We start from the raw sequence: 144,179 nt of genomic DNA on the forward strand, positions 1-144,179 counted from the left end.
CCGCCTCCTCGCCTGCGATCCGAGCACCTCCTGCCCCTGCCCTGCGCACCGCTGGGGACGCGCACCCCGCGGCCGCCCCGCAGCTCTGCGCAGGGAACGTTAAGAGCCACAGCCCCGCCGCGTCCATAGATGCGGCCTTAAAACAAAAGAGGCGCCGGGGGAGGGTTGGACCTGGCCCTCACCCCCTCCCCGCCAAGTCGGGGCCGCCCGCCCCCTCCGCCCCGGCTCCCCGTGTGCGCATGAGCAGAGGCGCCACCCTCGGTTCCTCCCAGGGCGAAACTTTCTAATTCCCTTCTTTGGGCTCCGGGGCTGCCAGGAGCCGGGAGAGCGCTCGCCCCGCCGGGTGAGGAGAACAAAGTGGCGGCGCGATTTTTCCCTCCCCATCCCCCCGCTTCCGTGGGAGCGGCAGGAAATGCGAGGGCCCCTCTCTTCTCCCTGAATATTTGCCTTATTTTTTTCTCCCCCTCTCCAGAAAGGAAGACGGCGGAAAAGAGCCGGCGGCTCGGCGGCCGTGTCCTCCCCTCCTCTGCTGTGTCCCCTCGGCTGCAGGGACTGGCCATGGGGCGGCTCCAGATGTTCGCGTTCAGTTTCTTAGGTAATTACGAGGAAACGGTGGGGGGAAGGGCGTGGGCTTGGACGCGGGGAAAGAATAAACCAAGCTGTTGGTCCCAGCTTCGGGGGAGCCTGGGGGATCGGGAGGGGGCATCGGGAGAGGGGCCCGGTGGAAATTCTGCGCTGGGATTAAACGCCAGCGCCCTGGGTGGTAGCCGGGGACGGTGTGCGAGGACCGCAGGCGACTGCATCGCGGGGGGCTGTGCCAGAGCTCCGGGTGCTCCCGCGGCTGCCTTTCTGGGCTTGGCATCTCCGGCCCTTTCTTGGTGGGTCTCTCCGTCGCTGGGGTCAGGCTTCATGGGGTGGAGGGCTCGCTAGGAGCCCATTTTCCGGGAAAGTGCCCCGAGCTGAGCGCAGGCTTCGTCCTGGGAACAGATTGGGGCCATGTGGCTTTAATTAAGCATCGCTGTTTGCCCCCGGATGGCGCCAGAAACAGCTGGACCGGGAGCGTCCCGGGAATGACGAATTGTTGAAGCCAATCCAAAGCCGCAGGGACTGTCCACCGGCCCCTCGCTCGGGAGAGTGGCGTCCCCCGCGAGCCCCACCATCCCCCGTCGCCGGGCGAAGCGCCCGCGTCCTCCGAGCGTGCATGCACACACACTCACGCGCCCGCACGCTCACAGATTTCCGCGCACACACACGCGCTGTCACGCTGAGGATATACAGGCTGCCGCGTGCGCGCGGGTTCACAGACACACACGTGCGCGAGTACGGGTGTGCGGCGTTTGGCCACCTGCCTCCCTGCGCCCAGGTCCAGGCGTGTCGAAGTGCCCGGAGCTGCTTCCCGGGCAGATTAGGGTGGGCGCGAGTGTAGGTGGGTTTCCTGGGAGTGATGCTCTTGGCTGCTGGACCAACTTGACGTCTCTGTTTCTGTCTGAATCCTCCTCTCCGCGTCCTTCCTTCCCGGCCTCGATCATCTCCCCATTGTGTCTCTTTTCTGTGTATCCTGCTTTTTTTCTGAATCTACTCTCTCCCCGCCCCTGCTTATTCCCTTTGCTGGGGCCCGCTCCCTGCTTGTGCCCTACCCTGTTGCCTGACCCTTCCACAGCCCTGTGCGGAGCCCAAGTGAGTGCTCAAGAACCCGAGTTCAGCTACGGCTGCGCGGAGGGCAGCTGCTACCCGGCCACCGGCGACCTTCTCATCGGCCGAGCCCAGAAGCTCTCGGTGACCTCGACCTGTGGGCTGTACAAACCCGAGCCTTACTGTATCGTCAGCCACCTCCAGGTGAGGGGAGAGATGGCTCCAGGCTCTGCGCGCGCGAGCCTCCTCCAGTCCAGACCGAAGGGGAAGGCCCAGGGGACTCCGCATCCTGCCAGCGATCCAGATAGGAAGCGCCGCAGCCAGGGAGTCCCGGGATTAGGCTGGTAGCTCTCACCCTTTTGCACTGTGGTGGCTCACAGTTTGCACAGTTGCATCCGCCAAACATTTCCTGCCGCGGCCACAGTCAATGTGGAAAGGCAGGGCTGCAGACAGATCTGGTGGCCCTGCCCCCAAGCCCTGACCTCTAAAAGACCCGGGCGTCTAAAAGACCCGTGTCTTTTTTTTTGTTGGTTGGTTTGGTTTGTTTTTTTAATCCTTTTCTTTCTGGAAATGTATATAAAAGGTGGTTTAACCTCTTCTTTTTTATATACTGAGTGGTGATCTTGGCCTTTTCCCAAATCTTTCACTTGGATAAAGAGTATTCCAGCACTGACAGACACCTTGCAAGGTCACTCCCGTCATGGAGAAAAACACTCCAATGTTTTTGTCTCCTCATTTGGTGTTGTTCCCATCTACTTCCATTAGATAGCAGAATCAGATGCTTGCTTTTTCAGAATGCCCTGGTTGCCATGGTACCCGATAGAGGAGGACCCAAATGAAATTTCCGAGTGTTATCTGTTTCTAAAAGTAGACCCAGATCCTAGCTTTCAAAGGTCACGTTTTTTGTTGTTGTTTTGTTTTTTTGGTGGTACACCGGCCTCTCACTGTTGTGGCCTCTCCCGTTGTGGAGCACAGGCTCTGGACGCGCAGGCTCAGCGGCCATGGCTCACGGCCCCAGCCGCTCCGCGGCATGTGGGATCTTCCCGGACCGGGGCGCGAACCCGTGTACCCTGCATCGGCAGGCGGACTCTCAACCACTGCGCCACCAGGGAAGCCCCAAAAGTCACGTTTTTAATAAAACGTAATTTTAAAAGAAGGCTCAAAGTATAAACCACCGAGAATCAAAATCCCTTTCCTTGATTTTGAAAAGGGAGGCAGGTATCTCTGGCCTCTAAAGCCAGCATAAGGGCTTAATCTCCTGCGCAGGGCAAGTGCCAAGCCACTTGCTCGAAACTTGGTCACTGCACCCGCCTGCAGATCTGCCCTTCAGGAGTGGGACAGAATACCGTGTGGTTTGCAGGCAGATGCCTTCAAATGGAGTCACGTTTACAAAGCAGGAGGAGAGCCTATTCTGGAGACCTGATAAATTAAACCAAAGGAATGTGGTAAAGTGGATTCCACTTACTTGCTTCCAGGTTTATACGGAGATGTCTAGACTGCTTCCTCCTGATTAGAAGGGAGGCTGTAATTAAACTTTTTTTAAGTTCTGGTAATTGTTCTCCAGTATTAGTTTCCTTGGCTGCAAGTTACTGAAGGCAGTTGATGTTACCTTTTCTAATATTAGCATGTAAATTTTACCCAAAATATTATGCTAACATTTACCTCCGAGGCCAGGGCATCCTGTAAATGAGTCACCAGATCCTGAAACCAGCTTTGACCAGAATGAGAATTGGATTATTTGCCTTAAAAGCAAGTAGAGCCAGACTCTCTGGTTTATGTGATTAGCCATGAAATTGTGGAGGACTCTTCACAGATATTAGAGACTAGAGAAAGGCCCTGGGTGTGTACTTCTCTCAGATGTTGAACAGGTGAAAAATTGAGGCAGGAAGCCGTAAGTATTTTGTCTAGGGTCCCATTGTATTCCTGACTTCTAGTTGGTACATCTTGCCAGTCTCTAAATCCTTTTGGGAGGAGGGTGATAAGTAATAGCTAGCTAAATAAATACAAACATAAAAAGTACAGTCAGTTGATACTGTCCTTATAAGATTACCACCCTTGCTTAAATGTTGTTTGTAAGATGTGTGTGGGTCTCTATAGATTTCCATCTCAGTGTCACTTTCAGACCTAAGAGTAATATGCATTTCAGAAAATCTTAGAGAGCAAAGCCTTATGTGGAAAAGGAAACTTTAAGTGATGCTGTTTATAATTCACAGTGATGCAGTGCAATGAGGGCTCTTTTGGCTGTGACCCTCATTTTAAGGAAAAGGAAAGTGAGAAGAGAGAAGTTCAAAGCTACTCTAAAACCTAAAGTATATTTTTAGTTCGGGTCCAATTTGGCGTTCTTTGAATTGGTCCCAGTTTTCAGTGCTCCCAACATGAGAGTCTGGTGTCCTCTTCCTGGATATTCTGAGCAGTTTGTAGGCTAGCCTGCTCGCTGCCACTGCGAATTCACTGCTGGGGCAGAGGAGAAGCTAAGAAATCTTTATCTGTAGTTCCCAAAGCTGCTTAAATACGTCTGCCTAATAACTGGTTTCTGCTTTATATAGGTTTTTGAAAATCAGACCAATTGAACTGTTCTCTTTTTATTTTCAGTTTCCTTTATGTCAGCAAAAATTCTCTAAAAGCTCCTCAGCAGTTTGCTTCAAGAGTAAGCTTCTCCAGTTATTCACTGAGATTAAGACTTAAGCCTAGAACTTTCATTTTGATTAAATTAATAGCTTGTGGAAACAATGCCGCCTTCTGCTTTTGACCTTGAAGTTGCAAGAGAAGAGGAAAATTTCAGGAGTATTTCATACTCAGTTAAGTTAAAAAGTGAAAGACGTATGACAGGTCATTTAAGTAATTTTGGCACATGCATTTTTCTTGAAGCAAGTAGGTTGGGTTTTTGTATCGTGGGCTTGATTTTGGTGGGTGTGCACGCGCGATTGCTTCCTAGACTCATAGAACTGACTTTGCTTTCAGGAGGACAAAAAATGCTTCATATGCAATTCACAAGATCCTTATCATGAAACCCTGAACCCTGACAGTCATCTCATTGAAAATGTGGTCACGACATTTGCTCCAAACCGTCTTAAGATCTGGTGGCAATCCGAAAATGGTATGTGGTTGGTATGGGGATAAGTTCCAAAGAGTGTGATGGGTCACCTGGAAGGGGTTTACGGGCTACTGGGTGTTTGTAATTACGATTGGTTTCTCTATCCTGGAATTATGGCGTTTGACAGATTTACTGCCTGAAGCACTAACTTCTCTTGATAAAATCCGATCTTTCTTCCTGAAGTATGCACTTCCTATAAGAAAGAGGTCTTTCATGCGAGACCAAAGGAGTATTTCATAGTCTTCATACTGAGGGGGCCTTGGGGAGCGTGGGCATGGGCCGGGGGCAGTCTGGGGAGGGCGTGGGAAGGCCCTGTATCATCTCAGGCCCTTATTCCTCCACAAAACAGCATCTTTCATTTTCATCAACCCCAAAGGAAAGGGCAGAATCAACGCCCACCATCTTCTTTCCATCTAGAGAACATTTAATCATAGTACTCTGAGTATACATTAGATGTAGTTTTTCAGACTCAACGTGGATAATGACCCCAAGTCAGCTTTTCCAGTGAGTGTGTGAATCCCACCGTTTTTCCTTTCTTTGCCTCTTGGGTTTTGGTTTAATAAATTCATCAAATATGATACTGTTGCGGTACAACTAAGCCCAAATTAGTTTTGCATTTGTTTCAAACTTGAATTCTGAAATTTGAGGATTAAAGGTAGAGTTAATGTGTTTGTCATTAACAGTGTTACCATTAGAGCTTTTGTTTTTGATTAATTTATTTTTGGCTGCGTTGGGTCTATGTCGGTGCGCGTGACCTTTCTCTAGTTGCAACGAGCAGGGGTTACTCTTCATTGCGGTGTGCAGGCTTCTCATTGCGGTGGCTTCTCTTTTTGTGGAGCACGGGCTCTAGGCGTGCGGGCCTCAGTACTTGCGGCATGTGGGCTCAGTAGTTGTGGCTCGAGGGCTCAGTAGTTGTGGCTCGAGGGCTCTAGAGCGCAGGCTCAGTAGTTGTGGCATACGGGCTTAGTTGCTTCACGGCATGTGGGATCTTCCCAGGTCAGGGATCGAACCCATGTCCCGTGCATTTGCAGGCGGATTCTTAACCACTGCGCCACCAGGGAAGTCCCGACCACTAGATCTTTTTTACAAAACATTTATGAGAAAGGACTCTCAAAGAAGTGATTCTAAGCCTGGGCAGAGAAAGCCTGGGACTTCTGAACCACATAGAGCTTATGACAAATGTGGGATGTCTCTGACTGTCCACCTTTTTCCAGTGAGACCGAAAGACAATTAGAAGAAGGATGCCTCAACATCAGTATCAAGTTGATAGACAGTAAAATAGTTCATCACGTGCTATTGTTCTAGAGGAGGGTTTTTCTTGGTTACATCAGGACTTAATCAGTCTCTACAACTTTGAGTTTGTGGGACAAAAGAGGCCAAATGCCAGAAAGAAGGGATTTTCAAATAGAGGGGTTTGAGGGCGCTGTCACTCTGTCACAAGAGATCAGATGAGATTAGATGGATGGAACTTAGTTTTAGAAAGTCAGACTGAATGTTACTGTCCCCTCTCATCTCTCTGCTGTCTGATAGGTCACAAGTGAAGACTTTGTTTAGGAATGTGATTTTATCTATTTATGTTTTGTCCAAGATGAGCTTTACGTGATGTGACGTGTTAAATTATCAGTGCTCAGGCCCAGAAACAGTCTTGGAATGTGCACCTACTTTTAACTTACCCCTCCTGATGCTTTACTACTAGGTCCGACAGAAATCAAGTACACCATAGAAGAGTGATCTCATTTCTTTTCTCCGTAGATTTTTCTTCCCATATTTAAAAAAAAACAAAAACAAAAAAAAAACCTGCAGTGCTTTATCAGGTTAGGAATCTAAAATGGAATGCGCTTTTCAAGCCCACATTGCCGGATATGTTCTTATGTTACAGAACTGGTCCTAGTCTTTCTTGTACTTTACGCTATTTCGTTATCTCTTCATTTTAAACAAATAGTGCAGGTTTTTAAAAGCCTGGGAAAGGAGAGACAGATAGTTGCTTAGCTAACCTTGTTGTGGAGAGTAGGTTTGTAGTACAGTTTCTTTCTAATAAGTTAGATAAGGTTAGTTAGCACGGCTATGTTTTTCTTTAACATTCCAACTAACTCATATCCGTTCCAGTGACCACTTCCCCCCCACCCCCATCCCCAATTGACTTGGCAGTTGTCCAGTGGGAGAGTTTATTTCAAAAGTCCTACTGATTTCCCGAAAATACACCAGCCTGTGACATCATTCATCCCGACACATTCCTGTCTTCCTGCATTTAAGACTTCTTTTGCTTCAGAAGATGGACCCCCAAAAGCTCTCTCGAGCACAGGAAATGTGGAAAGGTCTCCTTCGCTAAACAGGCAGGCTTGAGGGCCCAAGGGATTGGGGAGGAGGTGCTTTCCCTCCCTGGAATTCCAGTGGATTGACCTCCAGGGCATAGTGCAGAGGCTCATTTGTTTGTTCAGGCTTTCCCCTGAAAGGGAAGATGTTAGTATTTGTTCTGGGCCAGTTTATTTATTTGACCCATTCTTTGTCTCTTTGGCATTGTTTCTGGGTTGTGGAAATGCACCCAAAGCCTTCTCCATCAGGGATAGGTTTTTCTAAATTGGAGTGTAACTCACAAAATGTGGTGGACTCTTATTTGTTTTCTTTGCTGCTGCACAGAACAAAAGGAATATGTTTGTGTCGACTGGAAGAGGATTGTGTTCCTGGGCTTCAGACAGCAAAGCTGAACCCCTACTGTGCACAGGAAGTGCCCCCTCTTGTTTCGCCTTTGAGAAAGTCCCTTGGCTAAGTGGGTTGGGAAGACTTTTCATTTTTTTCCTAAGCAAAAGATGTCTTTCTTGACAGCAACTAAAGGCTGTCATTCTGACATTCTGCCAGATGTCTTGTTCCAGGGAATACATTCAATACGTTGAACTCCAGAATGATTGATGAACAACTGAAGAATCATTCTGAGATGTGCTCCATCGCCTGAATCAAGCCAGGGTTTTATCATTATTTATCTTACCTTCAGCTTAAGATGGACCGCAGAGAGAACTCCTATGCAGAGCCTAAGGATACTTGAAGAGAATTGTCTCAGTTGTTCACAGATTTCCCGTTTACCTTGCTGTTTCCTTTTGTCTTTTCAAAAAAATCTCCTATAGGCGTGGAAAATGTAACCATCCAACTGGATTTGGAAGCAGAATTCCATTTCACTCATCTCATCATGACCTTCAAGGTAAGGTCTAACTTTCTCACAAATTCCCCTTTCAAAATGGATGGCTGTTGCGGCTTGGCCTCAGTGGGAACCTAAACATTATTATTGCTATAAATTGGGATAATTGAACAGCTTTTCAACATGGGCATGAAGAACTATGCCTAACAGATACTCTCTCTTCATGGCCGTAAGTAGAGAGAGTCACTGTTCTAAGATGATTCGACTGTAAACTTTTAATTATATATCTGTTTATTTCCCCATGGAGACAGGCAGCTTTGACCTGCTCCCAAATCATAGTAAGACATCTGGAGAATCAGTCCCTGCTCCCTTGGGTTGATGTTTTAATGCTGACTTTGGTAACTGAAAAGGAAGTGTATTATCTTTAGTTTTCAAGGTTTTGCAAAATATGTGGGAACGGTTTTTGAGTTCCTTAAGAAATGTGCTTGCCTTCTTCAACGTGGATTTTTCCCATCCTTTTTCTTTGAGAGATGTAAAATGACTCCAGGACTAGGGAATGTCTGTGTACAAAGTCCCTTTGTTTCTTCTTAAGCAGCTGCCTGGAAATGACAGGCTTCACATGGCTTAAAATACATGTTGGTGCACACAAAACCTATAATTTACTTATTGCTTCTCAGATTAAAATCACTTTTGAATCGTTTTCAGTTGGGGGCCTTATCTACACCTTCTCAGGTTTGGAAAAGGTGCCAGGGGTAGGTTTACAGTGTGGGCGGGTAGCCATGAAAGTCTTGCTTGTGTCCTCTGCCTAAGCCTGGGCGGCCAAGGACCAGGGGTGGGCGTGGAAGTCACAGCGTGACTAGGAAGGTTGCTGGGCTGCTGGTCCCCAGGCCTGAGCTCTTCATCCCCTTGCTCCTCCACGGGAACCTGCTGTTGCTGGTTGGGGTGGGCGGGGGGAAGGTTTACACGGTGGCACCTGGTCCCGCGAGGGATTAGGGAAGACTTTTCCTAAACCACGCCTTGTCCCTTCATTGGCCACGTGCTCAACCTGGCAGTTAGAAGTGAGACTCAGCTTCGGATGTTGCCTCCACGTTATGGGACACCTAAAAATACTCAAAATCGTCTTTATGAATGTTTATGGTCCTGTCTTTTACTTTGTTCGTTTTCTCCTTTTAAAAGGTAAAACTACCTTTTATGGGTAGTTCGTTTATATCCAAAAGTCGGGTGGGCACATATCCTGTAGTTGAATACTCATTCAAGTGAGTACAATGGGCCAAAGATGAAATTCTGTGCAGAAGTGCTGAAAGTCAGACAGAGGAGGTGGTGATTAAACTGAGACCTAAAGAATGGGTACAAGTTGGCACAACTCATCCTTTGGGCCCCTAGTTCACGTGTGAAAAGCAACATCTACAGGATTGCACAGATTTGGGTGTGACTCCCCATTCTGTCCCTTACTGGCGTGTGTGGCCAGAGCTTCTCCTTCCTCTTTGGTAAAATGGGAAGAAAAATAACGCCTGCATTATAGGGATGATCTTACCACCCTGGCATATAGTGGGAGCCTGAATGGTTTTATATATGCTGATGCTTGGCATGTAGTAATTGCTTTACAAAGACGGCCTAAATAAGTGGATAAATGAATTCAGTCATCTTCTGTTTGTAAGAAACTGCCTTAGATTTTAAAGATAGCATGTTCCTGCTCTGCGCTGTCCGGAAGCTCCAGTCTTCTAGGGGAGAAATACGTACTTGCAAATAACTTACAATACAAGGTAGGATGTGCTCACTGCTATAGCAGAAGTTCTGATAAAGTACGTGGGCAGGGAGGAGGGTGAGATTCATTTTTGCCTGGGATAAAGGAGAAAGCTTTACGAAGAGGGGACTGAGATTGCACTTGACCTGGGCCAGGAAGAGTGAGCATGACTTTAGGGAGAGCAGGTAGAAGAAAAACCCTTCTTGGCAGTGTGAGAGCAAAGCTCTAGTGGTGGGACAGTTCGGGCAGAGTTTGTTCAACACGTACTATGTAGATGTACCTTGAACTTGGGCTAGTGAAGGGAGGAGCGGGAAGTAAGGTTACAGCCAGAAGGACTTTGCTTCCTTGCTGAGGGGTGTGAACTTTATAGAAAATGGGGAGCCATCGACAGGAAATGAGACCTGCGTTTCAGGAAGGGAGCCAAGAGGAAATACAGAGGAGGGCCTGGGGCATGGAGATGAGAGGGCACAGAGGCAGGGGGCTCTCAAGGTCAGCGGTAAGGGGGAGCTGGAACTGACTTAGGCAGGGGTGGTGTTAACGCAAAGGCTGCCTGTGGCTGTCAAGTAGGAGGAAGCCTCCTGCTGCAACCCGGAGTCCTGACAGTGTGACTTGGAGAGCTTTTCCCAGTCCCACGTCGCCCCTTGCTACCCTCTCTGCTACCCTCTGCTACTGTTGCCTTGGAGAGTCATTGCCGAGAGGAGAGCCCTTGTTTTCTAAGGGAGTCAGTCGGACCCTTTAGAATCAAAGACTCAGCCATGAATTGGAGAAGGAGTAGAAGCAGACAGCAGAAGGCAGGGATGAATCAAAAATTACTGAGATGTCCAAGCTGGGGAACTAGGAGGGTGGTGATACCATTGAGTGGTGAGGACAGGTAGGGGTCGAGGATGAAGAGTGTGATTATTCCTTTTTTTTTAAATTTATTTTATTGAAGTATAGTTGGTTTACAATGTTCTGTTAAGTTCTGCTGTATAGCAAAGTGATTCCATTATGAAAACGAAATGTATATATGTATTCTTTTCCATTATGGTTTATCACAGGATATTGAATATACTTCCCTGTGCTATACAGTAGGACCTTGTTGTTTATCCGTTCTGTATATAATAGTTTGCATCTACTAATCCCAAACTCGCAGTCCATCCCAACCCCCTCCCCCTTGGCAGTCACAAGTCTGTTCTCTACGTCTGTGAGTCTGTTTCATAGATATAAGTTCATTTGAGTCATATTTTAGATTCCACATAATAGGTGATAGTATACGGTATTTGTCTTTCTGTTTCTGACTTAGTGTGATAATCTCTAGGTCCATCTGTGCTGTTGCAAATGGCATTATTTCATTCATTTTTATGGCTGAGTAGTATTCCATTGTGTATATATACCACATCTTCTTTATCCATTCATTTGTTGATGGACGTTGAGGTTGCTTCCACGTCTTGGCTTTTGTGAACAGTGCTGTTATGAACACAGGGGTGCGTGTATCTTTGAATTATAGTTTTGTCTGGGTGTATGCCCAGGAGTGGGATTGCTGGATCATTGAGAGTGTGTTTGTTCTAACTCGTGTTTGCGTGGACATGGCTGTTTACTAAGTGGATTAGATTTTCTTAGGGTAGCAAAACCAGTTAGCATATCCACAGTCTGTTTTTGTTCATAGCCAAAGGTTTCCAAACTCACAGCCCTTTTGTTTAGTATAAATTCAGAGGCAGCTGTGCAGCAGTGTGAGGCCTGAGAAGGTCAGTGACTCAGCAATGAACATGGAAAGGCTTCCCTTCTGTAGGTAAAATGTGTTGTCCCAGTTTCCAGCAGTTTCCTAACTTCACAGAAAATTGGATAACTCGTCAATGGCCTTTTGGGACTCAGAAGGTTCCAGAAGGGAGAGAGAAGGAAGCATAACCAGGACTGGCTATAAGGCTTTTCCTCTCTGCTGTCTTGTGCCACAGAGACATCAGGCTAGTCTCTCTCCAAACTGTTGCCACCCACGAGGCAGGTCCCCTGGGGAGTTTGCCTTGGTTCAGTTATTGGGTTTTTCCCCCCTTTGTTTAAAATTTTTAGTCTAATACTCTCTTGGGTTTAATAAAGTATAATTTTCTCATATTTCTGAATAGGTTAAAAAAAAAAAAAACCTGAGCAACTAGTAAATGTATAAGTCAAGGAATCTGTCGAAATGTGGCTTTCCATTTCCATACCCTTGTCTCCTTTTATCCGTGAGAAATACCATCAGGATTATGAAGGATGGTGCAAGGAGAGCTGGGCAGTTACTAGTTTTCACCCTTAGTTGTCACCCAGATTTCTGTCAAGCATTTGTTTTATTTTTTTTTTTTATGGTCCTGTTCAAGTTCTTGTATTGGTCGTCTTGGCCCCCAACATTTACTCTCTTTAAAAAATCTTTAAATTTTTATTTATTTATTTATTTATTTTTGCGGTACGCGGGCCACTCACTGCTGCGGCCTCTCCCGCCGTGGAGCACAGGCTCCGGACGCGCAGGCTCAGCGGCCATGGCTCACAGCCCCAGCCGCTCCACGGGATGTGGGATCTTCCCGGACCGGGGCACGAACCCGTGTCCCCTGCATCGACAGGCAGACTCTCAACCACTGCGCCACTAGGGAAGCCCTATTTTTATGTATTTTTAAAGGTTACTTTCCATTTACAGTTATTAGAAAATATTGGCCGTACTCCCTGTGTTGTACAACACAAAACATCCTGGAGCCTGTCTTCTACCAAGTAGCTTGTGCCTCCCACTTCCCCACCCCTCCATCGCCCCTCCCCCGACCCCCACTGGTAACCACTAGTTTGTTCTCTGTATCTGTGAGTCAAGCACTGGTTTGAATTCAGAAGTGAGTGTCTCTGTTGAGCTTCCGTTTGCTGAGTTGCCTTAACTTTCTTGATCTTCCTCCATCGTCATCTGACTGCCACTTCCCGAAAGGCACTTATCCTGTTCATCACTGTTGAAGCTTTTGCCTATTTTTAGTGCTCATTCTGCTTCATCTCTTTTTCCCCATTGCCCCTGTTCACCACACCCTCCTAAAGCTCCATCCTGCCTCAGTTTCCAGAATTCTTGTCTTTTTCCTCCTTCCTCTCTGACATCCATTTTTCAGGCTTCTATTACACCATTAGCCAGTGAGGCAGAAAAGATCTTCATTCAGCCTGGATTTGAAAGGTCTTCGTTCAATCTGGACTGAAATCTCTCTGCCAATACCTGGCGAGTTAACTAATGTCCCTGAGCCTCGATTTCCTCATCTGTTGGACAGATGTGTTGTTAAGGTATATTAGTTTGCCAGGGCTGCCATAACACAGTAGCACAGACTGGGTGGCTTGAACAACAGAAATGTATTTTCTAGGGTTCTCAAGGGACAAAGTTTGAGATCAAGGTGTCGGCAGAGTTGGTTTCTTCTGTGGCCTCTTTCTCTCCTTGACTTTTAGATGACTCTCTTCACCTGGTCTTCTGTCTGGACCTGTCTATCCTGATGTCGTCTTCTCAGAAGGACACCAGTCTTATGTGATTAGGGTCCACTCCAGTGGCCTCACTTTACTTTAATTACCCTTTTAAAGACCCTATCTCCAAATACAGTTATAGTCTGAGGTACTAGGGATTAGGTCTTGAACATCAGAATTTGGGAAGGACACAGTTCAGCCCGTAATGAAAGGTTAAATGAAATAATGTGATTAAAGTTCCCAGCACCCCTCTCTTGTCTTCTGTTAGCGCTTTGTTGATGTTGGAGCACTGACTTGGCTCTCTTTTATCTTGTCCTTTTCTTTTTGAGGGGAAATTAAATATTTGGAGGTTTCAAATTATGTATACAGTGCCTCCCAAATCCATGTTTCAAGTTCCATTTTCATAGCTGAGTCCAAGACCACTGTTTCCAGTTGTCCAGTGGGCGTCTCGATTTTGAGACCTTGCATGTAACTAGACCCAAACTACATGCCTTTGCTTCTCTTCTGTATCTTTGTTAGTAGTAGCACACACGCCCACCTACCTAAGCTCAGGGGTTCCTGTTTCTTTCTTCTCCCTCCCTTTCCACTGGAATCAAACTGATCACCAAGTGCAATTCAGCATATTTTACTTCCAGTAAATTTTCAGAGCAGTCAATCCCATCCCTTTATCGCAGTCCACACTGTAATGCTTGAGTTAAGACCTTCATCTTTTTTCTGTTCACTTGGTTCCCTTGTCTCTTGTTTCGTCCATGTCCAGTAACTGCCGGAGTTGTTTTTCTGAAGTGCAATCTAAGCATTTCATTCTGTTCACTTAAATGTTTCAGTATTCCCCTTCATTGCATAAAGATAAAGTAAACCCCTTAGCATGGTAACAGATTCCTTCCCAACCATCCCCTCCTGCCACCTGTAACCATCTCTACCCACTGTCTGGAAAACACCCAGTTACCGTTTTAAGATAAGTTTGATGTCATCTTCTCTCTGAAGCATTCCCTAGTTGTGTGTGTGTGTGTGTGTGTATGCGTGCGTGTGCGCGCATGCTAAAATATATGTAGCACAGAATTTGCTTTTTTAACGATTTTTAAATGTGCATTTCTGATGGCCGTAGGTATATTCACAATGTTGTGCGACCAACACCACTGTCTGCAGCACTTTTTCATCACCCAGGTAGACACCCTGTACCCATTAAGCAATAGCTCCTCATCACTCCCTCTTCCCAGCCCCTCTTTTTTTTTTTTTTTTTTTGCGGTACGCTGGCCTCTCACTGCTGTGGCCTCTCCCGTTGTGGAGTACAGGCTCCGGATGCGCAGGCTCAGCAGCCATGGCTCACGGGCCCAGCCGCTCCGTGGCATGTGGGATCTTCCCGGACCGGGGCACGAACCTGTGTCCCCTGCATCGGCAGGCGGACTCTCAACCACTGTGCCAGGGAAGCCCCTTCCCAGCCTCTCTTAACATCTAACCTACTTTCTGTCTCTATGTACTTGCCTATTCCATATGTTTCATATAAGTGGAATCACACGTTATTCTTCTGTGTCTGGCTTATTTCACTTAGAGTAATGTTTCTGAGGTTCATCCATGTTGTAGGAAGTATCAGAATTTCATTCTTTTTTATTGCCGAATAATAGTCCATTGCATGTGTATATCAGCTTTTGTGTGTCTGTTTATCCACTGATGGACACTTGAGTGGTTTCCGCTTGTTGGCGATTGTGAGTGATGCTGCTCTGACTGTTCATGTGCAAGTCTCCATCTGAGTGCCTGTTTTCAGTTCTTTGGGGTGTGTAGCTGGAATTGCAGGATTCTCTAGCTTCTTGAGTTAGTAATTCCTTCCTCTTGTTTTCCCAAAGCACACCACATGTGACTCTATTATAGTGTTTGACGAATTGTTTTGTAAATAATTTCTGCCCCTTCCTGTACCTCACTGGACAGCATTAGTTACAGCATGTAGACCCCTTGTCTGGTACCGAGTAGCTGTCATTACACATCTACTGAATGATTAAACGAATGAATGAAAGAAGGAACACTCAAGCTATAGCAGTCATGTCATGGGAATGGTGGCTAAATGCACCAAAACTTGTATGCTATTAAGGCCTGTTTATAATCAGCTTATAAAGAGGAGCAGCTTATAAATAAATAAGTAAATAAAGAGGAGCAGCTTGCTAGTCTCCGGTAGGGTGGGAGGAAGCGCAAAATTTAGAGGCGAGACACTTCGCTGTGAAAAGAGGCTCCATGGAACAGCTGGAAATATTTGAAATCCAGCCACAGTCTGAAATACCAACCACATGCAGTCAGGGTTTGTGGCACACAATTGAATGACATTTTCCTCTGAGATTTTAAAATACAGATTACCGATAAAAGCGTCCAGTGAGCCTCTTCCACCCTGCCTTTAGACATTCCGACCAGCCGCTATGCTGATAGAACGATCGTCCGACTTTGGAAAAACCTGGGGTGTATACAGATACTTTGCCTATGATTGTGAGAGCTCGTTTCCCGGCATTTCCACCGGCCCCATGAAAAAAGTCGATGATATAATTTGTGATTCCCGATATTCTGACATTGAACCCTCAACGGAAGGAGAGGTTTGTTTGTTCTTTTTGTTTTCCATTCTACTTACAAATCTGGTTTTTGATCATTGCAAAAATACCAATTACTCTTATATCTATTTTTAGGTGATTTTTCGTGCTTTAGATCCTGCTTTCAGAATAGAAGATCCTTACAGTCCAAGGATACAGAGTAAGCTTGTTTTCAAATAAAAGCTTTAATGAGGAACAGCAATCATGGGAGAATGCTTACCCAGAGCACTGCTACCCAGAATCTAAATATGAAGTGCTAATTCCACCCTCTCCATTTCCTTCTTTCTTTGCAATGCTCTTGAAATTGGCAGTTATCAGTCCTCACTGAAGGGGAACACGTTTTGATAAGAGTAACAGGTTTGTGTCATAAGACCCCAAACCATTATGCTGGTCATAATACCTTATTTATTGCTCAGTATCATGTATATATGACGTGTGTGTATATATATATATATCACGTATATGATATATATCATATAATGCATACACATATATAATTATGTATATACAGGTACAGATTAGGCCATTGTAACAAGGTGTCCCCAAAAATGCAGTGTCTCAAAAAAGTTGACTTCTCTCTCACGAAATCACCGAGGGAGATTTACAGATAAAGTACCATTCGCTTGCCGCAAGCAGGCTTACCAGTTAAAATACAGGATGATACCGGTTCAGTATGAACTTTCAGATAAATAACAAGTCATTTTTTTAGGATAACTATATCCCATGTGATATTTGTGACTGGTACGAGCCTATTTCATGCAATATTTGTGGTTAGTATAACCATGTGATATTTGGGACATATTGCTACTGCAATGATTAATTGTTTATCTGAAATTCAAATTTACTGAGCACCTTGTATTATTATTGCCAAATCTGGCAACTGTAGCCATTAGGTCACCCAGGTTCCCAGGTTCCCTCTGTCTTGTAGTCTGTATCCACATGGTTAGACCTGCATCAACCCCACCCTGTCCTTGTCCCAACCTGTGGGAGGGGACAAGTAAAGGGCAAGCGACCTGAAGCCGAACATCACATCCGTTCACACCCCATTGGCCAAAATTAGTCCCCTGGCTACACCGCAGGAGATGTGAGATGCTCTAGCTAGTGGCTGTGTGCGCTCTCTAACTCTTGGCTAGAGCTCTTACTGTCAAAAGAAGAAGAGAAGAAAGAATCCTGGGGGAAATTTTGAGGTCTCAGCCATATTCAATGTGCTCATTAAGGTGAGGGTTGCAGTTGCATTTCACAGATGAGTCAACTGAGGCTCAGAGTTGGACTTACACGTATAAAGTGACGTGGCTATTTAATGAGAGATCCTGAACGCATGTGTTATGATTCTTAGAGCAGAGTGCTTTCCAGCAACCAGGCTCATGTCTTTACAGAAATACATTGTGATCTTGGTAGGCAGAATGGGCTTTGGAGTCTGGCACAGCTGGGTTTAAGTCCCAGCTCCAGCATATTAGAGCTCTGTGACCTTGGGCAAGTCATTTACTTAACAACTTTTTTTTAGCTTCTACTTTTTCATCTGTGAATGGAGAGTCATATTGACCTCTGGTTGTTGTGGACGGAAAATGAGTAATGTATATAAATGACTCACCAAGGTGCCCAACGCATAGAAAACGTTGGGCCCGTGAAGCTGCTGCCGCTGTTGGTGTCGTCACTGCCATCAGCTGTCACTCAGGCCTTCTGTAGACCCGGTTCTGCACCTCAGAGTGAGGATAAGGCCCCCTCTCCAGCTACTGAGGTGCAGTCAGTTGAGCAGAGGTGGGGTGAGGTCTTGCTGGTTTTTCTCAGTGGGGCATGGCCCTCCTTTGTACCAAAGCCCCGTGACGCTTCCTGGCTCACAGCAGGGGAGAGTAGAATGGAAGGAGTCCAGGGAATATTGCCAGAAAAGTGCTGTTTCCCCACTTAATTTTACATATGGCCCAGACCGTGTCTGGTCTGTAATTTATTAAAGTCATAGAATGTACATAGAATGTACATTCTATTGTCAAATATTTATTTTAAAGTTTTTATTTTTTTAATTTTATTGGAGTATAGTTGATTTATAATGTTGTGTTACTTTTAGGTGTACAGCAAAGTGATTCAGTTACACATGTACATATATTATTTTTCAGACTGTTTTCTCATATGGGTTATCCCAGAATGTTGAGTAGAGTTCCCTGTGCTATCCAGTAGGTCCTTGCTGGTTATCTGTCTTGCCTATAGTAATGTGTGTGTGTTCATCCCAAGCTCCTGATTTATCCCTCCCCCACCCGCCACCATGTTTCCCCTTTGGTGAGCATAAGTTTGTTTTGGTTATCTGTAAGTCTTTCTGTTTCGTAAATAAGTTCATCTGTATCATTTTTTAAAATCAGATCCCACATATAAGCGATATTATGTGACATTTGCCTTTCTCTGTCTGACTTCCTTCACTTAGTGTGATATCAAACAAATATTTAATGGTACATGCAGCCCTGTGCCATTTCTGAGTGAGCTCTGGGAGGCCTGCCCTCCCCACTCTCAAAATCCAGTTGCGAGAAATGTCCACACAGGCTCCATGACCAGCACCTCCTGGGTCCGTAAAAGGACTCACGGTCTGTTCCTTTAGGGTGAAATTTGTGGGACTTGGAGAATGTGCTGCCATTATAATTCTGTTGTCTTCGGCTGTTAAATGGCATCAGAAAACCTATTCCTATATTAAAGAAGCATCCACTGTAACAGATCGTGCTTTGGATTTACTTTGTAATCAAGGGAACAATATCTCTTTAGTTGTCCCTATTGTTGAGGCCTCCGAAACTCACTTCAAAAGTGATTGTGCCTCTTATAACAGCAGTAAATACGAGGCTTAGCTGTTGTTAAATATGGCAGGAGAGAGCGAGGGAGCTTATTTGCTCTGCTGAGGGCTTCCACAGAGATCACTCAAGGGCTTCTAAATACTCCAGCTGCTCTTCACGTTTGTTGTTTGGCCTCTTGTCAATAGGCGCTTGTGCTCGTATTGTGCAGGAGGAAATGTTGGCATTCAGAAGTTCCGTTCGGTGAAGTAGTACCACAGTTTCTCTGTTTGGTTTTTGATTTTACAAAGAGCCTAAGTTGAATGCATGGACTCATGGGCTTTCTCTTTCAACCCACAGCTATTTCTGTAGTCTTCATTGTAAGCTATGCATATATTATAAGTATTTAAAATTGTATCTGGGCTTTGAAAGTATCTGATGCATTGGGCCAATGCCCCGTTGTCCCGTGTTGTAAATTTTAAGAATCTATGAGCAGAAATGAAAGTAAAGCTTAGGAGCAATTTTAGGCTACAGAGCTAAAAGGGGAGGACAGGTGGACTAATGAATCTTTTGGGGTCCACTTCAGCAAGAGCCCACTTAGTGATTAATGAAAACACTGATAGAGAAGATTAAATGACTCTTGGTTTATCAAGTTATTAGAGAATGTAATTGACAGCCCCGCTTCTGTAATAAGCATAGGCCTATAGACCCAGAAAAAGGAAGAAAAGATCAAATAAGAGACATTGGTCTAGAAGTAACTTCTATTTAGGAAAGAATAATTTGCCTCAGCATCCCAATACTAAGCTCCTTTATCTTCACACCACTGTATAATATTAGTAATTATATTGGTAAACTGTAAAACTAAGACCCAGAAAGTTGTAGATTGTAACTGTGCTTCCAAACTTGGGTGAAAAGTCAGGCCCTGGATTGTGGTTATTCTATCATGTTAAATCGATTTTAGTAACTTGGATTTCACCTAAATGGTGGGAAATTTCAGATAGCATTTTCCTCTCCAAAGATAAACACATGTCTCTAATTGTCTTATAATGATAATGAGAATTGGAGTGCTTGGATAAGCTCTTTCCCACCTGAATGGAATTTTCTGATTTTGAGACTAATTGCTGTGGGAACCAGATGGTATTGCAGTAGTTTAGATTACTGTGTGTTCAGTGGCTTCCGGCAATCATGCAACCGCATTTTTAAATTTCTCCGCCTCCACACTTCTTCCTGAGGCATCAGTCTGCCAACAAATCCATCACAAAACAGATGTTCTTGTTAAACTGATGAGAAGGGAATAACCTTTCTTCGAGAGACTGTCACATTATGTTAACCTTTATTATTACGTGCATCTAGATCATGCAGCGGGGGTAAGCTTAAGCCATTTTTATTTGTCATGCGTTTCTATAAAGAGGAAAAAAACAAGTTGTCTAATTGCAAAGGAAGCCTTGCTTCTTTGATCACACTTTTCATATTCTTGGTGACCTTCGTAGATCTCTTAAAAATCACCAACTTGAGGATCAAGTTTGTGAAACTACATACTTTGGGAGATAACCTTTTGGATTCCAGAATGGAAATCAGAGAAAAGTACTATTACGCGGTTTACGATATGGTGATTCGAGGAAACTGCTTCTGCTATGGCCACGCCAGCGAGTGTGCCCCGGTGGATGGATTCCACACAGAAGGAGAAGGAATGGTAAGTACACGTTCCAGGCAGCTTCCTCCTTCGTACGGGTGATTCTAAAAAGCAGATGAAAGCTAGTATTACCTTTTTATTTGGTGTCTTATTTTTCCAGACCGCTATTTAGTCCTTTGTACCATTCCAGTGGTTGATTTTTTTTTTTCTTTTCCTTTTCTGTTTGCTGATTTTCTTGGACTACGAGAATGTAAAGAATACTCATTTCACAGACACCGAATTTTTGGAAATTGTCCCTGTGGGCTGCTGCCACAGTAGATATTTTAGTCAGTAAGGATTAAAAAGTTTTCTACGTGACAGTCACATCTTCCTTTACTTGAGGGAATATTAAAAACCACAAGCATTCCAGCCTGCATGCCAGAAGGCATAAATTGACCTCAGCCCAGAGAACCTGGAAATTTGAACCTAGAACCATGGACACCCTTTAGGAGTAAACTGGACTTTGTTTCTTGATCTTCTAGTTTCATTCTTTTCCTACTTTTATGCTGTGTTTTCAAATTATGTAATTTTAAAAATAGGGGACTTGGGTAACTTGCCAAATGGGTAACGTTAGGATATTTTACCAGTTTCTAAGTGAATTGTCGATTCTTGTTAGAAGAGACCAGAGTGTAAGTAATTTGCCAAAGGGCCCTATGTAAGTACATGGCAGATGCGAGTTGAAATCTTGCTCTCCTGACTGCACCAGGGCCTCCGCTGGACTGTGGGCCTCGCTTCCTTTTTTTTTAATTAAATAAATATTTTTATTTATTTTTTTTGAATTTTATTGTATTTATTTTTTTATACAGCAGGTTCTTACTAGTTATCCATTTTATACATATTAGTGTATACATGTCAATCCCAATCTCCCAATTCATCACACCACCAGCTCACCCCCCTGCCAGTTTCCCCCCTTGGTGTCCATACATTTGTTCTCTGCATCTGTGTCTCTTTCTGCCCTGCAAACCGGTTCATCTGTACCATTTTTCTAGGTTCCACATATATGCGTTCATATACGATATTTGTTTTTCTCTTTCTGATTTACTTCGCTCTGTATGACAGTCTCTAGATCCATCCATGTCTCTACAAATGACTCAGTTTCGTTCCTTTTTATGGCTGAGTAATATTCCATCGTATGTATGTACCACATCTTCTTTATCCATTCGTCTGTCGATGGGCATTTAGGTTGCTTCCATGACTGGCTATTGTAAATAGTGCTGCAATGAACATTGGGGTGCATGTGTCTTTTTGAATTATGGTTTTCTCTGGGTATATGCCCAGTCATGGGATTGCTGGGTCATATGGTAATTCTATTTTTAGTTTTTTAAGGAACCTCCATACTCTTCTCCCTAGTGGCTGTATCCATTTACATTCCCACAAACAGTGCAAGAGGGTTCCCTTTCCTCCACACCCTCTCCATCATTTGTTGTTTGTAGATTTTCTGATGATGCCCATTCTAACTGGTGTGAGGTGATACCTCATTGTAGTTTTGATTTGCATTTCTCTAATAATTAGTGATGTTGAGCAGCTTTTCATGTGCTTCTTGGCCATCTGTATGCTTTGGAGAACTGTCTATTTAGGTCTTCTGCCCATTGTTTGATTGGCTTGTTTTTTAATATTGAGCTGCATGAGCTGTTTATATATTTTGGAGATTAATCCTTTGTCCGTTGATTCACTTGCAAATGTTTTCTCCCATTCTGAGGGTTGTCTTTTCGTCTTGTTGGTAGTTTCCTTTGCTTTGCAAACGCTTTTAAGTTTCATTAGGTCCCATTTGTTTATTTGTTTTTATTTCCATTACTCTAAGAGGTGGATCAAAAAAGATCTTGGTGTGATTTATGTCAAAGAGTGTTATTCCTGTTTTCCTCTAAGAGTTTTAGAGTGTCCAGTGTTACATTTAGGTCTGTAATCCATTTTGAGATTTATTTTTGTGTATGATGTTAGGGAGTATTCTAATTTCATTCTTTTACATGTAGCTGTCCAGTTTTCCCAGCACCATTATTGAAGAGGCTGTCTTTTCTCCATCGTATATCCTTGCCTCCTTTGTCATAGATTAATTGACCATAGGTACGTGGGTTTATTTCTGGGCTCTCTATCCTGTTCCGTTGATCTGTATTTCTGTTTTTGTGCCAGTACCATATTGTCTTGATTACTGTAGCTTTGTAGTATAGTCTGAAGTCAGAGAGCCTGATTCCTACAGCTCCCTTTTTTTCCCTCAAGACTGCTTTGGCTATTCAGTGTCTTTTGTGTCTCCATACAAATTTTAAGATTTTTTGTTCTAGTTCCTTAAAAAATGCCATTGGTAATTTGATAGGGATTGCATTGAATCTGTAGATTGCTTTGGGTAGTAGAGTTATTTTCACAATATTGATTCTTCCAATCCAAGAACATGGTGTATCTCTCTATCTGTTGGTATTGTCTTTAATTTCTTTCATCAGTGTCTTACAGTTTTCTTCATATAGGTCTTTTGTCTCCCTAGGTAGGTTTATTCCTAGGTATTTTATTCTTTTTGTTGCAGTGGTAAATGGCAGTGTTTCCTTAATTTCTGTTTCAGATTTTTCATCATTAGTATATAGGAATGCAAGAGATTTCTGTGCATTAATTTTTTTAACCTGCAACTTTACCAAATTCATTGATTAGCTCTAGTAGTTTTCTGGTGGCATCTTTAGGATTCTCTATGTATAGTATCATGTCATGTGCAAACAGTGACAAATTTACTTCTTCTTTTCCAATTTGTATTCCTTTTATTTTTCTTCTCTGATTGCCGTGGCTAGGACTTCCAAAACTATGTTGAATAATAGTGGTGAGAGTGGGCAACCTTGTCTTGTTCCTGATCTTAGAAGAAACGCTTTCAGTTTTTCACCATTGAGAATGATGTTTGCTATGGGTTTGTCGTATATGGCCTTTATTATGTTGAGGTAGGTTCCCTCTATGCCCACTTTCTGGAGAGTTTTTATCATAAATGGGTGTTGAATTTTGTCAAAAGCTTTTTCTGCATCTATTGAGATGATCGTATGGTTTTTATTCTTCAGTTTGTTAATATGGTGTATCACATTGATTGATTTGCATATATTGATGAATCCTTGCATCCCTGGGATAAATCCCACTTGACTCTGCACTGGCGCCTCCACTGGGCTGTGGGCCTTGCTTCTTGACGAAAGGTGTGCCTTGCTTAGTTGATGTTGGCCTTTTCAAAAATTGTTAGTCCTCATCTAAGAAGGTGAAGGGGCAGGACTGACTTGTATTCAACAGTCTAAAACTTCTGCCTTCCCTTTACTCTATTTAGAACCTTTATTGCACAGATAAAGTTGAATTTTTAACAGAGCCTGAAGGGAGAATATGTCCTTCTAGTCTTTTTGCTCCGTCTTTCAGAGAGTGCCAGGTAGATGGTATTTACTTCTCAGAGTAACAGATCCTGCGTGTAGCTAACCTCATGTAGTCACGTCACTACCATGCGTCTCACAGTGTGTTGTACTGTTGATTCGGATGCCATAGGATCCTGTGGTATGGGCTTTGGGACTGGTTTAAGTCTATGAAAACCACCTTATAATGGGAGGAATTTGGTCTTCTGCTAACTGCACTCTTGTCAAGGTGGGTTCAGGGTGGACCTGTCTGTCCTGTTTCTGAATTCCATCCTGTAGAAACTAGTGTTACGGTGAGGGATCCGTGAACGTGCATATTTGCTCGACGGAAAGAAGTGATTTATCATTTATGTGCCTCAGGGGCTCCAGTGTGACTGGTGGTATGGTGTAAGAGAGCACATCGTGGTCCCTTCCTGAAGCGAAATAATCTGTATCTTTTTCTGGCATTTTATATTTCTTTCCTTAAAAATGTAAATGTGGTAACTGATTAATTCTTAAAATTTCATTTTGGGTTGAAAAAACATTTTTAAGTGCTGAGCCGGAAGTCAAAAGCCAGACAAAGCAAGCAGAGAAAACCTGTCTTTTGTATGGCATGGGGTAAAGCTTGCAGTAAATTGAGTTGGTTCCCGGTGGTGTGTACACATTTAGCTCTCCATTATAACTTTTGTTGGTTTCTATTATAATAGATTTTTTTAAACTGTTAAGTAACTAGTTTGTTTTTTTAAAAAATTTTTAAGTGACTAATTTTGTTCTTCTGTGTTTTTTCTCATCAATACTTCAATAAGAATATTTATCGAGTACCCATTATATAGCAGGAACTGTTCCTAGAGTTGGGAATTACGGCCATCAATAAGACAGGACTCACCGGGGGGAAGGGGCAAAATAAAAACAAAGAAGCCCTCATTGTGGTGCGCTACAGATGAGGATTAGTATCCGAAGGGGTTGATATTTTCCATTGATTGTGGGAAAGGTCTGGCCGTTAGTATATCTCTTCCTTCGCTTTTCTCTGTTTTTGTAACTTTCAAGGTTCACGGACACTGCATGTGCAGGCATAACACCAAGGGCTTAAACTGTGAACAGTGCATGGATTTCTACCATGATTTACCTTGGAGACCCGCCGAAGGTCGAAACAGCAATGCCTGTAAAAGTAAGTCTCAGGCTTACGTTCTGAATCAGTTCAGAGCCCGGTGTCCATTTTTGGAGTAGAGATGCTGTAACAGTACACTGGTCTGCAAAAGGAAGAAAAGTTACTACCCTTTTCTCAGCGTCACCCTGATAATCCCAGGAAGCCACTATCCAGTCTGTTAAATTAATCAATTAGTATTTGAGCAGCACCTATGTGTTTGGCAGATTTAGTAGAAGACAGATGCCATCCCTGACACTGTACCTGTTTTTAAGGCAAATGACCATGAGCGAACAGTGAATGAAAACAGTCGTGTGGTGGATCAATAAGGTCTAAAAGAGATGGAGTATTTGTCAGCCTTGTTTCTGTGCCAGCCCAGCTGCAGCCTGTGGCATCTTTCCATCCACCCATCCCTCCCGGTGCTATTCTCTGGGCAGAGGGGTAGTTTGAAACACCACCACCCTGCCCCCCACACACAGTGATTCTGATAGACTATCATCCCTGCCAGGCGTGCTGTCTCTGCCCCCACTGAGGACTGTTCTAGGAGCTCAGAAAACAGCGAGGGCTGGAGTGGTCAAGGTTTTGTTAGTAAGGACGACCAGCTGGCCCTTAACAGATAGTTAGGATTGTTTAGGTAAAGAGAAGAAAGTGCAGGGGGCGGGGAGGGGGGGAGGTGGAAGGGAGTTCAGATAAGGAGAACACAAAACACAAGGCTCTAAGGGCATTCTCACGACACCAGGGTTTAATTCATGATTCTGGGCTTTAATTGAACCAACGTATCCAGGGCACACGACACAGTCCCTCCCTACAGGACGGATAAGGCCAGTGTGTAGAGCCCCGTGAGGGCCCCAGTGAGAGAAGCTTCACTGTGAGAAGACAAGAGTTGTCGATGGGGGTTGTTGAGCGTGAGAGAGCGATGGTTAAAGCTGGGTTGGACCAAGAGAACTCCGCCGAATGGGCTAGAGGAGGGACAGAATGACCCAAGAAGGCCGGCTGGATGGCTGTTAAGGGTCTGATTAACAGAACCTGGCCCGGTGTGGTGGTGGGAATGACGAGCAAGAGAATCCGGCCTTCTTACCATGTTCCTCAAAGCCGGCAGCCCAGACAGTCTTCCCCAGGAACATATGCCGCCTAGAAAACCCTCTGGAGGGACGTATTCCCGTCCCACCCTGAGCATGGCCCAAGCGCTTCTCCATGCAGCGCGGCCTTCCTGTGAGTGAGCCTCCAAGGGGACTTCCCCCAGCACTTTTCAGCTTTTTATAGCCCATTCTCTTCCAAAGAGGGCAAGTGAGGTTATTTCATAAAGGTCACACTCGGAAGGTTTCCAGCATGGCTTAGGATTTAAACTGATGTCGTAAGCAGATGTGTCCTTTTCACCGCCAGCACCTTCTTGTTAATTGCCATTTCACCTGAACTTCGTCCCCAGTTTCCAAAATGAGCTTCCTTCCCACCAACCCCATCCTCCCCCGGTAAGTAGATTGAAAAGGCTTTTCCTGCCGTCGGTCTTGTCTTGCAGAATGTAACTGCAACGAACATTCCAGCTCTTGCCACTTCGACATGGCGGTCTACTTGGCCACTGGCAACGTCAGCGGAGGGGTGTGTGACGAGTGTCAGCACAACACGATGGGGCGCAACTGCGAGCAGTGCAAACCGTTTTACTACCAGCACCCGGAGAGAGACATCCGGGATCCTAATCTCTGTGAACGTATGTGGGGAGAGGTCACGAGGGGGACCTGTTTAGGTCAGCTTTCAGCTTGAGTAGTCTGGTGGTCACAGTCCTTCTCTTGGGACTCAGACCCAGCCTTATTTTAGCTGCTGTATAGGATGCCGGGGGTAGAATTTACTTAGTAGTCCAGCCTTTTTGAGTCTATTTTTGTGACATTTGGAGGGATGAAGGGAATACGTGTATTTCTACATAAACACACACATTGTGTTACCTCATGCTTCTGATTCTCCTTAGAATGTACCTGTGACCCAGCTGGTTCTCAGAACAAGGGAGTCTGTGACAGTTACACGGATTTTTCTGCCGGTCTTATTGCTGGTCAGTGTCGGTGTAAATTACACGTGGAAGGAGAACATTGTGATATCTGCAAAGAAGGCTTCTATGGTTTAAGCACTGAAGATCCATTTGGTTGTAAATGTAAGTATATGTGTTCAAAAAGTTTGGGAGTTCTCATGTGCACGTAATTCCCATTTTACTTTGCAATTCTTAATCCATTCCACTACTACAGACTCACTTGGTTTGTGTTTCTTTACTTCATTTTACCTTTAATGAAGCTTGTACTTGCAGTCCTCTGGGAACGATTCCTGGCAGGAATCCTTGTGATTCTGAGACTGGTTACTGCTACTGTAAGCGTCTGGTGACAGGACAGCATTGTGACCAGTGTCTGGTAGGTAAATCGTAATTACATGGGATGGGGGGTTTGTGAATATGACGTTTCAATAGAGAACGATTTTCACAGTTGTAGGTTCTACCATCACGCTTTTATGTAAATATTAATATTAAAAGACACGAGTAGACCATTCACAAAAGAGGAATTACTAATTTTGACAAGATATTCACCATTGCTGTTAGAGTTGCAGAATAAAACCACAGTGAAGTACCATCTTTACAGACAAAATTAACAAAAGTTTTTTAAAAAAAAGGAATGCTGACTGTTAAGTGAGGACATAGTGAGGGCCGGGTACTCGTGTGCTACTGATGGAAATACAGACTAATTCATACTTTGTGAAAAGTGTTTTGCAGATGTGTATCCATAGGCTGTAGAAATGTGCATCCCCTTTGACCCAGTAATCCCACTTCTGGGAATCTATCCTAATGAAATAATCAGAAGGTTGGACAAAGATGTATTCACCAGAAGACTCATTGCATCTTTTATTAATCATAACAAAAATAACTTGGAAGCAACAGTAGGGAAAATAGTTAAATAAATTTGGATGTTTCTGTGCAGTGTGATATTTGGTTGCCATTGAAAATGATGATAACATGAGGAAATGCTTATGCTGGTGTAAAAAAAGTATATAAAAGAACACAGGATGTGAGTAGTTTCTTGCCTAGGGAAAAAGTTCATCAAGAAAAACAAAATCTGGAAGGAAATAGACCAAAAAGTTGACTGTAGTGATTATGGGTAGAGTAATTATGAGTGTAATTTTTAAACATTATATTTTATATCTTTTAAAACATTTTTGTGATTGCTTTCATATTACTGTCTCACTGCCAGAGTAATTCCAGTGAAGAAAATTGGCATGTTTGCTGCTAGCTCATGTTAATTCTTGGATGAAGGCTATTTGCAGGGCAAAGAAACTGCTGTGATCTGGGGTTACCATGTGGGTATGTGCAACCCTCTCTGACCCCAGTGACCCACAGCTTGGGTTCTTTATGCTAGAATACTCCTACTCACACCTATTGTAGGCTTTCTCCTTCCACGGTGCAGATAAACGTTTGGTGGAACGTCCAAAACACGCCATAACTTGTCTCTTGCTGAGTCTATTGTGTAATTACAGGAACCCCCCTTTAGATGTTTAACCTTTTGTTCTGCAGCCAGAGCACTGGGGCTTAAGCAATGACTTGGATGGATGTCGACCTTGTGACTGTGACCTTGGGGGAGCCTTAAACAATAGGTGAGTGGAGCTGCTCTGACTCTCTTGCGCTCAGTCACCCCTAGGGTCCTTGCGACCTCTAGGACGAGGGTGACTTTTGGTGTCTCCTAAGAAGATAGGCAGAGTGCATTCACCTTTGCTTTGAATGCCCGATAATCACTTTTACCTGCGCTCTCAAAGTTTTCAAAGGTTTGTTCATTCCAAGAGTTAGCTTTGAAGCCTTCTCTAGGCTTTATGTTTCTTGGGTTTTTTATTTTGTTTTTTCATGTTTCTTTAGTTTTTGTCTTTTTTTTTAATTGAAGTGTAGTTGAGTTACAATACTGTGTTATTTTCAGGTGTTCAGCACAATGTTTCAGTTATATATGTATATATTCAGTTATATATGTGTATATTCAGTTGTATATATATGTTCTTCAGATTCTCTTCCCTTATAGTTTATTATAAAATATTGAGTATAGTTCCATGTGTTATATAGTTGGTCCTTGTTGGTTATTGTTTCTTGGTTTTTAATAGTGTTATTTGTTTTGTATTTTACTTTTCAGTATTTTTTAAATTATGGAAACAGTGTATGCCCGTGGTTTTAAAAAAAAAATTCAAACAGTTCAGACAGGTATCCTGCCTTTTTTCCCCACCAAGTTCCATTGCCTTGAAGTACCACTGTTAAGTTTCTTGTGTCTCTCTAGAAATTAATAATAGTGCTCAAAATACCTGTAAAAATGACAGTTTTTTTTCTTCCTCTCATTTCTTTTGAAATCGTCTTAGGTGTTACTTTTTAAACAAGACAAGTACAAAGGAATGTAGTCCATGATTTCCTACTTAGCTTAACAGACATTTTTTATAAATCAAAGTAATGTATGTATGTACATTACTCTGCAACTGGTTTTTTTAATCTAGAGTTTTATTTTATATCAGCATCTATTCATCTACCTCTTTTTGTGTGTTCCATCATGTGATAGTGCCATGATTGATTGATTTCCGTTTTTTGGGTTTTTTTCTTTTCAAAAATGTTGCAGTGAATATCCTTATTGGTAATCTCGATGAATGTTTGTAGACATATCTGTAGATTGGGTTCCCAGCGATGGAAGTGCCAAGTCAAAGTACATGTGCATTTTCTATTTTACTAGAGAATGTCAGAGTGTTCTCCAGACATATGGTGCTAGTCTATTTTCCTCCCAACCAGTTACAAATACCTTCTTCCCCAACCCCCCACCAGCAGCTGGTATCATCAAAACTGTTATTTTCACCAGTTTAAAAGATGGAAAATGCAGTCCCATTTTCATTTGTGTAAAGGCTCTTCACTTTATTCTTCACTATTTCATTTTTTCCAGCTTGCGGGTACATTAATGAAAATTACATACAATAATTTTAGTGACTTAATTAAATATGTTGGTATTCCTTGAATTGGTGAGACACGACCCTCTCCTCAAAATGATCAAAGTACACATTTCGGCAAGATGTTCAGTTTGTGGGAGTTGGATTAATTACCTTTGAGTCGTCTCTGTGTGTTACTGGATGAGATTCAGAACATCTGGTAAAAATAGCATAAGTGACTGTTGGGAGGGTAGACAGATGTTTCCTCGTGGCCCAGGATCTTCCCCGGGAGAACGTGCTGAATTCATTGAGTAAGCCTCATGGGTTCAAAAACTGACTCTCTCACAGGAAGATTTCCCAACACTGTAGTAGTCTGCTTGGGCAGGAATGAGATTTAGGCAGCAAGAACATGTTCTTTTTGGCCTCCGTATTTGGGTTTGTTCTGTTCCAGATCGTGCAGTAAACTTGGGACAGCATGTCGCCTCCGGAACTCCAGGGTGAATGCCTGTTCTTAGAAAACCTCCAGAGGGGAGGATGCAAGGATAGTTCCATAAAGGAGGAAAGCAAGACCAACTGCTCTCTCTGCTGATGAAATCACTTCCCTGACTTCCCTTGCTGACCCCCAGAACACACGCTGATGATTCCTTTAGTAACTGATTCCTCAATTCAAAGCTCTGGGCACTCCGAAAATGCTTCTCGATTAGAGGAAAGTGGCATACGTAACTCTCCAAATTATGTCCTAAACTCAAGAATGTCCTGTGTTCCTTTACACTAAACGGTTTTTTGTTGCTTACACTCCCTTACTCTCTCTCGCTCGTCCACACGTGCTTCCTGTCTCTCAGTGCACCCACGCACAGCCCCTGGCCTGCCCCTAATCTCTCCTGCAAAAAATGTGCAAAAACCAGAATGTGCTAGTCAAGAGAGTTTGTGAAACAAAACATTTTAGTGAAGCTTTTTTTTTTCAATTTTGATTGGAGTAGAGCTGCTTTACAATGTTTTGTTAGCTTCTGCTGTACAGCAAAGTGAATCAGTTATACGTGTATATGTATATCCTTTAGTGAAGATTTTAAAGTGGGTAATTTGTTCTTTCTAGCATGATGGATGAAATAGATGCCTTATCTGTTGGCATCATTGGTGGAGGAAGAAAAGAAACTTTCAAGATGCCTCTAGTGTTGGGACTCTTCAGTGTTTTATAGTCATCCTTTTGAAGGTTGTTTTTCCCCACAGGACTTTAAGAGTCCCAAAGAGGTGACAGAGGCTGTGTCTTCTAAAGCACCAGTTCTTCTGGAATGCTCGGTGCATAGCAGATGCTCAGGATCGTCCTTGCTGAATGATTGATCTGTTGCAGACAGTCATAAATATCTTCCACCTGACAGTATTATTGTACTTTGCTTTGCCTCAGACACATGTTGAATAAATGTTGACCGAGTAAAAGAATTTGACAAAAAAAAGATTTTTATGATACAAAAATTAAACATGCCCCCTCGGGAGAGGCAATCTCTAAATCAATCCCAAAACATTCCTTATTTACCTTGGCTAGGGCTAGATTAAGTGTAAAGTCATTAAGTGGAAAAAGTTTTTAAATGTTTTGTTTAATGAGCTGAGTGGCTTTTGGTAGAACAATTAAAGTGTGTAATCCATGCCTGTTATATTGACAGCTAGTCTGAACTTCGGAATATTTTAAAGTAAGAACTAATTGATTTAAATAATGTGACTCAAACCAGGTTAATAACGTTTGGCCTAGTAGATAACCTGCTTTTTTTTTTTTTAATTATTTATTTTGGCTCATCGGGTCTTAGTTGCGGCATGCGAGATCTTCGTTGAGGCAGGCGGGATCTTTTGTTGAGGCGCACGGGCTTCTCTCTAGTTGTGGCGTGCGGGTTTTCTCTTCTCTGGTTGTGGCACGAGGGTTCCAGAATGCTTAGGCTCTGTAGTGTGCGGCACGCAGGCTCTCTAGTTCAGGTGTGCGAGCTCAGTAGTTGTGGTCATGGCATGTGGGATCTTAGTTCTCCGACCAGGGATCAAACCCGCATCCCCTGCATTGCAAGGCGTTTACCGCTGGACCAGTGGGGAAGTCCCCTAACCTGCTTTAATGAATAAGAGTGGTTGCTAAGTAAATGCTGCTTGCAACTGTTTAAAACGTTGAAAAATAGAAGCAGTCTTACAGCATCCTTCAAAATTATTTCATCAGTTAAATTTAGGACTTTGCTATCTGGCTTGAAGCCCACCACTTTCTTCTGAGACTTCGCTATCTGGCTTGAAGCTCATCACTTTCTTCTGAAGATCTCTCCTTTCTCCTTCTTAGACTGAAGGCCCCAATCCTCCCTTAAATGTGAAAACACATTACTTCTGCATCTTTGTTAGCACTCATTCTGCTTTGTGTTATAGCTGTTTGTCTTTGAAAGGTCTCTTTGGACAGGGATTTTGTCTTAGCTGTTTTTGCATATTCTTTTGTCCCCAGCCCATTGATAGGTGCTCAGTAAATGAGCTGAAATTTATTGTACTTCGAAACCAGAGCAGAACTTAATAGATATTTTCATCAATGTATGGGATAACTGTGGTGTATCGAACTCTTTGTTAATTGCTGTGGCAGCTGGACATAAAGAGATTATCGAACATAGCTCCTACCCTTTAAGAACCTATTCTAGTTGTAGGGGAATTGGCGGTGGGGGTTGGGTAGAGGGGTGGTGGGAAAGCTGCTCTGGATAGAAGGGATGGTGCTGCCTGCTCATCACTGGGGAACCAGCTCTTATTTGTAATCAGTATTTTGGAGGAGATTTCAGCGTTGAACAGAGTAGTGGTCCTTATGAATGATGATTTTTATCCTTTAATGTTTTTCTTTTGCTTTATTTCTTAGTAGTAAAGTTGAGATTGTACAGTATTCTCCCTGCTCATCACTGTTTAAATGAAAGGGTTTTCCTTCCAAGAGTTGCCAGTTGCTACCTTTATGAGAAAACTGTGCTTTTGAGAAACAATCTTTTTATAAAATTTATTTTATTGACATGTAGTTGAATTACAATGTTGTATTTCTGACGTACAGCAAAGTGATTGAGTTATACATTTCTATACATTCATGTTCTTTTCCATTATGGTTTATCACAGTAGATTGAATATAATTCCCTGTGCTATACAGTAAAACATTGTTGTTTATCCATCCTATACATAATAGTTTGCATCTGCTCAACCTAAACTTCTAATCCATCACTCCCCCTCCCCGCCCCTGGCAACCACAAGTCTGTTCTCTGTCTGTGTGTCTCTTTCTGTTTTGTAGATAAGTTTATTTGTGTAATATTTTAGATTCCACATATAAGTGACATCATATGATTTTTGTCTTTCTCTGTCTGACTTACTTCACTTAGTATGATAATCTCTAGGTCCATCCATGTTGCTGTATATGGCATTATTTCATTCTTTTTTAATGGCTGAGTAGTATTCCATTGTGTATACATGTACCACATCTTCTTTATTCATTCATCTGCCAGTGGACATTTAGGTTGTTTCCATGTTTTGGCTATTGTAAATAGTGCTGCTGTGAACGTGGGGGTGCATGTATCTTTTCTCTTTTTTCTTTTTAAGAATCAATTTTATTTTTTGGCTGCGTTGGGTCTGTGTTGCTGCACGCGGGCTTTCTCTAGTTGTGACGAGCAGGGGCTACTCTTTGTTGTGGTGCACGGGCTTCTCACTGCGGTGGCTTCTCTTGTTGCGGAGCACGGGCTCTAGGCGTGCGGGCTTCAGTAGTTGTGGCTCGCGGGCTCTAGAGCGCAGGCTCAGTAGTTGTGGCGCACAGGCTTAGCTGCTCCACAGCATGTGGAATCTTCCCGGACCAGCGTTCGAACTCGTGTTTCCTGCATTGGCAGGCGGATTCTTTACCACTGCATCACCAGGGAAGTCCGCATGGATCTTTTTGAATTATGGTTTTCTCTGGATATATGCCCAGGAGTGGGATTGCTTGATCATATAGCAACTCTATTTTTAGTTTTTTAAGGAACCTCCATACTTTTCTCCACAGTGGCTGCACCAACTTACATTCCCACCAACAGTGTAGGAGGGGTCTCCTTCGAGAAATAATCTTGGCCTTTACCCTTTGAGGAAAAAAATAGGGCCTGTGTTAGGTTTCTGTTGCTGCCATAACAAATTACCACCACTTAGTGGCCTAAAACAACATAAATTTATTATCTTAACAGTCCTGTATGTCAGACACCATCTCGGGGACTAAAATCAAGGTGTCGGTAGGGCCACGTTTCCACCTGAAGATTCTGGGGACTTTTTCAGTTTGGTTGTAGGATGCAGTTCCTGTCTTCCTGCTGGCTGTCAGCTGAGGGCTGTTCCCAGCTTCTAGAAACTGCCCACGTTCCTTGCCTCTTTCTTTCACCTTCACAACCAACAACGGTGGGTCAGATCATCCTCGTGCCACAGCTCTGACCCACTCCTCTGCTTTCCTCTGCTGCTTCTGAAGATTCGTGTGATTCGCTTGGGCCCACCTGGGTAACCCAGGATAATTCCCCATCTCAAGGTCCTTAACCTTGATCTCATTAGGAAAGTCCTTCGTGCCACATGAGGTAACATCCACAGATTCCACGGCTGAGGATGTGGACATCTTTGGGAGTCATTATGCTGCCTGCCACGGGCCCTGATATATTGTGTTTTATGTCTTTATTCTACCTAACTGATCCAATGAATTGCATCTGTATCTAGTTACAGGGAAATTGGTGGGGGGGAACATACAGCATCGTCAGATGTACCATTTCTATCTGGTGTCCCCTCATCTCCTCAGGTGAGCAGTGTCTTCATCTCACCTGCCGTTCTTTGCTCTTAGCTCTGTGTGGGCACTACCTGCATTTTGATTGGTTGTACTGGTCAGTTGCTTTACTGTTTATCCCCCTTGGTTAGATTGGAAGTGCTTTAGGGCAGGAACTATATTTTTCTCCCATTTTTCTTTCTCCATATCATTTCACTGGAAATATTAGATTTAACAAGGAAGGTAGGATTGGTTCAGAAGAGAGTTGACAGGGACTTCCCTGGCAGTCCAGGGGTTAAAACTCTGCACTTCCACTGCCGGGGTCACAGGTTTGATCCCTGGTTGGGGAACTAAGATCCCGCATGCCGCGAGGTGCAGCCAGAAAAAGAAATAAAGAGCTGACGTGGACTGAAATGGGAGAGTCTGGACGCCAGGAAGCACAGCTGCCAGGGCTAATATCTGCTCAGTAAATATTTGTGGAAGAGTATGAGTGTGGCTCAGCTAAAGCCAAGGGTGGACACCCGAAAGAGAAGCAGTTGTTTTCAGAGGAGGGGCTCTAGAGGCTGCGGGAAACCAGGCAGAGGCTTCGTGACTTGATAGAAGAAGAAACAGTTGTGGGTTTGGGGGAAGGCGGGGCTTTGGGAAGGTTGGTTTGGCCGTGTAGCTGGATGATCTGGGCAGCGGGGAGAGAGAGGAACTGGAGAGATCAGCTCGGGAGGTGTAGAACGATGACACGTGGTTCTAGGGTAGCCGCAGTGACAATGAGAGGAAAAAGCCGAGTCGAGAACCGTCTTGAAATAACACGTGTTATATTGAGGATAAAGGGAAGATAACGTCTCACCTACATCAGAGGAATTTTTTTTAAATTGAAGTATAGTTGATTTACAATGTGTTTTATATACACACACACACACACACACACACACACACACACACATTCTTTTTTATATTCTTTTCTGTCATGGTTTATCACAGGAGATTGCATAGAGTTCCCTGTGCTCTACAGCAGGACCTGTTGTTTATCCATTCTCTATATAATAGTTTGCATCTGCTAATGCCAACCTCCCAATCCATCCCTTCCCCCTCTCCCCCTTGGCAAGCACAAGTCTGTTCTACATCAGAGTAATTTTACATCTGCTGACGGAAATAGCAGAGCTGAAGATAAGTCTGTGTGAGGTGGCGAACAGTTTGGGACAGGATGAATTAGAGGTGATGGCTGGGCAAACCATGGAAACGTCCCATTCACGGCTGGAGGGGTACAACCAGAGCACAGTTGTGAGTCAGAAGTAAGAGCTGTAGGTGAGGGCCACCTGCATGGAGGCAGGTAAAGCCCCAAGAACGAGTTCACCAAAGGGGAGCAGGTGTTGAGTGGGGGCCACGCCTACGGGTGACAAGCGTTCAAGTGTGTGGACACAGGCGTGTGGCTGTGGAGCTGACATGAGGGGAATTCCCCGCACAGGGTCAGGTCCTCGTGAGTTGTTTCTTCTTTCCAACTGTGTTGCGGGTAAAAGCCTCTTGGGAGTCTGCCCGCTGCCTCTATCCTTGCCTTCCTTGGCTTGTTCTCTGGTATTGGATGGCATCGGGAAGAATCTGGGTGTTTTCTTCTTCGGTGGCTTACGTTTGAGACATCTGTTCCCTCAGTAAACATCTGCTGGGGAGGAAAGGGATTTTCTTTTGTCCCTGTGATGTCATGTGTGACGCCTGAATTTTGGGAAATGGCTTTTGGTGGATTAGCTCGAAAGAGGTCTAGGTCCTAATTGGAACAAGCTTGCCTCCTCTGGGAATTGTCTACAGGATGTCGAGTGTGTTCTTACCCCTGTAGGATGAAAACTATTTACATGACATAAAGGAAGACTTCAGCTGGACCGTGACAGGGCTGTTTGGGGTGTTTCTGATAAAGCTCTGAGTGTTCAGTCTTCCTGTGAGTTGTAACTTGCCTTAGATATTTGGTTTAAAATGAACTTTGGGATGAGAAAAAAAAAAAGAACTCTGGGAATAGGTTTAAAGTAACAATTCCAAATCACATCTTGACTTTAATGAAGTAAAAATGGATGCATGTAATTCGGGGCTTTTTCTTTTTTGTTGTTGGAAGTATAGTTGATTTACAATGTTTCAGGTATAGAGCAAAGTTGTCAATAATTGTCCAACAAGAGAGGAAGTGATCAATGTCTTAACAATAAAGATAGCAAACAACTGAGGCCTCAGAAGGCACCATTTGAGAGGAGGAGAGGGAGGGAACCACACAAGCCTTCATGAAGGGATGACAGTTGAAAAATCAGGAGGATTTGAAGACACAGCGCGTCAACTTTAATGAACACCTACTTTGTGATCAGCTTAGTTGTTGATGTGTCGCGTACATCATTTCTCTTGCAAGGAGGCGGTGGCACGACGGAGAAGGCGGTTCCTTCTGTGGGTTGGGGAGTGATGGTCAGGAAACACCCCAGCGGGAGGGATTTGTGAGCTGAGTCTTGAAAGAACAGTGGGTAGACCTTTGCTGGGTAAATAAGGGATCAGGTCGTTCCGGGCTGCAGGAACAACACAAGCAAAGGCAAGGGGTCATGAGTCCCCCAGTGCATTGGAAAAACTCTCAAGTAGTTCAGTGTGGTTGGAGAGGCGAGGGCAGAGGCGAGGCTAGGAAGGTAGGGAAGCTGGTGGGGGCCTGGTGTGCCTCCCCAAGGCCATCGTGCCTGGAAGTGATGTGGTTAATGCATCTCATAAGCGTCATTCAGGTAGCTCTGGGGGAGGTGGAAGTTCAGGTTGAGAAGTTGGAAGATTGGCAATAAGGATACCAATTAGAGGACTGTAACTGCTTTTACTGTGAGCGAGAGAGAGAAGAAAGGCATAGCCTAGTCAGTGCAAAGCGGGGAGAGGATACACAAGATGCTAGGAGGGGGCTTCCCTGGTGGCGCAGTGGTTGAGAGTCCGCCTGCCGATGCAGGGGACACGGGTTCATGCCCCGGTCTGGGAAGATCCCACATGCCACGGAGCGGCTGGGCCCATGAGCCATGGCTGCTGAGCCTGCGCGTCCGGAGCCTGTGCTCCGCAACGGGAGAGGCCACAACAATGAGAGGCCCGCGTACCGCAAAAAAAAAAAAAAAAAGATGCTAGGAGGGGAAATAACCAAATTTGGTTCCTGATGGACTATGCAGAAGGGAGCTAGAGAAGAACCTCTGGGTTCTGATGTGGTCGACTCTGGGTGGTGGAGTCTTCTCCCAGCAGAGAACGTGGGAGGGACTGGGTGCTGCTTTCTGGGATCTCTGATGAGCCTCTGGGACAGCTAAGTTGGAGCTGTCCTTCTGGGAGCTGGGTATTTAGATGTGAGGCCCAGGAAAAGGGGTTGCATTTGCAAAAGATATATCAACGCAAGAACCTATGTGATAACTACAGAAAACCTTAACGTGGCACAGATGGGGCATAGTCAAGAGAGCAAGGGAGATAAAACCGAAAGACCAGGCCACTGAGAGCTTTCAACCTCAGGAGACTGGGATTAATTTGTAGGCAGTGTTTCCTTCCATGTACTTATTTTTTGAAGGAAGTAAGAAAACCCTACCTGAATGTTTCACCCCACTTACTATTTAATGGCAAACGTGGATCTGCTTCCAGTGGGTTCACTATGAATGTGGTGAGCACAACTGACCAGCTCTCCTTCCTTTCCAGTTGCTCTGCAGAGTCAGGCCAGTGCGTCTGCAAACCCCACATGATCGGACGCCAGTGCAACGGAGTGGAATCTGGTTACTACTTCCCCACCTTGGATCACTACCTCTACGAAGCAGAAGAAGCCAACTTGGGGCCTGTAAGTAGGGGGGTGCTGGCCAGGTGGGTAAAGCAGAGTATGGGGGGCGGGCAGTAATGGCAATACACATTTTGTAAAGAGACCAAGTAAGAAGCATCTCGTCAGTGAGCACAAGATAAGGGCCAGGAGCAGGCCTTCTTGAGAACAGTCGTATTTAAAGTGTAAGTAAATCCGTAACGCAGAAGGAGACTTTGGAATATTCACTAGTAAGGCTTTTGGTGTTTTTAGGCAGGTGGGTTGTTGTTTTTTTTTTTTTCTTTTTCCATTCTTTTCTCTACGGGTTAGCGCCAGAGTTAGCTGGTATAGTAAATATTCAGAGAGGATATTGCTTCAGTTTCCTAATGCTGTGTAACAAGCCGTGCCAGAAGTTAGCGGCTTCAGATATATGTCTGGCACGTCAGCTGGGACGGCGGAAACAGCTGGAGGCCAGCTGGGTGCTGTTCTCCAAGCAGCTGTCTTGAGCTTCCTCACAGCATGGAGGTGTCTGGACAGTGAGAATTCTTACCTGGCATCTGGAGGAGGAAACAAACTGCCAGGTCTCTCAAGGTCTGGGCTGAGAAGTACCAGAATGTTGTTTTCTCACACTTCGCTGGTCACAAGGCACAAGGCCAGACCAGATTCGAGGGCAGGGGAACATAGGTCCCACCTCATGATGGGTAAGGCCGCACACACATGCATTACAGGGAATGAAGGACTTCATCTCTGGAGGTAGCTGATCACGGTTACTGTATGTAATCCTGTGAACAAACTCAAATGCACGAGTTAAGCAACTCAAACTGATCCATTGTCAGCCTTACGATCAGAATTCACTCATCGGTAGTGAACATTCATGGTCGTAACAGGTTTCCTCACTTGTACGTGGCGCCTGAAACAAATACCAATGAGAATGACAGAAATACATCCTCTAGATATCGGGCTAGCCTTGTGGAAATCTGGGACATACCTGGTCACTCCTAGGCTTGCTAGTAACAGCATTTGGGATGTTCTCTTTCCTTCCGTCGTGCTCATTTTCCTGGTTATATCATAGAAGATATATCCTAAGCCTTAAGCCCATCTCCAATGTCCCAAGACTACCTCAACCTAAAAACTGAAAAGAAACCAATTACCTGTTTATAAAGCGAAAAATGATACAGTCTACTGGAAAATTTGACTGCAAAAAATGGGTTTAGTATCTACAGTTTGGGACCTTTGGGTGACTCCAGATTTCTTTGACTGTTACCTTGAATTCCATCTCAAGTAAAGCATCAGTCCTGTCCCCTTGTCCTCAGGGGGTCAGCATAGTGGAGCGGCAGTATATCCAGGACCGTATTCCTTCCTGGACTGGAGCAGGCTTCGTCCGAGTGCCTGAAGGGGCTTATTTGGAGTTCTTCATCGACAACATACCATATTCTATGGAGTATGACATCCTAATTCGCTATGAGCCACAGGTAACCCCTTGGTAGACTAATGCGGGGGGGTTATTGGTAGAAGAATCTTTCTTCTAATGGACACTATGTGTTTGTGAATTGTGGTGGGCGCGTTGTAACAGAGGGAACTCTCTCTGACTTTCTCTGCTCCTTGGAAGTAAAAAATGTACATTTTTCTTCAGTTTCACAAACATGTAGTGATCTCCTTGTTAGGCACTTAGCCTTGCTGAGAACTGAGGTGGTGATGAGAATGTGCCAGGTTCTCTCCTTGCCTCGATGGCCGGCCCTGCCCAGGGATGGACACATGTCCCTAACTGCTATCAAAGGTGGGAAGTCTAAGAGCAGAGACACAAACAGTGCTGCAAGATGAGAGGTTCATACCAGCCGGACTGGCCAGGGGCTGCCGAAATGTTTACTAAAGAGTCAGTTGGAGGCCTTAAAACAGAGGTGGAATTTTGCCCCAAGAGGAAGTAAGGAATAGTATAAGCAGTGGAGAAGGGGGTGTTTTGAGCATCCTTCCACATAGCCAGGTAAGGGATATGGTTGGAGATGCTGTTAGGAGAAATGCTGGGATCAGTAAATGAACTTGGACTCTATACTAACAGGAAGCTGTCCAAGGGTTTTGGGCAAGGGATTGTCATTATCTAAGCTGTGGGGCTTTGGGTTTTTCTTTTTTTATCTTCTTTTTTGCTTTTAAGTCAGAGAAAGACGAATATATATCACTTACATGTGGAATCTAAAATACGATAGAAATGAACTTATCTACAAAACAGAAGTAGACTCGCAGACATAGAAAACAAATCTACGGTTACTAAAGGGAAAGTGGGGGAGGGGGATGCATTAAGAGTTTGGGATTAATGGATGCACACTACTGTATATAAAATAGATAACCAACAAGGACCTCCTGTATAGCGCAGGGAACTATATTCAGTATCTTGTAATAACCTATAACGGAAAAGAATCTGAAGAAGAATAGATAGATACATATGTATAACTGAATCACTTTGCTGTACACCTGAAACTAACACAACGTTGTAAGTCAACTCTACTCCAATAAAAGATAATAATAATAAGCTGTGTTTTAAGGTGGATGAAAAGGGACGTTGGGAGAGGCAGGGAGAGCAGTGGGAGGCTGTTTGAGTGTCCACGTGGGAAGGGGCTCGGGCTGGAACTGCGGTAATAGCCGAGGGAATGGTCAAGAGGGAAGGGAAACGCAAGCGAGTGTTTCCCATTTAAACTTGGCAAAAGATGGATGGATGGTTGGATCCATCCAAACAGACAGGCAGCAGTGGGCCAGCTCGGTTGGTCTTTCCGATCATCTGTTTCTTACTGTAGCTCCCCGACCACTGGGAGAAAGCTGTCATCACAGTGCAGCGACCTGGGAAGATTCCATCCAGCAGCCGATGTGGAAACACTGTTCCTGATGATGACAACCAGGTGGTGTCCCTATCGCCTGGCTCCAGGTCAGTGTGACAGTGGTTTGCAGCTCAACAGAACCTGCATGCAAATTAATTCTTTTTCTCATGTCTCGCCTGGTGAGTTGCACAGTTACCATTTTGGGGCCATGAGCCAAACATGGACTGTTCCTTCCTTTGGGATGATCTACGTGGAGCTTTGATGGCTTAGATACTTAAAGGCGCACCTTTGGTTGTTATTTTTCTCTTTTGTTTCGGGGCAGGTATGTGGTCCTCCCCCGCCCCGTGTGCTTGGAGAAGGGTGTGAACTACACAGTGAGGTTAGAGCTGCCCCAGTATACCTCCTCGGACAGCAATGTGGACAGCCCCTACACGCTGATCGATTCTGTAAGTGGAGGTCGTTTCTGACGAGCAGGGAGGACTGGGCAGAAAGCGTGCATCACCTTCCCCAGAGGGTTTTGTGGAGGGTAATGCTGAGAGGTGAGGCAGAGTCATTCCTTCTGCCTCCGAGGCCACTTTGCTTATTTATTTTAATAAAACTCCACCCTCTGGAAAGGATCTACTCAAGACGATCCTTCCTGAAAATAGGAAGTGTCTTAACAATGACATTTCAAAACCCATCAAACTTTGTAAGAGGTCTCTAAACTTTTGCTGGCAAGAAAAGGTTTTCACTTGACTCCATGAGTCTGTTTTTTTTTTTTTTCAAGAGTCAAAGAAGCACTTGGGGTTTTTTATGTGTTTGCTTGCGTTAATTGATGACCTGGGACAACCCCCGTAAGAACAGTGTATTGTTCTGTTTTCTTCCTAGCTTGTTCTCATGCCATTCTGTAAGTCGCTGGACATCTTCACTGTGGGAGGCTCAGGAGATGGGGTCGTCACCAACAGTGCCTGGGAAACCTTTCAGAGATACCGATGTCTGGAGAACAGCAGAAGCGTCGTGAAGACTCCGATGACCGATGTTTGCAGAAACATCATCTTTAGCATTTCCGCCCTGTTACACCAGACAGGCCTGGGTAGGTATTACTGCTGCTGCTTCTGCCCCTTCTTTCTCAAGAGGCGTGAGGACGCTTGACATCACGAGGTACGTTGGCAGGCATGTCCTATAGTTCTGTGTTAGGCAGTCAGCCCAAAGGAAATAGTGTCTCAACTACAGTTGGTGTTTGTTTCTTTAAGAGCATGTTAGTGATAGAGCACCACTGACAATGGACTCAGTCATCAAGTAACACACAAAGAATAGGGGACTAGGGAAAGGTCCCGGAGACTTTCCATACGCAGGGTGGGGAGTTGGGATGGAATGACAGCACCCCGTAACTGAAATTGATATTTTGCTCTTTGAAAGGTCACTGGGCTTTTGTTGAAGGTCTTGTGATATTTGAGCTTTGAAGGCAAGGAGAGAAAACCTTAATGACCTCCTTCCTAGAAAAACCGCTTTTATCTGTCAACTCCGGCTCCTGCCACTTCCCTGGCACCCAGCCGAGGGAGGATACCGCTTTAAATGGGAATTCTGAACAAGCTAAGGTGCTCTTGGGGGGAGGATTGGGAAGGGCCCCAGCAAAAGGACAGACCAGTGCAGAGCCAAGTGGTCCTCACTGGGCTCATCGCTGTGGAGAGCACGGCCACCCTGGGTCACAGGCTTTTTTTTTTTTTTAATTTTTAAAAAATTTTTATTGGAGTATAGTTGAAACTAATACAACATTAGTGTACAGCAAAGTGAATCAGTTATACATATCCACTCTTTTATTTTTTTAAGATTCTTTTCCCATATAGGCCATTGCAGAGTGTTGAGTAGCGTTCCCTGTGCTATACAGCAGGTTTTTATTAGTTATCTATTTTATATTTAGTAGTGTGTATATGTCAATCCCAACCTCCCAGTTTATCCCTCCCCCGCTATCCCCTGGTAACCAGAAATTTGTTTGTAACCAGAGTCACATCTGTGACTCTACTTCTGTTTTGTAAATAAGTTCATTTGTACCTTTTTTTTTAGATTCCACCTATAAGTGATACCATATGATATTTGTATTTCTGTGTCTGGCTTAACTTCACCCAGTATGACAATCTCTAGGTCCATCCATGTTGCCGCAAATGGCATCATTTTGTTCCTTTTTATGGCTAAGTAATATTCTCTTGTATATAGGGTCATGGGCTCTTGCCTCTCTTCTCTGCAGCTTGTGAGTGTGACCCTCAGGGCTCCTTAAGTTCCGTCTGCGACCCCAGCGGAGGCCAGTGTCAGTGCCGGCCAAATGTGGTTGGAAGAAGGTGTGACAGATGTGCGCCCGGCACCTTTGGCTTTGGCCCCAGTGGGTGCAAATGTAAGTTGATCAGAATTGTAACGTATTCTTTCAGATCATGAGTCGTACTAGCATGGGTTCCATAGCTTCAGAAGGCATGCTGCACTCTGGAAATTGACCACAGGGGCCCATGAGCATTCTGCACTGGGCAGGGGGGGACTGGCCTGTGTAAGGGGTGTGTTTGCATTTAATGCGTTTTTCAGCTGGTCCCTTGGTTGCCTATTTCCTCAGCTTGTGAGTGCCACCTGCAAGGATCTGTCAATGCTTTCTGTGACCCCATCACTGGCCAGTGCCACTGTTTCCAGGGGGTGTACACGCGGCAGTGTGACCGCTGCTTACCCGGGTACTGGGGCTTTCCAAGCTGCCAGCCCTGCCAGTGCAACGGCCATGCAGATGACTGCGACTCAGTGACAGGGGAATGCCTGAGCTGCCAGGACTACACCACGGGGCATAACTGTGAAAGGTACACGCAGCCTTTTGAAAGTAAAGAGAATGAGATTGTTTCTGGCTGAGCAAACAGCATCTTAGACAAACCACAGAATGAGTCTCTACCAGTCTCCAGATGGCTCTTTCATTTCCGATCACCTCGGTATTTATTTTCTAGGAACTCATTCATTTATACAGAACAGATTTAGCTTGCACCCTCTGCGTGCCAGGCATTGTTCAAGGGCTCGGGGGGGTGGATACAGCAGAGAACAGAACTGATGTGAATCTGCCCTCTTTGGAGAGTCTTTCTAGAGGTCACCTTAAGGCTGTACAGAAATCATCTCTCTGTCTCAGCAGATCCTGACCTAGGATGAGAGTTGTGAAATGTTAATGCCTAATTTAGGTCAAAGTAGAAACCAAATGCAAATGAGGATTAGTCATTTTAGATGGTTTTGTTTTTTGGAAACATGTTATGCAGCTACAGCCCACATAAAATGTGCACAAGCAGATCTTTCTCCAGTTAGCAGATGTTAATTGCATAATTATTATGGATGTAGTGCACTGCACTAAGGGATAGTAAAAATTGGACATAAAATGTGCCTCTAACAACATTACAGCCCAGCTCAGTAGATAAGGAACAGTCCTTATGAAAAAATTACATCCTGACCTACAGCGTTCATTACTAATTAAGAAAGGCAGACGTGCTCTTAGAACCTGCTTTTTTTGGATTACTAGTCTCCACCTTTCAAGTCAGTAAATCTTCTCTCTTCTAGTATCCATCCACATTATATGGGATTTTTGTTGTCAAAAAAATTTCAGCAAGTGCTTCAGTCAGTGCAAAAGTTGCTCATCAGATGAAAGAAGCTGTTAGTGAAAACTGCATTTGTGATTACCTTAGGGCTTGAAGATACGCAAGGCAGCAAATACTGCTGGATAGTATTCAAGAATTCAGCGATTTCAGTGACTACTCCTTGGAGTAAAAGTCAGTCCTTCCAACCACAAATGGTGTTGTGAAAAGATAACAAGGAAACAGTTACACAAGATTAAAAGGAAGAAATTAATATATTAGCGTCATCTTTTGTTTTCTCCCTTAAGTTTTCCATTACTGTTCTTTCATTGAGAGATGGAGAATATATTCGAGAGAGAGAGACAAACAGATAACATCAGATGAAAAAGGGGAAGAGATGGGTGGGGAACACAGGTCAATAGTGGTGGTTGTCCACAAGACCAACCTGAAATCAGGCCCACTGTGAATTTTGTTTGTAAAGCATTTTTTGATTTCTTGCAGAACTCAAAAGGGTATAGGAAGAGAAAAGATTTTCAGCCCTAGTTTGGATGACAAAAGTGCATTAAAGTATTTCAGATGCTGCTGTCTAGTCTGAGCTGATTTCTCATTCTTTTCCTCTTTCCGAGATGATCAGTTTTTAATCCTGTGAATTTAAAAAGAAGCTCTAGGCTCAGATGATTGCCGAAGGGGTTAGAGAAGGGAGGAGACAGGAAATGAACACTCAGTTCTTACCATGATGTATTTGGACTTACTTCACCTAGAAAAGCCTCATAGAAAACTTTCTCACAAACTGTTGCACAAAATTGCTTCATCACTGCTGATTTTCCCAGCACATAATTGGGGCACATGTTCTTGTATTGTGTCTATGTCTAATTAAATAGAAGGTTAATGTCCTCTGAACAACTTTCCCCTTCTATTTCTTCATCCTTCCCCGCTCCCCATTTAAAAAAAATTACCTCTGCCTCAAAAAAAAAACAAAAAAAAACAAACCTGAATTAGAAGTTCCAGGCCCAGTTGTGCTTGTAACCGGCTTATCTTGGGTGAGTTAGCTCACCTCTCCAAGTATCCAACTTTCTGATAGTAGAATATGTTGGATTAGATGATATCCAAACTTCCTTCAAGCTCTCACGTTATAGGAAGTAAAAAAGTAACCTAATTACCAGTCATGTTGAAAAGCAGCATGACATACTAAAAGAATTCCTTGCTAAAAGTCAGGAGGCTGAATTCAAATCATGGCTCATTTATTCACTAGTTGTGTAAGCCTTGCCAGTCGTTTAAGCTCCATGGCTGCCTTACCTGTAAGGAGAGGAGATAGAACCTGTTGGGTTTGAGAACTGATAAATAACATCTCTCATCCTTGAGAGGCAGACACAAGGGTCAGGCATCTGGAGAGCATCCCTATTGGCTTTATTACTGGTAAAGGCTGGATTGCAGAACAAGGCACCATGGGCTTGCTGACACAACGTCCCTCCCAGGCATAGGCAGAGACTGACAACCACGGGCTCTCTTCCCCCCAGACCCCGCCCCCAGACTCCTTAATGCAAGGAGGGGAGCTACCAGAATGCTCAGGGCAGGCAGTAGGGCGCACTTGGGGAGGTGTACCTCTTCCTCTGGGGAGGAGTGAACGAGGGTCCGGGTGAGGCCAGAGGTGTCACCCTAATGCAGGGGTCCTGCCATGGGATCCTCAGGCTAGGAGCAGCATCAGCCCCTAAATCAGAAACGGGGAGAGGGAGCCCAGCAATCTGTGTTTCAAAAGCCCTCCAGGGATTTCTGATTAGAACTAGTGTTTGAGCCACTGCTCTACTGGAAAGTGCTTCGTGTGGAAACGTGAGGAATGAGGAATGATGTTCCTAAACGGAGAACGTGGTTTCTTAGACTCCTTCTTGTAACAGATTTCATATAACTGTGGTTCGTGACCTTCTCTCTTCGGCAACTGATGTAGGTGCTCGGCTGGTTACTATGGAGACGCCATCATTGGGTCAGGAGATCACTGCCGTCCTTGTCCGTGTCCAGATGGTCCCGACAGCGGACGCCAGTTTGCCAGTAGCTGTTATCAAGACCCTGTTACTTTACAGCTTGCCTGTGTCTGTAATCCTGGATACATCGGTAAGTGATTTGCAGACTTTCGGAGGAAAAGATGCGTCTTCACGAGGTTAGTTGTTAAGGAAGAAAAATGATGAAGAGTGAGCCAATTTAGTTGCTTTTTTTTTTTTTTTTACAATCCTTAATTAAAAGTGAAGGGAGGGCTTCCCTGGTGGCGCAGTGGTTGAGAGTCTGCCTGCCGATGCAGGGGACGTGGGTTCGTGCCCCGGTCCGGGAGGATCCCACATGCTGCGGAGCAGCTGGGCCCGTGAGCCATGGCCGCTGAGCCTGCGCGTCCGGAGCCTGTGCTCCACAATGGGAGAGACCACAACAGTGAGAGGCCCGCGTACCGCAAAAAAAAAAAAAAAAAAGTGAAGGGAATCTGAAATGTAGAAGATGTTCTTTTCCTGTTCGGCATGTGGGGTAGAGTCAGTTTTTGTGTCTCTGATAATCATGTTACAATACAGGGCACAATAGCAAGCTCATTTAATCCATAAGTCCCTGCTGACACTTTTCTGGTCTTAACCAGTAGAAAAGTTAATTTACATTTTACTTTTTCGTTTCCTTTTCCAACTCCTAGTGGAAGAGTCTCAGAGTAGTGAACTGGCCAAATAGGGGGCAGAAGGAAGAAAAGAATATCATCTGGGAGCCCCAGACAACACAACCAGTCAAAGCTAGAGATATTCTTCATTGTTTACTATACTCACATTATCTGTCAACACTCTGAGTGTGGCTAGTTGTGCATACAAACATTATTTCATCCTTGATGCCGCCGTTTCAAATACTCGTTATGCTTATCCATGGCTCAGCCAATTTGCATGTTTCAGGATTTTCTCAAATAATTTATTTTACTGAAGTATAGTTGACTTACAATGTTTTAAATTCTATACAGCAAAGTGATTCAATTATACATATATATATATACACACACACACATGCTTTTTCATATTCTTTTCCGTTATGGTTTATCCCAGGATACTGAATATTGTTCCCTGTGCTGTACAGTAGGACCTTGTTCATCCTTCGGGATTCCTTAAGAAGGGAAATCGGTCATCCCGAGGGGCCCCATTTTTCGGTTGCTCATGGAGGAGTAGGGATTTTTCAGTGAACATACGCCTTGGGTTAGGATGTAACATCAAGCTAAGCTTTCCGCTGTGAGACCACTGTTTCACTCCTGATGTGTCCATCCCTGTGTAATGAGGAGCTAACCTCCTGTGTGCTGGAACCTCCAAACTCTCCCTGCCCCTCCCCGCCGTGGCCGCGGAGCCAGGCTGCAGCAGCATCGCTGCAAAGACGCTGCTTCCCCTCACGACTAACGCCCCATTTCCCCTGAAGGCTCAGTCACCCGGCTCGGTAGCTAGCACACTGGGGGCCCAGGCGCTGCCTGGGTGGCACCTCTGGTTGGCGGGAATGTCGGGGACCAGACCTTTCAGGGGGCAAGCCGAAGGTCCCATGCCGGTTTTATTGGACAACAGGCTCCAGATGCGACGACTGTGCCTCGGGCTTCTTTGGCAATCCCTCGGACGTGGGGGGCACGTGTCAGCCTTGCCGGTGTCACCACAACATCGACACGACGGACCCAGAAGCCTGTGACAAGGAGACCGGGAGGTGCCTCAAGTGCCTGTACCACACGGAGGGCGAGCACTGCCAGCTCTGCCGCTTCGGTTACTATGGCGACGCCCTCCAGCAGGATTGTCGCAGTAAGATGCCTGTTCCCTTTGCCCGCTCTTTTGGATGACTTCCACTCTCTTCCTCTTCCTCCTCCTTGGGGGATTTTATTCTTCAGGGGTTTGTCTCATCCGGGAAAATGCTTGTTCAGAGGGTAAGATTTCACTGGTGACAAAAGAAAGATGAGGATGATTTTTTTTTTCTTTACATCCTCATTTCCTGGCAGAGCTGAAGTGTCGAGCTGTGGCTCAGTGCCTGAAAGGGAACCAAAAGCTGTGTCACTGTCCCCATGATAAATGCCATCCCATAGAGTATACTGATGTTTATGTTCTGCCCATGAACTTGTTGATGGGCTGGGACTTCTGCGTCCTAAATACGCACTTTGGTCTGTACCTTTTCTTACGTCATTGATGGATAGAGCCTTCCAGCTTAAGGAAAAGAAAGAAGTAACATCTCTGAAGTCTCTGTTTTGGAACACATTATTTCTCTCTCATCACAAGATCAGCCAGCATTTCCTGCTGTGTCTGCAGGGCCCCAGGCCCCTGTCTTTGTTGATACAAACACGTGCGGAATGTTGAGGACCAGCAGGACCTGATTGCTTTAAGCCTTCCTAGCTTAAAGGGCTTGTCCCTGCCACGGCTCACACAGCCATGACTGTTCTTCCCTGCCAAGAGTTTGAAATCATTAGGTATCTCCGTTCCCACAGCATAGGTTTTATTTCCAGTTAAATCTTCAACTTTACAGTGAGTCACCAGCCGCTTATTCAATCAAGCGTTGTGAAAATACCGCCGGGCAGAATGTGTCACTTTGCAGGTCTGCCTGGGAAATGTCAGAACTGCATGGAACATCATAAGAAGATGAAGACCACAGTTTTAGATTTTTTTTAATCCCCTCTGTTCCTTTCTGTACTTGTTTGCATTTCCAAATCAAAATCTGGAGAGGGAAGATGGTAGTCATTTGATGTAGCTGACTTTTGCGTGATCTGTATGTTTTCCGAGTGTGACTGTAAGTATATCTGACCGGTGGTTCTTTTTTCAGAGTGTGTCTGCAATTACCTGGGCACCGTGCAGGAGCGCTGTAATGGCTCTGACTGCCAGTGCGACAAAATCACCGGGCAGTGCTTGTGTCTCCCTAATGTGATGGGCCAGAACTGTGACCGCTGTGCACCCAACACCTGGCAGCTGGCCAGCGGGACAGGGTGTGACCCGTGCAACTGCGACGCTGCTCATTCCTTTGGGCCGTCTTGTAACGAGGTGAGGTGGTGTGGCCAGCGGAGGCCGTCATGGCATATGGAAAGATGACTTTGAGTGCGGGTGACAGCTATTTGGTGGCCGGGCCCCAGTTAGAGAAAGGCACCCCTCCTTGTCACAGCCTTGCACCAGGGCACACAGCTTGGCAAACACGGCACAGACTGGATATCCACCATCCCCGGTCCCCCTTGGCTGGGGCTGTGTAACTGTGCCCAGAGGCCCCATCGGATGCACCTGTAGCACCGCAGCCTAGCACCCCAGCTGAAGGGGTACAGACTCGCTTTAGAATGGACGAGGGGGGCCGTTTTTTTTCAATACCTGGCTGCCGAATCAGGCTTTTTTTTCCTTAACCACACAGCCTGAAATGAGCCACATAGTCATACCCAACATTGTAGAGAGTTCTCCTGTTCCCTGACACACACAGAATGGTGAGTGAGTCACAGGTGGTCCAGGCTTGTGAGCGATATGAGGAAACATGTCAGTAAAGGGAGACGTGCCCTGGGCCTTCCGAGCCCCAGTTGCAGAAGAGCAGTTAGGAGACCCCGGCCTGGGGCCCTCAGCACCTGGGATCAGTGTAAGATGCCCTGTTCCTGGTCAGGTGTGAGGCCTTCTCAGGCAGACAGATGGGTCCCCCTTCCCGTAACTGGCAGCCGGCAAAGGCAGTGCAGCCTGGCCTGGGCCTGGCAGCCTGTCTGACCCGGCTCTGTCTTCTGGCCGCAGTTCACGGGGCAGTGCCAGTGCATGCCTGGCTTCGGAGGCCGCACGTGCAGCGAGTGCCAGGAGCTTTTCTGGGGGGACCCCAGCGTGGAGTGCCGAGGTGAGGCGCGGGCACCGGGCTCTCGGGTGGAGTGGGGGGGCCGGGTGTCTGAGGGAGCCTTCTGTCCAGTACAGCACAAATGAACTTGTCTATAAAAACGAGGTTTGATTACGAAAGAAATGCATGCTCATGGTTTAAACACAAAAAATCCTGGAGGCATGTAAGTGGTAAAAAGTGGACCTGCTGGCTTCCAGCTCTGTTCCCCAGGGGTGAGGTTTGTCTCAGCACAGACAAGCATACGTACGTACCCCAAATACACACAGAATGGCTTTATTTTTTTTTATTATTTTTTAAGTGGAAGTATACTTGATTTACAGTGCATCAGGTGTACATCAGAGTGATTCAGTTATATATATGTGTGTGTGTGTATATAAACATACTTTTTCAGATTCTTTTCCTTATACGTTATGACAAGATATTGAGTAGAGTTCCCCGTGCTATACAGTAGGTCCTTGTTGGTTATCTATTTTACATATAGTAGTGTGTATAAATGTGAATCCCAACCTCCTAATTTATCCCTCCCCCACTCTTTCCCCCCTTGGTAACCACAAGTTTGTTTTCTATGTCTGCAAGTCTGTTTCTGTTTCATAAATAAGTTCATTTGTACTATTTTTTAGATTCCACCTATAAAGGGATATCATATGATATTTGTCTTTTTCTATCTGACTTCCTTCACTTAGTATAATCATCTCTAGGTCCATCCATGTTGCTGCAAATGGCATTATTTCATTCTTTTTTATGGTTGAGTAACCAGAATGGCTTTTAAAAATGCGTTCAACCAAAATGTGCTCATATTCACCATCGAGTTCTGCAAATTGACTTTCTCCCCCTCTGAACAGTATTTTGGGGCCAGCTTTCTTGTCTGCACAAGCAGAGCTAAATGTTCTGGTAAGATTGTTTGATCCCAGTGTAACAAGCAGGTGGTGCTGACAGTTAAAGCCCTCGGCAGGAGCGTACCGTCCTCATCAGCGGGGACAACAAAGGAACAGGTGACAGGAGCACCACGTCCCACTTAGGCTCATGATTAACTAGGACTGTGAGGGAAAACGATGTTTTCTTAAGAACAAAACTTGTTACAATCATGTGAATCAGAAGGATTGCTTAATTTTTTAGGCTGTTGCAGTTTTTTTTGACCTGCCAGGTTATTTTTAAGATCTTCAAGTAAAAGCATTTATGGGAAAGATTTTTAATAGACTGTTGCCATTCTGTATTCCTCTTCTTTCTTTCCTACTTGGGTTTTCTTCCCTGTGTTTTAAGTTTATAACAATGGATAAACATCTTCTGTAGTTCCTTATTTGCTCTTTGATCCATTTTCTTCGTCACACATCTGAAATTCTAGGTCCCTGTTGGACTCTACATTAAAAAAAAAATACATCTTTTTTGGATACAACTGTAGTGAGAAATACTACAGATCTGCACGTTAGCGGTTCATTCAGAATATTCTGTCGAAAGTCCCAAACCTAGATACTATGTGTTCTTTCAGAGTCAACTCATCTGTTCCTTAACAGCCAGAAGACTTCAGACAGTGGACACGACCAGACCCAATGGCATATGATTTGTTTTTTTTCATTCGAGGTGTAGCCAGAAGGGTCTGTACTAACATCTTAGATGAGATGAAGGTTTGCTCCACAGAGGAGGTATGAAGGCTGTGTTGATAAGCGTGCTTTAATTCATCATCCTTCAGTCCCGACGTTGGTTCTTAACGGGATCTGATTTTCTCACTTCCTTTAGAAGGTCCGTGACATTCAGTGGACCACTTGATTTGAGATGTCTCCTGCAAGTAAGATCCTGCTTAAAATCTGGCTTCTCCAGAGCTCTAACCACAATTCTGTTAAATTCCTCAATCTTGTACTGCCCCAAGGGCTTGATTTTCTCCAGATAATAGTTCTATCATTGCTTATAGCCTGATTCTGTCAGCATGTGTCATTGGCAAAATAGCTTTGGCTGCCAGAGCTTTCTGACCTTTTGCTCCATCTAAGCTTTATTAGCATGAAAAACCTGTTTTCTGGAGTCAGAGTCAATCAGAGGATTGTTCATTTAATACTCAGAACGTTACCCCTTACCCTTTAATCTTTAAACTTTCGCCTCTAAATCTGCCAGAGACATTGTGGCTTATAGGAACAGTATCAACTTGTTCAGGTCAAAAGTTAGATCATGTTTTAGAAAGTTTGCAGAGAGAAAGATCCACGGCATCCGTGTTCGCCAGCTTCTCTGTTCGTTTCATCTAGAAGAAAGGTCAGCCTGTTACATAAGAAACTATGGGGACCCAAATGCTTTCGACACCCTGTGGAGGCAGCTCGTAACTGACAAGGCACTCAGAGAGGGTGAGAACTGAGTTAACGATGGGGGAATCCTGGCCAGCTGCGGGCCTTGTGCACACAGGATGGCAGTCGAAGCAGGACCAGTATAATATGATGAGGGCAGGGACAAAAATTCAGGAGTGGAACAGAGGCACCAGTGAAAACGGGAGGATAAGAACTTGAAGGGACAGGGTTCAGCGACCAGCAGGGACAAGAATAGGTGTCATCTGAAATTAGGCGGAACTATGGGGGGAAAAATGTGACCACTTTTCTCAAATTACATCATTCATTGCCCAAGAGTCTTCAGATTCAAATCATTTAGTTGAACAGGGCACAAGTTTAGACTTTCTGGGGCCACCTTGCTAACAATATGCTTATAGAAAGGCTTAGGTCAGAGCTAAGTAGTCTTCTTATGGAAAAAAATGGAGTTATGTCAAGGACAAACGAGTTGAGCCTCCAGCTCATGAATTGTTGAATGTTCCCATTGTCCTGGTGGGTTGGGGCTCTTGGCCGATGGTGCCAAGTCCAAACAAGCCCATCACTGTGCTGGATGGAGAGGATCTAGCCTACCCAGTCCTGAACGTGCCCGAGAAAGCCTCGGCCCGGAGCCCTGCCTTGTGCCCTGAGGACTGAAGGGGTCACAGGAGGAATCTTCCTGTTGACTGGTGGATAGCAGAAGCAGGGATCCTGGCTCTTGGAAAAGGCCAGTGTTTCTTAAACCCAGGCTGATTGGAAATGTGGGCCATAGGTGAGAGGCTCTGGGGAGTGGCCATTTTTTTTTCATCCTGCTCGTTTCTCATTTCAAACTTTTTTGTAGAAAATCGAAGTACATTTTTTGTCAGACATAATTTTTTTTTTTTTTTTAAATGCTTGTCATCTTTTCTCAGGCTAGGATTCATTTACAATCACCCACCTTTTTATTTCCAGGGTGGCTCGGGAAATCAGATTTAATTTGATTCTTTAGAGAACCACAGATACTTTTGTTAGTAGAGGGAAGGCTTGTCTACGGCCATGTGCCAAATCCAGCTCATAGCCTGGGCTGGTGAATAAAGTTTTAATGGAACACAGCCATGCCCATTTGTTTACATATTGTCTGGGGCTGCCTTCGTGCTGCAGTGCCCGAGTTGAGCGGTTGTGACAGAGCCCATAGGGCCTGCAAAGCCTAAATACGCACTATCTTTTTTTTTTTTTTTTTTTTTTGCGGTACGCGGGCCTCTCACTGTCGTGGCCTCTCCCGTTGCAGAGCACAGGCTCCGGACGCACAGGCTCAGCAGCCATGGCTCACGGGCCTAGCCGCTCCGCGGCATGTGGGATCTTCCCGGACCGGGGCACAAACCCGTGTCCCCTGCATCGGCAGGCGGACTCCCAACCACTGCGGCACCAGGGAAGCCCCGCAGTATCTTTTATAGCAAACATTTGCCAACTCCTGGGCCAGACAGCCAGCTCATTTCTGCCGGTGAAGTCATAGTCATTCCCCCAATTTTCATTTCAAAACTGAAGTTACAGTACTGAGGCCAAAAAAAAAGAAAGGTGGGGCTGGAGGAGGTAGAGAATTTAAAGGAAAAGAAAATCGCATTTCAGAGATGAAAAAGCATTTAAATTTCCCGCATTAAAGTAAAATAGAAAAGCCTAAGTAAAGTAAGAGTAAAGCTTTGGGCATGATAGCACATCCTGGGGTCCCTTATTGCTGTGAGGCAAGGTCCACGGCAAAAGCCAATAAACCCAGTCACCTGATTTTAGGATATAGCACTCTCTCGCTCCCCAGGCAGGTTCAAGTTTCAAAAGGGAAGAGGGGGGACCAACACAACCCTGAGTAACTGCCCACTGGTGCCCAGTGGGGAGTGGATGCAGCAGAGAAGAGCCACTGCCTGAGAGGGGGGCTGGGGGGGCGGAGCTTGTAGGCTGTGGGAAAGGGTAGATAAAGTAGCAGGATGGCTGGAGGTAAGTGGTGCTGTCCTTTGCAGCATCAGAGGAGGGAAGCCCGGTAGGAACTGGAGTCGCTTGGCAGGTGTCATGGAAACTGTCTTCGTGGAGACTAACGAGGAGCTTTGGTTTCACCATTGGGGATGGATTTTCTTCAATGGGCAGGGGAGGTCTGCAGACAGGGAGGGGAGGATACAAAGAGAGCAGAAAAGTTAAACCTGCTGATAGAGGCACACGGGCTGTCGTTTCCCATTCTGGCATTCACTTGCTAACGCTTTCCTCTAGATCTCAGTATCTCTAAAATGGGTACAATATTTTTCATCTGCCTACCTCTTAGAGAACATGTTTTATTTACTTATTTTTTAATTGAAGTATCGTTGCTGTACGATATTATATGTTAGAGGTGTCCAATATAACGATTCACAATTTTTAAAGGTTATACTCCATTTATAGTTATTATAAAGTATTGGCTATATTCCCTGTGTTGTACAAGATATCCTTGTAGCTTATTTTATACCTAATAATTTGCACCTCTTGTTTTAAATGATGAGAAAACTTAGTAAAAATTGACAGAACCCGCTGCCCACATAACCAAGAATATATTTATAGGTGAAGGTAGAATTCTCATGGCTCGTAAAAATGATGACTGTCTCATTTTTAGAATGCTGTTCGTCATCTTCACAATTTGTTCAGCTTAAAAATCAGGGAACAACTTTTGCTATATACACTCTTCTTCCCAAGAGAAAGTTTTTGATCCTCTGCCAGATAATCCCATTCCTTAAAGCCACACTGAGTTCCAGGTCCCCCTGGACCTATGCCTTTCTCTGAAGAGAGGAGAAAACCCACTGGCCTCCGTCAGAGACAGCCTGCACAGTTAGCTGATAATTTTTCCCATCCCAGTGAATGTGAGAGATGATTGATTGGAGAGTCTCCTTCACAATTTTAGTGTCCTTGAAGTTTTAAATTGTCAGGTGAGAACCAACCTTTACTCTTAGGGGAGGTCTTTTTACAAGGTCCTAAGTGTGGGCCTTCTAGTTCTTGCCTCCCAGGTGACCCCATTAGAGAAGCAGTTCTGCAAACTCAATGAGGGAAAGAAGCACGTGCCCACTGGCACTTCAGCAGTTTCCCAGCTTCAGTTTGAAATGAAAACCTGACGCGTTTTAGGTAGTCATTTGGTACCCTTCCAGAGAAAGGTCAGGATTGACTTTTTCAGTGATGAAACTGCAATCCAGCCATCTATGAAATTTGACTCTACTTTTCAAATGGAGGAATGTTGTCAGCTGAGTGGGTCCTGGTCTCTGGAGGGCGCCGAAGCTCTGCCCCGCCTCTGTGATGCTGGTCTTGAGGGTAAGGGTCCAGAGATCAGCTGGGACGAGAATTAGGTGGACTATGGGAAAAGAACATGACCGTTCTTCTCAAATTATGTAATTAATTGCCAAATATGCTTTCCATTGCTCATCTTTCAGTTGAAGTGGTTTGTTGGAGGGCACAGGTTTAGACTTTCTGGGACCACCTATATGCTTCTGGAAAGACTTGAGTCATAGCTAAGTATTCTCCTTATGGATAAAAAATGTAGCTGTGTGAAAGACAAACAAAGCCTTAATGGGAGGGCACCTGCCTTCTAAATCCCAGTTTGGGGCCAACATTTTCCCCCTCAAATATTCCCATGACAGAATGAGAGCAAGACATGTCTTTACCAATGACCTAAATAAAAATTGTTAGAGAAATTAAAAATAAATTTAACATATGCACACAGCCCTTGCCCCCAGCATGCATCTAGTGAAAACCTCTTTAGGACTGAACTGCACCGTGCCTTTGCATTATCTAGGGGAAAGAAAGGCTTTCTAAGCATGTGCAGCATCTGCTACCGTTGTCCCAAGCCCAAGGGGGATGGTAAAGTAGGACAGATCTGCTGGGCCACTGAGGCCCCAAACAGGGCTACCTGCTGGGGCCTGCGGGACAGGAGCGACTGACAGTCTGATTCATTTAACGTGGCATCATGAAGGCCCCCCACTTGCACAGGTCCTGAGGTCTGTGCATCAACTTACATGGCTTGACTTGAGGCTCATGACTGCTCCACTCCACACACACATACACACTTAACAGGCAAAAGGGAGGAGAACAGCTGGGAAGATAACAGTCAGTACTCCCCAAAATGGGGTGTAGCAGCCCTCAGCATCAGCATCTCCTGGCAACTGCTAGAAATACAAATTCTCAGACCTCACTGGTTCCAGATCTGGGGGTGGGGTGGAAATGTGTTAAATGAGTCCTGCACGTGATTCTGATGCGTGCCGGAGTTTGAGAGGCTAGGACCTAGATGACCCAGGTAACTCACAGCTTTTTGGACGATGACTGAATTTTATAAGATGATATGGAAATTCATTCCTAAAGTCTGAAGTTCTTCCCATTCTCCTGATTGTAGAAACTGATGAAGGCCGTGGTTTCCCCCAAGCCTTTCCCATTCTTTTTCTGGAGTGTCATTAGGTATTCCACTAGAGAAAGATCCCACAGTCCAATGAGTCTGGGATATGACTGGGTAAAAAAAAAAAAAAAAAAGTGAAACAGGGTTTTTCCTGCAGAACTCCTATGAGTTTAATATGCTGTTTGTTTTGAACCTTCAAGAGGAGGATGTAGAATTTCCCGAACCTGCTTGATCATGGAACTCTCATTTCTGGGAACATCTCCTAGAACTAATTAATGGTCTAGGGAAGACAGTTATCCACAGCTCACCTAAGCTGCTTCCCGATTCATGAGAATGCCCCAAAGAACACAGGAAAATGAAACATGCCTCGAAAGAAACAAAATGCTTAAGGAAAAAGAAGTTTTGTTTTGAAAACCTAAGGTACCTACAGATTTTAAATTCTAAAGGTTAAAGACTGGAGTATTCCAAACTTCAAATTGTTTAATAATCATGTTATTGGCAAATATGCAAAGACAAACGTAAGGCCATGACAGCTTTTTTCCCATGGAAATATGATCAAGCAACACTCTGGGCAGGAACCACCAGACACTTGGACATAGAATGATAAGAATAAAAACATTTATTGAGTGCTTACTCTGGACCAGACACTTTCATCCTGAAAGCAATCCTAGGAGGAGCTAGGTATAATCATTACCCCTTTTATGCGAAAAGCCATGACTCAGTTTCTGTCCTCCCCAGGGCCGCATAGCTGGGTGTGGGGAAGGCAGGATTCACCACCAGGCAGCCTGTGCTCTTATTACAACGCTGTGCTACTCAAACTTGCCGCTTGAGTTCGTGGAGTGTAGTTGGCAAACAAAGGCCAGGAAAAGCTAAACAATACAAGGCAAGGTGTGAGGATGTTCAGGTGAACGGTCCAAGCCACAAACACGTCTTTCTGGCTTTGGAGGATAAAGGCGTTTTGTTTCTCAGGACCATCGGTGAAACTGGTTCTAGAATATGTTTTATTAGAAAGTCTTTCAGAGGCAATCGTCCCTATTGACTCAAGAAGGGGTTTTTTGTTTGTTTTTAATTTGTTTTTGAATTACAATGTTGTGTTTCAGATGTACAGCACAGTGATTGTTATATATTCTTTTTCAGATTCTTTCCCCCTATAGGGTATTACAAAATATTGTATAGGTCCCTGTGCTGCACAGTAGGTCCTTGTTGTTTATCTATTTTATACATAGTAGTGTATATATGTTAACCCCAAACTCCTAAGTTATCCCTCCCTTCCCTCACCTTTCTCCTTTGGTGACCAGAAGTTTGTTTTCTATGTCTCAGGGTTTATGTGTTCTGTAAGTAAGTTCATCTGTATCATTTTTTTTTTTAGATTCCACATATAAGCAATATCATATATTTGTCTTTGACTTTCTTCACTTAGAATGATAATCTGTAGGTCCATCCATGTTGCTGCAAATGGCATTATTTCATTCTTTTTTGATGGCTGGGTAATATTTTGTGTGTGTGTGTGTGTGTGTGTGTTATACACCATATCTTTATCCATTCCTCTGTTGATGGACACTAGGTTGCTTCCGTGTCTTGGCTATTGTAAATAGTGCTGCTGTGAGCACGGGGGTGCAAAGCTACCTCAGAGAGGATGATTCTGTTATGCTTTGCCACAGTTGACATTGCGTCTTAGGAGGATTATTTTCTTTTGTAGGGGTGTATGGATGTCTCTTGCATACCTGTATCAAAAGCGAGGTTAAAGGCTCGTTTGGCAAAGACGGTTGAACTCCAGTTTGCAAGTTGACCTTGTACTCAGAGCTGAGAATGGAGAAATGGTTACAGGTGTACCTTTGCCCTTGGAGTCCACAATCTAGTTAGGGAAATAGGATCTTTTTGTTTTTTTTATCCCCACCTTTTCCCAGAAAGGATTTAAGGCCAGCAATAAGACGTGTGTACAGGCCTTTTGTTATTCAAACACTGTACAGATACTGTGAAATGTCAAGTGTTGATATAAAACCAAGTTAGTCACCTGAGCTTTGGGACTCTGAGCCAGGGTTCAAAGGCATAGGCATCGTGATGGGTAATCTCAGCCACAGGCCGTTGGCCAAGAATGCAGATTTCACCCTGTACCATTTGGTTCTGCCTAAGGTGCCCACCCTGTTGGGCCAGTGAGAGGTTGGGACTGAATGGCTCCCAAGGCCTTTCCTATCACTTCAGATGTTTTATGAGCCTCTGCTCTTAGGGCTAGGGGTGGTTATCACAATGGCAGACACCCACCCACGAGTTAGATGATACTGAGTTGAAAGCCTGAGTTAGAGGATACTGAGTTGAAAGCCTTTTAAATCGGGATACTTGGAATTCCTGAGACTTCTGCCTGATTTCGTTTTCTTTTTATCAACTTTATTGCATTTCATCAAGCATTCACTGTTGTGCTTTGTGACCGGATAGAGGGATGTTGGTGTGTTGCTCATTACTGCTGTATCTCAGGCCAGAGGCCTCATGTCACCAGGCCGTCACCTGAATTGTCTGTCCTGGGAGGATCTACAGACGGGTCAAAAAAAGAGGGAGGCAAAGGCAGGACAGAGCTTAAGAGCACAGGCTCTGGAGCCTGCCAAGTGCTGAGATAGAATCCTGGCTTGGCCATTTCCTTGCTGGAAGACTTGGCAGTCATGTAACCTCTCTAAACCTCAGTTTCCACATCCATAAAACTGATGATTGTAACACCTGGTTCCTGTAGGGTTATGTTGAGGATTAAATGAGATGATGCATGTAAACCATCTGTACAATGGCAGGCACAATGGTGTACAGTGGTGTTCACTTAAAAAAAAAACTATCATCACTATTATAGTTAAGACGTGATTAGCCAGGGTTGAGATAACGTGTGTTCCGGAGGAAGCAGCTGCAGTCTCTTTGCAAACCGTTGGTAAACTGTCTTGGACCATTTACAAACCTTCCCATTGTAACGGTGACTGAGGATTCTAACTGCCAAGTCGCTGAGGTTGGGGCTCTAGTAGCTCAGCCAGCACTGCCGTCTCCCTTCTAGCCTGTGACTGCGACCCCAGGGGCATCGAGACACTGCAGTGTGACCAGTCCACCGGCCAGTGTGTCTGCGTCGAGGGTGTGGAGGGTCCACGCTGTGACAAGTGCACTCGGGGGTACTCGGGCGTCTTCCCCGACTGCATGCCCTGCCACCAGTGCTTTGCCCTTTGGGACGTGATCATCGCCGAGCTGACCAACAGGACACGGAAGTTCCTGGAGAAAGCCAAGGCCTTGAAGATCAGTGGCGTGATTGGGCCTTACCGGGAGACTGTGGACTCGGTGGAGAAGAAAGTCAACGAGATCAGAGACATCCTGGCCCAGAGCCCAGCCGCCGAGCCGCTGAAGAACATCGGGAACCTCTTTGAGGAAGCAGAGTAAGTAGCTGATGGACCAGAGTAACAGCTCACGATGCTGTTTCCACTCGATGAATCCACAGCGTGGCCCTTCCACCAGGAGGCGTGGTTAGTGCTGTGAGTGAAAACAGGTAACTGGGCCATTTGTTTTCCCAGCAGTCGCTGCTCTGGGCATGGGGGTGAGTGGACGATGGCTCATTGTTGGGGACCAGAGTTGCAGTGCAAAATGTGTGAACGTTATATTCAGCACTCTTCTCTGCAAACAGTATTCTCGGGCAGTAGAATGGTAAGGATGCTGGATTCAGAGACAAAGGATCCGTAACGGAGTCACAGCTGGGTTACTTGCTAGGCTTGTGAACTTGAATGACTCACTCATTTCTAAGCCTCTCTCTTCTCTCCTGCGGAGGGGAGGATAGTATTTACCTTTCCCTGACAGAGTGACAAAAGGACTGATCTATGAAATGGTAAGGTAATTGCAGAAAACAGTACGAATTGTTATATGTTTTGCTACTACCAGGAAAAGTCCATTACCACAAATGAGACTCCTATTTCTAGGTTATTTCCACTGCTCAGCTGTTGGTCCACTAGAGCAGTGCTTCATTCATCCAATTATAACAAGTTCTCTGTGATGAAAATTCCTCCTCTTAGCCCTTCTCTGGGTAATCATCTCTCTAATTGGAAAGTGTGTATTTTGCCAGTGGAAGCAGAGAGAATTGAGCAAAGTGATGCTGAACCTTCTCCCATTTTTTTCTCCCATTTCTCCCAGCCAGTCATCTTTCCTGCTCTCAAACATTCCAACTCCCTTTGCCAAAAAGGACCCCCCGCCCCGGCCCCGGCCCAAAACAGCATAAGGTCTAGGCTAAAGGACAAAACAGGAAAGGGTATGAAGCATTTGTGTTTCCCCAAATGCTGTGGTTTTTATTGTAGACTCACCATTTGGCATGAGCAAGGGGGCTGTTTCATGGCTAAGTCCTATACATTAAGGCGATATTATATCGTGACAGAACTACGGTAACATTTTTGTGTGATGGGACTTTTAATCAGCATCTCTAAGAAGTGAGATGGCCTTTTCGTCTCAGCACTGTGTATGAGAAGCAGGAAGCTAACTGCTGACATGAGCTCAAGTACCTTCCTAGACCTAGATTTAAAGTAACTAGTCCCTTGATTTCAAGCCTCAGATCTCATGGCCAAGATCATGCGGTTGACCAGGGTGTTAGGTGATGTCTGATGTGGGGCCATAATGCACTTAGTGAGGAACTCAACCTCATTAAAAAGACTGTGGTACAACTCAGCCTTCTTACATGTAGCGATAATGAGCTGTGGAAGGCCCTGTGGAAGGCCCTGGTCTGAGTGCAAGCCCATTTAGGAAATGATGTCTTGACCTGGGTGCCATGCACCTTAAGGGAAAACAAGAGCGGCTACACTCCTCAGACAGCCCTGGTCCTACCTTCACTCTTCACCTAATCAGACAGATTGTAATCACCTCAGGAACACCAATTTCATCAATCTTTTTTCAACACAGTATCCAAGGACGCATGGTCTAGAATCCAAAGGGGCATTATTTACAAATATACAATGTGAGATTTGACTTTGTAAAAGTATAACATTGTACGAGACCTGAGGAAAAATGAAAGCCTTCTGTGAATCAACCGATTAATAAAAGCAAAGCACTGAAAAAAAAGAAACTAGCCTCAGGAAAAGAGCCATCAGGTTTACTAAATGTAATTTAACCCGCAAATCCTTTTAAGCACTTTTTCTTTGAGTTGGGTCATGGTATTCTCTCAGCCTTAAACATCATTTTTCGACTGGCCCCCAACCTTTCAGCATCTCTGCATTTTCCCCGTTTTTTGTACAATTATATTCCTGAGAAGACAATAATACTGAGTTAGGTGATACCCAGGAGTAAGGTCTTCCCAAATATTCCTTTCTTTGAGATACATACACACATGCCCACTGTATATACGAGTAATTTACAAATAGATGCCTAAAGTACAGCTTTGGAGACAGGAAGATACAGAACAAAATGCAGTTGGGTTTAGATTCCAAATGAAATACTCCATTCTTACTGGTACTACCTTCTTTCTCAGGAAAAACGAAAGGGTTGCTTTGTTGGTGGAAGGAGGAGGCTCCTTTGATGAGACGTGGCTTGAAGGGGGTTGGGTATGAAAAGCTCCTTTGGGTTGCTCCTGCTGTCTTCCTGGTGGCGGTGGGGCTTGCTTTCTGAATGTCCCATCTTGAAGGAGATCCCTGAGGTTCACGTGAGAGCATTTTTGGTGGGTGGCTGGGAGGCATAATTGTACACTGGAGTCACTTACATCTTTTGAGTTTGTGGGATTGTATGGGCTTGAAGCTGCTTATGTACAGAGCTGGTGCTCCACGCTCTGGAACTGTGCTCATGTTACATCAGACATTCGGAATCACTCTTGTAGTCCATCCGCCACAACACAGCTGAGTGGTGCTGCTGTGTTTTTCTTCAAAGTCTTGAAGAAAGAAAAATTATTAGATTTAACAGAGTCTCTTAATGATAAGAATAAAATCAGTACTTAAAGATAACTACAGACTACTGAATCGGTCTGAAATTACAGAGTAATAGATAAAGTATTAGTAGAAAATGTAAAATTGAGGCTTCGAGTTTTCCCTTTGGTTTATTTTCCTTCGGTAAATGTGTCCTCCTCCTTACAGGAAACTAACCAAAGATGTTACAGAAAAGATGGCTCAAGTAGAAGTAAATTTATCCGACACAGCTACGCAAAACAACAGCACGGCCAGAGAACTAGATGCTCTACAGACAGAAGCAGAAAACCTGGATAACACAGTGAAGGAGCTTGCTGAACAACTGGAATTTATCAAAAATTCAGATATTCGGGGTGAGCACTTTTTTGTGCAAATACTTAATCCTGGGCAATGGATTTTACCACCTGTCTAACCTTTTAATAGAGCACTTTCAGAAGAAAATTAAGTGCTTTGTAATCAGTTTTAAGCTTTTTCTCATTGAGACTCTGGCACAAATGAGGATTAAAGTCCCCATTTTACAAACTTGGGACATGGGGCACAGAAGGGGTTGCACGGAGCGAGCAGTGGTTGTTGCATTAGAATGGCATGCGTTTTCTGATTTTTAAATTTTTTCTCCAGTTAGTGGTTTACCTCCTTGGCTTCTCTTGGAAACGGGCTCTTGTAAAAAGTTAAGAAATTAAGTTGATACTTCTGCATATCGTTTTATATTCAAGAATGTTACTTGGTCAGGAAATCACATTTTCAAATCGTTTATTGGTATCGAAGGCCGTATTATAGGACCTTCCCTCCGCAAAGCAAAAGAAAGTTAAAAATGTGTCAGATCACCCTATCCATCCTGCTTTATGCGTGATTGCTTATTTTTTTGGCTAGATCCTTAAAGCCAAAACACGTCAAGCTGTTTTATGTATATAATATTAGCCATTTGAGTGGATCTAAATAGTTAAGTGAGAAAAGGGAAAAATCATCTGGACATGTAATCTACAGGCTGCCTGACACCAGCTATTTAGAGAGAACTGGACGCTTGCCTGTGTGTAGGAACAACATCTGCATGATCGACTTAATTTTCTAATCCAGATGTTTGGCATCCTCCAGAGCCAGAGTTAGGTGCTAACGGGACAAAGTGTATTCATTGATCATGAGAGGAAAGTTACATTTCTTCATAAAGATTTTATTCCTTGAATTTTAAAACAAAACCACATAAGGTCAGTTTAGACGCGAAATACAGCCGTTGCTTGACGGGGAGATGGAGTACAAGGGGATTAACTATGGGCAATTTCATTTCATGCCCTAGGCGCCTTGGACAGCATCACCAAGTATTTCCAGATGTCTCTCGAGGCAGAGGAGCGTGTGAACGCCTCCACCACAGATTCCAGTGGCCCCGTGGAGCAGTCGGCCCGCACTCGGGACAGAGTGGAAGACTTGATGTTGGAGCGAGAGTCCCAGTTCAGGGAAAAACAGGAGGAGCAGGCCCGCCTTCTGGATGAACTGGCAGGCAAACTACAAAGTCTTGACCTTTCAGCTGCTGCCGAAATGGTAAGGTTTGAGGGTTTGGCCTCAAGGCTGCCATGCTTCAGGAGAAAAAACACCCTGCTTTGTCTTTAACATTGTCCACTTTGCAAATGAGTCAGCAGGAGGGAAACTCCGCGGCTCAGTCTCTGGCCCCCAGTCTGGGGTATCCAGTGACCAAGCCAGATTAAACACAACAGTGTGTGGGTTTCCAACCTTCCTCTCTCCTAGAGGTTTCTCTGTGGTACAACCAAGAATCAGGACTACTATCCCAAGGCTGCTGAATTGAGTCACTGCCTTCTTATCTAAACTGGATCCTTTTTATACTGTGGACATTTTTTACTTTGTTCTGATTTGAAGTGCAAACTCCATCTCAGGGGAACAATTGAGAATCATTCTGGGAGAGACTTCTTAAAAAAATTAAAGGGCGCTAAAGAATTTTTTTTCATGGGTGGGTGGGTGTTAAAATGCTCTCTTGTCCCAGTAACTTCACCTAGTGAAGACCAGCCTAGGAAGTGGATTCATTTCCCGGAAGCTTTTAAAAAGTAATTCTGAAGCCAAATGAAACTGAGTAGCGAGTTCAATGAAAATCAGGCAGAAAGCCAAAAACAAAAGCCAAACTAAGCCTGTTTCTTCCTCTTGCTCCCCCATTGTTTTTCATGGAAGAGCACCCGTCCGAGAGACTCTGGAGGATGTTTTTATATACTGTACCTTTATTTTATAAGGCTTCTGCTCTCTTAGCTTAGAACAGAGGATCAGTACAAGGGGGAAGGTGGGTTCCTAGGAAGCTGAGTTCAGGCTTCGCTACAATTTTGTCTTAGTAACAGTCCCCCGCCCTCTCAGCCTTCTCCCCCCCCCCAGCCTTCTCCCACCACCCCCAGCCTTCTCCCCCCCCACCCCCTCTCCGAAATAGACAAAAACACACTGTGCTTTCTAATTAATGCCTACAAGGTTATATTTTCATTATCTTAGGAAACTTGATGGCATCTAATGGAAATAGGGAGTTAGGAGATCTCCTGTCACCATTTCTCTAATAGAGAAAGAGGCCTAGATCAATGTGTAATCGCACCTGAGACAAAGCCATCACAGGCGAGCGTGAAATGCCAAATCTTCCTTCCTTCCTTCGGTATATTGGCTCTTTCTGTATAAATTCTAATTAAAAACTAGTCATCACAAACAGAATCTCTCCAAACTAAAATGAAAAGCAGATAAGCATGCTAAAGAATGTTTGCTCTGCAGCAGAGGGTGTCGCGGGGGGGGGGGGAGGGGGGGCTGCAGTGGGTGCCTCTGGCCACAGGAGCGGGAGCCCTGCCCTGGGCCTGCTTTCCGTCAGGGGCCTGGCCTAGGAACAGCCTACGCTCCTTCCATCTCCCACTCTGTGCGAGTGTTAATGATCCTGCGAGAGTTCCCTTTATAGAGTCCATACCACCACTTATCGTGTAGAAAAATTTTTGCTCCTTTGTGTTTTTCAAGTACCTTTGGTTCTTGTCTTTGTGTATATTTAGTTAGACCCATGCTGGGTTTTTTTTTTAAGCCTGCCAGGCTGCTAAAACAAAACAGATCTTCTAGTGTGCTGCCAGATAGTTTTTAGAAAGCATCTCTTCTTGATTAAGGCTCATGTTCTTGTACAGCATGCGGAATAAATGTTATTTTCTGAAGCTTTTTATGTGCTGTAAACCAGACACATTAATGACTATTATTTTGAGATATAATGGGATTATAATTATTACAAAACTATTAGGTTAAACAGTTGACTGTATTTATTCGAAACTACTCTTTTACTTATTAAAAGGAGTACTTGTTTGGGAGTATCCTGTTAACTGTTTTTCACTGTAGTATATATAGCCTTTGCCTCTTTTCAACGTGACCATTTTCCACAAAAGGATAGATAGCTCTAAATGTAATTTTTCTTCCTGCTCAGCCTTTTCCATCATATAACAATCTTGTAATTTGCTGTGTATATTCTACAACCAAGCCCTGGTCTTTGGAAGTTTCTGGTAGATAAGAAAGGAGGAGTCTGGAGGAGTCTGGCAGGGCCATTGGGAGGTTATTTGGAAAGTTATACCCGTACCTTTGTCTTCTCTGTTCCTCTCCCCTGTGGAATGTTCCCCCACTTCCCCTGCACAGATCCCACCAGCCAATACTCCTTCCCAAACTACAGTAATACTCAGTGGTCTCTGCTTTGCCTGCTTTCCTTCGCACTTGCAGCATCTGAGCTATTCTTGGCCGTTTTACCTAGAAAGATCTGTCTTCCTTACTAGATGGGAAATTACTAAAAGGCCCGATAATGGGCCTTTTATATCACCCTTTTCACCAGAACAGTTAACAGGATGCTAAGTCTAAAGAAGGTTCTCAATACTTTTTTTTTTTTGGTAAATCCTACCAGTTAGGAGAAAGGGGACGGGACACATTCTTTGGCTTTCATATGGGCTGACTTCAGCCTGATGGAGCAGATAACATTTGATAACCCTGCACCCATATAGCATTGCAGGTTCATTAGGGCAGAAGGTACTGATGCAGGGCTGTAAATCATCGTCTCCTTGGAACTAAGCAGGTTAGCTCAGCCCTGAGCTCTTTGCTCCGCTCTATCCTGAATACTGTTTTCAAGCACCCTCACTGAGGACCACCTACACGCTCTCTGGGGCCACCCAGGCTCTGCACAGCTGTTGGCTGCAGCGGACTCACTCTGCACCCCGTGCTTGTTCCTTGGCTCGCTGCAGACGTGTGGAACACCTCCGGGAGCTTCCTGTTTCGAGACGGAATGTGGCGGCCCAAACTGCAGAACTGACGAAGGACAGAAGCAGTGTGGGGGGCCCGGCTGTGGCGGGCTGGTCGCTGTCGCACACGGCGCCTGGCAGAAAGCCATGGACTTTGACCAAGATGTCCTGAGTGCCCTGGCTGAGGTGGAAAGGCTCTCCAAGATGGTAATTCAACGGATGGGCTGTTTTTGTTTGTTTCCTTTCTGTTATGGACTGGAGGATCTGAATGGGCCAAGTCAATTCCAAATGCTGACTAAAACGAAAAGGCCTAAGTTTTTGTGAGGTCAGGGAAAGAGAGGAGGAAGTTTTTATTCATAGATGGTTTAAGAATCTACTTGCTTCTCACAATAAACTGAAATAACCATGTATTAACTATGGGTCCAGGGTTATGAATACCTCCAGCTGTTATTTCAATTGAGACTTTATTCTTCTGAAGTGACATGAAGTATTAACTTCCTGTTAACTGAAGTATGTAGGTTGGTACCTGAGAACAAGACTAATGAACATCTTCTACATCACCAAATGTTTTGGAGGAATTAAAAACAACTAGAAAAAAATTTTATATGCTAGCCCTAGCTATGTAAGACTGTTGTATAGGAACTGGTATAGTGAATACTTTGTCTATACAAGAATATAATATGGTTGAAGGGGAGATGTTTGTTTCTAAAAAGTTTTTCGACATCATTTTCTGGACCATTTATTTTATTCCCCATACATAGGTCTCTGAAGCAAAACTGAGGGCAGATGAGGCAAAACAGAATGCTCAAGCTGTTCTGTTGAAAACCAATGCTACCAAAGAAAAAGTGGACAAGAGCAATGAGGATCTGAGAAATCTGATCAAGCAAATCAGGAACTTTTTGACCCGTAAGGAACTTTTTCATTCTACTTTTAGACATTTCTTCCTGTCCAACAATTTTTTAAGAGTGTTTGAGAGGCCATAATTCAAATCTGCCTTGTAGATAAAAAATTCTTGCAGGGAATAAAATACTTCCAAATTTTTAAATGTATATGTTAATAACCTCTAACTTATGCTGAAACAGACACCCCCGATGTGATACCCACGTAACAAATCAAGAAGTCAAACATACACTATGAGAACTAAATTTGAAATTTGTGTTAGAGATTACATATAATGTGTCATAAGAACCTTAATTCAAAGTAGAGCTTTTTTGACATTGTCCCTAAAGCTTTGTAATCCTATTATTTATAGGATATTATAGTTAGTTACAGAGCTCTATACCTTAAGTGTTCTGTACAGAAACAGAAAATCTCTGGGATTTGTGGTCCAGCTCACAAATGTTGCAGGTCACAGTTTGAGTGTTAGTTACCACTCAGGATAGTTTTGGCTGCAAGTTAAAGAAAACTCTCAACTGAAATGGACTTAATCAAAAAAGGGATGTATATTATAACACACAGTAAGTTCAATAGTAGAATAGCTCCATCGTTCTAGGATCCATGCACTTCTCATCTTTCTGTACTGTCATTTTAAGCATATCAGCTTTGTTCTCAGTTTGCTAAGGATATCTTATGGAATATTCACATATTATCCTGTGCTTTAAACCCTTAGGGCTCCATTTTTATGTTCTGTTCTTTCACAGTTTATAAGAAGAAAAAAAAAGCCTTAAATATCAATGACATATTTAAAGTTTAAACTCCAGTATTTTTTTGACCTCTTTTCACATTTGACATTTGAAACTCCCTGGCCTTCTTTGATAAGGCGCAACTATCCTGATTCTCTTGCTTCTGACTGGATTTTCTCCCTTTCTGTAGTTTCCTGAATCCAGATAATTTATTAGGAATTTCAACACTTACATCTGCATTCACAGTAGTATCCTACCTAATTTTTCAACCTCAACTGAAAGTTTTCATTGCCCTTTAGGATCAAGACCCAGCTTTTTTACCCTGGCCTGTATCGTTTTCTACAATCAGAAACCAGTCGCTTCACTCAACTTCCACGTAACTTGCTCTGCCCATCCTGCCTCTCCAGCCAGAGATGTTCTTTCTTCTCTCAAATCCTGTTATCCTTCAAAACCTGATCAGTTCCTCACCCTCCACAGTTTTACCCAACGACCCCAGCCTACAACCAACTCCAGTAGTACACACTGTCTGCAATACTGTTCCTGTGTGTAGGTCTCATCTCCCCAACCTAGATTAAAAACTCTTAAATAGGAAGTACCTTTGTCTTGGTGTAACCCCACCATGCTGATGACATAGTAGATGACCAGTAAGTGGTTGAATGAGTGAACCATGTATGATTTTTCACCTCTTCACGGGAATATTTTTGCTTTTAACAGAGGATAGTGCTGACCTGGACAGCATTGAAGCAGTTGCTAATGAAGTACTGAAAATGGAAATGCCTAGCACCCCACAGCAGTTACAGAACTTGACAGAAGATATTCGTGAACGAGTTGAAAGCCTTTCTCAAGTAGAGGTTATTCTACAGCAGAGTGCTGCTGACATTGCCAGAGCTGAGATGTTGCTAGAAGAAGCTCAAAGAGCCAGGTATCTGAAGACAGTATTATGGCATTTAGGGGGGGCTTTGTGTATCTAGCATTGAATAAAGTATTTCTCCACGTGAGTCTCTCAGGGTCATTTCAGGAAGGCTTTTCTTTAAAAGAAATGCTCTCTTCTGCGAGGAAGTACTTTTTTCATGTTCACATATATAATACATTGTCTCATTCTTTTACTCAGCAACAGTGCAACAGATGTTAAAGTCACTGCAGACATGGTAAAGGAAGCTCTGGAAGAAGCAGAAAAGGCCCAGATTGCAGCAGAGAAGGCAATTAAACAAGCAGATGAAGACATCCAAGGAACCCAGAACCTGCTAACTTCAGTAAGACATTGCAATCATTATTACACGTGGGAGAAAATGCAGGCGCATATACTCTTATCAGAAAAGAAGCGCATTTGACAGTTATCTATGAAAATTCTTACAATTGAACACTAAAGGAGTCCTTTCAGTAAATCTAAATTATTCCCATCGCACAAGGTACTAAAGTGTCATTTTCAAGGAAGAAAAAGGTCTCTAAAGAGAAACATTAAACCCCCTCTCATTTTCATCCCCACAGAAAGCCTAAGAAAGATAAAAAGAGTTTCCTGTTCCTTCAAGGAATCACACAGATTTTATTTAGTATGAAGCACACTCTTACTCTTATCCAGTTTTAGACCATCTCTGGCTGGAGAGAGAGGACGAACAGAGCAAGGTTTTGCAGCCCAAAAGCAACTGCATGTAAGACCGGTGTCTCAAGATTTATGAGGTGATCATTCACAAAATGTCTGCTTCTAACACCCAGCTTTAGAGGAACCTAATAGAGCTCTTACAGCTAAACAATCTGTTTTGTTCAGAATGCATGGGACATCTATAAGCAAAATACCCTAGAGACACTAAGAACTTTTCACATGGATTTAGTGCTTTATTCTAAACACTTCTCTCTTAAAAGTACTGCAAACTAATTCTGTTTTATTCTTTCACTTTTCAAAAATGAGTTCTAGAGGCAAATTTTTCCTTCCAATCTTAGGAAAGTTCATTTTTTATGAAACTGGGTAAAGAAAACGGATGACTCGTTTAACTCCTCCTTATGTTCTCAGAATACACTTTGAAGTTAGATGCTCTTATTACTTGCTGCTATCCCCCTTCTCAAGCCAACGACCCCTAATGTTTAAAATCTTGGGAAATGCCTTTTCAGCCTGCTTTCCCTACCAGTAGTTGATAAAAGCCCATCTTCCCGTATTCCATTACTCTCAGTAGAATGAAGCCGGACCGTTCCCAAGCCACTTTCTTACATTATGAGCAATTTAAGGCCCTTTCTTCAGGCTACGTGTTCAAGTTTAGAAAAATTATGTTTTCCCACCAGACTACATTCTAACCCTTTCAATTACTGTTTTTTCTACCTGTAGGATTTTCAAATTTGTCAGTGTGTTGTTAACATGTTAATAAGTGACTTTTTAAAAAAATGACTGTTTTGAAAAGCAAAATGGAAACTATTAATCAAACTGTAGGTGCGATACCTGGCTTGTTGTTGCAAGTTAATAATGGTGGGCAGAAGTGTTTCAGGTTAACAGTAAAAAAAAGTAGAGCCTTTACCTAAACCACACTAACGAAAGCTTGTCACGAACTATTCGCCTACTTAAAACTGTAAGGGTTATCTTGTAAGAATAGTCCCTAAGAATTGTTTTCTAAGTTAACTAATATGCATATACTGACCCATTAGTTACGACATTGTTATTTCAGAGTAATTCTGTGGAACGGACCCAGCCTTGAAGATCATTTTTCAGAAAAATTAGGTGCTCAGTGAAACTGGTTCTTCTGTTATGGTTCAGGCTTACTTTGGCTAGCTTTAAAAACAATGGTTACTAATTACTTTGAAATGAGAGCCAATGTGGACCCTCACCAGTTGCACAGATAAGATACTTTTTCCCTAAATAATTTTGAGCACTTACAGCGTCCAGTTATAACATTCCCAGACCTATGCCATCTCACAATCCTATAGTAACTTTTCAGAGTTTTAACATTCCTGATTTCCATGTCGTTTCTGAAGTACTATGCTACTAGAGTTTAACATTTACAGTTGATAGAAAAAAATTAAAATTGACTGGAAGTTACAAAGTTGTGTGGATATCCCTCTACTCACATCTGCTGCTTTGTGAACACTAGGCAAGTTCTTAAAGTGCTTTCCCAACACATCAAGCTGCCTGGAGGTGGTTCAGTAACGAAAAATTTTACAAAAATTTCAGCCTAGACCAGCAGAAGTAGTGAAAGAACAGAGACTATTTTAAACTTGGGCACTTTATATAAGCTTTCTTGAAATTTCTTTTGTTCTAGAGCAATGTCATAGCAGCTTTTTAAATCTTCCTCTACACTGTAGTCATAGCACTTGCTACCACTTCTTGAATTAATGGCTTGCTGAATGATGATGCTTTTAGATCGAGTCTGAAACAGCAGCTTCCGAGGAAACCTTGTTGAATGCCTCCCAGCGCCTCAGCGAGCTAGAGAGAAACGTGGAAGAACTTAAGCGGAAAGCTGCCCAGAACTCTGGGGAGGCAGAATATATTGAAAAAGTAGTATATACTGTGAAACAAAGTGCAGAAGATGTTAAGAAGGTAAGTAAATCTTTGGAACTTCACAGCTATGTGGATAAAGGAGCAACTAGTCTCCTCCAAGTGACCTGTTTTGAAAGAGCAGTCTTCAGAGACACAGATGGAAAAGAATGGGAGTGGATATAAATGTATCCATACACGTGTAGGCCCTCAAATCCAAACTTGGATAAGGGTTATTATTGAGCTTGTATTTCAATTAGGAAGACCTTTATGGCAAATTACCTGGCCCTTTGAGAAATCTTTCAAAGCAGCGTAGAAACTGCTTAAAGAATTCCTAACAGACAACAGCTAGTAGAGAACCCTTATCTCACCTCTTCTGTGCTCATCGGGAATTAACCACCTCTTGCTTCTCAGTGGACGATACTATAGCTTCTCAGTGGACGATACTATATTTTGCAGAGGAAAGTCTCAAGCTTAAATTTCTCACTACAAGCCAACTAATTATTGAGACATTTAATTTCTAAATTTCTGTAAGCAAATATTTAAAGAAACTTTTCAGAAACTTTTCAGAGCAGTGTTGAAACGAATAGTAGGGTGCTATAAACTGACATGAAGTCGAGATTTTCCTAGAAGCGACTAGCTTTTAGGCATTACATACAGGTGACTTCCCTACACCTGTGGTTTGGGGAAGAGAACAGTAAGTTTACTGCCCCATCTGTCTTTTTTCATTCTGGTCTAGGTTCCTACAGGTCTGAGAGCGTAAATCTCCCAAGTAGTCTTCTTATAGAACACTTTGCATCAATATTAAATTTCACTAGAAATAAGAAAACCCCTTGACATGAAATTCCTCACAACCATCTTTACAAACCCACTTGTGCTATAATCTTGCCCTCCCTTCCTTTTTAAATCTGCCTTTTCCCTCTGATTTCCTGATAGCAAGTCTCTATCAACCCTAAATTAGTCACAATCAAGATGGTCTTACCATTTTTTTTTTTTTGGCTTCTTTTGATCTCTAAATTTGGATCTCGGCAAACCTACCTCTGAGAAACCCTATTTCTCAAACTCTCCCTCCATGCATTCTCCTACGACATCTCCGTAGAAAAGTACTAATCTGCAAAGACCTACCACAACATGTCTTTAAGATCTTTCATTTAAAAAACTCACGTCAAACGTTGTATCTAATTCCACTGTTTCAAGTTAATGTTTTCAGTTATTTACTACTGGGGAGCTTGAAGCCTGAGTACCCTTGGTCATGGCCTTTAATTCAGACTGCTTGCCATGCAAGTTAATCTCATCCAAGCTTGCCACCGTTTACCAGTCTTAAATATAACTGCTGATGCTATTACCTCTTTGTGCTGAAATGTGGAACTGCAGACTCTGGACGGTGAACTTGATGAAAAGTACAAGAAAGTGGAAAATATAATTGCCCAAAAAACTGAAGAGTCAGCTGATGCCAGAAGGAAAGCTGAACTGCTACAAAACGAAGCAAAAACACTTTTGGCTCAAGCAAACAGCAAGCTGCAACTCCTGAAAGGTATAGATTTTTTTTTCTTTCACTTAAGACTCATGATTTTTTAGTTTATTTAAATGGTAAACATCTATTCATTCTGTCTTAGGTACTTAAATAGAGCCTTATAGGCAAAAAGGATCAGTATTTGATTTTGAGATCATCATAGTAGTGTAACTGCTCAGACCTTTTCATCTCCCACAGATTTAGAAAGAAAATATGAGGACAATCAAAAATATCTAGAAGACAAAGCTCAAGAATTAGTAAGACTGGAAGGAGAAGTCCGTTCACTCCTAAAAGATATAAGCCAGAAAGTGGCTGTTTACAGCACCTGCTTGTAACAGAGGAGGAGGGGCTGTAAGTAAAAGATGGCTACGGTGTTGTGACCAAAGCAGAATCACTACATGGTAAAAACTGACTCTTAATGTTTTTAATCACATTTTTTGTATGGAGCTAAATAAAGTACAGTGCTTTTATATAAATATATATTCGGAATAATTCTTAAACTCATTGTTACTTTTCCTGATTTAAGCATTCATGAATCCCTTTAACAAAGAATTTATTTTCACTGTAAAGATGGATTTAAAAGCAAGCTGATTGCCTTCATAGAGATGCTAATTTTTCTTATGTCTATAAACAAATATCAGTCATCTGTTTGGGTCAATATCCTCTACAAATCCACCCCTAAAATCACCTCCCAGTTGGATTCCCAGGTGGAGATTAAAGAGGAAGGCAGTAGCCTGAGCTACGTTCACCATTTCCGACTGCTCAGTTGCTCCAATCTCCAAAAACTCCTCTAAGTATTCCTTGCTCTAGGCAAGAGAACAACAAAAGCAACTTTTAGGGCATTGTGACTTTAAAGTATTGCCACCTAACAAGAGAACAGTTAGACTTAATTGATATCTTCAGGACATTACATCCCCCCAAAAAGCAAACTACACATTCAAGTGCACATGGAACATTCTCTATGATTGACCACGTACTAGGGCACAAAACAAGCCTCAACAAATTTAAGAGTATAGAAATTATTTCAAGTATCTTTTCTGACCACAATGGCATGAAACTCGAAATCAACCACAGGAAAAAAAATTACAGGGAGATTAAGCACCTTGCTACTGACAAACCAATGGGTCAACAATAAAATCAAAGAAAAAATTGAAAAATACCTCATGGCAAATGACAATGAGAAAACAACCATACAAAATCTATGGGATGCACCAAAGGCAGTTCTTACAGGGATCATAGCAACCCAGGTCTTTCTATCTAAGAAACAAAACTCAACCCACCACCTAAAACAATTAGGAAGAGAAGAACAACCAAAGTCAGCAGAAGGAAGGAGATAATAAAGACCAGGAAGGAAATAGAGATTAAAAGAAAAAAAAAAAAAAAACCAAGAGCAGGTTCTTGGAAAGGGTAATTAAACAAAATTGACAAACCTCTGGCCAGGCTCACCAAGAAGACAAGACGCAAGAAATAATAAGAAATGAAAGAGGAGAAATCACAACTGATACCACAAAAAACCATAAGAGAATACTATGAACAATTATATGCCAACAAATTTGACAACCTAGAGAAATGGACAACTTCTAGAAACAGCCCACCAAAACTGAATCAAGAAGGAATAGAGGACAAAACCATACTTAGAAAAGATATATGCACCCCAGTGTGCACTGCAGAGCATGGAAGCAACCTAAATGCCCACTGACAGAGGAATGGATAAAGAAGATGTGGTACATACATACAATGGAATATTACTCAGCCATAAAAAAATGAAATAATAATATCTGCAGCAACATGGATGGACCTAGAGATTGTCATACTGAGGGAAGTAAGTTAGAGAAAAATATCATATGATATATGGGGAATCTAAAAAAAAAGGTACAAATGAACTTATCTACAAAACAGAAACAGAGTCACAGATATAAAAAACAAATTTATGGTTACTAGGGGGGATGGGGGGAGGATAAATTGGGAGACTGGGATTGACATATACACATTACTATATATGAGATAGATAACTAATAAGGACCTACTGTATAGCACAGGGAACTCTACCTATAACTCTGTAATGACCTATATGGGAAAAGAATCTAAAATAGAGTGGATATATGTGTAACTGATTCACTTTGCTGTACAGCAGAAACTAACAACACTGTAAGTCAACATACACCAAAAAAAAAGACCAATCACTGGAAACGAAGTAGAATCTGTAATTTTAAAAAAAAAACCTCCCTACAAACAAAAGTCCAGGAGCAGATGGCTTCACTGGGAAATTCTACCAAACATACAAAGAAGAACTTATACTGATCCTTCTCAAACACTTCCAAAAAGACTGAAGAGGAAGGAACACTCTTAAAGACTTTCTATGAAGCCACCACCACCCTGATACCAAAACCAAAGAAACTACCAAAAAATAAAGTTACAGGCCAGTATCTTTGATTATGACATCAAAATCCTCAACCAAATATTAGCAAACCAAATCCAACAACACACAAAAAGGTCATACAACACAACCAAGTTGGATTCATCACAGGGTCACAAGGATGGTTAAACATATGCAAATCAATCAGTGTGACACCACATCAACAAAAGAAAGGTCAAAAACCACATGATCATTCAATAGGTTCAGAAAAAGCACTTCATAAAATTCAACATCCATTCATGATTAAAAAACCCTTATAAAACTGGGCACAGAGGGAACATATCTCAACATAATAAAAGCTATTGATGACAAACCCACAGCCAATATAATACTCAACTGTGAAAAGCTGAAAGGTTTCCGACTGAAATCTGGAAGAAGACAAGATGCCCACTCTCACCAATTTTCTTCAACATAGTATTGAAATCCTAGCCACATCAATTGGACAAGAAAAAAATAAAAGGTATCCAAATTGGTAGGGAAGAGGTAAAATTGTTTTATATGCAGGTGACATGATACTATATATATTGGGTTGGCCAAAATGTTTGTTCAGGTTTTCCGTAAGATCTTACAGAAAAACCCAAACGAACGTTTTGGCCAACCCAACAGAAAACCCTAAAGACTTCACACAAAAACTAGTAGAACTGATAAATGAATTCAGTAAAGTAGGCAGATACAAGATTAACATATAGAAATCAGTTGTATTTCTTTACACTAACAATGAAATATCAGAAAAGGAATGTAAACAAACTATCCTTATAAAATCATCAAAAAAAAAAAAAACCACAAAAAACCCACCTAGGAATAAACCTCACCAAGGAAGTGAAAAGACATATGCTGAGAACTACAAAACATTAATAAAGGAAATTAAAGATGATTCAAAGAAATGGAAAGATATCCCATGCTCTTGGACTGTAAGAATATTGTTAAAATGGCAATACTACCCAAAGCAATCTACAGATTTAGTGTGATCCTAGAACAAATACTCCTAAAATTTATGTGGAACCATAAAAGGCCCAGAATTGCCAAAGCAATCCTGAAGAAGAAAAATCAATGAAGTTAGAACACGCCCTCACACTATGCACAAAAATAAACTCAAAATAGCTTAAGGCCATAAAACTCCTAGAAGAGATCAGAGGCAAAACGTTCTCTGACATAAATCGTACCAATGTTTTCTTAGGTCAGTCTCCCAAGCCAATACAAATAAAAACAAAAATAAACAAATGGACCCAATCAAACTTACAAGCTTTTGCACAGCAAAGGAAACCATAAACAAAACGAAAAGACAAGCTACAGAACAGGAGAAAATACTTGCAAACCATGTGACTGACAAGGGCTTAATTTCCAAAATATACAAACAGCTCATATAACTCAATGACAAAAAACAACCCAATCGAAAAATGGGAAGACCCAAATAGACATTTCTCCAAAGAAGACATACAGATAGCCAATGGGCAAATGAAAAGATGCTCAACATCACTAATTATTAGAGAAACGCAACTCAAAAGTACAATGAGGTACCACCTCACACCAGTCAGAATGGCCATCATTAAAAAGTTTATAAATAACAAATTCTGGATAGACTGTGGAGAAAGGGGAACCCTCTTACACTGTTGGTGGGAGTGTAAGCTGGTGCAGCCACTATGGAAAACGGTATGGAGGTTCCCCAAACAACTAAAAATAGAATTACCGTGTGATCCAGCAATCCCACTCCTGGGTATATACCCAGACAAAACTATAATTTGAAAAGATACATGCACCTCAATGTTCACAGCAGCACTATTCATAATAGCCAAGACATGCAAGCAACCTAAACATCCACTGATAGATGAATGGATAAAGATGTGGTACATATGTACAATGGAATACTACTCAGCCATAAATAATAACGAAATAATGCCATTTGTAGCAACATGGATGGACCTAAAGATTATCATACTAACTGAAATAAATCAGAAAGACAAGTACCATATGATACCACTTACACGTGGAATCTAAAATATGACACAAACGAACTTATCGCCGAAACATAAACAGACTCACAGATAAGGAGAACAGACTTGTAGTTGCCTTTACAACTACAAGGGGGAGGGGGCGTATGGGAGGGAAGGAATGGAAGTCTGAGATTAGCAGAGGCAAACTATTATATACAGGATGGATTAACAAGGTCATACTGTATAGCACAGGGAACTATATTCAATATTCTGTGACAAACCATAATGGAAAAGAGTATAAAAAAGGAATATATATATATATGTAGAACTCAGTCACTTTGCTGTACAGAAGAAATTAACAACACTGTGTATCAACTATATTCCAATAAAATTAAAAAAAATACGAGTATTGCCACATAAAACAGGGCTAGGGTTGCTGAGGGGAACGTTTAAATTAAGCCAAAGTTTGGGGATATTACTGCTTGTGCACAGTGAGCAGTGCTACTCAAAGTACAGAAGGATGCTATAATTTCTCAGATTTTACATTGAATTTTATTTGATTTCACAATCAGATAACTGTTACTCCACAGGATATAGCTGGAATACAACTGCCAAGCCTTTGTCGACTTTATAGCTGAGTTGGCTGGAAACAGGCCAGGTCTTAAGTGGTTTTTGCACACATTCTTCTTATAGAAAAGGCTACTCTGTACCATGTAACAACAACCCACACATACAACACAGCTGCATTTGAAGCTGGGCCTGAACAAAAGTTACGTTAATGGCTGTAATCTCAATAATAAGGCAACTTCCCTCTGGTTCCACACAGTTGTCACTTTTATTTAGATAGGAGTTCTAATAACTAGCAAGGTGGTTGTACCTCCTCATCTACCAGGGCAACTAAGTCTTTTTTTTTCCCCTTGATTATAAGTATTTTACTTACAATTAAGCAGAGGTAGAAACCTTCACTACCCCTCATTGCTTTTCAGCTAAACAACTAAAAGTCGCACTTTAAAATTAGTAATTTCAATCAGCTCAATGAATTGGACAACTAATAGCCCCACCCTTCACAAGCCAAGGAATACTCAGAACTCAATAACAATAAGCGAACATTAAAAATTTGTCTTATACCTAGGACTTCATTCCCAACCACATATATTTCCATTCTCACAGTGAAAGAGAATCCTTAAAGTTGCACTTAACTATTCTTTTGTGTCTCTATAGCTAGGACTTTGTATTAAATTACATTTCACTATTCCCTCATCAGAATCTTTGTACCTAGAGTAGAGGACATGTTTGAGGTTTAAATAAATTAGCACTTCACATAATATTGGGATTTCAGATTTTAAAAAGATGCAGAGTTCATTACCAATAATGGCAAATAGCACATATCAGACCACCACTCCTACAGATAACAACTGAAAACTCTGAATAAAATATATTTTTCAAAAGTAAAGGTACTGGACAACAACCAGAAGTAGGCAGAAGAGGGGGGTGCACGTTGCACTCAAATAACAGCCTTGCGTGAGATTTCCATTTTTAATAGCTTTTCACTGAGGGGAGGTCCCAAGTGGCAACTTGAAGAGAAGCCAAGTTTTACTGGTTAAGGAATCAGAGGACAGAGTTTGGGGTAACCAAGAGCAACTGAAATATGAGGGGAGGAACCCCAGAAAAGAGGTATAAATTCTGCATATCCCTTGTCCAATCTCTAGCTGACCTGTGAACTTTATGTGCATGGCACAAACTTCAGATAGCCCAGGTAAAGCTAAAACAACTGCGTAGAGATTTCAGCAGTCCACCCGCCCTCCCCCTACACACACACGCACGCACAAAGACAAGAGTTTGGAGTTTAACCAAGTTAACTGCCCACTAAAAAATTCTGAATTTTTCAGAGGTATGTAACAGAATCCAGTCTTTACAATGTATCCATTTATAATGACCATAATACAATTCAAGAGCACTGGACGTGTGAAGTAAAAGGAAAATGTGACCTACATGTAAATCAATAAAAACCTGAAGGCTACAAAACATTTTCCTTTTATCTATGGATCAGCTGATGATTTCTTATTCCATACAGCTTTCTGCTCATAAATTACATTCTCCAAACTTTCCTTAAGACGATATATAACCTTTAAATTGCAATCAAGTGAATATCTGGTTTGCATATTTCAGTTCCTTCATTTACTTTCTTTAGAAATTTATGCTATATCAAATACGATGAATGAATCTGAAATGATTCTTAAATTTAGTTATAATAAAGTCTATTTAGTATTCAACACCTTGTTATTTAAGTGTTTTAAGAAACAGCCATTTTAAATATTTATCAATAAATATAATTTTATAGCACTCTTTAAAGAAACAGTCGATTTTACCCAGCCAGGATACACTGGCAATCCACTTCAGAAAAGACAAGAGATTAAAGATTCCCTTATGTTGTTTCTCTAAAAATAAATGCTAAACATTTAGTAGGTATCACTAGAACAGATAAAAGGATAATGACCTTTTAAATACCTTAATACTGTCCTACAGTGTGGGAAAAAAAGATCTATCCAGGCCTATAAAAGCAATAATAAAGAGTAATAAACAAGAATGTATGGTAGAGGTAGTCATAAAAAATCTAGGACCATCTTGACATCCACTCAGAATAACCACTATGAATATTTAAGACATGTTTATTTCCATATCTTAATTTCCCACTGGAATACATTGCTTCTCCACTTAATATATGAATTTCGTATATATACTGCCTTACTTTGGTCAACTATATAACTATACTTCAGACTGCAGACCTCACTAGAACCTTAAAAATCTAAACACAAATTCTACCTCTAACGGCCAAGACTTTGGGGATTAAAATACCTGATAGACCATCATTTTTTATTTACATCAGTTCAGTTTATACATGTTTAACTTATTCTAATGACTGTTTCCAATGTGAAAACCAAGTTTAAAATAACTTGATCACCTTGTTTCAAACACAGCTGTTCACATACCATACTCCAGCTCCATCCATGTAAGTAAATCCTGTATCCGAGATAAAAGCTACTTAGCATACATTCAGTGAGGTTGAGCCTTTCATAAACAGCATGAAAATATGGGTTGAAGAAAATTTTCCAGGATGCTACTATAAGTAGCTTTTTTCTGCAGTATTAACGCAGTGAAATAAAATATTAAATTTATTCAAAATATAGATATGAGATTATTCCATTCTGTCCAAACCTATTAAATACCTTCCAGAAGTTTCATAATTCAGTCCTAGAAATTCTTGGAGCTGTGAGCATTTCCTGTTCAGAAATGTTACCTCTACAAAAGCTCCCAGGAAATTGCAGAAAAATATAATCATCTAATTTAAAAGTTGATCGATTTCCCAAATGATGCAGCCAGGTTTGCTTCTCTAAAAGCTTCTGATAAGGTCTGCAAAGGGAAGAAATTTAGAATTAAAAACCAAGTATTTGTGAATCAGAAGAAACTTGAGATAGCCATTAATTGCGTATGTTGTTACCGGATGTGCATGACAGACTCTAGCTATATCTTCACAGGATGCTCCATATTCCAGTGCAAGAGCAGCTTCATTTATCATTTCACCAGCACCCTTTAAAATAATAAACCAAGAAGTAATTTTGTTTCTATGGCAAAAACAACTACCTTCTAATACGAGAGATTAGAACAGTTAATTACCTCCAGTCAGAAAAACCTTAACAGAAAAAAAAGCAGTTCAGAAGTTAAGAGCCTGGGCTCTGAAGCGAGATGGCCAGGATTCAACTCCTACCACTTACTGCCCTAACCACTCACTGACTCTGTGCTTTGGCCCATTTATTCACCTCAAAAATGGGAACACCACCACCTACCTCACAGGGTCATGGAAACTAAAGCTGATGCATGCATCTAGGAAAAACTGTTACAGAGGAAGCACTCAAATGTTCTAGTATCATTACTGATGCACCAGATACCTAGGGGAGGGCATACCTCATGTGCAGTGGCAGGAAAGGCTTCTCTTAGAAGGTAACATCTAAGCTAAGACCTGAATAATAAGCCAGTCATGCAACGATATGAAGGCAGAGGATTCCAGAACAAAGGCTTTAAAATGGGAACAAGCTCAGCCTATGAAGAAATTGAGAGAAGGCCCATAAGACAGAGAATTAATGAGCAAAGGGGACGAGTGGAAAGAGATGAGGTCAGAAAAGTAACCAGGGCCAAATTCAGCGGAGCCTTTCATGTAAGTCTATAGCAGAAAGGACCACTAGAGAGTTTTAAGCAGGCAAATGGCCTGGTGTATGTTTTAAAGGGATAAACTTAGTTGCAGCATGGAATGCAGATGATATGATGGGCAAGAATGTCAGTGCTAGAAACGATGCATGAAGAAGCCATATTCAAACTTTGGCTAGTAAATAATAACCGCAGAATGTAAACATCAGGTGGTTTTAAATTAATCTACTAAATAACAATGCTTTCCAGAAATCCTAGTGGGGTTTCTGGTTTTACAGTACTCACTGGTCCTAGAATATGTGCTCCCAATACTCTGTCTGTTGATTTCTGCCCAAGTATCTTCACCATACCATCTGTGTCAGCGTTTGTCTTAGCTCTGCTGTTAGCAGCAAATGGGAATTTCCCAACTTTGTACTCAGTACCCTGTGAGAAGCAGAAAATGAGAACGTACATAGGTATCAAAACATTCATTCCCATTTGGTGAAAGCGTCTACCATTTCTTCAGAAAATAAATCCCAAGAAGGCAATTCTTCACAAAGCATATAGAAGGAAAGACCAAAAGGCTTGTTACTGAAATACAGTTTGGGTACAAACACAAGCAAATACAAATGTCAGCCCACCTGGATATATTTCAAAGCGAAATGTAAGAGCTCTGGAATTACTAGTTTTTGAATAGAGGCAACCAAATGATCTCCTTTAAGATACTCACAAAGTAAAAATTATACAAACTTACCTATAATGTTCTACATAGTTATTAAAATGCATTAATGCAATAATGAAAGGATTCTCAACCACTGGTGTCAACTCAAATCACACATTAGAGGAAAACTACTCTGAATTACCTCTTCTTTCAACTGCTCTTCTGATTTGCCAACCCAAGCAACTTCAGGGTGTGTGTAAATCACCGATGGTACACAATTGTAGTCAATGTGCACAGCGCCACCAGCCATCCCTTCAACACAGATAATGCCTTCATCCTCTGCTTTGTGAGCCAGCATTGGACCAGCAACCACATCGCCGATTGCATAGATACTGACACGGAGATCAAAAGAAACAGTCAACTTCTGAAATCACAGACACTCATCTACAGTTATACCAGGGTAACAAAATACACGTTTCTAGTTATAAAGTCACCAAGAAAATAAATCAAATACAGCTCTTCAAATATCTGTGAGTTCAGGTTCTAATCTCTGGGTAGTGAAAAAATTCAATTAATTACTTTTGCTTTTACATGTTATAAGTTTACTGTTCTTCCCCAAAGCCAAGGTACTTTTTAAGCATGACAAAAGCGTATTTTCAAAATAGTGGTTGCTTAAAATTATTGAAAATGCAGTAAGTATCCAACTTACTTTGGAATTTTAGTTTGGAATCTGGTATTTACTGGAATTCTACCTCTAGGATCCAGCTCAATTCCAAGCTCCTCTAGTCCCAAATTCTTAGTAAAGGGTCGTCGGCCAATGCAAACCAGGAGTACATCACAAGTGATAACTTCAGCTTTACCACCAGAAGCAGCTTCAATACTAGATAATGAACAGTGTATAACTGTTAAACACGCATCTACATGAATAGCTGATAGACTTGGAAATTTAAGACCAGACATTTTCAAGTATCAATGACACCTCTAACAGTGTAAGTTTATTTTATTATAAGTAAACATAAGGGTCAGGCAAAGAAAAATGTACATATCCTCTAGAGGTCGATCATCAGAACCTCGCAACAACAGGCTGTATAACACAGTTTAAGAACATTAAGTCTTAGAGTCCGACAGATCCAAGTTCAAGCACTGCTTCTGCCCCCACCAGCTATGTGACCTTAGGCAAGTTATTTCAGTGTTAAACAAACAGAATGCCAAGCACACAGTAAGCAACTGAATCAGTAATATTACTGATTTCCCCATGTATCTGTCTAAAAATACTGAATTAATTTTACTGAACGTTGAGAGTTTAAAGTTTTCTGAATGTATACTATGAAAAAGTACATTACAAATGAGAACACTGGCTACATTTTTCTATCAATGCAATCGTGAATTTCAGTGGACTGACTTGATAAGCAATACTGAGTTATACTACACAGTAAAATGGTATTAAGTTATAGAAGAATCTGATTCTAAAAACTGAATGTTTTTCTTAAAGAAACGCACAGAAGGGTATCATAACAAAAACAAATGTAGCATACTTACGAAACATCAATTTTTCCATCTGGCTTCCTAGTAGCACCAGTAACTTTGGTATTCAATTTAAATTTAAATCCTTGTTTTTGAAGGATGCGCTGAAAGTTTTTAGATATCTCCATATCAATTCCAATTCCACCAACATGACCCAAAAACTCAACTGCTGTCACGTCTGCACCAAGTCTTTGCCAAACTGAGCCCTGCACATAATAAAAAAACAATAATCATAAAAATAAAGGCTTCTATAGCAAATGTTTAAAAAAATGATCTTAAACAGTTTATTGTAAGATATTTTCTTGTGTTAATATGTTCCTATTAGAAACTCTGAGGTTTAAAATTAACACTGTGACAAACATATATAACTTAATATTCACTAACTCAACATGTACTGAGCACGTACTATATGCTAGGGCACCATTTTAGGTGATAGACATACGTCAGTGAACAAAACACTGCCCTCAGGGACCTTAAATTCCGACAGGGGAGACAAATAAGTAAAATTCATGCAGAGGACAGTAAAAGAGCTATGAGAAAAATAAAGCAGGAAGTACAACCAGGACTACTGAAAGGAGAGGGACTGTCATTTTAAACAGTGTGGCCAGGGGAAGGCCTCACTGCGAGTGCCATTTGCACAAAGACTTGGAGAAGGAATGAAATACGCTGGTAACTGGTCCAGAAAGAGGAACAGCAGTGGGAAGGAAGGTCTTGACAGGGAAGAAGTAACCTCTTATTGCTAATTACTGATGCTTGCAAAATATTAAACTGATTTCGTATTCTATTTTCTCAACAGAGAAATGTTTATATTTTCATTCAAATTATAATTTAAAGTAAATGCTGGCTTTATATTTTAACAACATTTTATCAGTTATAACTTGTGAATACTTATATATGAAACTGGCAATATGAAGATAATTTTACAGCATTAAATAAACTATGAAAAGCTATGAATATATCCTTTGCAAGAATCTGTATTAAATTCATCTCATAATTTAAAATTCACCTTAAGAGTTTACCTTACCAACTAAATTAAGTTCATGTATTAATTTTTAAAATTTCATGAATTTTTGGGGTGAGAGCTGAGTTAACTAGAGGCAATACAATGACACTAAAAATCCAATAACAAGCATACATGAAAAGGTAACTCAAAATCATGGACCTAAATGTAAAACCCAAGGCTATAAAACTTCTAGAAGGAAATATAGGAGAGAATCTTTGTGACCTTGAGTAGGCAAAGATTTCTTAGCTACAATACCAAACGCACAATCCATAAAAGAAAAAAGATAAATTAGACTTCAACAAAAGTAAAAACTTCTCTTCAAAAGATAGTATCATGAACCCAAAAAGAGAAACCACAGGCTGTGAAGAAATGTTTGCAAACCATCTACTGGGGGCTTCCCTGGTGGCACAGTGGTTAAGAATCCACCTGCCAAGGCAGGGGACACAGGTTCAAGCCCTGGTCCACGAAGATCCCACATGTGGCAGAGCAACTAAGCCCGTGCACCACAACTGCTGAGCCTGCGCTCTAGAGCCCGCGAGCTACAGCTACTGAGCCCGTGTGCCACAGCTACTGAAGCCCACACGCCTAGAGCCCATGCTCTGCAACAAGAGAAGCCACAGCAATGAAAAGCCCACACACCACAATGAAGAGCAGCCCCAGCTCACTGCAACTAGAGAAAGCTTGCATGCAGCAAAGACCCAACGCAGGCAAAAATAAAATTAAAAAAAAAACATATAAAGGATTTAAATAAAGAATCTAAATCCAGATTACATAAAGAAGTCTCAAAACTCAATAAGAAAACGAACCTGGAAGGAAATCTGAAAAAGAGGGGCTATATGTATATATATAGCTGATTCACTTTGCTGTACAGTTCCTTTTTTTAAAAAAACCAGTAAAACTGGTTTATTCGGGAATATCAAAGAATTGCAATTTGGGGCATACAATCCATGGTGAACCACAGGCAAGTCCAGAGAACAAAGAAGATGAATGTTTCTCTTATAGAGGAGAAGGTGGAGTTGGGAAGGCTGTTACAAATAAAAAGTCCACTGGAGTCCTGCAAATTGGAAGTTGTAGGGGTTTTTTATTGGCTGAGTAATGACAGTCTCCCATTGGCAAGGTTATTGCAAGGAGAATCTTCCTTCCTTCTGCTGCGGTAGTACAGTAGTAACCTTCTTCCTGTTGGAGATGCAAGGTATGTCTCCTCCTGTTAGATCTGCAACTGACTACTAGTAGTAGGGCGAGAGAGCTCCTCCTTCTAGCCTCCCAACTCCTTTTTTTTAAAAAAATTTAATTTAATTATTTATTTTATACAGTAGTTTCTTATTAGTTATCTACCTTATACATATTAGTGTATATATGTCAATCCCAATCTCCCAATTGCTGTACAGTTCCTTGAAAGGTTAAAAACAGAATTACTCCTAAGTATATACTCAAAATAAATGAAAACAGATGTCTACACAAAAACTTCTACACAAATGTTCACAGCAGCATTATTCATACTAGCCCCAAAGTAGAAACAACCCAATTGTTCATCAACTGATCAATTAATTTGAAAAATATGCTATATCCATAGAATGGAATATTATTTGGCCATAAGGAGAAATGAAGTATACCTGAACATTGAGAACATTATGCTAAGTGAAAGAAGCCAGACACAAAATGCCACATATTGCATGAATTCCATTTATATGTAATGTTCAGGATAGGCAAATCCATAGACACAGGAAGTAGATTAGATTTCCAAGGGCTGGAAGAAGGGAGGAATATAGAATGACTACTAATAGTCACGGGGTTTCTTTCTGGGGTGATGAAAATGTTCTGGAATTAGATACTGATGACAGATGCATAACTGTGCATATACTAAAAATCACTGAATTGTACACTTTAAATGGGTGAACTATATATGTGAATTTTATCTCAATAAAGGTGTTTAAAAGAAAGGAATCACTCTTCTGAACCTAAATCGAAATAGTAAGAGTAGTAACGATGAGAAGCAGCATCTCGAAGTCTATAATTCAAAGTAAGGAACAATGACCATAGCCAAGTGCCCTACTCTTTAGGAAAGCTGATTTCAAAATCCTTAGAGACAGGAAAACTCCAATAAGATCTACAATTTATTTACAGCTTGTTAAATGCCAGGCACTATGTTAAGTTTCTTAAAAGTATTAACTTTATAAAATCCCAACAAAATCTTATAAGGCAATTATTCTTTTCCTCCTTTTTATGACGAATCAACTAGTTCAGAGAGGGTTATAAATTTAAGAAGGAAGAGGCAAAGCTAAAATTCAAATTTATATCTGATTCCAAAACCTATGTTCTTGAAAGAACTACATTAAACTGTAATGGAAGAAGGAACAAGTATAAATAAAAAATAGAAGTCATATGACTAACTTCATGAGGAAGTAAAGAGATATGTATGACTACACAGTAAATTCTCTGATAAGCCTAAATTTTCAAAATGACACGTAAAAACTAATTCAATATGGTAACAGACACCTAAAACATTGTGGCAAGATATCTGGAATGACCCAAGGCTTGTAAAAAACCTAAAGCAAAAGTGCAGAGATGGAGGAAATAGAATTACTGCTTGGGATATTATTATACTGTTTAACAAAAGAAAGTAAATCTATTATTATTCCTTTTTTCTTGCTTTTCTTATCCATCTGTGAGAACAATTTTCAAAGTGGAGTGAACTGAAGAAATATCATTAAGCAAGAAGTGAAGCCCAAGACAACAACAAATGATTTTGGATGAATTAACTCCCTAATCAAACAAATTAGATCACAGAGTTTGGATAGCAGAGACAGTCCATCTGTAAACTCTGGGAACTTAATTAGCATAAGAGTACAGCCAAAGGTGGAAAAGAATAGATTCTAAAGAAGAATAGATTCTGGAGATTAGCTCAAGATGGTGGAGTAGAAGGACGTGAGATCACCCCTTTCTTATGGAAACACCAAAATCACAACTAATTGCTGAATGACCATCAACTAAAAAATGCTGGAACCTACCAAAAAGGATACCCTACATCAAAAGACGAAGAAGCCACAAGACAGTAGGAGGGGCACAATTGAGATAAAATCAAATCCCATACCCACTGGTGGGTGACCCACAACTGGAAAACAATCATACCACAGAAGTTCTCCCACAGGAGTAAAAGTTCTGAGCCCCATGACAGGCTTCCCAGCCTGGGAGTCTGGGAGCGGGAGGACTCGTCCCCTGAGAATCTGGCTTTGAGGGCCAGTGGGGTTTGATCACAGGACTTCCACAGAACTGGGGAAAAGAGAAACTCCACTCCTGGAGGGCACACACAAAATCTCATGCACACCAGGACCAAGGGGAAAAAAGCAGTGACTCCATAAGAGACTGGGCCAGACCTTCCTGCTAGTATTGGAGGGTCACCTGCAGAGGCAGGGGGTGGCTGTGGCTCACTGCAGGGACAAGGACACTGGCAGCAACAGTTCTGGGGAGTACCCATCGGCACGAGCCCTCCCGGAGGCAGCCATCAGCCCCACCAAACATCCTATAGGCTTCAGTGCTGGGTCACCTCAGGCCAAATAACCAACAGGACGGGAACACATCCCTACCCATCAGGAAGCCTGCCAGCCTCTTAGACAGCCTCATCCACCAGAGGGCAGCCAACAGAAACAAGAACCACAATACTGCACCCTATGGAATGGAAACTGCAATCACAGACAGTCAGTCAAAAGGAGATGGCAGAGGAATTTGTCCCAGATGAAGGAAAAAGATGAAATCCCAGAAGAACAACAAAGAGAAGTGGAGATAGCCAACCTACCAGAAAAATAATTCAGAGTAATGATAGTGAAGACGATCTAAGATCTCAGAAAAAGAATGGAGGCAAGGATCAAGAAGATGCAAGAAATGTTTAACAAAGACCTAGAAAACTAAAGAACAAACAGATGAACAATAACTGAAATGAAAAATACACTAAAAGGAATCAAAAGCAGAATAAGTGAGGCAGAAGAACGGATAACTGACCTGGAAGACAGAATGGTGGAAATCACAGTGTGAACAGAATAAATAAAAAAGAATGAAAAGAAATGAAAACAGTCTAAGAGACCTCTGGGACATCATTAAACGCACCAACATTCGCATTATAGGGGTCCCAAAAGGAGAAGAGAGACAGAAAGGACCTGAGAAAATATTTGAAGAGATAATAGCTGAAAACTTCCCTAACATGGGAAAGGAAACAGTCACCCAAGTCCAGGAAGCGCAGGGAGTCCCAGGCAGAATAAACTGAAGGAGGAACACGCCAAGACACACAATCAAACTGACAAAAATTAAACACAAAGAAAAAATATTAAAAGCAACAAGGGAAAAATGACAAATACAAGGGAACTCCCATAAGGTTATCAGCTGATTTCTCAGCAGAAACTCTGCAGGCCAGAATAAAGTCACACGATATATTTAAAGTGATGATAGGGAAGAACCTACAACCAAGAATACTCTACCCAGCAAGGCTCTCATTCAGATTTGATGGAGAAATCAAAAGCTTTACAGACAAACAAAAGCTAGAACTCAGCAAAACCAGACCAGCTTACCAAAAAATCCTAAAGGAACTTCTCTAGGCAAGAAAGAGACCAGTAACTTAAAACAACCTTATACATATATAGACAGCTATATCAAAATCTTATGGGCAGAGCAAACCCAAAACCTACAATACGTACAAACACAAAAGAGAAAAAGCAACCCAAACACAACACTAAAGATGGTCATCAAACCACAAGAGAAGAAAACAAAAGAGAAAGGGAAGAAAAAACACCTAGAAAAACAAAGCCAAAACAATTAAGAAAATGGCAATAGGAACATACATACCGGTAATTACCTTAAACGTAAATGGATTAAATGCTCCAACCAAAAGACACAGGCTTGCTGAATGGATACAAAAACAAGACCTGTGTATATGCTGTCTATAAGAGACCCACTTCAGACCTAGGGACACATACAGACTGAAAGTGAGGGGATGGAAAAAGGTATTCCACACAAATGGAAATCAAAAGAAAGCTGGGGTAGCAATACTTGTATCAGACAAAATAGACCTTAAAATAAAGACTGTTTTAAGAGACAAAGAAGGACACTACATAATGATCAAGGGATCAGTCCAAGAAAAAGATATAACAATTGTAAATATATATGCACCTAACATAGGTGCACCTCAATACATAAAGCAAATACTAACAGCCATAAAGGGAGAAATCGACACTAACACAATAATAGTGGAGGACTTTTAACACCCCATTTTCATAATGGACAGATCATCCAGACAGAAAATCAGCAAAGAAACACAGGCCTTAAATGACACATTAGACCGGATGGACTTAATTGATAATTAGAGAGCATTCCATCCAAAAGCAGCAGAATAGGGGACTTCCCTGGTGGTGCAGTGGTTGAGAATCACCTGCCAATGCAGGGAACATGGGTTTAAGCCCTGGTCCGGGAAGATCCCACATGCCGCGGAGCAACTAAGCCCGCGAGCCACAACTACAAAGCCCGCGCGCCTAGAGCCCGTGCTCCGCAATAAAGAGAAGCCAGCTCCATGAGAAGCCTGTGCACCACAACAAAGAGTAGCCCCCACTCGCCACAACTAGAGAAAGCCCATGTGCAGCAACGAAGATCTAACACAGCCAAAAATAAATAAATTTATTAAAAAAAAAAAAAAGCAAAAGCAGCAGAATACACATTCTTCTCAAGGGCACGTGGAATATTCTCCAGAACTGACCATGTGCTGGGTCACAAAATGAGCCTCGGTAAATTTAAGAAAACTGAAATCATACCAAGCATCTTTTCCAACCACATCACTATGAGATTAGAAATCAACTACAAGAAAAAAGCTAAAAAACACAAACACATGGAGGGTAAACAATATGCTACTGAACAACCAATGGATGGATCCCTGGTCAGGAAACTAGGATCTCACATGCCGCCCGGCTTGGCAAAAACAAAACAAAACAAAATAACAACAAAACCTAGAGACAAATGAAAACAAAAGCACAACAATCCAAAACCTATGGGATGCAGCAAAAGCAGTTCTAAGACAGAAGTTTACAGCAATACAATCTTACCGCAGGAAGTAAGAAAAATCCCTAACAACCTAACTTTACACCTAAAGCAACTAGAGAAAGAACAAACAAAAGCTAAAGTTAGTAGAAGGAAAGAAATAAAGATCAGAGCAGAAATGAATGAAACAGAGACAACAGCAAAGATCAATGAAACTAAAAGCTGGTTCTTTGAAAAGGTAAAACTGATAAACCTTTAGCCAGACTTGTCAAGAAAAAAAAGGGAGAGGACTCAAATCAATAAAATTTGAAATGAAACTGGAGAAGTTACAACTGATACCACAGAAATACAAAGGATCATAAGACACTACTACAAGCAACTATATGCCAGTAAAATGGACAACGTGGAAGAAATGGACAAATTCTTCAAAAGGTACAATCTCCCAAGACTGAACCAGGAAGAAATAGAAAATATGAACAGACCAATCACAAGCACCGAAATTGAAACTGTGACTTAAAAACTACCCAAAAACAAACATCCAGGACCAGATGGCTTCACAGACAAATTCTATCAAACATTTAGAGAAGAGGTGACACCTACACTTCTGAAACTGTTCCAAAAAACTGCAGAGGAAGGAAAACTCTGAAACTCATTCTATGAGGGTGATGACCCTTATACCAAAACCAGACAAAGATACCACAAAAAAAGAAAATTACAGGCCAATATCACTGATGAACATAGATGCAAAAATCCTCAACAAAATACTAGCAAATCTGAATCCAATGATACATTAAAAGGATCATACACCACAATCAAGGGGGATTTATCCCAGGGATGCAAGGATTTTTCAGTATCCACAAATCAATCAGTGTGATACACCACATCAACAAACTGAGAAATAAAAACCATGTGATCATCTCAATAGATGGAGAAAAAGCTTTTGACAAAATTCAACACCCATTTATGATAAAAACTCTACAGAGAGTGGGCATAGAGCGAACATACCTCAACATAATAAAGGCTATATATGACAAACGTACAGCTAACATCATACTCAACAAAACAAGGATGTCCACTCTCACCACTTTTATTCAACATAGTTTTGGAAGTCTTAGCTACAGCAATCAAAGAAAAAAAAAAAAAGAAATAAAAGGAATCCAAACTGGAAAAGAAGAAGTTAAACTGTCACTGTCTGCAGATGACATGATACTATACATAGAAAATGCTGAAGACTGTATCAGAAAACTACTAGAGCCCATAATCATGAATTCGGTAAAGTTGCAGGTTACAAAATTAATACACAGAAATCTGTTGCATTTCTATACACTAACAACAAAAGATCAGAGAGAGAAATTAAAGAAACAATCCCATTTACCATCACAGCAAAAAGAATAAAATACCTAGGAATAAACCTACCTAAGGAGATAAAACACCTGTACTCTGAAAACTATACTACACTGATGAAAGAAATCGAAGACAACACAACAGATGGAGAGATATACCATGTTCTTGGATAGAATCAATATTGTCAAAATGACTATCCTACCAAAGGCAATCTACAGATTCAATGCAATCCCTAACAAAGTACCAACGGCACTGTTCACAGAACTAGAACAAAAAATCTTCAAGTTTGTATGGAGAAACAGAAGACCCCAAATAGCCAAAGCAATCTTGAGAAAGAAAAATGGAGCTGGAGGAATCAGGCTCCCTGACTTCAGACTATACTACAAAGCTATAGTTATCAAAACAGTATGGTACTGGCACAAAAACAGACATACAGATTAATGGAACAGGATAGAAAGCCCAGAAATAAATCCATGCACCTATGGTCAATTAATCTACAATAAAGGAGGCAAGACTATACGATGGAGGAAAGACAGTCTCTTCAATAAATGGTGCTGGGAAAACTGGACAACTACATGTAAAAAAAAATGAAATTAAAATACTCTAACACCATACACGAAAATAAACTCAAAATGGATTAAAGACCTAAATATAAGACTGAACACCATAAAACTTTTAGAGGAAAACATAGGCAGAACACTCCCTGACATAAATCACAGTCATATCTTTCTCAATCCATCTCCCAGACTAATTGAAATAAAAACAAAAACAAATGGGACCTAATTAAACTCAAAAGCTTTTGCACAGCAAAGGAAACCACAAACAAAATGAAAAGGCAACCCACAGAATGGGAGAAAATATTTACAAATGATGCAACCGACAAGAGGTTAGTCTCCAAACTTTACAAACAGCTCATAGGGCTTAATATCATAAAAACAAACAACCCAATCAAAAAATGGACAGAAGACCTAAACAGACATTTCTCCAAAGAAGATATACAGAAGGCCAAGAGGCACATGAAAAGATGCTCAACATCGCTAATTATTAGAGAAATGCAAATCAAAACTACAATGAGGGGACTTCCCTGGCAGTCCAATGCAGGAGGTACAGGTTCAATCCCTGGTGGGGGAGCTAAGATCCCACACTCCTCGCAGCCAAAAAAACCAAAACATAAAACAGAAGCAATACTGTAACAAATTCAATAAAGATTTTTAAATGGTCCAAATCAAAAAAAAAAAAGTCTTAAAAAAAAAACTACAATGAGATATCACCTTAAACCAGTCAAAATGACTATCATCAAAAAATCCACAAACAATAAATGCTGGAGAGGGCGTGTAGAGAAGGGACCCCTCCTACACTGTTGGTGGGAATGTAAATTGGTATAGCCACTGTGGAGAACAGTATGGAGGTTCCTTAAAAAACTGAAAATAAAGCTACCATATGATCCTGCAATCCCATTCCTGGGCATATATCCAGAGAAAAACATGGTCCAAAAGAATACGTGCACCCCAACGTTCACTGCAGCACTGTTTACAATAGCCAAGACATGGAAGCAACCTAAATGTCCACTGACAGATGAATGGATAAAGAACATGTGGTACATATATACAAAGGTGTTATTACTCAGCCAATAAAAAGAATGAAATAATGCAATTTGCAGCAACATGGATAGACCTAGAGATTGTCATACTGAATGAAGTCAGACAGAGAAAGACAAATATCATATGATATCGCTTATATGTGAGGTCGAAAAAAGAAATATACAAATGAAGTTAGGAAATTTGGGATTGATATGTACATACTAGTATATTTAAAATGGATAACCAATAAGGACCTACTGTATAGCACAGGGAACTCTGATCAATATATATCAATATAATAACAACCTAAATGGAGAAAAATTTGAAAAAGAATAAATACATATATACATATAACTTAATCACTATGCTGTACACCTGAAACTAACACAACATTGTTAATCAACTATACTCCAATATAAAATAAAAAGTTAAAAAATAAAAGAAAAAAGAATAGACTCTGAAATGTGGAGCAGAGGTCAATCTCTGCTAAATACTATAAGAGATTTTTAAACAGCTGCTTTGACAATCATTAGACACTACCACAAGTGTTTCAAACAGGTCATTTAAACAACCCACACTTTATTTTCTAAAAGTTTTTCTGGGCTGGTTAATGTAGCATATTTTGGTATCAGCAAGGTATTCAGTTATGTTTATAACTGGTTAAAGACTGTAGTATCAGGGACTTCCATGGTGGTCCAGTGGTTAAGACTCCGTGCTTCCACTCTAGGGGGCACGGGATCAATCCCTGGTCGGGGAACTAAGATCCTGCATGCGGTGTGGTGCAGACAAGAAAACAAAACAAAACAAAAAACAACAACAAAAAAAGAAAAGCAATGGAGATTTAAATATGAATAAAACTCAATCTCTGCCTTTAAGGAGCTTATAGTCCTATAAAAAAGACAGACATAAACAAATAGATTCAATATACTATTATTAGTAGATGATGCAAAGATGCAGACACATTATACTGAAGACTCGAAGAAGGAAAGACCTGAGCTTTCTTAAACAGAAGTCTCCACTAAAAACGTAACTTCTAAGGTGACATTTGAAAGGTATTTATTATATCAACAAATGTTTATAGAGCAATAATAAAAGCTAATACATGAGTACTTATTACAGATCAGCCACTATGCTAGATCCTAAAGACACACAGTAAATGAAACAGCCAGCATCTCTACCCTCATGGAGTTTATGATTTAATGAAAGAGAGACAAGTGAACAAGTAACATCAAGAAAGCAAGATAAATGCTAGAACAAGAAGTATAGGCTGCAATGGAACACTCAGCAAGAGTACCTAAGGCCATCTAGGTAGGCAGGGAAGGGCTCAGAAAGTGCAGTAACTCGTAGAGGGATGAAATGTTCCAAACAGAAGGAAGGTCTACCTACAGATAAAGAATGCAGCTTGTTCAGGAACTGATATTTCACTATACCTTGAACATAGTTTGAGAGGGAAAGTGGTTAGAAATGAGGCTGGAGATTTGAGCCAGCACCAACCAACATTTAAGAGTTTGTACTTATCCTAACAGCTATAATGAGTCATTGAGGCGTTTTCAGCAGGGAAGAGACATAATTACATTTGTGTTAGAGAAAAATCACTTCAGCCACTCTGGGGAAAACAGATTAGAAAAAGTTAAAGAAGAGAAACCCAGGGTAAGACATGATCTTGGCATGAACTGGGATCTAAGTAGATACATGAAAAGAAGAGGGGCTTCCCTGGTGGCACAGTGGTTGAGAGTGCACCTGCCGATGCAGGGAACACGGGTTCGTGCCCTCGTCTGGGAAGATCCCACATGCCACACAGCGGCTGGGCCCATGAGCCATGGCCGCTGAGCCTGCGCATCCGGAGCCTGTGCTCCACAACGGGAGAGACCACAACAGTGAGAGGCCCGCGTACCACAAAAAAAAAAAAAAAAAAAAAAAAAATAAGAGGATATATTCATGAGCCACCTAACAGGTAGTATCACATTACAATGCAGGGACTGACTCAATATGCGACACAAAAGCATGGGAGAGGTCACATATAGTTTCCAAACTTCTTTAGGCCTCCACATAGATGGCAGTACCACTCAGAAATAGGAAATGTTAGAAAAGAAACAGGCTTTGTTTTATTTTGGGGAGTGAAAGAGGGAGAGAAAGGTTAAGAGGCACTTACTGAACTGAGTGCCTGTGAGACCTACAGAGATGCTGGTAAGTATTCAGATATAAAAATTCAGAGGCAAGGAGAAAGGATTAGGCTGCACATATTTATGAGTCCTTGTGTAACTGAGGTAAGAGGAAAGAGAATATTCTGTGGAAAGACAAAAGACACATTATAGAATCTAACCTGCTCGGGAAAGCAGTCAAGACTGGATAAAAGGCAGAGAGCAAAATCATAAGAGGGATCTAGGGACTAGAAAACTTGATTAAGTTACAGAACCTGTCTACCTGAGGAATAACTTAATAAGAGGAAAGGAGCTTATGGTTACAGAATAAAATGTCTGGATTTGTGATTTCAGAAGTAGAGCCATTCTTGGCGATTACAAGGTAAAACGGCCCTGGGAAAGGACTCCTGAAATACATAGAGGTCACTGGACAAACATGAAATCTGCCAGATGGACAAGAAGGGAGAACCAGGCAGCGAAAAGGTAGGAGACAGCACAGTATTCAGAGAACTTCAAGTAGTCTGACATTTCTAAAACCTGAGTTAAGAGGGATCGAGATGAGGATGGAGGAGGAGGGAAGAGTCAGGTCACATAAGTCATGTCTTTATCTGAAATGTAATTCACTAAGAATGAGAGCTGTCTGCTGAAGGGTCGAAGGGCTGGCAGATTTAAATACCTGAAGGGCTGGTAGATTTTTTAAAATTAGTCCAGTTCTAGGGAATAGGAAATGTGAAAGATACAGGGAAGCAGATTTCAAAACAAAAGAGAATGTCCTAATGACTAATGATTACTTAAATAGGTTGCCTTGAAAATTCTTTACTACTAGATAAGTGTCTAAGCAAAACTCCATGCTGGGACTTCCTTGGTGGTGCAGTGGTTAAGAATCCTCCTGACAATGCAGGGAACACGGGTTTGATCCCTGGTCCGGGAAGATCCCACATGCCGGGGAGCAACTAAGTCCATGCACCACAACTACTGAGCCTGCGCTCTAGAGCCCGTGAGCCACAACTACTGAGCTCGCGTGCCGCAACTACTGAAGCCCGCGCACCTAGAGCCCGTGCTCCGCAAGAAGAGAAGCCACCGTAATGAGAAGCCTGTGCACTGCCAGAGTAGCCCCTGCTTGCCACATCTAGAGAAAGCCCGCATGCAACTATGAAGACCCAAAGCAGCCAAAAATTTTTCTAAAAAAATTACAAAAATAAAAAACTAATGGACGTACATAAATATTTAAAAAAGAAACAAAAAAAACCCTCAATGCTGATCTACCTGTGATGTTATACAAAGAATCAAACACAGCACCACTAAGTCCTGTCCAACTCCAAGAAATAAGGGGCAGAAAAAAACATCACTCACCTCAGTAACAAAAAAACAAACAACCCAATCCAACTGGGCAGAAGACCTAAATAGACATTTCTCCAAAGAAGATATACAGACTGCCAACAAACAGATGAAAGAATGCTCAACATCATTAATCATTAGAGTAATGCAAATCAAAACTACAATGAAATATCATCTCACACCAGTCAGAATGGCCATCATCAAAAAATCTAGAAACAATAAATGCTGGAGAGGGTGTGGAGAAAAGGGAACACTCTTGCACTGCTGGTGGGAATGTGAATTGGTACAGCCACTATGGAGAACAGTATGGAGGTTCCTTAAAAAACTACAAATAGAACTACCATATGACCCAGCAATCCCACTACTGGGCATATACCCTGAGAAAACCATAATTCAAAAAGAGTCATGTACCAAAATGTTCATTGCAGCTCTATTTACAATAGCCCGGAGATGGAAACAACCTAAGTGTCTATCAACGGATGAATGGATAAAGATGTGGCCATATATACAATGGAGTATTACTCAGCCATAAAAAGAAACAATATTGAGCTATTTGTACTGAGGTGGATAGACCTAGAGTCTGTCATACGGAGTGAAGTAAGTCAGAAAGAGAAAGACAAATACCGTATGCTAACACATATATATGGAATTTAAGGAAAAAAAAGTCATGAAAAACCTAGGGGTAAGACAGGAATAAAGACACAGACCTACTAGAGAATGGACTTGAGGATATGGGAAGCGGGAAGGGTAAGCTGTGACAAAGCGAGAGAGAGGCATGGACATATATACACTACCAAACGTAAGGTAGATAGCTAGTGGGAAGCAGCCGCATAGCACAGGGAGATCAGCTCGGTGCTTTGTGACCGCCTGGAGGGGTGGGATAGGGAGGGTGGGAGGGAGAAGCAAGAGGGAAGACATATGGGAACATATGTATATGTATAACTGATTCACTTTGTAATAAAGCAGAAACTAACACACCATTGTAAAGCTATTATACTCCAATAAAGATGTAAAAAATAAATAAATAAATAAACATCACTCACCAATTCTACACCTATTACTCCTGCACCAATGACAACCATCTTTTCTGGAACTTTTTTTAAAGACAAAGCACCTGTAGATGACACTACTGTATCTTCATCAATCTGTAATTTTAAAAAAAGATACAATCAAAATTATTTGGAAAAACCTACTGATTATAAACTGTGATCTCACTCAGTATAATCACTAAAAATACTAAGTCATTTATTTGCTTTGAGCTACTTACAACTTTTATCCATAGACTCAATTTTAACAAAACCCATTAAAAATGCTCACTTAAGGGCTTCCCTGGTGGCGCAGTGGTTGAGAGTCCGCCTGCCGAGGCAGGGGACACGGGTTCGTGCCCCGATCCGGGAAGATCCCACATGCCACGGAGCGGCTGGGCCCGTGAGCCATGGCCGCTGAGCCTGTGCGTCCGGAGCCTGTGCTCTGCAGTGGGAGAGGCCACGACAGTGAGAGGCCCGTGTAACGCAAAAAAAAAAAAAAAAAAAAAAAAAAAATGCTCACTTAAAAAAAATGCTCACTTAAAAATTTATCATTCAGCATTTCAAAACAAAATGGTCAATTTCAACTTCATATTGAATTGAAATATATCTTAATATACAGTGTTCTATTTCTGGTCACGATCACTGGAGAATAAAGACAGGCAATTTTCCAAAGCTGAATGACTGTCAACATATAGTACTTCAGTCAGAGACCTGTCATTCAAAGTTCATAAAGAGCATAAAGTCGTTTATAAAACATATTTCTGTAGGAAGGTTGTGACAGTTGTAAAACATGTAAATACCGTAATTCCAGGAAAAGGAGTGACTTCTGAACCTGTGGCTATAAGAATGTTCTTTGTATCAATAACTTGAGTGCTGCCATCGGCTTTCGTAGCGGTGACCTGATTCTTTCCAGTTATCTTTCCATATCCATTTACATGAGCAACCTTTATAAAATAATGTTTATAAATTCACAAAGTTTAAAATAATTTTTGGAGTAAATATGATTAATAAGAAAAAACTATTAAATAATTTATCCAATACAAAATACTTCCCTACTTAGTAATGCTACGTATGGAACAGCAAACGTTTTGTTATATGTATCAGGGAAATCTATTTCAGGTTAACATACTGTTTTAAATTAAATATTCTCCAGCAGCCAAGTTCTAATAACATCACTGTGAGCATAAAGCAATGTTAAGGTGTATATAAAATAAAGCAAAAATTTGAACATTAAACACACTGACCTTATTCTGTTTGAATAAGTGGGCAATTCCACCCGTTAAAGCTTTTACTGCATTACTCTTCTGCTCCATCATCTTCTCTAAATTCAAGCGAACTTCAGACACTGTAATTTGTTAAATAAATCTTTAGTCCATAGCTAAATTCCTGGAGCAATGTGTGACATTTTTCACTAATCAAGGTCTAAAAAACTGCAGCCTAATACTTACAGAACTGTATAAAAGGCAGTATTAAAAATATTTAATCTAATAACTGATACAATAATCGTAGCTGGCAAAAGGCAAACAGCATCCTATCACAATAACAGAACCTATTACACACTGTGAAGAGTCCATCTTCAGGAAAAACCAAGTCCAAAATAAAACATTATACCCATTATGACAATATATTCTCCAAAGACCTTATGATAACTATAAATCTGGAAGAGATTTAAATTTAAGTATTGATAAAAATGACAAAGTAAAACATCACTGGAAATTGCAAACAAAAGGGTAAATTTCATGAAACTACTAAAAATACACATTTGAAAACTTCAAATACAGAAGCTTAATATAAAAGAATTTAATAAACTAGATTTTACTCACTCATTTAATTCAGAAGAAAACTCTGAAGCAACTCAGAAGATAAAGAAACTCAAACTCAACAGAACATTACATGTAATACCTCAGAAATCAGCTCATGCAACCAACACATTATCTTAAAGATGAGGAAAGAGAGGCCCTGAGAGATTTGATTTACCTAAAGTCACAGAGCTAGAACCTGAAGCTTTACCTACAATGCACGTCTTTGACTAACCCTGTCTCTTCTTTCCTTTGTGGGTACAGAAAGTGAGTTTTGATTTTACTTTTCATCTAGCTTAATATATTTGCTTTAATGTATATACATCACTCCTATACCTTCCTGCCTGCCTACACTACAGCCCAATCTTTCAGAAACCTACCGCTACAAAGAAATAAATGAAGGAAAATCAATTAACACACTCCCCCTTCAACCAAGGTGTGTTTTGGCCCCTCCTAGAAGGAAGATATATCTATATCTCTATATATTTCTATATCTATATCTATATATTATATATATCTGTAAACAACAATAACTGGAGAAGAAGGATGAAATGAAAACAGTCCAAAAAGAATGGCAGGAGATATGACATAACAAATTAAAACGTTATGAAATGTCCTTCTTTTCCACTATGCTGCATCCTTCCCCCTCTCCCTGCATCTCTTTCCACTACCAACAACTTAAGGAGACTTTGCTTCCTTCACCATTATTTGCCCATGGCACTCAGGAATCCAGCACCTCCCAATGATCTCTAGGTTTCAGGGAAATAAAAACTGACTCCTCTCTCCCTCCCTCCCTCCCTCCCTCTCTCTCTCTCACACACACACACACACACACACACACACACACACACACACACGTTAGCAAAGGAACACAAGATGTCATAGTAGGAATATGAATTTAAGCCTTCTTTCTTAAATAAATCTTCTCATATTAAGATCTTTTTCTTACTCTTCCCTCACTGAACATATATTACACACTCATGAGACACAAGTCAAGTTAAGCCAAAAGAGTCAAGTTAACTGATAATATTGCTAAATATGAAAGGTATACATACTTTCAATTCCTCTAGATGCAAAATCTTTTCCGTGGGCCATATGGTAATAATGAGAGTTATTCAATAAAGCCTAAAGGAAATAGACTCAATTATCAAATTTCACAAACTATATATAATCAAAAACCACTTACAAAATGACATTCTCTACGTGAAATAGCATATAGGACTACACCAATTCAGTTTCTGTTCTTACATAATTAATCTAAGACAAACAATAACGACTTAAACGTTCAACAAACAAGAATGAAAAAAACTACTTTCTTTAAAAGCAATGAATTAAATACACACTTCAGAAAGGCAGGTTAAAAAAGCAGTCATATTTTCATATATAAAGGGCCTAAAAGAAGAATTTACTACCTATTATCTGTTTCACTGTAAAGGAAAGCTAAAAAGAAAAAAGGTGGAACATCAGAATCTGTCATCAGAGCCTAGCTCAAAGGCTAGGCATTCTGAGACAAGGAAGGTATTTCAGGAACGTATGGCAGACTGATGACAGTACTCTTAAGTTTTAACAAGGGAAAAACGTGTTTTTATCATCCCTGGTTTATTTTTTAATAACTGTATTAGTTTAATATTCTAATCTCAATATATCCTTCTAGCTGGTGGCTAATGAAAAAATTTCTGCACTGCACAAAACATATGCTCACCTTAGAAGGAATACAACCAACGTTCAAGCATGTTCCACCGAGTGTCTCATTTTTCTCAACGCAGACGGCCTACAACCAAAGAAAACATTTACTGCACATAACCTGCAATGTTTCGGTTCACTAAAATTCCAAATGTATCTGTCTTAATTCTTCTACAAAACATGCTACTGAAGCTGTGTTTGTGAGAATGAAATAGACTCCTTTATAATTTATTATTTGAATAATACTAACCCAAAAGCAAATTATTCTAAAAGATATTTTTGTTTAACAACCAAATACATGTTTTTGGCTCTATTACTATATCTTCCAAAGTGTGATTAGAAGCCAAAACAAAAAAGTATTGGGGGGAGGGGAAAAATAATGACTTCACTTTGCATTTCATGAAAATACTACAATCGAATAAACTCTCTCTCTTCATTAGTCTCAGGCCTAAATATAATTTATAGAATTAAGAAAGTATTTACCATTATTAATTACCTGCAAAGTACTTTGTGAATGTGATCAACTCTTGCCAAATGAAAAGGAATCAACACGTAGTCTGAGCCTAAACCTTACCTTGAAGCCTAACTGGGCAGCTTTAATAGCAGCAACATATCCTCCAGGACCAGAACCTATCACTGTTACATCAGCATCAACTACAATAAAAGCAAATTGATACAAAACAATAAATTGCTTAATATTGACCAAAAACAGTACATTAAAAAAAATCTTACATTTTATACCTCCAAGAAAGTACAAATAATCAGCATTTTCTACACAGTACTATTCATTCCTAGGTACCTGATGTTCTTTGACATAACTGAAAATGGCACAGATTTTTAAATTTTGTTTTCTATTTATTCATTACAGCATACAAAAATATAACTGAGTTTTGTACCCACTGACCTTGTTAAATTCCATAGTTTCATAACAGACAGGCATTTACTAACACATCTGTATGAAGGAAAGAGCCTGAGCTTTGGATTCTGACATAGCTGGCTTCAAATCTCAGCTCCTGTCACTTATTAGTTGTGTGACTAAGTGACCTCATTTTTCTGTCATATAGGAACAATAACACTGTCTTAAATGATTGATGTTTGGATTAAATAAGATAATTTTCTATAATACTTTAGTTCTTTCAATAAATTTAAGACTGATTATATCCTTTTCAGGTACTTAACTTCTAAGATATCAAGGGGAAAACTCTGCTTCCCTATAATGCATGGCAAATACGTTTTGAACTTTATTTGAATAACGATACATTTTGTATAGTTTAAGATAATAGGCTAAACAGAACTCAATGAACTATTCTGGACATTTATCATATAAAGATAAGAAACTGAAAATTAACTTTGATCAGCAGCCTGAGGAATATAATAATTATGATACAAATGTCAAATTAAGTCCAATTATTCCCATTCTCCTCAATCCAACATCAAATAAATCAACAATAACTGTTAAGAGTTAGAGACAGTCTCCCTTCTCCACCCCCCCAACTGTCATTGCAACCTAGCATTTAGCAGTTTTTAACACACTTTCACATATATTATCATGTTTTTCCCAGAACTTCCTAGGAGGAAGATGAGGATGGCATATATCCGATATATCACAGACAAAAAACACTAGGTTCAGAGAGGTCAATTAACTTGCCCAAGGTCATCTAGCAATCGTGTGGCAGAGACAAAATTAAGTTTTCTGTCTCTCCTTCCAGTGGTATTTCCATTATTCAAACTACTCCATTCCTCCGTTTCACCCATCCCCAAGGGCAATAATCAAGCTTTATAATAACTAGCTATCTGACCTTAGATGAGTAATTTAACCTGCTTCAGCCTCAGTTTACTCATCTGCAAAATAAACAGTACAAGAAAATCTACCTCATAGGGCTGTAATACAGAATAAATAATGTATGCAAATACCTTAGCATAGTACCTGGAACGTACATAGTAAGTATTCACTGTATAGTAACTATATTCTGACCTACAAAGACAGCAATTTTAATTTATCATCATCCCTCCCCCACAAAACCCACACCTCCTAGGGGATGGGAGTGTAGTATCATTCAAAAGACCTTTGCTGGCCTAACAGAATCAAATAACCTCTATGTTGGACGACAACTAACAAGTTAGCCAACCCAGTTATCCACAAAATCTAAGGATCGTCCTACTGAATAAATCATAGTACTGATTCTCCTTGGTTATGTCAGATGATAATTAGGATTACTCAATACATGAAAAAAATATAGCTGGTCCAATACATGATAAAAGTATTGCTTCAATTTCTACTGATCCATTTATGCTTTTTGGCCACAATGCTTGGTTCACTCATTCACGTTCAGAATTAAGTATGTAATAAAATGTATTTCTATTTTCAAATCTTGAACCAAATCAGGACCTAAACAATATCCCTTAGTTTGGGTCCTAATTTTTAATTTCACAGTAATCTAAATACAAGCTCCAAAACATGCTTCTTTGCTGATTTTTTAAACATTTTTTGGTTATAATATACATGTTTGTTGATTAAACACAAAAAAAGCCAAAATACCTGCATTTTATTTCCCAATTTACTGTGTCATCTTAGGTCTTTTTAAAAACCGTAGAAAATACCAAGAAATAGTTCGCCTTGCACTGAAGATACTAAGTGCACCATTCCATCAGAATCCCACTAAAGTGCTAGGAAGCACAAAGATGAAGGGAAAAGGAAGTCTTCATCTGAAGATTTGTCAACTGGAAGTATAGAAGGGTATGATCCAATGCAAAGGTTCAAAAATAAGCTATTATTTAGGGGAAGTACACCAATGTCTGCAATTTACCTTGAAACGCATCAGAAAAGTAAGAAGAATGAATGGATACGTATATGGATGAACAGATATGTGATAATGTAAGTATAGTAAAATGTGAAGAATCCATGGGTATTCACTGTAAAATTCTTGCAACTTTTCTAAATGTTTGAAATTTTTCATAATAAAATACTGGAAAAACAAACCAGCTAGCTTTCACCTTTACCAAAGGCTGCTTGTAAGTAACAGTTTACAATACCTGATTCTGACTCACCATCTCCTTGTCAAGAAGCATTTCTCAATTTTAAAGTAGTTTTAAAAATCAGGGTATAGAAAAGTAGTTAAACCAAATACATTAATTTAGGGAACACTTAATATATAATTTTACAAAACTAGCATCAGCCTTTAAAAGTGAAAAAGAAAAACTGAAAAGGATATACAAATTGATAGCATAAGAGAACGATGACTAAGCCAAAATGGCAAAAGACAGCTGGATAGCAATCTTCATTTCAGGTGGCAGTAAAATGCCAGGAGAAAGCTATCGGGTTGATACTTTAAGAAATACTGGGGTACAATAAGAGGTGACTGACTTAATTAGTCAAAGCCATGAAATGAACCGAAAGAAAAAGCAGGAAGAACTGCTCTACAAGTTACTCTACAAATGTTACTTATTATATCATTATGAGGAAACTAAGGATACCACATTATCAAGGCTACCACTGAAATAAAGGTGTCCAGTTACAAACCAACTGTAATCATCAACAAATTACAACACATGTTTTAGGAAGTCAGTCGGCAATAATATCTGCCACTTGGATAATTTACATGCCAGGCAGTGAGCTAAATGCTTCCTGTTGTCTTATTTAAGCCTCGGCACATATCTGTTACACAGTTATTATTGCCATTTAACAGGGAGAAAATAAGGCTTGAGGGTAACGAAACAACCTATATAAGGTTGCACAATTAGTAACTGATCCAGCCAGGATTCAAGCCATATTCTTTAGATTCTGAAGCCTATGCTCCTACACCATTATGCCTCTCAAACACTCAGATGATCCCATAATCTCCAGGTCAATCAGGAACTCCAACTAAAATGACACGAAGCTCTTCATTATCAGAATGAAATCAAATTTCATGAATGCCTACCCTATGAGGAAATCATCACTACCTTCAAAAACTTTATGTTATAGTTAGGGGAAATAGGCACATATCAAAATGTAGATAAATCAAGATTATTTTTAAAACAAACAAAAAAAAGAATAGGAAAAGAAATATAAGGCAGTAATTATTAATTACCAATTTCACTAAATGAGTATAAGAGCTACTTGTTGTAATGTTTATTTGTTGTTTTGTTGATGGGGGGTGGGGGGTCTGTTTTAAAATCATCAATAGCCTGGGACTTCCCTGGCGGTCCAGTGGTTAAGACTCTGCACTTCCACTGCAGGGGGCACTGGTTCAATCCCTGGTCGGAGAACTAAGATCCCACATGTTGCGTGGTGCAGCCAAAAAAAAAAAAAACCACACCCAAAAAACAAAACAAAAACTACAATAAAATAATCAATAGCCTTAATCTTCAGTCTATTTCCATAGTCACATCCTCTACCTGTGATCACCCTAAACAGTTCAGCTTCAAAGAAATTCTTGAATTCTAATACTTTTACTTTCTGATGATAAACCTACAACCCTCTAGTCCATAACGAAAGAGAAACACAGGAAAAGAAGAGGATTTGAAGTTAAACAAACCTGAGTTCAAATATGAGCTCTACCATCTCTTCAATTCTTGAGAAAATTATTTAATCTCTCTGCGCTTCGATGCAACATAGGCATAACAGTGACAGTAATATCTACATCCCTGGTAGAGAGGTGAGAGATAAGGTATGTCAAGATCCTGGGAGAATGCCAGGTGCACACTGGGCACTCAACACGTTTCTTCCCTTCTCAGATCCTCCTCCCAATTTTGGTCCTGCAGCCTCCAGTCCCCATCCCCACCCTCCTCAGCTACCACGATGTTACCTCCTGCCAAAACCCAACTAGGACTTTATTCTCTTGCTCCTCGTTGGTTTCCCTGCCTCTTGGTAGATAAAATCCAAGTTCCTATATACACATCTAAATCTCTTAGATAGCTATTTCTCCAGCCTCATCTTCCACCACATTCTGCTTATCAACCAATATCATGCAGTTTAAGCTTCAGCAATAATGAATTACTGGTACCTTACACGCACAGAATTGGGCTGGTCCACCCACATACATTCTGGCCCATCTACCTAGAAATAAATACTGACAGCAAGTATTTCACATTACAGACACAATTCTAAGCTCTTGGGCTACCAATGAACGACAGAGCCCTGGTTCTTACAGTCTAACGAGAGAAAAAGTTATTACAATAAAAACTCTGATCTGCAACCAAAACGAGCTTTAAAAACAACTCTGATTATATCATGTCCCTGCTTAAAACACTTCAATGACCTCCAATTGCCCTTAAAATAAAGAGTTAGGGTCTTCTGTAACCTGGAGAAGTCAACCGTCAACACATTTCAGCCACACTGGTCCTTTTCGGGCTCCTCAAATGCACTATGCTCCTTCTCGCATCGAAATATTCCCACATACACGTCTTTCTGCCTGGAACACCTCCTCCCATACCCACTCCCACCCCAACCCTTTTCAGATATCATCATTTCCTTAGAAAATAACTGTGGCCATTCCTGATCCATATACAGATATCATAACTCCCAATGCTCAGTTGGGAGCACTGGGACTCAGTGGAGTCCTTATCACAATTATTTGTTGAATGTTTATATTCCCCAGTGGACTGTAAACTATACAGCTGCATCTTGTCTGTCCTGTTCACTGTTGTATCCCAGCAACTAGTCCAATAACTAGCACACAGCAGATACTCCATATCTGTTGAAATAACGAATGAATAAATTAACGTAGCAAATGTGACTGATGAAGGGCTGTAAGTCTATTCCTGTTACGAAACAGGTCATATCAACAACAACACACAATACTTTTCAAATCTTGATGAATTTGGTTCATATTCAAACACCTCCCAGATGCTGTAACAGGGACTGTATCATAATACGCTTGAACTCCTCAAGTTGGTCAAGCAATACTCATGTAACGAGGCAAGCCAAACAAAACAAGGATAAAGAGCGTAAGCTCTAGAGTCAGAAGAATTTTCCCAGCTCTGTCATTTCCTAGCTAAGCTCTCTCGACTCAGCTCCTGCATTCACTAAATGGGGAAAATAGCAGCACACACCTGGTAGGAGAGCCACAAGGATTAAAGACTGTGCCTGAGACAGAGTAAGCCCTCAATGCATCAGTTAATATCACTGTTGCTGCTGGGTACTGTGTACCAGGCATCACACTGGATGCTTGTGATGGAGCATAACTAAAACAGACATGGCCCCAGAGTTTATTCAGTAAACATGCACTGAGTACCTACTGTACCATTTTTGGTGCCGAACAGTCACAAATCAGTCCTTGCCCTAATGAAGTGTGCACTCTTGAGGAAAGTACAGACATTAAATAAACACCTCAGACAAATATAAATATGTACATAAAACACTTCTTACTTCATGCAACCAAAGACTTTATGCACGGAATCTACATGGGTACTAAGGGATTTATAATTTACTCGATGTCAAGGGATCAGTAAATTATTGGATTCATGAGTGCTCAGTTATCCCCGTAACATTACAGTCTAAGTTCCTGCCCAGGGACTGCCTGGCAAATAGAAGGTACTGAATAAATCCTCCTTGAATATGTAATACCAAAGGTGCAGAATGAACCATGAAAAGTCCTTACTTGCATGCTCTGGAAGAGAAAATCTAATATTTCTCCTGCTGAGCTGAGAAGAATAAGTAATAACCCCATTTAACAAAAGAGACAAAGAGGGGCTTCCCTGGTGGCGCAGTGGTTGAGAGTCTGCCTGCCGATGCAGGGGACACGGGTTCGTGCCCCGGTCCGGGAAGATCCCACATGCCGCGGAGTGGCTGCGCCCGTGAGCCATGGCCACTGAGCCTGCGCGTCCGGAGCCTGTGCTCCGCAACGGGAGAGGTCACAACAGTGAGAGGCCCGCGTACCGCAAAAAAAAAAAAAACAGACAATTTCAAATACTCCACAGTCTTGGTAATGGGAGGCCAAAGTATCTTACTATAAACCCATTAACTCCCTGTTTTAAATACTTTAAAAGATAAAATACATATCCTTTACAGAAACTTCAAAAATATAGAAAAGTATAAAGAAAAAAGTATTCATAGTCCATAGCTTCCTTTCAGGGTACATTCTTCTAGTCTTTAAAACGTGCTTTTGATAAGCCCACCAAGATTTTCATTCAGCATGGAAAAAGATTTCTCACAATTCTAAACAGTGTTAAGCGACTAACACACTCAATCTTACCCAGTGGACAGAATTAAGTTTTTTGGGGTTTTTTTTGACCACACAGCACAGCAGGCAGGATCTTAGTTCCCCTACCAGGGATCAAAACCCATGCTCCCTGCAGTGGAAGTGCCTAACTTTTTAAGTGTAAACATATAAAATCGCTCCTCTGCCCAACACCCTTCAGTGGTTTCCCCTCACACTTGGGAGTAAAATCCTGGCGGGCCTTATAAAACCCTCCATATCTGATCCCTGCCTAACTCTCTGATTTTATACTCTATGGGTCTCTGCTCTACCCACACCAGCCTTCTTGCAATTCCTTAAACCTCACAACTGAATTCTCACCTCAGACCCTTCTCACTGCTGTTTCCCTCTGCCTGAAATAAACTTCTCACTCCCTCACTTTATTCAGGCCCTTACACAGAAAAGCCCTGACGCCCTATCTAAAATAGCCTCCTTACCTCCCAATTACCAGCTTTCGTTTTCAAAGACCTCCCCAAATATTTCCCTGTTACTTGTGTACTGTTTGTCTTTTACCCCCAGACTATAAGTTCCATAACAGTAGGGCTTTGCCTCATTCACCACCCAGAACACACTAGATGCTCAATAAACATTTAAGTGACTAAACATATGAACAAATGAATTCTATGACCGATTACTTTATTATTAGTTACTCTACCATTCACTTGCTTTTACATTTAAACACAAAGGAAATATGACTTAATATAAGGAAAACCTGTTTTACTAAGTACTTACTTGGTTGATCTGCATAAGTTCTCAGTGGCACTGCAGAAACTCCTTGCAGACCATGAGATATTCGATTGAAATGGCCTCTCTGAAACAAAGAAAAGAAATGTTCCTATTATGTAAAGTATAATTTCAAAATATAGAACTCCTGAACGTCCTTGAAAACAATGAGTTAAGGCAAATGTATCAAGCAATGATTATTAATGTATCTTCCATTGCCACAGAGGTTACACATCAATTTCTCCTCTTCTGTAAAAACAGTCAGCTTACCACACTTTTCATTATGAACAGTCAACATCCCATTTCACATTTAACCTAACTAAAACATGTTACTAAATGGTGTTAAGTTTTATTAAATTTTCAGGAAACATGGCTAACTTTTGGTGCCAGGGATCATTTTAATGTCATAACTAAAGCGTTCCAAGTTCTAGCTTAAGTACTTGGATAATTTCATTATGCAATCCTTTTACACGTGATCCATGTACAACCTATGAAGATGTACCTGAACCGTCCAACAGGAATAGAAAATGAGACAAAATACCTTAGAAAAATGCACCAAGTAATGTACTCATATTCAAGAACTACTACGGTTTTACAAACTGCATCATAATCTCCACAACAACCTCTAAATGTGGATGGCTACTATTTCCTAAGAACAGTGAGACACAAAGGAACAAAGCAAATAGCTCCTATCACAGAAGGCAAATGGGAAGCAGTGACAAAACCTACACTGAGCTAGTAACGTTGTCTATTTCAAGGCAATTCTTGCACCTGAGGTCAGGACAGTGGTCCAAGGAACAGCAGAATAAATATCAGTCCTGAGTTTTAGTCCCAGCTCTGCCTTTCACTAAAAGTACAACTCCTAGCATGTTACATTAACTTCGGAAAACATAAGCTACTCATCTTTGAAACAAAGGAGTCTGACTACTGTATTACTTTTAAGGTCTGCATCAATATTGTAACCAGGCACGATCCCACATATATACACTTTGGCTGTATTCGGTACATAAATGAAAAAGGAAAGCTTTCCTGAGAATAACCTGTTACAATTAAAAATACGAACTTCTAAGAGGGAAGTCAATGCACACTAGCTTAAAACTGCAAACACTGAAGGGAATTCCTAGGGCTACGTGTTAGGGCTGACTCGGTCTGGGTCTTTCAAGCGGTGGCCCAAGGTTACCTGTCCACTACAGAAAGGCCACTCAGGGCCGGGCCGAGGATGAGCAAAAGTTATGAAAAAGAGTCGACCATATGGGGCAAGGTAGACTCATACTTCCTCCGCCAAGGGGGCAAGGCCTACGTGCGACCGCCAGGCCCCACGGCCCAGGCTTGGGAGGGAACTGTGTGTGACTGCTGGCCGTCATACAACCGGCGGGGCCTCTCCACCGCCCAGGCCTCTGCCTCCGAACCGCTGCCCGGTCTGAGCCGGTTCAGGGGTGGAGCCTCAGCTGGTCCCGGCCTGGCCGCCGGCGTCTCCCACCCCCACCACTTAGGCCGCGTCCCGGACCCCGTCACCGGACCTCTCTGTGCCTCGGGCTCAGCACGACCCCACCCAGTCGGCCCTCACCTTAGCCAAAGAACAGTACACACGACTCCAGCTCTGCATCTTGCCGCTGGACTTTCCTTTCCGCCAAAAGCTTTCACCTCCACTAAGCGTCGCCGCCGCCTCGCCAAGGTCTCCCCGCGCTGCGCATGCACGAGCGCGGCCTACGTCATCGGTCGGGCGCCGCGCGATTGGCCCGCGCCGTGCGGACCAGACAGGCTCGGCGTCGTACAGTGTCGTAAGGAGCTGAGTGCTTTGGGGCAGCGGGGAATGAGTAGCCGTTCTAGGGGAATGAAAGTGTCCGGAGTTGCAGTGTGATCTTATAGAATACTTGAAAGGCGTTTGCTATCGTAAAGCTATCGTTTGCTTAAAGCACACTACAAAAAGTAAAGTTTCACCAGTTCTTGATGCTGCTAGGCTGAGGAATCTCAGCACTTTCCGGGCACTACCTCACTTTATCCCTAACTATAGGAAGGATTCCGAGTATTTCTACTTCTTGGATGAGGCCCTGAGAGGTTAAACAACACCCCCAAAGTCTCACCAAGGACAGATAGCTGCAGCCCTGAAGTCAAAGCCTTTAGTCTTAATTACTGCTTTATAATCTCTCCCTCAGTTCAAATGCCATGTAAGAGATGGGGTCAAAGACTGTGGTATCACCGGCATCCTGCTCTGAGTAACTAAGCTAACTGGCAATGTTTAGAAAACACACTATCTTCTATCTCCTCAGACGGGAAACACACCTGCCTGTTGAAGCAAATTAGAATGGGTGGGGGGTGGGGGTTGATATCATACTTTTTTAAGAGACACTGAAAACCATTGTCTTCAGAACTGAGCACGGAGATCTAAGGTCTGATCCTTGGCTTTGCAATAACTCTGTATAGCGTGGATAAAACTTAATTCTACATTTCTTGAAAGTTTACTGCCCACGCACTGTGGATTTAGATACTAATTAGAAATTAATGGGAGTTCCCTGGCCGTCCAGTGGTTAAGACTCCGCATTCTCACTACCAAGGGCCCAGGTTCATCCCTGGTTGGGAAACTGAGATCCCATAAGCCTAAGCCGTGCAGCATGGCCAAAAAAAAAAAAAAGAAAAGAAAAGAAAAAAAGAAATTACTCCTTGCTGAGGTAAGCTGTTTCAGGAGAGAAGATATGAATGATATTTACTGTTTGTTATAGAGGCTACCACTTTGTACTCAATATCCATTCTCCCTCTTCTTTCCTCTGTAGATAAGCATTTTGGCCATCTTAACCATTTTCCTGGCTTTAGCACCCACCTGCATACACTGATAATGATAACTCCTAGATCCTTAGCTCCTGTTTCTACTTCTCTCCTGGACTCCAATTCCATATTTTCAGCTGTCTACTGAACACATCCAACTGGGCGGTTCTGCCAGCACCTCAATGGCAATTATCTAATATCTAAAATGTTAAATACATATTGTCTCCTTTATATTTATAATTCATGATACCTCCATATAGCCAGTCAACCATAGGAAAAAATATCGTAGCCATTCTCAATTCTTCCCTTTATCCCAATATCTAATTAGTCACTGTTTTACTTGACTACATCTAGAAGCAGACCTGGAGACAAGCATTTGAGTGCAACAAGTCTGTTGGAGAGATGGACCAAGAAAGCATCAGTAGGGGATGGAAAAGAGATGGAAACGATTTCAGTTACATTAATGACTAGATTCCCACTGTGGGCAATTGTGTCTCAGACTCATTGGTCACCTCTGGAAGACAGCATACAGCATGCTTCAGAGTTGTCCTACCCAAAATATATCCATCAACTTCCATCAGGCTTTGGTTGAGGACTGCTCGTAGGGATTTTAACTCCCTGGCACATCTGGCCTGCCCTGTAAGTGGGCTGAGTGAGCACCAACAGCGGGAGAAATCTTTCAGGCAAAGAGACCCTGGTGCTTCCAATAAGAAGGGTTTGGGTGAACATGAAAAGAAAAAGTGAGCGCTAAAAGGATACAGGTGAGACACCAGTAAGGTTGGCAACAATCACCAAGTTCTGTCAATTCTGAAAGTGAGAATAAGAGTGAAGGAAACAATGAGGATGGCTCCAAACTTTCTACCTTAGATGGCAGGGTGGGTAGTGAAAGCAATACAGAAATAGGCAGTCAATACAAAAATAGGAAAAAGAACAGCTTTGGGGAGAAGATAAGTTGGAGACAGAAGGCTCCCCTAAGAAAGCGATGCTCGAGCTAAAATCCAAGCAATTTGTAGGAGGGCTCCAGGCAGTAAGCATTATTATCATACCCATTTTACAGATGGGAAAGAATGCAGTGAGGAGAACTGGAATGACAATTAGGAGACCAAAGTTCTAGACCTGAATGCTCTTCACTTTCTGTGTAATCTAGTATAAGTCATATCTTGGGACCTTGGTTGCCCAAATTTTCAAATGAGGGGCTACAAGCTCCCTTTCAGCTATAAAGCTATTCTACTGAGGTGTATAGAGTTGGCTTCCAGAGAACCACATAAGTCACATCTGTAGTAGAGGTTCGTTACTTTGGCGCTGTCATCTAGTGGAAACCTCACTCCATGTTTGACGGATCTGTCACAGTGTGAGATCACACTCCACTAGGAAGCCCAGGTGGCCCTCCCTGGCTCTCCTGACTCCCAAGAGGTAGAACAGGCACAGAACCTAAGCCAATCAGATGCTCTTCCCAGGACCAAAGTCAGGAGTGGCACAAAGAAACTGACAGCTTAGAATTCATGCCACTAGCAGCTGCTCGGTGGCCAGTGGTGACAATGGCAGTGCTCCATTCAAACCCTACCTGTGGAAGATCTCAGCTGGGGCCGCCTATCTTCCTGCCTGCTTCTCGAAACTTCACATCGGTTCTTTCGCTATCAGACAGCTTGCCAATAAATTCCTTTTTGCCAAGCTGAACCAGAGATGATTTCTCAGAGATTACTTGCAATCCAGAAACACGACTAGTACACTACCATTTATTAAAAAGCTGCTGTGTACCACACACCTTAAATGAACTTTAAAGAAATCTCATAAGATTGCAAGATAGGTATCATTAATCCGGTTTTTAAGTAAAGGAAACAGGCTCAGAGAGTTTAAATAACACACCTAAGCTCATGCACTCAATCAGCAGCAAACCACAGTGTGCCCCTGCCTCTTGCACAATTCTGTGCTCCACCTATTCCTGCTGGACACAGCACTAACCAGTGAAGAAGAGAATTCCTTGGCTTTCTTTCTACTACCTTGTTCTCTTGTGGGGCAAGTCCTCATCTCTGGCACTGGTCGGCCTTGATTGATTAACTCAGGTTTGGTGGGGTTGAATTTCTCCATCTATTAGGAAACAAACAGCCCACATGGTCTCAGGTGTACTGCCCATAAAGCCCTCTCTCCTGGGTAGTTCGTGCTTTTACTGTAGCCAAAATTCCGCCTCTGTACATCAGTACCGAATTGAATCTCGGAGACAGAGTTTTGTGTGAAGTAGAAAAGAATAGTTATTGCCTTGCCAGGTAAAGGGGACCACAGAAGGCTAAGGCCCTCAAAACCGTGTGTGCCGGGGGCTTCTCTGGTGGCGCAGCGGTTGAGAGTCCGCCTGCTGATGCATGAGACACGGGTTCGTGCCCCAGGCCGGGAAGATCCCACATGCTGCGGAGCGGCTGGGCCCGTGAGCCATGGCCGCTGAGCCTGCGCGTCCGGAGCCTGTGCTCCGCAGCGGGAGAGGCCACAACAGTGAGAGGCCCGCCTACCGCAAAAAACAAAACAAAACAAAACCACCGTGTGTCCCTACCCAGAGGGGATAGAGAGGAGTTTTACAGTAATGCTTCAAAGAGGAGGGCGTGGTCAACACGTGGACATTCTTCTGAATGGTTGGTGGTGAGGTAATTGGGAGTCAACATCATCAACATTCTGGTTCCTACCGGTCTAGGGTCAATGTGCTTATGGGCAGCATGCAATCAACTTCTTTCACTTGGTGCGGATTTTAGCATCTGCAAAACAGCTCAAAGATATTATACGTATCCCTTGAGGGGAACAAGGACCCTGCCCCCAGGCTTCACTATTGTATCTTTCTTTTAAAAAAAGCTATTTATTTTATTTATTTTTGCCTGCGTTGGGTCTTCATTGCTGCAGCGCAGGCTTTCTCTAATTGCAGTGAGCAGGGGCTGCTCTATCATCACGGTGCGCGGGCTTCTCATTGCGGTGGCTTCTCTTACTGCGGCGCACGGGCTCTAAGCGCCTGGGATTCAGTACTTGCAACACGAGGGTTCAGTAGTTGTGGCACCCCAGCTTAGTTGCTCCCCGACATGTGGGATCTTCCTGGACCAGGGCTCGAACCCCTGTCCCCTGCACTGGCAGGCAGGTTCTTTTCTTTTTATTTTTTTGCAGTATGCGAGCCTCTCACTGCTGTGGCCTCTCCTGTTGCAGAGCACAGGCTCCAGACGCGCAGGCTCAGCGGCCATGGCTCACGGGCCCAGCCGCTCCGCGGCATGTGGGATCTTCCCGGGTCGGGGCACGAACCCGTGTTGCCTGCATCGGCAGGCGGAGTCTCAACCGCTGCGCCACCAGGGAAGCCCTTCACTATTGCTTCTTGACTGCTCCTCCCTTGTCTCCATGTCTGATTAGCAACTGTTTGAACCTGCCTTTGGAACTCAGGGAAGGTCGTCGAGGCTGAATGAAAACTACTTCCTACAAGCAAGAAACAGGGGACACAGAAATACTTTTGTGCCCAGGAGCCTCACAGAATCCTGCTCATTACGGAGGGAATAACTGTACTTTATGTCCTAATCGTTTCCTTTGTTCCTGAAAATTTTCATTTTCTTAGATGATGCTTAAACAACAACAAAACTATACCAAAATGCTAATTTGAGCATCTTTGGTTGATTGAGTTGATAATATTTACTTACAGTGTCATTATAGTATTTAAGTAAACTGAGAAAAACACAGTCAAAAGTGTACTATAATGACACTTTTTGCAAAAGCATGGATGAACATAGACACGATCATAAAAAGTGAAATAAGTCACACAGAGAATATCATATAAAGTCACTTCTAAGTGGAATCAAAAATTGATACAAATTAACTAACATGAAACGGAGTCACAGATTTAGGGAAAAAACTTATGGCTATCAAAGGTGAAAGGCTGGGTGGGAAACACAAATCAGGAAGTTTAAATTACAATAAACACCCTTACATACAGAAAATAGGTATTCAGTAAGGACCTACTGAATAGCACACAGAACTCAATACCCTGCAATACACGAAAAAGAATATGTAAGATTGGTAATAATCACAAGAAGAATATATAAATGTCTCTGCATAAAGGAATCAGGTGGGAGTTCACCAGAAAGAAACACAACATTGAAAAGCTGCTTTATTCCATTACAAAAATAAACTAAAAAAAAAAAAAGACGGGCAGCGAATTGTTATGAAATTTGTTCAGTGTCAACACCCAATATACTGTCACATCCCTGCAGCCAGAGCGGGCTTTGGTCTAAAACCTGCACTTTCATGGGACTCAGGGACCTGTTGAGCATGTGCACCTAATACAGCCCCACTGGAGATGTGCTGCCTGATCCCCACTCCAGGTGCCGAAGTCTCCAGGGGCTGGGGAACCAACGTACAAGTAAACATGCCTGGGACACCCAAAGGATGGTAGACCCTCTGGGCGGGAAGATGTTTGAAAAGTCCCCTAATCTCCACATTTACCGGAGGTGTGGTTCCCACCTCGAGGCTCTTTCCTTAAGCTCTCCCCACCTGGGGAAGACAATACCCTCAAAACCCAGTTTTTCACGGCTTGGAACTTGTTCCCTGGATGAAGGTTAACTGGGGGAGAACTCAGACACAAGCCCTAGGGTGTTTGCACAGGCACAGGCCATCTAATTTCCAAGCAGGGACAGGACATTGGCAAAGGCCGAGGTTGCCCCAGGGACCCGAGTGGGGCTTAAAGAAATGCTGCCGCCTTGTGGCCGCTTCCCGTAACAACAACCTGAAAAGCGGTGCCCAGGGGCACTGCAATTCACAGGGCCTGCGAGGTTGTAAAGGACACCTGCCCTCGCTAAATATCTTGGGGTAAGTTTTGGAAAAGGATGTGAAAACAAGGCAGGATTGCAGGAAACGCGTATCATCAGGTATGGGTCACTGGCACGTTAAAGCACATCAAAAGCTGCTAATAGCACCAGTGCCTGGGTTGGAGAAAAGGGGGCTCGGGTTTTCACCTGATGTATTATGGAAAACACCGAAGGCCGTTTTCGGCCAATCAAATATTCTAGTAATACAAATCAACTCGATAGAGAGGTAGCATCTCTCACCATTCAGAATGACCATCATCACCAACTGTCACAGCAAGAAATGCTGGAGGGGGTGTGGAAAAAAAAGCCAACCCTGCCCAGCTGATGGTGGGAAGGTAAATTGCTAACAGCCACTCTGGAGAACAGTTCGGAGCTCCCTAAACACCTGAAATCTAGAGCTCCATTCTGGGGCGTGCATCCAGGGAAAGCCAGTAATCGACGGACACACGACCCCGACTTTCGTGCAGGCCTCTTTGCAAGAGCGTAGACTTGCAAGCAAACCGATCGTCTTGGGAAAGAAGAATGGATAAAGAAGTTGCGCTACATGTGAACAACGGAATATTACTCAGCCATGAAATGAAGGAAGTGAGCCCTTTTGCAGCACTAGGATGGACCTAGGTAGAGTCATAGTGGATGACAAACGTCACAGAAAGGGAAATACCATACGTTTTCACTTACAGGAAAAACGTAAAAATGAATACATATGAACCAACTTCCATAACAGCAACTCAGTCACGGATTTAGAAAGCAAACTTATGGCTACCACAGTGGAAAGTCAGCGGGAGAGGCATCAACGTGGAGTTTGAAATTGGCATACCTATCCTTACATACAGAAAATCATTAATGAACAAGTATCTGCTTTTAGCACATAGAACTTGACTCAGCACGCTGTAATAGATGCAAAAGAATATGTAAGCTTGGGAGGAATCCACACGAAAACACAGAAACTTCTCTGCATGAGGGAAGCAAATACGAGTTCACCAGAAAGGAAAACAATAGTGCAGATCTGCTATATCCCATTATGAGAGTCAAAAATGAAAGGGGGGGTGGGAATTATTACTGAACTCGTTCAGCGGCGGAGACCCAACCAGGTGTCACATCCCTCCAGCCAGAGCAGGCTTGGGTGTCAAGGCTGGACATTCACGGTGCTGAGGGGCCTGGTGAGCATGTGCACCTAATGCAGCCCCATTGGAGGTGTGCTGCCTGATCCCCACTCCAGGTGCCGAAATCTTCAGGGGCAGGGGACCCAACCTACGACTAAACATGCCTGGGACGCCCAAAGGATGGTGGAACCTCTGCTCGGGAAGATGTCTGAAACGTCACCTAATCTCCACATTTCCTGATGCTGTGATTCCCACCTGCAGCCTCTTTCCTTAAGGTCTCCCCACGGGGGGAAGACAACACCCACATATCCCGTTTTGCACAGCTTAGAATTTGTCCGCTGCGTGAAGCTTAATCGGGGTAGGACCCAGACACAAGCCCTAGGGTGTTCGCACAGGCACAGGCCATCCAATTTCCAAGCAGGAAGAGGACTTCCCCAGAGGGCCTGGTTGCCCCAGGTACACGAGTGGGGCTTAAAGAAATCCTGCCGCCTTGTGGCCGCTTCCCGTAACAACAACCTGAAAACCGGCCTTCAGGGACACTGCAAATTACATGGCCTGCCGTGCTGTAAATGACACCTGACCTCGCTCAATGGCTTGGGGCAGGTGATCGAAAAACACGTGAAAACAAGGCGGAACTGCAGCAAATGCATTACAACAGGTAGGTTTTCCTGGCACATTGAAGCACGTAAAAAGCGGCTAAATAGCACCAGTGACCCGGTTGGACCAAGGGGGCGTTCGGATTTTTCCGTGGTGTATTACGGAAAACACCGAAGGCCCTTTTTGGGAATCGACTATTCCGGCAATGCAAATCAACTCGACAGAGAGGAGTCATCTCTCAGCATTCAGAATGACCTTCATCACCAAGTCTAACAGAAAGAAATGCTGGAGGAGGCGTGGAAAAAAGCTAACCCTGCCCAGCTGATGGTGGGAAGGTAAATTGCTAACAGCCACTCTGGAGAACAGTTTGGAGCTTCCTAAACATCTAAAATCTAGGGCTACAGAGGATCCGGAAGTGCCACGCTGGGGCAGATACCCTGGGAAAGCCAGTAATCGAAGGACACATGCACCCCGATATTTAGTGCAGCCCTCTTTTCAAGAGCGTAGACTTGCAAGCAAACTGATTGTCCTGGGAAAGAGGAATGGATAAAGAAGTTGCGGTACATATGAACAACGGAATATTACTCAACCATGAAACGAAGGAAGTGAGCCCATTTGCAGCACTAGGATGGACCTAGGTAGAGTCATAGTGGACGACAAACGTCACAGAAAGGGAAAGACCATGCGCTTTCACTTATAGGAAAAATCTAAAACTTAATACATATGAACCAGCTTCCTTAACAGAAACACAGTCACAAATTTGGAAGGAAACGTACGGCTACCAGTGGGGAGAGTCAGCGGGAGAGGCATCAATCTGCACTTTGAGATTGGCACATACCCTTACGTACAGAAAATGATTAATGAACAAAGACCTACTTTTAGCACATAGAACTTGACCCAACACACTGTAACAGATGAAAAAGAATATGTAAGGTTGGCAGTAATCAGCACAAAAGTATAGAAAAGTCTCTGCATAAGGGAAGCAAATACGAGTTCACCAGAAAGGAACACAACATTGCAAACCTGCTGTATGCCATTATGAAAATAAAAAACAAAAGGGGGTGGGTGGGGGGGTGGGGGGGTGGGAATTGTTACTAACTTTGTTCAGCGGCGGAGACCCAACCAGGTGTCACATCCCTGCAGCGCGAGCCGGCTTGGATCTCAAGGCTGGGCTTTCGGGGGCCTGAGGGACCTGGTGAGGATGTTCGCCTAATGCAGCCCCACTGGAGATGTGCTGCCTGATCCCCACTCCAGGTGCCGAAGTCTCCAGGGGCTGGGGAACCAACGTACAAGTAAACATGCCTGGGACACCCAAAGGATGGTAGACCCTCTGGGCGGGAAGATGTTTGAAAAGTCCCCTAATCTCCACATTTACCGGAGGTGTGGTTCCCACCTCGAGGCTCTTTCCTTAAGCTCTCCCCACCTGGGGAAGACAATACCCTCAAAACCCAGTTTTCCACAGCTTGGAATTTCTGCCCTGGATGAAGGTTGACTGGGGGAGAACTCAGACACAAGCCCTAGGGTGTTTGCACAGGCACAGGCCATCTAATTTCCAAGCAGGGACAGGACATTGGCAAAGGCCGAGGTTGCCCCAGGGACCCGAGTGGGGCTTAAAGAAATGCTGCCGCCTTGTGGCCGCTTCCCGTAACAACAACCTGAAAAGCGGTGCCCAGGGGCACTGCAATTCACAGGGCCTGCGAGGCTGTAAAGGTCACCTGCCCTCGCTAAATATCTTGGGGTAAGTTTTGGAAAAGGATGTGAAAACAAGGCAGGATTGCAGGAAACGCGTATCGTCAGGTATGGGTCACTGGCACGTTAAAGCACATCAAAAGCTGCTAATAGCACCAGTGCCTGGGTTGGAGAAAAGGGGGCTCGGGTTTTCACCTGATGTATTATGGAAAACACCGAAGGCCGTTTTCGGCCAATCAAATATTCTAGTAATACAAATCAACTCGATAGAGAGGTAGCATCTCTCACCATTCAGAATGACCATCATCACCAACTGTCACAGCAAGAAATGCTGGAGGGGGTGTGGAAAAAAAAGCCAACCCTGCCCAGCTGATGGTGGGAAGGTAAATTGCTAACAGCCACTCTGGAGAACAGTTCGGAGCTCCCTAAACACCTGAAATCTAGAGCTCCATTCTGGGGCGTGCATCCAGGGAAAGCCAGTAATCGACGGACACACGACCCCGACTTTCGTGCAGGCCTCTTTGCAAGAGCGTAGACTTGCAAGCAAACCGATCGTCTTGGGAAAGAAGAATGGATAAAGAAGTTGCGCTACATGTGAACAACGGAATATTACTCAGCCATGAAATGAAGGAAGTGAGCCCTTTTGCAGCACTAGGATGGACCTAGGTAGAGTCATAGTGGATGACAAACGTCACAGAAAGGGAAATACCATACGTTTTCACTTACAGGAAAAACGTAAAAATGAATACATATGAACCAACTTCCATAACAGCAACTCAGTCACGGATTTAGAAAGCAAACTTATGGCTACCACAGTGGAAAGTCAGCGGGAGAGGCATCAACGTGGAGTTTGAAATTGGCATACCTATCCTTACATACAGAAAATCATTAATGAACAAGTATCTGCTTTTAGCACATAGAACTTGACTCAGCACGCTGTAATAGATGCAAAAGAATATGTAAGCTTGGGAGGAATCCACACGAAAACACAGAAACTTCTCTGCATGAGGGAAGCAAATACGAGTTCACCAGAAAGGAAAACAATAGTGCAGATCTGCTATATCCCATTATGAGAGTCAAAAATGAAAGGGGGGGTGGGAATTATTACTGAACTCGTTCAGCGGCGGAGACCCAACCAGGTGTCACATCCCTCCAGCCAGAGCAGGCTTGGGTGTCAAGGCTGGACATTCACGGTGCTGAGGGGCCTGGTGAGCATGTGCACCTAATGCAGCCCCATTGGAGGTGTGCTGCCTGATCCCCACTCCAGGTGCCGAAATCTTCAGGGGCAGGGGACCCAACCTACGACTAAACATGCCTGGGACGCCCAAAGGATGGTGGAACCTCTGCTCGGGAAGATGTCTGAAACGTCACCTAATCTCCACATTTCCTGATGCTGTGATTCCCACCTGCAGCCTCTTTCCTTAAGGTCTCCCCACGGGGGGAAGACAACACCCACATATCCCGTTTTGCACAGCTTAGAATTTGTCCGCTGCGTGAAGCTTAATCGGGGTAGGACCCAGACACAAGCCCTAGGGTGTTCGCACAGGCACAGGCCATCCAATTTCCAAGCAGGAAGAGGACTTCCCCAGAGGGCCTGGTTGCCCCAGGTACACGAGTGGGGCTTAAAGAAATCCTGCCGCCTTGTGGCCGCTTCCCGTAACAACAACCTGAAAACCGGCCTTCAGGGACACTGCAAATTACATGGCCTGCCGTGCTGTAAATGACACCTGACCTCGCTCAATGGCTTGGGGCAGGTGATCGAAAAACACGTGAAAACAAGGCGGAACTGCAGCAAATGCATTACAACAGGTAGGTTTTCCTGGCACATTGAAGCACGTAAAAAGCGGCTAAATAGCACCAGTGACCCGGTTGGACCAAGGGGGCGTTCGGATTTTTCCGTGGTGTATTACGGAAAACACCGAAGGCCCTTTTTGGGAATCGACTATTCCGGCAATGCAAATCAACTCGACAGAGAGGAGTCATCTCTCAGCATTCAGAATGACCTTCATCACCAAGTCTAACAGAAAGAAATGCTGGAGGAGGCGTGGAAAAAAGCTAACCCTGCCCAGCTGATGGTGGGAAGGTAAATTGCTAACAGCCACTCTGGAGAACAGTTTGGAGCTTCCTAAACATCTAAAATCTAGGGCTACAGAGGATCCGGAAGTGCCACGCTGGGGCAGATACCCTGGGAAAGCCAGTAATCGAAGGACACATGCACCCCGATATTTAGTGCAGCCCTCTTTTCAAGAGCGTAGACTTGCAAGCAAACTGATTGTCCTGGGAAAGAGGAATGGATAAAGAAGTTGCGGTACATATGAACAACGGAATATTACTCAACCATGAAACGAAGGAAGTGAGCCCATTTGCAGCACTAGGATGGACCTAGGTAGAGTCATAGTGGACGACAAACGTCACAGAAAGGGAAAGACCATGCGCTTTCACTTATAGGAAAAATCTAAAACTTAATACATATGAACCAGCTTCCTTAACAGAAACACAGTCACAAATTTGGAAGGAAACGTACGGCTACCAGTGGGGAGAGTCAGCGGGAGAGGCATCAATCTGCACTTTGAGATTGGCACATACCCTTACGTACAGAAAATGATTAATGAACAAAGACCTACTTTTAGCACATAGAACTTGACCCAACACACTGTAACAGATGAAAAAGAATATGTAAGGTTGGCAGTAATCAGCACAAAAGTATAGAAAAGTCTCTGCATAAGGGAAGCAAATACGAGTTCACCAGAAAGGAACACAACATTGCAAACCTGCTGTATGCCATTATGAAAATAAAAAACAAAAGGGGGTGGGTGGGGGGGTGGGGGGGTGGGAATTGTTACTAACTTTGTTCAGCGGCGGAGACCCAACCAGGTGTCACATCCCTGCAGCGCGAGCCGGCTTGGATCTCAAGGCTGGGCTTTCGGGGGCCTGAGGGACCTGGTGAGGATGTTCGCCTAATGCAGCCCCACTGGAGATGTGCTGCCTGATCCCCACTCCAGGTGCCGAAGTCTCCAGGGGCTGGGGAACCAACGTACAAGTAAACATGCCTGGGACACCCAAAGGATGGTAGACCCTCTGGGCGGGAAGATGTTTGAAAAGTCCCCTAATCTCCACATTTACCGGAGGTGTGGTTCCCACCTCGAGGCTCTTTCCTTAAGCTCTCCCCACCTGGGGAAGACAATACCCTCAAAACCCAGTTTTCCACAGCTTGGAATTTCTGCCCTGGATGAAGGTTGACTGGGGGAGAACTCAGACACAAGCCCTAGGGTGTTTGCACAGGCACAGGCCATCTAATTTCCAAGCAGGGACAGGACATTGGCAAAGGCCGAGGTTGCCCCAGGGACCCGAGTGGGGCTTAAAGAAATGCTGCCGCCTTGTGGCCGCTTCCCGTAACAACAACCTGAAAAGCGGTGCCCAGGGGCACTGCAATTCACAGGGCCTGCGAGGCTGTAAAGGTCACCTGCCCTCGCTAAATATCTTGGGGTAAGTTTTGGAAAAGGATGTGAAAACAAGGCAGGATTGCAGGAAACGCGTATCGTCAGGTATGGGTCACTGGCACGTTAAAGCACATCAAAAGCTGCTAATAGCACCAGTGCCTGGGTTGGAGAAAAGGGGGCTCGGGTTTTCACCTGATGTATTATGGAAAACACCGAAGGCCGTTTTCGGCCAATCAAATATTCTAGTAATACAAATCAACTCGATAGAGAGGTAGCATCTCTCACCATTCAGAATGACCATCATCACCAACTGTCACAGCAAGAAATGCTGGAGGGGGTGTGGAAAAAAAAGCCAACCCTGCCCAGCTGATGGTGGGAAGGTAAATTGCTAACAGCCACTCTGGAGAACAGTTTGGAGCTCCCTAAACACCTAAAATCTAGAGCTCCATCCTGGGGCGTGCATCCAGGGAAAGCCAGTAATCGACGGACACACGACCCCGACTTTCGTGCAGGCCTCTTTTCAAGAGCGTAGACTTGCAAGCAAACCGATCGTCTTGGGAAAGAAGAATGGATAAAGAAGTTGCGCTACATGTGAACAACGGAATATTACTCAGCCATGAAATGAAGGAAGTGAGCCCTTTTGCAGCACTAGGATGGACCTAGGTAGAGTCATAGTGGACGACAAACGTCACAGAAAGGGAAATACCATACGTTTTCACTTACAGGAAAAACGTAAAAATGAATACATATGAACCAACTTCCATAACAGCAACTCAGTCACGGATTTAGAAAGCAAACTTATGGCTACCACAGTGGAAAGTCAGCGGGAGAGGCATCAACGTGGAGTTTGAAATTGGCATACCTATCCTTACATACAGAAAATCATTAATGAACAAGTACCTGCTTTTAGCACATAGAACTTGACTCAGCACGCTGTAATAGATGCAAAAGAATATGTAAGCTTGGGAGGAATCCACACGAAAACACAGAAACTTCTCTGCATGAGGGAAGCAAATACGAGTTCACCAGAAAGGAAAACAATAGTGCAGATCTGCTATATCCCATTATGAGAGTCAAAAATGAAAGGGGGGGTGGGAATTATTACTGAATTCGTTCAGCGGCGGAGACCCAACCAGGTGTCACATCCCTGCAGCCAGAGCAGGCTTGGGTGTCAAGGCTGGACATTCACGGTGCTGAGGGGCCTGGTGAGCATGAGCACCTAATGCAGCCCCATTGGAGGTGTGCTGCCTGATCCCCACTCCAGGTGCCGAAATCTTCAGGGGCAGGGGACCCAACCTGCGACTAAACATGCCTGGGACGCCCAAAGGATGGTGGAACCTCTGGGCGGGAAGATGTTTGAAACGTCACCTAATCTCCACATTTCCTGATGCTGTGATTCCCACCTGCAGCCTCTTTCCTTAAGGTCTCCCCACGGGGGGAAGACAACACCCACATATCCCGTTTTGCACAGCTTAGAATTTGTCCGCTGCGTGAAGCTTAATCGGGGTAGGACCCAGACACAAGCCCTAGGGTGTTCGCACAGGCACAGGCCATCCAATTTCCAAGCAGGAAGAGGACTTCCCCAGAGGGCCTCGTTGCCCCAGGTACACGAGTGGGGCTTAAAGAAATCCTGCCGCCTTGTGGCCGCTTCCCGTAACAACAACCTGAAAACCGGCCTTCAGGGACACTGCAAATTACATGGCCTGCCGTGCTGTAAATGACACCTGACCTCGCTCAATGGCTTGGGGCAGGTGATCGAAAAACACGTGAAAACAAGGCGGAACTGCAGCAAATGCATTACAACAGGTAGGTTTTCCTGGCACATTGAAGCACGTAAAAAGCGGCTAAATAGCACCAGTGACCCGGTTGGACCAAGGGGGCGTTCGGATTTTTCCGTGGTGTATTACGGAAAACACCGAAGGCCCTTTTTGGGAATCGACTATTCCGGCAATGCAAATCAACTCGACAGAGAGGAGTCATCTCTCAGCATTCAGAATGACCTTCATCACCAAGTCTAACAGAAAGAAATGCTGGAGGAGGCGTGGAAAAAAGCTAACCCTGCCCAGCTGATGGTGGGAAGGTAAATTGCTAACAGCCACTCTGGAGAACAGTTTGGAGCTTCCTAAACATCTAAAATCTAGGGCTACAGAGGATCCGGAAGTGCCACGCTGGGGCAGATACCCTGGGAAAGCCAGTAATCGAAGGACACATGCACCCCGATATTTAGTGCAGCCCTCTTTTCAAGAGCGTAGACTTGCAAGCAAACTGATTGTCCTGGGAAAGAGGAATGGATAAAGAAGTTGCGGTACATATGAACAACGGAATATTACTCAACCATGAAACGAAGGAAGTGAGCCCATTTGCAGCACTAGGATGGACCTAGGTAGAGTCATAGTGGACGACAAACGTCACAGAAAGGGAAATACCATGCGCTTTCACTTATAGGAAAAATCTAAAACTTAATACATATGAACCAGCTTCCTTAACAGAAACACAGTCACAAATTTGGAAGGAAACGTACGGCTACCAGTGGGGAGAGTCAGCGGGAGAGGCATCAATCTGCACTTTGAGATTGGCACATACCCTTACGTACAGAAAATGATTAATGAACAAAGACCTACTTTTAGCACATAGAACTTGACCCAACACACTGTAACAGATGAAAAAGAATATGTAAGGTTGGCAGTAATCAGCACAAAAGTATAGAAAAGTCTCTGCATAAGGGAAGCAAATACGAGTTCACCAGAAAGGAACACAACATTGCAAACCTGCTGTATGCCATTATGAAAATAAAAAACAAAAGGGGGTGGGTGGGGGGGTGGGGGGGTGGGAATTGTTACTAACTTTGTTCAGCGGCGGAGACCCAACCAGGTGTCACATCCCTGCAGCGCGAGCCGGCTTGGATCTCAAGGCTGGGCTTTCGGGGGCCTGAGGGACCTGGTGAGGATGTTCGCCTAATGCAGCCCCACTGGAGATGTGCTGCCTGATCCCCACTCCAGGTGCCGAAGTCTCCAGGGGCTGGGGAACCAACGTACAAGTAAACATGCCTGGGACACCCAAAGGATGGTAGACCCTCTGGGCGGGAAGATGTTTGAAAAGTCCCCTAATCTCCACATTTACCGGAGGTGTGGTTCCCACCTCGAGGCTCTTTCCTTAAGCTCTCCCCACCTGGGGAAGACAATACCCTCAAAACCCAGTTTTCCACAGCTTGGAATTTCTGCCCTGGATGAAGGTTGACTGGGGGAGAACTCAGACACAAGCCCTAGGGTGTTTGCACAGGCACAGGCCATCTAATTTCCAAGCAGGGACAGGACATTGGCAAAGGCCGAGGTTGCCCCAGGGACCCGAGTGGGGCTTAAAGAAATGCTGCCGCCTTGTGGCCGCTTCCCGTAACAACAACCTGAAAAGCGGTGCCCAGGGGCACTGCAATTCACAGGGCCTGCGAGGCTGTAAAGGTCACCTGCCCTCGCTAAATATCTTGGGGTAAGTTTTGGAAAAGGATGTGAAAACAAGGCAGGATTGCAGGAAACGCGTATCATCAGGTATGAGTCACTGGCACGTTAAAGCACATCAAAAGCTGCTAATAGCACCAGTGCCTGGGTTGGAGAAAAGGGGGCTCGGGTTTTCACCTGATGTATTATGGAAAACACCGAAGGCCGTTTTCGGCCAATCAAATATTCTAGTAATACAAATCAACTCGATAGAGAGGTAGCATCTCTCACCATTCAGAATGACCATCATCACCAACTGTCACAGCAAGAAATGCTGGAGGGGGTGTGGAAAAAAAAGCCAACCCTGCCCAGCTGATGGTGGGAAGGTAAATTGCTAACAGCCACTCTGGAGAACAGTTTGGAGCTCCCTAAACACCTAAAATCTAGAGCTCCATCCTGGGGCGTGCATCCAGGGAAAGCCAGTAATCGACGGACACACGACCCCGACTTTCGTGCAGGCCTCTTTTCAAGAGCGTAGACTTGCAAGCAAACCGATCGTCTTGGGAAAGAAGAATGGATAAAGAAGTTGCGCTACATGTGAACAACGGAATATTACTCAGCCATGAAATGAAGGAAGTGAGCCCTTTTGCAGCACTAGGATGGACCTAGGTAGAGTCATAGTGGACGACAAACGTCACAGAAAGGGAAATACCATACGTTTTCACTTACAGGAAAAACGTAAAAATGAATACATATGAACCAACTTCCATAACAGCAACTCAGTCACGGATTTAGAAAGCAAACTTATGGCTACCACAGTGGAAAGTCAGCGGGAGAGGCATCAACGTGGAGTTTGAAATTGGCATACCTATCCTTACATACAGAAAATCATTAATGAACAAGTACCTGCTTTTAGCACATAGAACTTGACTCAGCACGCTGTAATAGATGCAAAAGAATATGTAAGCTTGGGAGGAATCCACACGAAAACACAGAAACTTCTCTGCATGAGGGAAGCAAATACGAGTTCACCAGAAAGGAAAACAATAGTGCAGATCTGCTATATCCCATTATGAGAGTCAAAAATGAAAGGGGGGGTGGGAATTATTACTGAATTCGTTCAGCGGCGGAGACCCAACCAGGTGTCACATCCCTGCAGCCAGAGCAGGCTTGGGTGTCAAGGCTGGACATTCACGGTGCTGAGGGGCCTGGTGAGCATGAGCACCTAATGCAGCCCCATTGGAGGTGTGCTGCCTGATCCCCACTCCAGGTGCCGAAATCTTCAGGGGCAGGGGACCCAACCTGCGACTAAACATGCCTGGGACGCCCAAAGGATGGTGGAACCTCTGGGCGGGAAGATGTTTGAAACGTCACCTAATCTCCACATTTCCTGATGCTGTGATTCCCACCTGCAGCCTCTTTCCTTAAGGTCTCCCCACGGGGGGAAGACAACACCCACATATCCCGTTTTGCACAGCTTAGAATTTGTCCGCTGCGTGAAGCTTAATCGGGGTAGGACCCAGACACAAGCCCTAGGGTGTTCGCACAGGCACAGGCCATCCAATTTCCAAGCAGGAAGAGGACTTCCCCAGAGGGCCTCGTTGCCCCAGGTACACGAGTGGGGCTTAAAGAAATCCTGCCGCCTTGTGGCCGCTTCCCGTAACAACAACCTGAAAACCGGCCTTCAGGGACACTGCAAATTACATGGCCTGCCGTGCTGTAAATGACACCTGACCTCGCTCAATGGCTTGGGGCAGGTGATCGAAAAACACGTGAAAACAAGGCGGAACTGCAGCAAATGCATTACAACAGGTAGGTTTTCCTGGCACATTGAAGCACGTAAAAAGCGGCTAAATAGCACCAGTGACCCGGTTGGACCAAGGGGGCGTTCGGATTTTTCCGTGGTGTATTACGGAAAACACCGAAGGCCCTTTTTGGGAATCGACTATTCCGGCAATGCAAATCAACTCGACAGAGAGGAGTCATCTCTCAGCATTCAGAATGACCTTCATCACCAAGTCTAACAGAAAGAAATGCTGGAGGAGGCGTGGAAAAAAGCTAACCCTGCCCAGCTGATGGTGGGAAGGTAAATTGCTAACAGCCACTCTGGAGAACAGTTTGGAGCTTCCTAAACATCTAAAATCTAGGGCTACAGAGGATCCGGAAGTGCCACGCTGGGGCAGATACCCTGGGAAAGCCAGTAATCGAAGGACACATGCACCCCGATATTTAGTGCAGCCCTCTTTTCAAGAGCGTAGACTTGCAAGCAAACTGATTGTCCTGGGAAAGAGGAATGGATAAAGAAGTTGCGGTACATATGAACAACGGAATATTACTCAACCATGAAACGAAGGAAGTGAGCCCATTTGCAGCACTAGGATGGACCTAGGTAGAGTCATAGTGGACGACAAACGTCACAGAAAGGGAAAGACCATGCGCTTTCACTTATAGGAAAAATCTAAAACTTAATACATATGAACCAGCTTCCTTAACAGAAACACAGTCACAAATTTGGAAGGAAACGTACGGCTACCAGTGGGGAGAGTCAGCGGGAGAGGCATCAATCTGCACTTTGAGATTGGCACATACCCTTACGTACAGAAAATGATTAATGAACAAAGACCTACTTTTAGCACATAGAACTTGACCCAACACACTGTAACAGATGAAAAAGAATATGTAAGGTTGGCAGTAATCAGCACAAAAGTATAGAAAAGTCTCTGCATAAGGGAAGCAAATACGAGTTCACCAGAAAGGAACACAACATTGCAAACCTGCTGTATGCCATTATGAAAATAAAAAACAAAAGGGGGTGGGTGGGGGGGTGGGGGGGTGGGAATTGTTACTAACTTTGTTCAGCGGCGGAGACCCAACCAGGTGTCACATCCCTGCAGCGCGAGCCGGCTTGGATCTCAAGGCTGGGCTTTCGGGGGCCTGAGGGACCTGGTGAGGATGTTCGCCTAATGCAGCCCCACTGGAGATGTGCTGCCTGATCCCCACTCCAGGTGCCGAAGTCTCCAGGGGCTGGGGAACCAACGTACAAGTAAACATGCCTGGGACACCCAAAGGATGGTAGACCCTCTGGGCGGGAAGATGTTTGAAAAGTCCCCTAATCTCCACATTTACCGGAGGTGTGGTTCCCACCTCGAGGCTCTTTCCTTAAGCTCTCCCCACCTGGGGAAGACAATACCCTCAAAACCCAGTTTTCCACAGCTTGGAATTTCTGCCCTGGATGAAGGTTGACTGGGGGAGAACTCAGACACAAGCCCTAGGGTGTTTGCACAGGCACAGGCCATCTAATTTCCAAGCAGGGACAGGACATTGGCAAAGGCCGAGGTTGCCCCAGGGACCCGAGTGGGGCTTAAAGAAATGCTGCCGCCTTGTGGCCGCTTCCCGTAACAACAACCTGAAAAGCGGTGCCCAGGGGCACTGCAATTCACAGGGCCTGCGAGGCTGTAAAGGTCACCTGCCCTCGCTAAATATCTTGGGGTAAGTTTTGGAAAAGGATGTGAAAACAAGGCAGGATTGCAGGAAACGCGTATCATCAGGTATGAGTCACTGGCACGTTAAAGCACATCAAAAGCTGCTAATAGCACCAGTGCCTGGGTTGGAGAAAAGGGGGCTCGGGTTTTCACCTGATGTATTATGGAAAACACCGAAGGCCGTTTTCGGCCAATCAAATATTCTAGTAATACAAATCAACTCGATAGAGAGGTAGCATCTCTCACCATTCAGAATGACCATCATCACCAACTGTCACAGCAAGAAATGCTGGAGGGGGTGTGGAAAAAAAAGCCAACCCTGCCCAGCTGATGGTGGGAAGGTAAATTGCTAACAGCCACTCTGGAGAACAGTTTGGAGCTCCCTAAACACCTAAAATCTAGAGCTCCATCCTGGGGCGTGCATCCAGGGAAAGCCAGTAATCGACGGACACACGACCCCGACTTTCGTGCAGGCCTCTTTTCAAGAGCGTAGACTTGCAAGCAAACCGATCGTCTTGGGAAAGAAGAATGGATAAAGAAGTTGCGCTACATGTGAACAACGGAATATTACTCAGCCATGAAATGAAGGAAGTGAGCCCTTTTGCAGCACTAGGATGGACCTAGGTAGAGTCATAGTGGACGACAAACGTCACAGAAAGGGAAATACCATACGTTTTCACTTACAGGAAAAACGTAAAAATGAATACATATGAACCAACTTCCATAACAGCAACTCAGTCACGGATTTAGAAAGCAAACTTATGGCTACCACAGTGGAAAGTCAGCGGGAGAGGCATCAACGTGGAGTTTGAAATTGGCATACCTATCCTTACATACAGAAAATCATTAATGAACAAGTACCTGCTTTTAGCACATAGAACTTGACTCAGCACGCTGTAATAGATGCAAAAGAATATGTAAGCTTGGGAGGAATCCACACGAAAACACAGAAACTTCTCTGCATGAGGGAAGCAAATACGAGTTCACCAGAAAGGAAAACAATAGTGCAGATCTGCTATATCCCATTATGAGAGTCAAAAATGAAAGGGGGGGTGGGAATTATTACTGAATTCGTTCAGCGGCGGAGACCCAACCAGGTGTCACATCCCTGCAGCCAGAGCAGGCTTGGGTGTCAAGGCTGGACATTCACGGTGCTGAGGGGCCTGGTGAGCATGAGCACCTAATGCAGCCCCATTGGAGGTGTGCTGCCTGATCCCCACTCCAGGTGCCGAAATCTTCAGGGGCAGGGGACCCAACCTGCGACTAAACATGCCTGGGACGCCCAAAGGATGGTGGAACCTCTGGGCGGGAAGATGTTTGAAACGTCACCTAATCTCCACATTTCCTGATGCTGTGATTCCCACCTGCAGCCTCTTTCCTTAAGGTCTCCCCACGGGGGGAAGACAACACCCACATATCCCGTTTTGCACAGCTTAGAATTTGTCCGCTGCGTGAAGCTTAATCGGGGTAGGACCCAGACACAAGCCCTAGGGTGTTCGCACAGGCACAGGCCATCCAATTTCCAAGCAGGAAGAGGACTTCCCCAGAGGGCCTCGTTGCCCCAGGTACACGAGTGGGGCTTAAAGAAATCCTGCCGCCTTGTGGCCGCTTCCCGTAACAACAACCTGAAAACCGGCCTTCAGGGACACTGCAAATTACATGGCCTGCCGTGCTGTAAATGACACCTGACCTCGCTCAATGGCTTGGGGCAGGTGATCGAAAAACACGTGAAAACAAGGCGGAACTGCAGCAAATGCATTACAACAGGTAGGTTTTCCTGGCACATTGAAGCACGTAAAAAGCGGCTAAATAGCACCAGTGACCCGGTTGGACCAAGGGGGCGTTCGGATTTTTCCGTGGTGTATTACGGAAAACACCGAAGGCCCTTTTTGGGAATCGACTATTCCGGCAATGCAAATCAACTCGACAGAGAGGAGTCATCTCTCAGCATTCAGAATGACCTTCATCACCAAGTCTAACAGAAAGAAATGCTGGAGGAGGCGTGGAAAAAAGCTAACCCTGCCCAGCTGATGGTGGGAAGGTAAATTGCTAACAGCCACTCTGGAGAACAGTTTGGAGCTTCCTAAACATCTAAAATCTAGGGCTACAGAGGATCCGGAAGTGCCACGCTGGGGCAGATACCCTGGGAAAGCCAGTAATCGAAGGACACATGCACCCCGATATTTAGTGCAGCCCTCTTTTCAAGAGCGTAGACTTGCAAGCAAACTGATTGTCCTGGGAAAGAGGAATGGATAAAGAAGTTGCGGTACATATGAACAACGGAATATTACTCAACCATGAAACGAAGGAAGTGAGCCCATTTGCAGCACTAGGATGGACCTAGGTAGAGTCATAGTGGACGACAAACGTCACAGAAAGGGAAAGACCATGCGCTTTCACTTATAGGAAAAATCTAAAACTTAATACATATGAACCAGCTTCCTTAACAGAAACACAGTCACAAATTTGGAAGGAAACGTACGGCTACCAGTGGGGAGAGTCAGCGGGAGAGGCATCAATCTGCACTTTGAGATTGGCACATACCCTTACGTACAGAAAATGATTAATGAACAAAGACCTACTTTTAGCACATAGAACTTGACCCAACACACTGTAACAGATGAAAAAGAATATGTAAGGTTGGCAGTAATCAGCACAAAAGTATAGAAAAGTCTCTGCATAAGGGAAGCAAATACGAGTTCACCAGAAAGGAACACAACATTGCAAACCTGCTGTATGCCATTATGAAAATAAAAAACAAAAGGGGGTGGGTGGGGGGGTGGGGGGGTGGGAATTGTTACTAACTTTGTTCAGCGGCGGAGACCCAACCAGGTGTCACATCCCTGCAGCGCGAGCCGGCTTGGATCTCAAGGCTGGGCTTTCGGGGGCCTGAGGGACCTGGTGAGGATGTTCGCCTAATGCAGCCCCACTGGAGATGTGCTGCCTGATCCCCACTCCAGGTGCCGAAGTCTCCAGGGGCTGGGGAACCAACGTACAAGTAAACATGCCTGGGACACCCAAAGGATGGTAGACCCTCTGGGCGGGAAGATGTTTGAAAAGTCCCCTAATCTCCACATTTACCGGAGGTGTGGTTCCCACCTCGAGGCTCTTTCCTTAAGCTCTCCCCACCTGGGGAAGACAATACCCTCAAAACCCAGTTTTCCACAGCTTGGAATTTCTGCCCTGGATGAAGGTTGACTGGGGGAGAACTCAGACACAAGCCCTAGGGTGTTTGCACAGGCACAGGCCATCTAATTTCCAAGCAGGGACAGGACATTGGCAAAGGCCGAGGTTGCCCCAGGGACCCGAGTGGGGCTTAAAGAAATGCTGCCGCCTTGTGGCCGCTTCCCGTAACAACAACCTGAAAAGCGGTGCCCAGGGGCACTGCAATTCACAGGGCCTGCGAGGCTGTAAAGGTCACCTGCCCTCGCTAAATATCTTGGGGTAAGTTTTGGAAAAGGATGTGAAAACAAGGCAGGATTGCAGGAAACGCGTATCATCAGGTATGAGTCACTGGCACGTTAAAGCACATCAAAAGCTGCTAATAGCACCAGTGCCTGGGTTGGAGAAAAGGGGGCTCGGGTTTTCACCTGATGTATTATGGAAAACACCGAAGGCCGTTTTCGGCCAATCAAATATTCTAGTAATACAAATCAACTCGATAGAGAGGTAGCATCTCTCACCATTCAGAATGACCATCATCACCAACTGTCACAGCAAGAAATGCTGGAGGGGGTGTGGAAAAAAAAGCCAACCCTGCCCAGCTGATGGTGGGAAGGTAAATTGCTAACAGCCACTCTGGAGAACAGTTTGGAGCTCCCTAAACACCTAAAATCTAGAGCTCCATTCTGGGGCGTGCATCCAGGGAAAGCCAGTAATCGACGGACACACGACCCCGACTTTCGTGCAGGCCTCTTTTCAAGAGCGTAGACTTGCAAGCAAACCAATCGTCTTGGGAAAGAAGAATGGATAAAGAAGTTGCGCTACATGTGAACAACGGAATATTACTCAGCCATGAAATGAAGGAAGTGAGCCCTTTTGCAGCACTAGGATGGACCTAGGTAGAGTCATAGTGGACGACAAACGTCACAGAAAGGGAAATACCATACGTTTTCACTTACAGGAAAAACGTAAAAATGAATACATATGAACCAACTTCCATAACAGCAACTCAGTCACGGATTTAGAAAGCAAACTTATGGCTACCACAGTGGAAAGTCAGCGGGAGAGGCATCAACGTGGAGTTTGAAATTGGCATACCTATCCTTACATACAGAAAATCATTAATGAACAAGTATCTGCTTTTAGCACATAGAACTTGACTCAGCACGCTGTAATAGATGCAAAAGAATATGTAAGCTTGGGAGGAATCCACACGAAAACACAGAAACTTCTCTGCATGAGGGAAGCAAATACGAGTTCACCAGAAAGGAAAACAATAGTGCAGATCTGCTATATCCCATTATGAGAGTCAAAAATGAAAGGGGGGGTGGGAATTATTACTGAACTCGTTCAGCGGCGGAGACCCAACCAGGTGTCACATCCCTCCAGCCAGAGCAGGCTTGGGTGTCAAGGCTGGACATTCACGGTGCTGAGGGGCCTGGTGAGCATGAGCACCTAATGCAGCCCCATTGGAGGTGTGCTGCCTGATCCCCACTCCAGGTGCCGAAATCTTCAGGGGCAGGGGACCCAACCTACGACTAAACATGCCTGGGACGCCCAAAGGATGGTGGAACCTCTGGGCGGGAAGATGTTTGAAACGTCACCTAATCTCCACATTTCCTGATGCTGTGATTCCCACCTGCAGCCTCTTTCCTTAAGGTCTCCCCACGGGGGGAAGACAACACCCACATATCCCGTTTTGCACAGCTTAGAATTTGTCCGCTGCGTGAAGCTTAATCGGGGTAGGACCCAGACACAAGCCCTAGGGTGTTCGCACAGGCACAGGCCATCCAATTTCCAAGCAGGAAGAGGACTTCCCCAGAGGGCCTGGTTGCCCCAGGTACACGAGTGGGGCTTAAAGAAATCCTGCCGCCTTGTGGCCGCTTCCTGTAACAACAACCTGAAAACCGGCCTTCAGGGACACTGCAAATTACATGGCCTGCCGTGCTGTAAATGACACCTGACCTCGCTCAATGGCTTGGGGCAGGTGATCGAAAAACACGTGAAAACAAGGCGGAACTGCAGCAAATGCATTACAACAGGTAGGTTTTCCTGGCACATTGAAGCACGTAAAAAGCGGCTAAATAGCACCAGTGACCCGGTTGGACCAAGGGGGCGTTCGGATTTTTCCGTGGTGTATTACGGAAAACACCGAAGGCCCTTTTTGGGAATCGACTATTCCGGCAATGCAAATCAACTCGACAGAGAGGAGTCATCTCTCAGCATTCAGAATGACCTTCATCACCAAGTCTAACAGAAAGAAATGCTGGAGGAGGCGTGGAAAAAAGCTAACCCTGCCCAGCTGATGGTGGGAAGGTAAATTGCTAACAGCCACTCTGGAGAACAGTTTGGAGCTTCCTAAACATCTAAAATCTAGGGCTACAGAGGATCCGGAAGTGCCACGCTGGGGCAGATACCCTGGGAAAGCCAGTAATCGAAGGACACATGCACCCCGATATTTAGTGCAGCCCTCTTTTCAAGAGCGTAGACTTGCAAGCAAACTGATTGTCCTGGGAAAGAGGAATGGATAAAGAAGTTGCGGTACATATGAACAACGGAATATTACTCAACCATGAAACGAAGGAAGTGAGCCCATTTGCAGCACTAGGATGGACCTAGGTAGAGTCATAGTGGACGACAAACGTCACAGAAAGGGAAATACCATGCGCTTTCACTTATAGGAAAAATCTAAAACTTAATACATATGAACCAGCTTCCTTAACAGAAACACAGTCACAAATTTGGAAGGAAACGTACGGCTACCAGTGGGGAGAGTCAGCGGGAGAGGCATCAATCTGCACTTTGAGATTGGCACATACCCTTACGTACAGAAAATGATTAATGAACAAAGACCTACTTTTAGCACATAGAACTTGACCCAACACACTGTAACAGATGAAAAAGAATATGTAAGGTTGGCAGTAATCAGCACAAAAGTATAGAAAAGTCTCTGCATAAGGGAAGCAAATACGAGTTCACCAGAAAGGAACACAACATTGCAAACCTGCTGTATGCCATTATGAAAATAAAAAACAAAAGGGGGTGGGTGGGGGGGTGGGGGGGTGGGAATTGTTACTAACTTTGTTCAGCGGCGGAGACCCAACCAGGTGTCACATCCCTGCAGCGCGAGCCGGCTTGGATCTCAAGGCTGGGCTTTCGGGGGCCTGAGGGACCTGGTGAGGATGTTCGCCTAATGCAGCCCCACTGGAGATGTGCTGCCTGATCCCCACTCCAGGTGCCGAAGTCTCCAGGGGCTGGGGAACCAACGTACAAGTAAACATGCCTGGGACACCCAAAGGATGGTAGACCCTCTGGGCGGGAAGATGTTTGAAAAGTCCCCTAATCTCCACATTTACCGGAGGTGTGGTTCCCACCTCGAGGCTCTTTCCTTAAGCTCTCCCCACCTGGGGAAGACAATACCCTCAAAACCCAGTTTTCCACAGCTTGGAATTTCTGCCCTGGATGAAGGTTGACTGGGGGAGAACTCAGACACAAGCCCTAGGGTGTTTGCACAGGCACAGGCCATCTAATTTCCAAGCAGGGACAGGACATTGGCAAAGGCCGAGGTTGCCCCAGGGACCCGAGTGGGGCTTAAAGAAATGCTGCCGCCTTGTGGCCGCTTCCCGTAACAACAACCTGAAAAGCGGTGCCCAGGGGCACTGCAATTCACAGGGCCTGCGAGGCTGTAAAGGTCACCTGCCCTCGCTAAATATCTTGGGGTAAGTTTTGGAAAAGGATGTGAAAACAAGGCAGGATTGCAGGAAACGCGTATCATCAGGTATGAGTCACTGGCACGTTAAAGCACATCAAAAGCTGCTAATAGCACCAGTGCCTGGGTTGGAGAAAAGGGGGCTCGGGTTTTCACCTGATGTATTATGGAAAACACCGAAGGCCGTTTTCGGCCAATCAAATATTCTAGTAATACAAATCAACTCGATAGAGAGGTAGCATCTCTCACCATTCAGAATGACCATCATCACCAACTGTCACAGCAAGAAATGCTGGAGGGGGTGTGGAAAAAAAAGCCAACCCTGCCCAGCTGATGGTGGGAAGGTAAATTGCTAACAGCCACTCTGGAGAACAGTTTGGAGCTCCCTAAACACCTAAAATCTAGAGCTCCATTCTGGGGCGTGCATCCAGGGAAAGCCAGTAATCGACGGACACACGACCCCGACTTTCGTGCAGGCCTCTTTTCAAGAGCGTAGACTTGCAAGCAAACCGATCGTCTTGGGAAAGAAGAATGGATAAAGAAGTTGCGCTACATGTGAACAACGGAATATTACTCAGCCATGAAATGAAGGAAGTGAGCCCTTTTGCAGCACTAGGATGGACCTAGGTAGAGTCATAGTGGACGACAAACGTCACAGAAAGGGAAATACCATACGTTTTCACTTACAGGAAAAACGTAAAAATGAATACATATGAACCAACTTCCATAACAGCAACTCAGTCACGGATTTAGAAAGCAAACTTATGGCTACCACAGTGGAAAGTCAGCGGGAGAGGCATCAACGTGGAGTTTGAAATTGGCATACCTATCCTTACATACAGAAAATCATTAATGAACAAGTATCTGCTTTTAGCACATAGAACTTGACTCAGCACGCTGTAATAGATGCAAAAGAATATGTAAGCTTGGGAGGAATCCACACGAAAACACAGAAACTTCTCTGCATGAGGGAAGCAAATACGAGTTCACCAGAAAGGAAAACAATAGTGCAGATCTGCTATATCCCATTATGAGAGTCAAAAATGAAAGGGGGGGTGGGAATTATTACTGAATTCGTTCAGCGGCGGAGACCCAACCAGGTGTCACATCCCTCCAGCCAGAGCAGGCTTGGGTGTCAAGGCTGGACATTCACGGTGCTGAGGGGCCTGGTGAGCATGAGCACCTAATGCAGCCCCATTGGAGGTGTGCTGCCTGATCCCCACTCCAGGTGCCGAAATCTTCAGGGGCAGGGGACCCAACCTGCGACTAAACATGCCTGGGACGCCCAAAGGATGGTGGAACCTCTGGGCGGGAAGATGTTTGAAACGTCACCTAATCTCCACATTTCCTGATGCTGTGATTCCCACCTGCAGCCTCTTTCCTTAAGGTCTCCCCACGGGGGGAAGACAACACCCACATATCCCGTTTTGCACAGCTTAGAATTTGTCCGCTGCGTGAAGCTTAATCGGGGTAGGACCCAGACACAAGCCCTAGGGTGTTCGCACAGGCACAGGCCATCCAATTTCCAAGCAGGAAGAGGACTTCCCCAGAGGGCCTGGTTGCCCCAGGTACACGAGTGGGGCTTAAAGAAATCCTGCCGCCTTGTGGCCGCTTCCCGTAACAACAACCTGAAAACCGGCCTTCAGGGACACTGCAAATTACATGGCCTGCCGTGCTGTAAATGACACCTGACCTCGCTCAATGGCTTGGGGCAGGTGATCGAAAAACACGTGAAAACAAGGCGGAACTGCAGCAAATGCATTACAACAGGTAGGTTTTCCTGGCACATTGAAGCACGTAAAAAGCGGCTAAATAGAACCAGTGACCCGGTTGGACCAAGGGGGCGTTCGGATTTTTCCGTGGTGTATTACGGAAAACACCGAAGGCCCTTTTTGGGAATCGACTATTCCGGCAATGCAAATCAACTCGACAGAGAGGAGTCATCTCTCAGCATTCAGAATGACCTTCATCACCAAGTCTAACAGAAAGAAATGCTGGAGGAGGCGTGGAAAAAAGCTAACCCTGCCCAGCTGATGGTGGGAAGGTAAATTGCTAACAGCCACTCTGGAGAACAGTTTGGAGCTTCCTGAACATCTAAAATCTAGGGCTACAGAGGATCCGGAAGTGCCACGCTGGGGCAGATACCCTGGGAAAGCCAGTAATCGAAGGACACATGCACCCCGATATTTAGTGCAGCCCTCTTTTCAAGAGCGTAGACTTGCAAGCAAACTGATTGTCCTGGGAAAGAGGAATGGATAAAGAAGTTGCGGTACATATGAACAACGGAATATTACTCAACCATGAAACGAAGGAAGTGAGCCCATTTGCAGCACTAGGATGGACCTAGGTAGAGTCATAGTGGACGACAAACGTCACAGAAAGGGAAAGACCAAGCGCTTTCACTTATAGGAAGAATCTAAAAATTAATACATATGAACCAACTTCCATAACAGATACAAAGTCAAAGATTTGGAAAGCAAACGTATGGCTACCAGTGGGGAGAGTCAGCGGGAGAGGCATCAATCTGCACTTTGAGATTGGCACATACCCTTATGTACAGAAAATGATTAATGAACAAAGACCTGCTTTTAGCACATAGAACTTGACCCAACACACTGTAACAGATGAAAAAGAATATGTAAGGTTGGCAGTAATCAGCACAAAAGTATAGAAAAGTCTCTGCATAAGGGAAGCAAATACGAGTTCACCAGAAAGGAACACAACATTGCAAACCTGCTGTATGCCATTATGAAAATAAAAAACAAAAGGGGGTGGGTGGGGGGGTGGGGGGGTGGGAATTGTTACTAACTTTGTTCAGCGGCGGAGACCCAACCAGGTGTCACATCCCTGCAGCGCGAGCCGGCTTGGATCTCAAGGCTGGGCTTTCGGGGGCCTGAGGGACCTGGTGAGGATGTTCACCTAATGCAGCCCCCCTGGAGATGTGCTGCCTGATCCCCACTCCAGGTGCCGAAGTCTCCAGGGGCTGGGGAACCAACGTACAAGTAAACATGCCTGGGACACCCAAAGGATGGTAGACCCTCTGGGCGGGAAGATGTTTGAAAAGTCCCCTAATCTCCACATTTACCGGAGGTGTGGTTCCCACCTCGAGGCTCTTTCCTTAAGCTCTCCCCACCTGGGGAGGACAATACCCTCAAAACCCAGTTTTTCACGGCTTGGAACTTGTTCCCTGGATGAAGGTTAACTGGGGGAGAACTCAGACACAAGCCCTAGGGTGTTTGCACAGGCACAGGCCATCTAATTTCCAAGCAGGGACAGGACATTGGCAAAGGCCGAGGTTGCCCCAGGGACCCGAGTGGGGCTTAAAGAAATGCTGCCGCCTTGTGGCCGCTTCCCGTAACAACAACCTGAAAAGCGGTGCCCAGGGGCACTGCAATTCACAGGGCCTGCGAGGCTGTAAAGGACACCTGCCCTCGCTAAATATCTTGGGGTAAGTTTTGGAAAAGGATGTGAAAACAAGGCAGGATTGCAGGAAACGCATATCATCAGGTATGAGTCACTGGCACGTTAAAGCACATCAAAAGCTGCTAATAGCACCAGTGCCTGGGTTGGAGAAAAGGGGGCTCGGGTTTTCACCTGATGTATTATGGAAAACACCGAAGGCCGTTTTCGGCCAATCAAATATTCTAGTAATACAAATCAACTCGATAGAGAGGTAGCATCTCTCACCATTCAGAATGACCATCATCACCAACTGTCACAGCAAGAAATGCTGGAGGGGGTGTGGAAAAAAAAGCCAACCCTGCCCAGCTGATGGTGGGAAGGTAAATTGCTAACAGCCACTCTGGAGAACAGTTTGGAGCTCCCTAAACACCTAAAATCTAGAGCTCCATTCTGGGGCGTGCATCCAGGGAAAGCCAGTAATCGACGGACACACGACCCCGACTTTCGTGCAGGCCTCTTTTCAAGAGCGTAGACTTGCAAGCAAACCGATCGTCTTGGGAAAGAAGAATGGATAAAGAAGTTGCGCTACATGTGAACAACGGAATATTACTCAGCCATGAAATGAAGGAAGTGAGCCCTTTTGCAGCACTAGGATGGACCTAGGTAGAGTCATAGTGGACGACAAACGTCACAGAAAGGGAAATACCATACGTTTTCACTTACAGGAAAAACGTAAAAATGAATACATATGAACCAACTTCCATAACAGCAACTCAGTCACGGATTTAGAAAGCAAACTTATGGCTACCACAGTGGAAAGTCAGCGGGAGAGGCATCAACGTGGAGTTTGAAATTGGCATACCTATCCTTACATACAGAAAATCATTAATGAACAAGTATCTGTTTTTAGCACATAGAACTTGACTCAGCACGCTGTAATAGATGCAAAAGAATATGTAAGCTTGGGAGGAATCCACACGAAAACACAGAAACTTCTCTGCATGAGGGAAGCAAATACGAGTTCACCAGAAAGGAAAACAATAGTGCAGATCTGCTATATCCCATTATGAGAGTCAAAAATGAAAGGGGGGGTGGGAATTATTACTGAACTCGTTCAGCGGCGGAGACCCAACCAGGTGTCACATCCCTCCAGCCAGAGCAGGCTTGGGTGTCAAGGCTGGACATTCACGGTGCTGAGGGGCCTGGTGAGCATGAGCACCTAATGCAGCCCCATTGGAGGTGTGCTGCCTGATCCCCACTCCAGGTGCCGAAATCTTCAGGGGCAGGGGACCCAACCTACGACTAAACATGCCTGGGACGCCCAAAGGATGGTGGAACCTCTGGGCGGGAAGATGTTTGAAACGTCACCTAATCTCCACATTTCCTGATGCTGTGATTCCCACCTGCAGCCTCTTTCCTTAAGGTCTCCCCACGGGGGGAAGACAACACCCACATATCCCGTTTTGCACAGCTTAGAATTTGTCCGCTGCGTGAAGCTTAATCGGGGTAGGACCCAGACACAAGCCCTAGGGTGTTCGCACAGGCACAGGCCATCCAATTTCCAAGCAGGAAGAGGACTTCCCCAGAGGGCCTGGTTGCCCCAGGTACACGAGTGGGGCTTAAAGAAATCCTGCCGCCTTGTGGCCGCTTCCCGTAACAACAACCTGAAAACCGGCCTTCAGGGACACTGCAAATTACATGGCCTGCCGTGCTGTAAATGACACCTGACCTCGCTCAATGGCTTGGGGCAGGTGATCGAAAAACACGTGAAAACAAGGCGGAACTGCAGCAAATGCATTACAACAGGTAGGTTTTCCTGGCACATTGAAGCACGTAAAAAGCGGCTAAATAGCACCAGTGACCCGGTTGGACCAAGGGGGCGTTCGGATTTTTCCGTGGTGTATTACGGAAAACACCGAAGGCCCTTTTTGGGAATCGACTATTCCGGCAATGCAAATCAACTCGACAGAGAGGAGTCATCTCTCAGCATTCAGAATGACCTTCATCACCAAGTCTAACAGAAAGAAATGCTGGACGAGGCGTGGAAAAAAGCTAACCCTGCCCAGCTGATGGTGGGAAGGTAAATTGCTAACAGCCACTCTGGAGAACAGTTTGGAGCTTCCTGAACATCTAAAATCTAGGGCTACAGAGGATCCGGAAGTGCCACGCTGGGGCAGATACCCTGGGAAAGCCAGTAATCGAAGGACACATGCACCCCGATATTTAGTGCAGCCCTCTTTTCAAGAGCGTAGACTTGCAAGCAAACTGATTGTCCTGGGAAAGAGGAATGGATAAAGAAGTTGCGGTACATATGAACAACGGAATATTACTCAACCATGAAACGAAGGAAGTGAGCCCATTTGCAGCACTAGGATGGACCTAGGTAGAGTCATAGTGGACGACAAACGTCACAGAAAGGGAAAGACCAAGCGCTTTCACTTATAGGAAGAATCTAAAAATTAATACATATGAACCAACTTCCATAACAGATACAAAGTCAAAGATTTGGAAAGCAAACGTATGGCTACCAGTGGGGAGAGTCAGCGGGAGAGGCATCAATCTGCACTTTGAGATTGGCACATACCCTTATGTACAGAAAATGATTAATGAACAAA

At 43.3% G+C, this 144,179-nt stretch overlaps 2 protein-coding genes across 3 annotated transcripts; one reads left to right on the plus strand and one right to left on the minus strand.

Moving 5' to 3' along the window:
- The first annotated feature begins 209 nt into the window (after nucleotides 1–209).
- Nucleotides 210–73,900, plus strand: LAMB1 (laminin subunit beta 1). Its single transcript, XM_067745920.1, has 34 exons — nucleotides 210–343; nucleotides 473–595; nucleotides 1,661–1,836; nucleotides 4,594–4,729; nucleotides 7,846–7,919; nucleotides 15,408–15,596; nucleotides 15,687–15,750; nucleotides 19,828–20,030; nucleotides 24,392–24,512; nucleotides 26,005–26,193; nucleotides 26,449–26,628; nucleotides 26,766–26,878; nucleotides 28,030–28,109; nucleotides 37,795–37,930; nucleotides 39,199–39,357; nucleotides 40,672–40,799; nucleotides 41,015–41,138; nucleotides 41,560–41,764; nucleotides 42,917–43,060; nucleotides 43,271–43,502; nucleotides 46,195–46,358; nucleotides 47,810–48,034; nucleotides 49,041–49,255; nucleotides 49,973–50,069; nucleotides 59,743–60,112; nucleotides 62,774–62,958; nucleotides 63,897–64,138; nucleotides 66,832–67,035; nucleotides 67,590–67,734; nucleotides 69,165–69,372; nucleotides 69,562–69,703; nucleotides 71,794–71,970; nucleotides 73,282–73,441; nucleotides 73,619–73,900. The coding sequence occupies exons 2-34, from the start codon at nucleotides 559–561 to the stop codon at nucleotides 73,753–73,755; spliced, it is 5,361 nt and encodes a 1,786-aa protein (XP_067602021.1). The 5' UTR covers nucleotides 210–343; nucleotides 473–558; the 3' UTR covers nucleotides 73,756–73,900.
- On the minus strand, nucleotides 61,789–111,683 carry DLD (dihydrolipoamide dehydrogenase). 2 transcript variants are annotated; one of them, XM_067745922.1, is made up of 15 exons: nucleotides 111,534–111,683; nucleotides 109,976–110,054; nucleotides 102,640–102,719; nucleotides 102,085–102,153; nucleotides 101,438–101,507; nucleotides 99,828–99,928; nucleotides 99,384–99,527; nucleotides 98,599–98,700; nucleotides 84,150–84,340; nucleotides 83,320–83,490; nucleotides 82,813–83,002; nucleotides 82,256–82,393; nucleotides 81,267–81,356; nucleotides 81,066–81,178; nucleotides 61,789–62,571 (listed from the first exon to the last, which is right to left on the minus strand). In XM_067745922.1, the coding sequence occupies exons 1-14, from the start codon at nucleotides 111,570–111,572 to the stop codon at nucleotides 81,113–81,115; spliced, it is 1,530 nt and encodes a 509-aa protein (XP_067602023.1). In that variant the 5' UTR covers nucleotides 111,573–111,683; the 3' UTR covers nucleotides 61,789–62,571; nucleotides 81,066–81,112. The 2 variants fall into 2 exon arrangements, with proteins under 2 accessions (XP_067602023.1, XP_067602022.1); XM_067745921.1 differs by lacking the exon at nucleotides 61,789–62,571 and having other exon boundaries at nucleotides 79,660–81,178.
- Between the last annotated feature and the right edge of the window lie 32,496 nt (nucleotides 111,684–144,179).

This window comes from Pseudorca crassidens, chromosome 8, assembly GCF_039906515.1.
Source record: "Pseudorca crassidens isolate mPseCra1 chromosome 8, mPseCra1.hap1, whole genome shotgun sequence".
Taxonomy (NCBI): Eukaryota; Metazoa; Chordata; class Mammalia; order Artiodactyla; family Delphinidae; genus Pseudorca; species Pseudorca crassidens.

Excerpts from the sequence above, each read along its gene's own strand:
- LAMB1 (XM_067745920.1), top strand. The coding sequence starts at position 559 with ATGGGGCGGCTCCAGATGTTCGCGTTCAGTTTCTTAG. Across the intron at positions 46,359-47,809 it reads CTGTAATCCTGGATACATCG|GCTCCAGATGCGACGACTGT; the intron begins GTAAGTGATTTG and ends ATTGGACAACAG. Across the intron at positions 49,256-49,972 it reads TTGGGCCGTCTTGTAACGAG|TTCACGGGGCAGTGCCAGTG; the intron begins GTGAGGTGGTGT and ends TTCTGGCCGCAG.
- DLD (XM_067745922.1), bottom strand. The coding sequence starts at position 111,572 with ATGCAGAGCTGGAGTCGTGTGTACTGTTCTTTGGCTAAG. Across the intron at positions 99,929-101,437 it reads TGCATCTAGAGGAATTGAAA|TGTCTGAAGTTCGCTTGAAT; the intron begins GTATGTATACCT and ends AACAAATTACAG. Across the intron at positions 81,357-82,255 it reads GAGCACATATTCTAGGACCA|GGTGCTGGTGAAATGATAAA; the intron begins GTGAGTACTGTA and ends ATTATTTTAAAG.